General features: G+C 38.9%; 2 protein-coding genes and 1 long non-coding RNA gene across 4 annotated transcripts; 1 reads left to right on the forward strand and 2 right to left on the reverse strand.

Moving 5' to 3' along the window:
- The first annotated feature begins 38,097 nt into the window (after positions 1 to 38,097).
- On the forward strand, positions 38,098 to 81,934 carry LOC121657361. Of its 2 annotated transcripts, none has more exons than XR_006013582.1 (5): positions 38,098 to 39,207; positions 39,843 to 39,938; positions 77,189 to 77,290; positions 77,851 to 77,932; positions 81,068 to 81,934. It is a non-coding gene; the product is annotated as an uncharacterized LOC121657361 (long non-coding RNA). The 2 variants fall into 2 exon arrangements; XR_006013581.1 differs by having other exon boundaries at positions 39,865 to 39,938.
- LURAP1L (leucine rich adaptor protein 1 like) lies at positions 79,306 to 100,124 on the reverse strand. Its single transcript, XM_042012997.1, has 2 exons — positions 99,587 to 100,124; positions 79,306 to 80,231 (listed from the first exon to the last, which is right to left on the reverse strand). The coding sequence occupies exons 1-2, from the start codon at positions 99,776 to 99,778 to the stop codon at positions 79,857 to 79,859; spliced, it is 567 nt and encodes a 188-aa protein (XP_041868931.1). The 5' UTR covers positions 99,779 to 100,124; the 3' UTR covers positions 79,306 to 79,856.
- A 28,630-nt stretch (positions 100,125 to 128,754) lies between these two features.
- On the reverse strand, positions 128,755 to 139,373 carry TYRP1 (tyrosinase related protein 1). Its single transcript, XM_042012944.1, has 8 exons — positions 139,187 to 139,373; positions 138,257 to 138,724; positions 135,164 to 135,486; positions 133,675 to 133,879; positions 132,655 to 132,822; positions 131,093 to 131,272; positions 129,605 to 129,751; positions 128,755 to 129,064 (listed from the first exon to the last, which is right to left on the reverse strand). Exons 2-8 carry the CDS (start codon positions 138,636 to 138,638, stop codon positions 128,859 to 128,861), a joined length of 1,611 nt encoding a protein of 536 aa, XP_041868878.1. The 5' UTR covers positions 138,639 to 138,724; positions 139,187 to 139,373; the 3' UTR covers positions 128,755 to 128,858.
- Positions 139,374 to 144,179: the final 4,806 nt, after the last annotated feature.

Consider the following 144,179-nt stretch of genomic DNA (forward strand, 5'->3'; position numbering starts at 1 on the left):
TGACACAGTTAGCGTAGAAAATCAGTGTTGTTTCATGGTGATCTTAAGCACCAAGACAATACCCGCTGCATCTGCAGCTTCTTTTTGCATGCATCTGGATGGTACACTAGTTCAATTGTCATGTCCTGGAAAAGTTAGTATGAAGAGAAGGTCTAGGCTCCACTATTTCTCTTGCAACTCACGCTTCAATTGAAAACTAAGGTCCAGCAGCGTTTTGGGAGAACAACTGTAGGTTTCGGTCTGTATGAGAAGTTACGAGTTTTAGGTCTCAGGCAGACAAAAGCTTGAGTTGCTGTTCTCTGACAGATGTGGTGGTTAGCAGCTCATCTCTGGGTACAGCAGGCTCCAGAGACACTCCTTGACGGGACTGATGCATACTGGCACTTTTCAGTCCTGCATACCGGTGTGTACCACAGATTTCACTTGCAGTCCTGGAAATCAGAGCTTGGGTGGCCAGTTGACTCGGGGGGTTTTTAAAATGATCTAGCCTTGAGCATCTTGGCATTAATTTAAAGGTCATGTAGAGGACCTGAATTTGTTCTGCCTTTATCTCCAGTTCTACCAGGTACCTCAGGTACTTCCCTTTTTAAGCATATACATAAGGAGAAGTAGTCCACTCAAATTTATTGTTAATGTAGATCTAGAGGTTGTCTAACTGAATACGTATGTTGATTATTTCACAAGAATGTTCATGGACACATTCTCTTGGTAAGGCTTTTACAGCCTCTTTCAAAACACTGAATTACAGCAGTGATTGCCTTTGCGTTAAATTAACAAACCTTTGCAGTAAGGATAAATTTGGGCAGAAAGGAGAATTGCCTGAGACAAGGTAGGAAGCTCCTGGTCTGAGCTGATTTTCCTGTTGTGACTAAGCCTGCTCTCTGCCTTATGTCCCTAGGAAAAATTTGGCTTTGGTTTGTTTCGACTGGAAGCTGACCATCAGAATTCTATGTGTATAGTCTCTTTCCCTCTGGAAAAAGGCTTTTATTCAATTGTGGTTGCTAGAGCAGGAAGAAAAAAAAATATAACCAGACCTTTCCTTTAAGTGCAGATTTATGGAATATTAACATTTAGTAGAAATAGCTCATTAACAGTTTATTGTTTGCTCTAATATGGTCTCTTCTTTCCACTCTAAGAGTCTCTTCAAAGCCAGCTATTTTTCCAGCAGCCAAACCATACTTGTCTGCACCTCTCCTGCTCCCATTTCTTTTGATTGGTGTGTCTGCATTGGGATGGTGGGGGAAATAATGTGTGAGGGGAGGTTGTCAAAGGCTTTGTGTGTGCTCGTGCACATGTTTGTATGTATAGATCTGGGAATAGTACTGTGTAAGTGGTAACTATTGGCCTGCAGATATTTCCTTCCAGGTATGTTTTTTTTTCTTACAAAAGAAATTAAAATAGGCACACTAATCCTTTTTTCTATATGTAGGTTCTCAAAGGATTTTTTAAAAGAGAGTAAATATTTGATCTATTTTAGTATCAGGAAAAACTGCAGCAGAGGCATTATCCGTTTCTTCTTTGTGATTTTGTGATTCCCAATGAACCTTTTTCTAACTTGAACGTACATCTTTTCTATTAGCCTGGTAAGTTTAACAATGGAACACATTCCAGGTTCTGCTTTCGGAACAATGAAGTCCTATTTGAAGCTGAGAAATATTTGGGCCTGGGATACTGATGCTGTGTTTGTGGGGCTAAGATCACCTCATGAAGTATGAATACACTCCAGAGTTCCTCACTGATGGAAGCCCTTTGTTTAGGCCGATGTGAAAGACCTTACATTCATAGGATGGTTCCTTTTGTATACAGGAAGTATACTCAGTTTGACTTTACTGATAGTTTGAACTCAGGTACATGTATTATTGACTCACACTGGAGTATAAACCTTGGGTCTGTTGGCCAAGCTAGCGAATCTCTGATCAAGCCAAAAGTGGCAACCTGAATTGGATTGATTTCCTTCTAAATATCAAGGAGGAGGTGAACCAAACAGAAATGTTGGACAGCCAGCAGCAAAGGTAAAGCCCGTGTGCTTTTCTCTATATTGAAAGGTGGCTGCAACTGCCCTAGGATGAACTTCCAAATCAAAAGTGAATTGAATTAACAGGAGAGGGGTAAGTTAAATTAACAGGTAGCAGAAGAGGGAAAGTGCTCACCTATTTAGGCACAAATAGGCATGGAGGTGGCTCTGTGAGTGTTTCTTTTGTATTACAAAACCAATAAACAAGGTATTTGTGCAGTCAGCTCTGGTTTCAGCTTGGGCACTTAGCCTGGGAGCTTTGGGTACTGTAGCATTATGGGAGAGGCTATTTGGCTCTTACTACCCAGCCCCACGTGCACACCTTGAGGTCACACTAGCCCTGGAAGAAGGATGTAGGTCAGTCAATAGAAGCTGACTTTTGTGTAGCTACATTTATACACATTAAAAATTTTCAGTAATAGCCACTAGATAGCACTAGAGAATCAAGGTAGATCTCAAACAGCACAGGTTGCAGAGATTTCCACAAACTCAAGCACTCCAAAACAAACAACCACTGGAGCCTGTTGTTGCTGTTCAGCTCAGATCAGCAGCCTAATGGAAATGATTCAATCAGGAGAATTTTTTTTTAACTTCTGGAGTATTTAAAATGTCTACACAGATGTATTTCCAAGCAAAAAACCACATAGCAGTAGCTTGAACAGTTACCTTATTCTGACCCTGTTTTCAATGCTTTTGAACTTATTGAAAACCACAAGCTTCAACAAAATATGCATTAAATCCAAAATGTTTAATACTGGCCATCACAAAATGAATGCTTTAAAATAAAAATATGCCTCTAAAAATATCCATAGGGATGTTATGCTTTCCAAAACATGCCTCAAAAAATCATATCCTCAACAGAACTTACTTGCAGAGTGAATAAAAAGTATGTCACTGTCTGTAAGTTTATCCCTTGCAAAACTATTTGCCATTTTTAGTTTTTAAAGTATAGTTTAAGGTTTTGAAGAAATCTTTACTGATTACCTTTATGAGAAGCCAGGAACCGATCTTTTAAATTTCTGCTATGACAGCAATAAGGGTACTGCTCCTACTTGCTTACTGATAGCCTTTCAAGAAGCCCCATATGAAGTTTTTTCTAAAGGGTTAGGAAAGGCATAAAGGTTTTAGGAGAAAGACAGGGGTTTCTGCCTTGAATGTACAGTGCATTTTCATAGGTTTTGCAGTCCTCCTGCAAACCATGTACTTAATGCACATAAGTAATTTTGTTTTGCACATTCATAAATGGGGTTTTTGAGGCAGTTTTGAGGAATATACACAGGTATCCATGGTGCTGTGGGTGCTGTGCAAGGTAAGAACTTGGTGTCACCACTGAAAACTGCATTCCTCAATTCAGTTTCAAAGTAATTTGTAGCTGATCACAAATTCTTCTGTTATTTATTAACCAGGGTTTTATACCCAGTGCCACATCCTCCTTTGATAATGTCTTAAAGAGTTTTTCACAAGGATCTAAAATTTGAAGTTTGATGGTCTTGAATTCCTAGAGTAATGTGTCATAAATGCTTGCCTTGAAGGGGCGATTCATAATCAGCTCAGGGCATCTGGCTCTTGTGGCTTGCCTCTAAAGTACATTAAACAGACTGATATCAAAATATGCAACTAGACTGGGGCGTATTTGCTATAGGCATGCTTCATCTTAGGTACAGGGACTTCAGAGACCTCAGTCTTGGTTGTCATTGATAGGAGCTCGCAGGAGTTCCCAGTGGACTGGGCTGATGCCTGTGTGAACTCATTCAGCCAGTGAACTGTTTCTAGCAGAAATGACAGCCTGTTATCAGGAGATGCATGGGCTGTCTTTGAGGCTTGCTTGCACTTACAGTACACCCAGAATGTCATTACCTAGCAGCTTTCTATAAATTCATCTTTTCCCGACAGTGTGTGAGAGGCACATGTTTAAACAAGATAAGAGATTTAACCGAACTGAAGGTTGATCATCTGTTTCTCCACAATTTAAATGAAGATTTTGCAGCTCTCATGTTTCCTCCCACGCCAGTCCCTCAACTGCAGCTTGGAGGGCTGAACTTCCTTGGTGATAAGAGTCCATTATGTGAACATGGAGCTAAGTAAGGTTTTCAGTCACACTTTGAGGCTGCTTGAGGCATCCTTTAGTAGTTGACAGCTCTTTGCAGTTGCCAGGCCAGTAAAGCAGTTCCCTACAGGACCAGGAGGTGAGCTAGTGTTACAATGCAGCTAAAGCAAGATTGGCAACTGACACTGTACTAGAAATCCTTCCAGCCCCTTTTTGGCCTTACATTTATTGCACATATAAAACCATAGTAAGTGTGTTATTTCATTCTCAAATGCAGCAGATTTTGCAGCTTGTTTTGCTCCAAGTGCCGGTGGCAGGGAAGCTGTTTTTGTAAGTGCTATGAAAACAAGTTCCAGCAAAACTGATCTTTATCAGGTCCCGTTGAAAAGGCTGCACATACTGAATAGTGAAACAGGCCAGTTAAATTTTAATCTGAGTTACATTAAAGATTGTTCTTAAAATGGCACATATTGACATTGTTCTCACACCCATTAACTTACAGCCAGAAGGTGAAAAGGCCAAGAGACATGTAAAAACCTCAGTGTGAATCCATCTGTGCATGTGTGCATAAGCAACTTCTAGGAAGGGTAAGGTACAATCTCAGAAACCTTTCTGTAGCATCCTGCCTATTGCACTGTTTTGTTCTTCCCATGTGGGGTGTGGGGATGGTGCCTTGCTGACTATGAGTTATGTAATTCAATAGCTCTTTTGGGGGGACAGTCCTTGTTTTGGAGACCTGTTGTCAATACACTGAGTCTTTTTCATGTAAGTTTAGAGGAGTAGCGAGGCTGTCCCCAGAAGCCTGTGTGTGGCCTGAATGGGGAAAATCCCCAAGTAAAGGCAAAGGGATGAAACACTTGGGCATAAGACAACCTGCATTTAGCTTATTAGAGGTGGTAAAATTTAGTTGAATTGCCAGCATAAAATTCTAGGCAGTTATTTTTGAAAGTATGGGCTCTTGGATGCCGTTCTTTGTGAAGGAACTGGAGTTACCACAAGAAAAGCAGTAAGTAAAGACACACATGCCTTGATAAACCAGACTGCGACTCCTTGGAACTGTAGGATGGCATCAGTGCACAGTAGGAAAAATGAGAAGACAAAGTGATGCTTTAGTTTTTGGGTTTTTTTTCTGATAGTATTTCTAATTTGTAGTCAAATCTAGGGACCGAGGCTGGAGAGCTGGCCAGAGTAACGACACGTACACTGATACGATTAAGCATCGTTCTCCCTTTATTGTTTACCTATGCAAGCTTATATCTACTTTTGCAAAGATTCATGCCCAGTCCCTCTAGGTGGCCTCTAATCAGCAGGGGAGCCGACCAGTGCATAACTTGCCAAGGACTCTCAGGCCTGCTTGCAGCCAGGGGCCAGTTCAGGGATTTTCGTCAGCAACCCTGGGTTGTCCAATCTTTCCAGGGGTATCATATGCCTCCGTTCCACAAGGAATCCCTCTACAAATCCCCCGTTTTCTTTTTGGGCAACCCAGGCCTGGTCAATGATCTTTTGCAGCCCCGCTTTAATGCAAGGAAAAATGCACCCAAATACTATTAAGCCTATTATGACTACAAATAGCAATCGGCAGCCTTCTACTATCAAGGTACGCAGCTATCTGGTGATACCTAGGCTCTTAAGCCAATCTCTAATAGGGTTGTCTGTCTCCTGAAGGTTACACAGGCCTCTCTTCACCGCACTACTCCGCCTGTCCAGGGACCCGGATGTGGGCCAGCAGCCCTCGCCCCCTTTTTTACTTTGTGCCCCTTCTGTCAGTGCTGCAGCAATGACTCATCCCTGCTTTTGCAGGACATTCTGCAGCACTGCAGTAAATGCAGCTGTTTGAGATGACTGCTCTGCACGGCTAGTGCACACAAGCATCTCGTCTACTCCTGCTCCCTGGGGCAGCATGGCAAGGATTGTCTTAGTTTGCCTATTAGCATTTTCAAAGGCAAGGGTTTGGAATATTTGCTCTTGGAGCTCTTCAGAGAACTCAGTTGTGTCCTTCAAGGCTGCTGACAGACGGTCAATGAACTGACCATATGGCTCTGACAGCCCCTGTCAGACTGCTGCATATGGAGGAGACTTCTTCTTTTCGGGTACTGACAACAAGGCTTTGTGGGCAAGAGTCTGTGACAACTGATGAATGATTGTGGACGTGGTCAGCTGTGTCACCGTCTCTCCATAAGCCCCATTCCCAGTTAGCATATCAGCTTGGATTGCATACAGTGGGTCTTGCGTATCACCTCGGTGTTTGCTGGCTTCTTCTTGTGCTAGCCGCTTCCACGTTCGCTCCCAGAGCAGGAACTGTGAAGGGGTCAACAGCAACCCTGGGTTGTCCAATCTTTCCAGGGGTATCATATGCTCCTGTTCCATAAGGAATCCCTCTACAGTCAAACCTGAAGCAAGATTTTTTCCAAGTAATTTGTGATCTTTAATATATAATTTAAAGCATTTATTTTATTTATGTAAAGTTTCTTTTCTAATTAACTTTATTTTAAAAAGACATGGAGTTTTTGTACGAAATTAAGAACAGTTTTCTTGTGTTATAAAGTTACACTTTAGGGTATTTTAAGATCTAAGAGCAAGTAAGTTATAGTGTGCCAAACTGAGACATCATTTACATACCTGTGATGCCTATTAATCTACATCAGAGCCCTTTCATATTTACTCCTGTGTACCTCAGATGATAAAATGGCCCAAGGCGTTTGGTTACCCTTTGGTTTCAAATGCTCTTTCATTAGCATTGGATATGACTTCATTTAGATGCAGGACTGCTTCTCAAATTACCATGGGGAAATTTTTCCTTGTTTTACTTTTTGCATGGGAATTAAGTCGTAATCAAAATCCCAGGAACACTGCTGTAGCTAAAAGTTTAGTCAAGTGGATTGCAGTGGCCAGCCACTGGGTGAAGTAGTATGGCCAGGTGAGAATTATACATGCACAAACATCTGAAGTGACAGAATACAAAACAACCTCAGGAGTTGGAGGGCCAAATTTAATTTTCTTAACCTATTTGCTGCTGTCTTTGGGAAGACACACAACCTCCTTGTTAACTGTATTTGGTCCTCAACACAGTGTTAGCTGTGTCTTCAATGCAGTGAAGTTTCAAAATGGTGGGTCATTCAGCCCTCATCTGTGACAAAAGATCAGAGCAGGGGCAAAGAGTTAGAAGTAGGGAGATGGTCCTCCATTTTTGTCACAAAAGCTGTGCCTTTTATTAAATCTTGAGTTAGGCTCAGTCTGTGGCCCAGGAAAGCTAACCACACATAAAATCGTATGGTTTATTGAATAAAAACAATTGCTGAACCCACGCTTGACACATTTTAATGATTAAGCCTGACTTCCTCTCCACTGTTGCTGTGGTCTTACACTTGCTTGCACCAAATTTGTGTGGGTAATTGTTTGCTTGTGTACACTGCCAAGCATTATTTAATTTAAAAAATATGCTTGGCAGGGGGAGTTGGAAGCGGGAAAAGACAGAATTTGTGTCAACAACCCATGTAGTTCCCAAAAAAAGCAGAGGGAAAATGTGTGGAAGAGAGATGGTGTGTGCAAGTAATAAACAGTGCTATGTGTAGTTGCTAACAACCCAGAAAGCAAGCATTAGCAAAGGTATCTGACTAAAAACTTCAGAAGCCACACTACACTATGCTACCCTGTCTCACAAGAGGTGCAGGAAGGCTTTGCCTTTCTGGTGCTCTGTAGTTCCTGTTCTAGTGCTTATAGTGCATATGAGTAAGGCCAAGCTCAAGAAAGAGTGAGAACATTCCTGCCTGGGTGTTTCTGCTGATAACAAGTAGCTTGGGAAAATTGTGCTCTATTACTTAAGAATCAGCAAAGACATCTGCTAAACCATCTCCTTTCGTTTTTCATTAAACAGCAGACTGTCTTCTACACGCCTTACAAGTACGCCAGAGATTCAGACTTCTGTATTTTAATCCCTAAAGACTAGTTAAGATTAAGCAGGTACAACACCAAAATAAAACAAAAGGACTTGTCTTTCTCAAAGTGTAGCTACACCAAAAAACTTCCTTCAGATTATATTGTGTTCAGAGGAGAGATGCAGGCACCTGAAAGTAAGCAGCAGACAGTCTGAAAGATGGGTAATGTTTAAAGCTAAGCACAGCTCTAGAGAGAAGTAGTTATATATATTGTATACTTTATTGGTAGGCTCCTAAATTAGGTGATGTGGGAAAATGAATCTGAATTTCAGCTGGAACATTTTCCCTCTCTATCCATATAATCATTGTTTCCTTCCTTGCTTTTCCAAAGGCCTATAATTACTGCTTTAGCAGAGAAAACATGCAACTGGAATTAAGGTAACTGTATTAAGCAGCTGTCTTTGTGTTAGTGATCAAGTTAAACAGGGCAGATCTGAATTAAATTTGCAAAGCATAGATTTTCTTTGTGGCCAAATCAACTAAAAGTAACTCATCCCTTATCATCTGCTCAATGAAAGTTTCTAGCAGTTGTACTGTAAACATACCCTGAAACTACTGTTATGGAAAAATAATTGATGAGCAGTCCAAATGCTTTAAGGGATGATTAGTCCAGTGGTGGCTTCAGAGCTCCCTGGATCTCAAGGGGCCAGAGCAAGGGCCCATTTTTCATTCAAACATACATTTTTCAGCCAAAATGTAGTTGTGGTGAGATTCCAGCTGCACAATTTGACCCCTTAAAGGTGTAAATTCATTTTCATTGCCATGGGTACGTGTTTGTACTTTATTAAAGCTATTCTCTGTCTTGCCTTAATATGTAATTATTGTTTACTGCTTACAAATGTGGCATTTTAATGCACTATGAAATGTCAAAAATTGTAATTGAAACCATATAGTCTGTATTATACATACTTTTTTGCTTTAGGGAATGAAATGGACAAGATAATAGCCTCTGCGTTCCAGGGAAAATGTGTGAGACACTTGTTTCTGTTCAAAGGGAATTACAGCTTGGATTGGAGAAACAGGACAGGCCTAGCCCCAAAAGCTGGTGCACTTTTGTCATCAGCAGAGCTCCCCTCCTGTGGTGCTCCATACTGCATGGTGCAACAGGGCAGAGCCAGGTCAAACTCCAGAACATTGCTGGAATCTGTGGGGCTGGACCCAGCACACCTGGAGAGACGAGAAGAAGCATGCCCTTGTCATTGGGTTGTCACACAACATCTCAGGACAACTCTTTCAGAGAGGACTCGAGAGAAGAGGCTTTGGACTTGGAAGAGCTCCACACAGTGACTGCTGATATTCTGGAAACAATCAGTTCACTGTAAGTCAAAAAGAAAGCTGAGCTTGGTCACAGATGATCTTAGTCTTCAGACCCTACTCCTCTTGTCGTCTCAAATAATAGAGCCACAACAAAACACTTTTCATGGACAAGGGAGAACTTGCCACTTCTTGTGGCTGATGTGCAGAAGGATGTCAGCAAAGCAGATCCTTTCCAAATGGCTGTGACCACTAGAGAATACCAATGATAAAATCAGCTCAGTCAAAGGGAACAGAGAAGCTGGTTTTTAGCTGCAGAAACTATCACAGTTCAAAGTACCACTTTCTTAACTTAGAAAAGCTCTGACTCACAGCATTCCAAATATTTTGTTGTCTGAACATCCACTGAGATTGCCAAATGTCTCTTTACAAAATAAAGGAGAAGTCAAATATCTACAAGTAGTCTGTACAAACAATTCTCAGATTAATTAGCCCCCCACACTAGTTAACTGAACTGCTTTTTTAGATTTTACCTGGCACCTCAGTCTTCACTCAGTTAAGACTGTGAACCTCAGTCCTTCCAGCATACAAAATCTTGAACATTTTCCTCAGGGTACGCGGGTAATATTTACCATTCAGGAAGATGTTACTTCCCAGCATGGTGAGGAAAAGGGCTGACGCCCAGCTGTTTACCAGCAGCACCACTGGAGCACTTATCAGGGGAGGTACCAGCTCACAAATGCCTTAGTGACAAACCATATGATGTTCTGCTCCATGCAATGTACTGAAAATTTCTTTGGGTTGGCACCTGTAGAGTGTGAGACTGTTTATGTTGCTCTCTAATTGCATCACTAAAATTAGACATGATAATTATGAAGCTATAAAAAATGTTAATGGTTTTAAATTATTTAAGCTTCTGTAAGATATTCAGTGGAAGCAGCTTTCCCTCCTTAATAGGAGATTAATAGTAACTAGGACTGGAGAGGCAGTAATGCCAGCACCAATGATATTCAATAAAGGTGTTCAAGTGGGAAAATTTAGAATTTTGTAATAAGATAGTGGCTCTGATACAGAGGTGATCAGGGAACTTGTATTTGGTCTTGAAATTATTATTAAAAGAGAAATGTTAAAATATTCAAGGAAACCTGAAGCATGGTTTTGAAATTGATGGTCATATCTGAGGTTCTCAAGGACTTTGGGTCAGCTGATGACAAACTGAGGTGGGATTTGGTTTTGATGCAGATGGCATACAAAAGTACCACAGTTATAGGCTAAAAATTCCATTGTAGCTGTTCTTGAGCTTGAGTTCTGTGGCCTTATGCTTCACATAAACACACAAATTGGAGTGGTGAGGAGAACTCCATTTATTTGGAAATGCATCATATGTTACTCTATTAGTATGGTCAAACTATCAGCCCAATGCCCACCTCCAATTTGTCAGAATCAGTGTTTTGGAGGAAGGTGGTAGGAAACGACTGCCAGGATATCATCCCAAATACGTCAGCTAAACTTCTCTTTCTGTTGGCTCACAGCCTTAAACTGGGCTTACCTGTGTAGCCTGCAGAGTTGCCCCAACCCTGGCAAAGGCCTTCTGAAAGATTGAAAAATACTCCTTTTTCTAGGTCCCTCAGCTCCAGTATTTGCAACAACTCCTGTCACTCTGCACACACTTGAATGGGAAGTCCCAGGCTCAACAGAATAAATACTGACCACACTGAAACTGATCGCGAGACTCTGGTTTTAAGGAAGGAAGGTATTTCACCAGGAAAGCCTATTGCTTAGATTCAGAAATGGTAGAACCTCAGCAAGAGGATTATAAAACTTCTTGGACTGAGACACTGAAGAGAAATAGGAAGTTGTGCCACAATTGTTCCCATACCAGCCCTGAAGACTAATATGTAGAGCCAGGTAAGCAGCAGTCCTCAGATAAGGTGCAGTTGCAATTGCTGTGTGATGGTGACTCGATTATTGTTGCTGAGAACATTAATGATCTATTTAATGCAGTATCTGTGATGGGTTAATAATTGAAACTCATGGCTCCTACTGCAAGGACATGGTGTTCAGCCCTTTAATGATACCAGGATTTTGGCAGCTAACTGGGTCTTAACCAGTGGCGCAGGTTAACTGTGTGCTGGGACCTCTTCTGTTGGGATGGCAGTAGTTACACATTCCAGGAAAGAGAAAAGACTAGTCAACGAAAAAAGCTGGGATAGGCCCATGAAATTTTGTTTTAAGTAAAGAACAAAAAGTAACTCTTTTAAATTGCCTATTGAAATAAAGATGCAGTTTGGTTGGTCAGTATGGATTCGTGGATACGCCTGGTGCAGAGAAGTAGAATAACCAGTGGGACTGTATAGCGAATTTCCCTAATAAACTCAACAAGGTGGAAAATTAATTGGTTCTAAAATAATAGGTCATTTGTGTCCAGCCCTGTAAAGATGATAAGTTTTTTCTATCCAAGAAGTTACTATGTGCAGGAGGGAAGCTTACAGACCAAGGGTAAAAATATCTTGGTCTTTGACCTTGTTTGTTGGAGGTTATATAACTTTTCCCAGATAATTATTTTTCTGCATTGATGAAAACCTATTGAGCTGTTATTTAATGCTTAGCTACTGCACTATGCTTTTGAAAAGGGGGTCACAAAAGGATTTTCTCTATCTCTCACTCTCATAAAATTGAATACAACTTTTTGTCCTGAGTCTGTTCTCCTTTTCTCACTCAAGTTTCTAGTGCTTTGGAAATTTTTAGCTTGAGCCTAAACTAAAGAAGTTGCTTTCCTCTGAATCATGGAAAAATGCACTTGACTGTGGCAAATCAGTGATAAAAAGGTACAGGTAGAACTGAGCTACTTAAACACAAGTGTTCAGTCTCATTTAAAGTGCTTGATCTGAGACATCTCCACTGTGGTGGAAGAGTAATTCAACAAAATACAGTTAATTATCTGGGTTTGCTTTGTCCAAGAACGTTTTGCTGTGCCTTCCACTTAAAAACCGGAAAGTCCTGTGAGAAGGAAACTATTGATGCTTCCTACTCATTTTCTAAAGGCAGAAACCATCCTGAATGATGTGAGTGCATTTATCTGCTCCTAACTACATTGCAGAGCAGAAGTGCTGGCAGAAGAAGGAATCGTGCTTCTGATTTCACAGGCACATGCACTTGATCTGATGGTTTTGGTGTGCAGGATTTGCACCTGTGTTTATGCAAATCTTAGTTAATAGTAAAGCAGCATAGTCACCACTAGCCAAAAAACAGCAACTCCTGCCTGGGAGTGGTGGGCATATCATACTGAGTGGTGGGCACAATGTCTGTGTGGTACTGGTTTAGGTTGTTGTTTGTACCCAGGCTGCCTTCCCAGTATATATTTATTTAAGAAGAGAATGTTTATTTCAGAAATGTTACAGTCTGATTTCCCAGTAGTTTCAAGGGTAATAAGATGTCTAAATAAAATCCTGAGATTTGGGGAATCTGTCTCCAATTCATGCAAACACTTTTAGTTTCACCAAACTCTCTTTAAACATTTATATTTACACTGGTATGCCTTTTGGGGTTCATTTCTCTTAAATCTTACCTGTAGTAGGTGGTTGATTTTCTTCTCTCAGCTTCTTTAGTTTCTTTTGAGTTTTGTTATAAACAAGAACACAAAATGCATGAAAAGGGGTAGTGTAGGCATTAAAAAAGTCAGGAATCAGGAAGCTGAGGTCAAATGAGTCAGTAGGAAGAAATGACAGCCACTCCTACATCTCATAATTTTGACTGTGTATTATTCCTACAGATTGGAATTCTCTAAAATAGCTCATTTGAATTTTTCATACAGTCTTCATTGCCAGATAAGGTAAATAATACCATTGTATGCATTATGCAGAAACTTTTGCTTTTTAATCTGGAGTATTCATTTTGCTATTCCTACAGTCTGAGCTCAAGCATTGGAGCGACCCTCCTGTCTCAGTAAGAACATTTTGCAGTTCATCCTGGTTTCTGTCAATCTTAATCTCTTAACAGGGATTCTTCTCCCAAGTCTTTGTCTTCCCCTGAGATAGTGAAGAAAATTGTGGATAGGATTTCTGTAAGCAGCATCTAGATATGAGTCCACTGACACTCATAAGAAAAGTGATCTGCATTCTGTGGGGAAGTGCCTGCTCCAAACAGGAAGCCTTGTCTTACAGTAACCCATGCTCTTTAGGTGGGATGCCCTAGCAGATAAGGATCCAGCTTGGATCCCACCAAGCTGCATAACCCTGCCTCATAGTGTGACCTCTAAGAGGGTCCAAAAGTGAGCAGAAATAAACACTGAAGAGAAATAAGAATGATATTATTACAAATGAGGAAGGGTGATTGGAACAGGACCATCAGGTGTACAAAGATACAAGAGGGAAAACATGCAACAATTGTAAATTCTAAAGAAAGAAAGCAGAGAGCTTAATCTAAGGACTACTTGATGTCACCAAGTCACCAGTGTAAGGTGTGGATGGAGCTGGCGGCAGAGGGCAGAGCAGCAGCAGAGCAGCTGGTCTGCAGAGCTCCAAGCAGTGGCTCTTCTCCCCCAGTTCACTGGTACTTTCCTCATCAGCAAAGAATGTGTAAGGGCCTTATCAGGGTGGCAAGAATATCTGAATCCTCTTGTGTGTGCATGATCTGAGAAACATCAGCTTCTTCATTTTTATTTGTGCTTGTCTTGTCACACTGAGCAGGGTCTTTCTGTATGACTGAGGGAGCCCAACCAGACTCACCCAGAAGATGGTTATTTTAAAGGTAAATTTAAAATTGAGTAAAGTGGGGGTTTGTGAGTTTCTTCTTTTTTTTTAGTGATTGTTATTTATTTGCAAAATTTTCAGGATGTGAATGCACCAAATGTCTGAACTGAGTGATTGCTGAGAACACATTGCTTGAAGCAAGCTGGTAGTGCATGCCTCTAGGGTGGAAATGACAGCAGGCATACTGGGTCAGCAAAAATATGTTAGGAATTGTTATCTCTGACTATGTTAATAGGCAGATTTCTGTAATCAGTCAAATTACAATAACTGCCCTCTTTACTTGAAAACTGGTCTATGAAAATAGACCTCCCTCTCTTCCCCCCCCCTTTCTTTTTTTTTTTCACTTGGTTATTTATTTCTTCAGATTTGTCGTCTTCTTCACGTTAGTACTTCATCAATTATTAACTAAGCCCTCCCCATCTTCATGTATTTAAAACAGCTGGTGTGACTTTAACATTCCTTCTTTATGTTTTTGAAACCTGGTGATTTACAGCTATAAATGATAACTTTTAGTTTCTTTCCATGCTGCTTCTTTTTTTTCCATCACTTAATTTGTAACAGTTGTCTGACAGCGCTTTTATGTTATCGGTGACAAACATATTACATTCACAGGCTTGGGAGTTTGAACTGTTGTACCAAGAAAGGTTTCATGCTTGGATTTAATGAATAGGAAGTCATAGATTAATTCTGGTGTGGCTTCTTGGAATTCAGCGTGGCCTATTCATAATGCTGTGCCTAACCTCTTCATTCTTACAGGCCGAGGAAGAAGAAAACACGGTCTTGGTCTTGGGTTTAGATTCTGGAAGTTAAAGAGTGACTCAGTGAGATAGCTTTTATTTTGGACCCATAGTCTGTTCATTTAAATGCTCAGCTCTAGAGGTTCCAGTTTTAGCTGGCATGGCCTTGCCATTCTGGGAAGCTGTATCCCACTGCTCTGGTCAAATGCACTGTTGCTTAACATGGTGCGTCCCTAAGCACAGCTCCAGTGATGGCCATGACTTGCATGTATTGCCTTCAGTGGCATGCTTACACTCCCAAAGCACAACCTCTGTAACTTATGTGTGATGTGTACTGCTCCGAAATCCATCCTCCCCACCCCATTTTCTCAAACAGACATAGCTTTTCTTCCTCAGGGAGGTACTGAGTGTTAAAGCTCCACTTTAATTCTTGAGGATGAATTTCTACTGGGTGACCATTTCAATGACACTGCTTTTCTCCAAGACTTAGGGCATTATCCAACAGCCTGAATTATGCAATGCTTGTTCATGTGGCTGTCGGAGGTTAATTGCCATGATGCTCGTTCATTCTGGTGTAGGTTGCACACATTTTTCAAGCAATCAACTTGGTTTGCATTCTATATTTGTATTATTGGGCTCTCTACATAATCTGTTTCAAAATTCTGTTGCATGAAGTTCCTTTTTCCTTTCCTGTCATCAATACCAATAATTTGTGGGATCAATAGTAAATTCTCCCCAACCTGCAATTCAGTATCTGACTGCAGCTCAGCTCCACCAGATACTTTTGGGTAATGAAAAGCACATAAAATGTTGATTTGGGCCTGTTTCATAAAATTTCTATGTATGTCCATATGTACCTATACATTTGCCTCACTCTGAACTAAATATTTATGTTGTGTTTGATTCCTGAAGAAGCAGATCACATCTGAGAGACATGACATGGATTTTTCTTTTTCTTTAGGTTTGAGGTTTTTTTCTGAGAATAAAAGATTCTGATTTGCCTTTAAATTTTCTGGGAACTTGTATCTATTAAGAAATTGCATCTTCCTTTTTTGGCTCCATCACATATCATAGGTGTCATGGGTTAGCATAGCTATGGAAGTGAGTTTCTTGCAAAGAGGTGCTTACAGCTTCCTCTATGACCCAACAGAATCAATCAACTGTCTAGTTTGAATGTTGACAATTTTTTAAGCCACTTAAAAAAGCTTGACACACCTCTGTGATCCACATTTAAGAATGGGCAAACCCCGGGAAAGCTCTCTCTTGCTTCTGGCCTTGGGACAGGTAACTGGGGGGCCTGTATGGGGCCCAGCAGGGCCGGGCCGGGACACAGCCATCCTGGAGCCGTGCAACCCTGCTCCATCCGCGGCCCCCCCACAGCCCTGTTACGTGCAGATGGCGCAGCCCGGCTCTACACCGCCCCCTCCAGTGTGGCCAAGATTCAGCTGAAGCTGCCTGCTGCCCAGCAAATATCATGTGACCAACAGCGATAAGCGAACTCCGGCTGCTATCTCCGGGTGAGATTAACCCTTTTAGTGCTGTAAGTTTCCTCCAGATGAAGCCTGCAGACATTAAGTCAAGAAGGAAGAGCTGAAACCTGAGGGAGGAGGGAGGAGAAAGAGGAGATGCTTAGAAGTTAAAATTCTGTTGTAAAGCTATGGTATATAGACTATGATATATCAGAGTACCCATTGTAGTTTCAGGAAAGCATGGAGGGTGGAGCGTTCAAACTGTACTTGTAAGCAAAAGCACCTGTGCTGAAACAAGCAAATGCTGAAGCAGCTGTAATTTGATGAGAAGTTTGAACAGGGAGAGATGGAAGTGATGAGGACTCTTGCTCCAAATCGGAAGGAGAAAGACCTCTGTTCCTAGAGATGCTCCCAGAGATAGTCCTAGAGATGAAGATGATGAGGACCCTTTTTCTCCCAGGGAAAGGGGAGGGCCTCTATTCCTAGAGATGAAGATGCTCCCCGAGATGGATGAAGAGAACCTTTGTTTCTGAACAGCTCAACCTTAAAATGTTACCCCATTAGCTCAAGATTGGACCCTCGAAAGCAGTTGTGGGAAAAGCTGTTAAGTCATGGGAGGGGGCTCTCACATGATGCGAGCAGAGAACCAACCCGGGCAGCTGTCTCGTGATACTGAGGCCATGAGAGAACTTCTTGTGGAGATGTCTCCATATCATGAGCAAGAGAGACTCCTCTCCCTAAGTAAACTGAAAAAGGCTATTATGGAAGTGGTAACCTGACTGAAAATCTCAAGGGTTGTCTTTTTACATTGTCAGAGGGAGAAGGGAGAAAGGTGGGGGGAGGAGAAGTGTTCTGAAGGTGTGGTATGATTTTTTTCCCTTTCTTTTAGAATATAAAGAAGTTTTCTACCAAATTATTCCGTCACCTGTGTAGCATGGTGATACTTGCATGTGAACGTGCGCATGTAATACAAGACAGTATTGTTCTAGAAAAGGAATTTATTTCCTGCAGGTACTGCTCTTGATGGATTTTGAAAGAAAGTAAGTGCCAAAGACAACAAAGAAGAAAAGTCATTTTTCACATAAAACAAGAACTTTTTAAAGAATCAAGCATGTTAGTGGTGACTGTTTTACTTCTGCTTAAGGCCACCACATAAATTATATGTGAAAAATTACTTATGGAAGGTTATGCACACCTGTTTGTGTCAGTGCTGTGAAATATTAATTTCAGTGTAGCTTCTGTTTAACTGAACATATTATTCCCTTCTTGAAACCCTTGAAAGTTATTTTAGGGTATTCCTTGAGTCTAGGCAGATTAATAATTCTTCCCTATCTTTGTTTACAACTGGTTGAGGCAAACATGCTATGTTGTCCCTCCCAATAAACCAGTGTCAATGATCCCCACTGAAAGCATCAGTTAAACTTCCAGAAAATTCAGGGGACACTGATTTGCTTTTCTACATAAATTATATTCCATGCTGAGGTTACATACAGAACTCCGTTGATTGGTTTATTTAAAATGAAGTTGTAATGCATAATGCATTCCTTTGCTCTTAATTTTTTAATTTCCTTGGAAGATTTTCAGCTGCATCCTATGCATTGAACTTCCTGTTTTTAAAAAAATTGCTAAAGTATAAAAATGACAGTGACCAATTTTGACTCAAAATACAGCATTGGTGATAAGCTGGTAGGATGTATTACAGTGTAGGCATAAACAAATAAATCTTCCTGCGTATAAATTACTGTAGCTGCATTGACTAGTCCATCTGCTCCAGCATGTCCCAGAACATTACTGTTTTTTTAAATCTATGCTCTTACGAGGAATGTTGAAATCTGAAGTTGTAAATATACTAGTAAATTTGATGCAACAAAGATTTATTGTAAGTCCATAGCAGAAAGATGTCACTGCAAATTACAGACAGCATGTCCTTGAAATATGTCTCTTTCACCCTTTCTCTTTGCTGGATGTTTCTCTTATACACCCTTCTGATCAAGAGGTGCTGTAAGATACCTGCATATTGAAGTAAGTCTTCCCCCAACCCTGCAGGCCCTCTCCACCACTCACCATCCACCCCACCTCAAAAAGCAAAAAATTATTACAGTGAAAATATTTGGGTGGACAGTCTGGAGTCTGTGATTTAACACATTACCCTAATCTATGTTTTCAGTTGTGCCAATGAGAAGATGACACTCAAGACTCTGGATTCAGGGTGATGTTTCTTCTATTAGGTCAAAACCAGCAGTTACTCCTTCCAGATTATGCAATATTTCTATGAGGCTTTGCACTGTGGAAGAAAAATATGCCACAGGTACTTGGAACACCTCTTAACACACTGCATTTTGCAGCACAGTTTGCGGTCTCCATATGTTGCCCACAGCATTTGGGAGCCAGACTCAAAGCTCAAGGCAAAAGTGAAATTTAGCTCAAACCGCTTTCTCTCCTGGCCTTGACTGCATCTGGTTGAGGTATATTATTAGTGCTTGGCCTTTGAGTGACATGAAACCCAGCTGATGAGATCTTACTTGTTATTCTCCTAATTTCACACAGATGATTTGAGTAAAAGGTGATACCAGAATTCAGGATTCAGATGAGAAATGGCCTTCTAAGGAAAGAAAGTGTGTTTGGTTTTTTCCCAATGCTGGTAATGAAGCATACTGCTTCTTTGCCCTTCCTTGCTGTTTTACTTGCTGCTAATCTTATGCTGGAAGGATGTATTTATATTCCCTTTGCTAGGCATGGACTCAGAGGTATCTTCTTTGACCTTTTTTTTCCCTGGGAAAATGCCCAGTTATGACACATTGCAGTGTTGTCTTCCTCATCTTGCAGCTGCCCTGAAAAACTGGTTGCTGAAAACAGTGCACATCTTCTCTTTGAATTTTAGTGATCTCAGTCAGGTGGTGTTAATCCTGGCAAGCTACAAATGTTTCTTTTTCCAGCTGTAAGAATCCTTCTGGGAACGGGGAAAACTCCATGGAAACTGGGAAAAACTTGAACATTCTTGCCTTGAACTGGAATTGTATTTCACCAAAAGTATTTTAAGCCATTTTTCTCCTCAGTTTCTAAGTCATTAGAACTCGTTATTTGTCATTCATCAACTCACAATTAATTAATAAAATTGCCATATTATTAATAGAATTACCATACTGCACCATGATACAGATCATGGCATAGCTGGTCATTTTGTGTGCTGTTCCAAACAAATATTCTTCTCCTGTGTTGGGTGTGGTGATGACATTTTTGTCAGTGATGATACTCCGTGATTTATAACTAGTCCCTGATGACAGCGAATGACTGCCTTCTGGAGATTTCCTGCAAGCATCTCCAGGGTTTAGGAGATGTTGGCAGATGCTGTTTTTGGCAAGAAGAAGAAGGAACATGGTAAGAAATAACAAGAACCTTGTGTATGCCCTATATCTGAGGATGATACCCTCCAAAAATTTGAAGATTCCTGACAGAATGCTACATAACTGTGTTCATGCTTACTAACTTAAGTTCTATAAAATGAATATAAAAATGAAGATAAAAGACTTTTGAACAACTTCATTCTGTGGGGAGAAAAGTCCTGGGTTCTCACTGTTGCCACAAATGGAGTACAAAATGAGGCTTTCTTTGGTGCAAGGGGAGAGAGACAAGTTATTGCACAAAGTTAGCCAGAGGTGACCATGGTGTACATTTTTTACTGGAATTTGGGGAAACTCTACCATAGTGCATTTGATCTGCAAAATGGGCTTTCTTTTGTGTTCTAACTCTTCAGTATGAATTCAGTAGGTAGTTGTTTGAAGAAGGATGCGGAATATTTGCAAGATGGTGAAGGTAGGTTATGAAATAGCTGGTGTGGAACATCCTACCCACACTACCTAACATGGAGTGATGTTTTTGGTTTTTTTAGGTTTTTTTCTTATCTTCGTGCCAGCTGTCTAGCTATTCTTTCCTTAGTGTGTTCATCTGGGCAAATCCAGACTGGAGTTTCCACGGTATTGTCATGTAAGAATCTAATCCAGCACATTTTGTAAGTGTGAGTAATGCTCATCTGTATTAATGGTCTTGTTGGAAACACTGATGTTACTCATGGGAACAAGTCTTGAAAAAGTAGATCTAGATTTATTCTGGCGGAACTGGAAATGTGGGTAAAAACTCACTGGGATACAAGATTTGCCACCTAATATAAACTGTGAGGTGGTGGGAGGAGCATGACATGGTATGAGTGCCCTTCCCTATCTGGTATTTCTCAGAACTTGTTATAGCCATTCCTCTGCCATTCTGAAGATAAATTGCATTTGCCTTAGACCATCTTACTGGAAGGGGCTCAACGCAACTGCAAGTGACAACTCGAAGATAAGAGCAGTAATGTTATACTGAATACTCTCCGGAGGAACTCTCTCTTTTGGCTATACCAAAAGACTTTCTAATCCATGGCCTGGTAGTATTTGTTCTTTTTTTATTCTGTTCAGCCAGCATCCTTCCACCTGGTATAGATGTGATGTGTTCATCTGAAGCAGATGAATAATTTCTCCTTCATTAAATTTTAGAGGACTGGAGACCCAGCTTTTTTAGATTGCTACTAATTTGGAAGATTTGCTCTATTTGCTAGTACATGGGATTGCTGGCTACAAAAGGGTACACATGAAAGAAGCCCTTGGCAAGGAACCTGCTTGACTTGTTCTTGGCAGAGAAGTCAGCCTGTGTGAAAACTTAACTACCCAGCCAGTGGTTCCTGGGAAGACACTCCCACAGTCTCCCAAAAATGGTGGGGACACAGCTTCCACACTTAGCACCAGGAGCTCAGTCTTTCTGCAGGGATCTGCCTCTCTATAGAACAGCCTCTGGAGACAATGACACAGTCTGTTTGGCATCTGTTCTAAAGCACAAGAGCCTTTGTGTAGGAGCTTATGGAAGAATGCAGAAATCTCTGAGCCAAGAGGTGAGATCACAATGTGTATTTAAAATAACAACAGAAAATGACTGTCTCTAGGGGCAAAGGTGTCTTAAATATACTCTTGAGCAGCATAGTGTTGGAATCATCTTTTGGCTACAAATGTGCAGTAGCTGCTAAATGTCTTAATGCTTGGACACTATTTATACTGATTTTAGGCAGCTACTCATTGGTAACATCCACACAGAGGAATGAAGTAGTCATGTTGTGATAGACCACACCACCTTGAGAGAGTATTTGCCAGAACTTCTACTGTGCTCTAGTCTTGACTCTTAGTAAAAACAAAATTTTTAACTCTCTTTTATTGATGGAGTGTTATGCAATGGCCATTGTTGCAATCTGCTCTAATCACAGAGGAGCAAAGAGAACTAACTCTCTATTAATAAAGCAGAAAGAACCCTGAAGATTCAAATATTCCCCAAAACGTGATTTAAATCAAATAAGGTTAGATGTTGATACCAAAACATTGGTATATTTTATTTAATAGTAATAGAGGCAAAGAGACAGGGGGAAAGGGAAAGGGAAAGGAAAGGAATCACCCCTCTGTGGGTCCCAATGATGTCTTGTTGCTTCCCTTCAGCTGGTCTTCTTGGTGGTGAGGGTGCCCCTCCAAAAGCATAGAATCCAATGGATTGATATATGTTTGGGGAGGTGGAAACACCCAGGTGTCACCCTTGACAGGGCGAGTTTGACACTGTCTCTTGCAAGACTTTGGATCAGTTGCATCATGTTGCATCACTTGCAATGCTTGTGTTCAGGGTCTGGGGTGGGGTGGGACACCCTTGATGTGCCCTTGGGCTGGGGGGAGGACACCCTTGATGGGCCATGACACTTCCTCTGCTTTCCCTCATGTGTAAATCCTGTAAATGTGGCTTTCCCAGGGTGAGGGGGCTCCTGCAGCTGGGCTGGTCTGTGCAGAGGAGGATGGGCATTCACTGCTTCTGACCAGAGGCTTTTTTTGGCCATACATCCAAAACCTTACTCCTCCCCACTGGGTTGCGGACGTGTGCAAGCCTGTCAGTAATAAGCCTGGAGCTATAGACTCCACCTGAAGCTGCTGATCTGAGCCCTGCCATGGATGCTCTTCCAGTCTTATTCATCACTTCCCAGATGCTTTGAACAATAGTGTCACTTTTTTAATCTCTATCAACTTAACAGTCCAAGGCCTCAGTCAGGAGGCCCATTCAGGGTCAAGTGGTCTTCCGTGCAGCTTTTTTTACACAGTTTTGCTATAATACGCCAAAGTCCTTCATAAAAATTTTTAAGCCATAAACCATAACATTTCAGTCTCCAACACCAGTTTCATTTAGCTAGTCCCTGCTGGGTCCTGCATGTATGTTGCAACGACTCCAGGCAGCAATACAGGCTTGGGTCAGAGTGACTTGAGAGCTGCTCAGCAGAAAGACTTGAGGGTGCTGGTGACAGCTAGCTGGAGATGAACCAGGGTGTGTCCAGGTGGCCCAGAAGGCCAGTGGCATCCTGGCCTGGACCAGCAATAGTGTGGCCAGCAGGACCATGGCAGGGATTGTCCCCCTATACTCAGCACTGGTGAGGCCACACCTCAAATCCTGTGTCCAGTTTTGGACCCCTCACTAGAAGAAAGGCTTGGAGGTGCTGGAGTATGTCCAGAGAAGGACAACAGAGCTGGTGAAGGGTCTGGAGTACAAGTCCTGTGAGGAACAGTTGAGGAAGTGCGGGTGTTTAGTCAGGAGAAAAGGAGGCTCAGGCAGAGCCTTATTGATCTCTACAACAGCCTGAAAGAAGGCTGTAGCAAGGAGAGGGTTGGGCTCTTCTGCCATGTCTCAAGTGACAGGATGAGAGGAAATGTATCAAAGTTGTGCCAGGGGAAGTTATGATTTGATATTAGAGGGGGTTTTTTTCACTGGAAGAGTGGTTAGGCATTGAAATAAGTTACCAAGGATGTGGTTGAGTCACCGTCTCTGGAGGAGTTCAAGAGTCATCTGGATGTGGCACTTGGGGTATGGTTTAGGGGTGATTATGGTGGTGCTGGGTTGATGGCTGAACTTGATGATCTTGAAGGTCTCTTTCAACCTTGATTCTGTGATTCTGTTCTTACATGTACTAACATATTTTTCTTTAATTTGAACTACCATTGAACTACCATCTGGTAATTTGCTTTGGAGAACAGTGAAAACCTTTGTTGTGTGGGTGCAAAAGAATATTAAAAAAATCAAGCCATGACATAAAGTACCACAGTCAAGATATAAGGGAAAAAAAGGGAAGTAGGTAGAGAACAAATACGATTTTCCTTCAGCTGGAGTGGTCATACTGGTTCTCATTATTTACAAAATAGTCTTCTTTAGATGTGGAAGTGAAATAAGAAAACAAACTTCCAAGTTACTAACACTTTTTTCTTTTTTATGTCTTTCAGAAGTTATTTCTTAGAGAGGAACACCAATGGGGAAAAAAGATTGATTGTCAGTATAGTAGTATTTACATAAGGTGTGAAGATCTGTTTCTTGCCACCTGTAATCCAGTGGCTGTACTGAACAGATGATGGATTTATGCTTAAGACAGTGGGACAACACTCAAGGGTATCTGATACACCTGATGTCATGCCTTTCAAACTTCTGGTTTATTGGATACACTGCTGTTGAATTTCATACCAGTTTTAGTTTCCATGTTAAATTGACGGATGTGTACCACTTCTACACTTCAGCACTATGAAGACAGCACTGTCCATATTTATGAGCATACATATTCATCTTGGTGCCTCTTGTATTCCTCTGCTCCTGAGTTCTGCTTTTTGTGACATGACCCCCTTGTCCTTGCAAATTACAAAGTTAGGTTCTGTTACAGTAAGGACATCTCTAATCACAGAGAAGATTGAGATTAGCCTTGCAAGAAGTCTTTGTGGATCAGAGACTTTGATCTCAGAGATTCTCTGAAAGAATCCTGTAAGTGCCTTGCCAATGTGAAAGTAGGCATAGTCATGCTCTGTCTTAGACTTCTTCCAAAATGGGTTAAAGAGGTTATGTTGTGCTTTCCTAACCCAGAACATCTCCCAACACCTTCACCTGTCAAGGTCCAACTCTCCATGTCCTCTGCTTGGGTAGTTTTATCTCCTTTCTGTATGATTCTTGTATACCTTTCAAAAACTCGTTGAATGTACTGTATGAGGCAGAAATCTGTCGTTTTCATTGTTCCTTTCATGAGTACAGGATGTCTCACAGTAAAGTCTGTAATGGGGGGTTAATCTCCATGTGGAGTGGGGCAGTACAGACTCCTCCACTCCCAATGCTCTGCACAGAATACCGAGAAGGAGCACCTGCTGACTTCTGGTGTTTGCCAGGAGATGCTGGTGGAGGCAAGTGACTTCAGTGGATAAATGCACTGGAAGATATACACAATATATCTGTAACACAGCTTGCCAGACCCTTTTGTTTCAATATGGGCTAGCATAAGCATGAGAAAATCAAAGTTCTTAATTTGAAGAAAGAAAAGGAGAAATAAGCCCAAAGATTCTTATACTAAAGACAGATGTTGGGGAGGTTTATGGATGAAAAAGTCAAATTGGACTCTCAAGACCCCCTAAATACTAGGGCAGATGAAAGTTTTGAGTAGAAAGAACTTTTTCTTTTTTTCAATACAGCTATTTATGAAAACAGTCACAATTGCTTAACAGTGTTTAAAATTTTGACTGGCTGGATCTTTTACTGGTCTGAGCTGTTTTGCTCCACTGAATCTTTCCCTTCTGGCCTTCTTGTTCACATGGAGTATACATTCATGAAGGTACTTGGATTTTAGTGATCCAAGTCTACTTAAGCACCATTAAATTACAAAAATCTTTTGGATAATTACCTGAAAGTATTCTTAAGGTGAGATGTATATTTTATACATATATATATATATACACATATATGTACATATCTATGTCTAGATACCTGTAGATAACTAGACAGATCATCTGCATCAGGCAATGCAGTTTGGTGTGTCATTTAAATACAACATAAAATGCTTGTGATTTAGGAGCATATCCAAAAGTTATTCCATGAAAATTAATACAGAAAATCTAGATTTCTGCTGGGATTAATCAAATGCAAGAGCTTTTCCTATATAAAATATTGCAATAGCAGTCCCTTGTAAATTTATTTGATAGCTATGAAACTTTTGACTAATTCTGATTTGACAATTTTATAAGAAACTTAAACTCAATGAAAGTTGCTGAGAGGCTCTGCAGAAAGATTTACCAGCTCTTGTTAGCATAAATATGGCTTGATGTAAAGAGGGAAGCATTTTCAGAATACGTTGTGCTCAGGAAAAAATGCTGTTGATATACAGGAGAGCAGACATATAGATTGGACTGGAAAAATAATAATGATGTAAGAACAGTGGTACATGGGCTTAGTGAATAAATGGGATAAATGTTTGGTTTGAATTTCTCACAGGAGTTTGTTTTGTTTTTCTTTTTATTTTGTCTTTCTGTTTGAAGTCCAATAACTTTTTCAGATTTACTAAAGAAAGCTGGTATATATTTGAAAAGAAGACTTGCTCTTGCCCAGGTGGAAAACTTCACTTGTAAACATCGACAAGGAATACTCCCATAGAAAGTATAGTGCTTAATACTGTGCTTTTATGACAGGCCTTGCTAACTGTGCATTGGGTGTTTGTGTACTCTGACTTAGATCGCAGAATAGATGGTTTTCTCAGTGCAAAAGATACTTGGAGTCCCACCTCTGAATTCCCTATTCCAATGAGCACTAAAGAAAACACTTTAAAAGAGCAGTGGTCTGTTGCATAGATAGGACTTTAGGACAGCTGCTTTTAAGGCTTTTTAATAGATCAGCGTTGGGGATATAGTATAAATATAATGAACACACTTGGGGCTTCAAGGGACGAAAGTGTTTTGATCATGGAGTGTGGGAATTTATGCTCTGGAGAAGAAAACACATGCATGGGTCAAGAAAGGATGCAAAAGGATTAAGTGGTTGAAGGGCACTACATCTGCCCACAAGTAAAAGAAAGGGAAAACAATTAAGTGGGGCAAGGTCCCCACAAAATGGCAAGTAGAAAAACTGCTCTTCACGTGCTGGCTGTTGATATGCATCTGCTAGCCCCTGACCAGCTGCACACATCCACAGAGTGCAGGTGGACGTTTTTTTGCCATGCTATGTGTTCCGCCACCAGATCAACGGCATGCCCCTCTCCATTGTTTCATTTGTTTTCATTTGTTTTATTTCTGCAGCTGGTACAAGTGCTTTAGACTACTCCACCTCACTCATTTTGTTGGGACTGTTTGGCACCATAACCTGCTATGAGCTGAGGTACCAGAATGCTTGAATTTTTCCTATTTTTTTTTTATAGCTCATTTTCAACTCTCCATAATTTTTTTAAGATGTCTGATAGATAAAGTATGCTTTTAAGTTTGCCTGGCCTGAATCCTAAAAATATTTGGAAAGGATTACAGGACACTAAATGTCTCTATAACTTAGAACATGCTAAAAATTATATTTAAATTTATGAGGGTTTAAATTTTTGAACGCTATTTCTTAGTAGTGCTCTTTTGCATTACTGCTTAGAAACAGACAATTCAATGGCTGTATTACTAAGAAGATATGTTGCCTCAGTTATTTTAAATAGCAATTGACAATGAAACATTAGAACAGCAATATTACAGAGATGAGAGAAAAGAAGAATGAGCAACTTTCAGGTTTTTATTATGTAATTTTGGAAAAGTTCACATATACACCTATTTACTCAATACCTTTGCATTTCATGAGCATTTTATGTGCATTTTTTCACATTAATTGTGCAAAATATACCTTACTGTACATTTTTCTTTTTAAACTCTGATAATAGAAGGTGCCTCTTTGAAAAAATGAATAGCATATGTGGAAAGATTTGTGAAGACCTGAAATGTCTTAATTAGAGTTTTTTGCTGAATGGAAGAACCTTGTTAGCATGCATGAATCCTAAACTTTTTTATGTTCATTAAATCAGAGATAAAGGTTTAACAAACAAATCCTACTCATTAGACACACTCTCACTACCATAAACTTTCTAGTTCCTTCCAGTTCTGTTTTTTGAGCCAGGATGATTTACATATTTTTTTCTGTTTAAATCAAAGTTTCTTTAAAATAATATCAGATGTAACTGAAGCCTAGTTGTTCTTAAAAGCTCTGTAAGGATATCTGTCCCAGAGTAAGGCAAGCATGCCATGACAATTCTTCTGAAAGTGAAAAACCAAATATAAAATAATGAAAATAAACTAATTTTAAAATAGTTTGCACACAGTAAAATGACAACATTTAATTTTAGTATGATTTTACTGGACAAATGCTAACAGATCACATGACTAGTATTTTTAAAAAGCCATCAAGGTCCATTTATTGACTGAATTCTCTGGCAATCAGTCAGGTAGATAGGAACAGAATGAAAATTTGACTTAGACACTGTCTTTATCATAATGTGGATTTGTTTCAAACTAGGCAAAATGAAAACTGATAATTAAATTGTTAAAAAATATTTTTAAAAATAATCAAATAAATAGAGACAATAGGGAAATCTCATTTCCCCAAGATATTTACACCAGATGAGCCATTTTGATTGCAAGGCAAACTGGTGCAGGACTCCATCTTAGCTTCCTTTTTCCTTGTTACTACATGCCAAAACTCAAACTAATTCTCTATTGTGCACAGATTTCGTCCCCTAGCTACCTGCAGCTGTTGACTGTGACTGTACAAACCTGAGGCTGCTGGCTGCAGCAATTTGTTTGTTGTGTGGCCACGGTGAGTAGTGGCTGCTCAGGCTCCCATCCCACTCAGAGTGCCCCAGTGATAAGACAGCTGCCAAATAACCTCCAGTGTACTTTGGACAGAAAGAAATCTCAGTCTGAAAGTTTTTCTCCATGCCTCGTTTTTGTTTGTCTTGTCACTACAGCAACAGGGAGTTGTATTTTTGTTGTTCTATTATATGTTATTTTTTTCTGCTGATGACTTTGAACTTGTAAATTTTTCATTTCAAACTGGTTTAATAGACACAACTCCCTCTTTCATTGAAAATAAATCAGAATTCTCCTGACATTAAAACCCAACAATTTTATGTGGGTTAAGGATAAAAAAAAGCCATCTCAGGTCTGCTGACTTTTTCTCAGACACAACATTCTTAAAGACACCTCTTGCCAGGAATGAAAAAATAATCAGTTTTTAAAATATTTTTAGGCAGAGCAAATAGCTAGTCTTCAGCCTATCCTTTTTCCAAGGTTAGCAGACTGTGTTTCCCGAAATGATAGTTTACTCTTAACAAGTTTAGAAGTTCCTCACTAGCCAATGTAATGTGTGTCATTACATTGGGGGTTGTGGTGGTATTACCCTCGCTGATTTATAAAAAACTCTGTTACTCCAGATCTATGGAAATGAGAACCCTGCTTTGCTAGAGGCCCTGCTTTGTATGAAAGTCTAGATGATGAAAAACAATTCTCCTCAGTTACTGTAGTGAGAACATTTATTTACATATAAAACACAAACATGCAACTGAAATACACTGACAGAAAAATGAGCATTTAAGTGCCAGGCTACAGACTGTCAAATCAAAGCAAAAGTAGAATTGGGTAGATAAACTAAACCAAATTAACAACATCAAAGCTTTCTGTGGGCTGCAGCCAAAAGCTCTGTATTTGAAAAAAACACTTGAAATCAATACAAATATCATGCTGCAAGGGTGAAAGCATCATGGGGGCGTCTCGTTTCTTCTGGCCTTCCCTCACAGTGCTCTGCTCTGTGGGTGAAGAGCTATGAAGTATAAGAGCATGTGCTCCAGCTGGAAGTGAGGGGGCTGCACAAAGGGCAAGGCTGTTTCAGTCTGGTGTTTCAGTTGCACTATTGTACAAAGGACAATCCTGTTTTGCACAGGGAAACATCAGGTGACAATCTCAAAAATTGCCACTGCATTAGTCTGAATCAGGTTCTCTTCTAATATCTGCACGCTGATTTCTGTAATTGACAACAGTAGCCCCTTATTTTCTTCCTTTTTAGAAGGATGCAAACTGTATGGTAGTGAGGGGGATATAGTCAGGATATTTAGCATCAGTTTTCAGCGTATCAACACAGCAGCACTGAAATACATCTGCAATTTCATATGAAAGCTATAAAAACAAACAAGGCATTGTTAGTAGACCCTGCTTGTGGAAGGCTTTTATACTTTAAGCAATTTCACTCCTGTTACACAGAATGTGCATGTCACAGATTTGATAATTTATCCTATAATTTAATTCCTGTAACACTGCCAAGCTAATAAAAACATATTGCTGGCCTTGCAAATTATAAAGAAGCTATTAGTGACCAGTATCTGATGCTGATGTAGTGTTGCTGGGGGAAGACCTGATATTGGAGATTTAAGTTAATACATCTGTAATTCAAGTTCTTTTTAACAAGATAATTACAGTGTTACTGCCAACATGTAATGGTTAAATATGGAGCTATTGCTAGCTCTGTATTTCACACTTCATTGTAGCAGCTGTTCCAAAAATAGACAATTAGACTAAGGCTGAATATTTGTTCATGTAATGAACAAAATGTAATGAATGTTGTAGTTTATGGTAAGTTTCACATGTTTCATGGAACTTAGACATAATACTTTCAAGCTCATTGTGGCTTCATGAATTATTCTTTCAAAAAATCAGGGTTTATGAGGTAGTTAACAAGAGGTCTACAGAGTACAGCGCTGTAGGGTACAGTTGTCCTTCTCACCAAAACGCTTGATACATTTGGAAGAGAAGCACAACTTCTGCTGAGCCTTTTTGTTCAGAGCACTGACAATGTAAACACCACACCACAACGACCCTGTGAGAACATCTTCCCATCCTGCACAGGAGAGGAGTAAAAAAGCAGCTCCTCAATTCGGAGTGGGTTAATGCCATGCATGCAAGACGATCAGAAGCTCAGCAAGGGGACAATGTTGGAATGCCGTGGTGAAACAGACTGAACCCACAGTGGCTGCTGCCCTTCAGATTAAAGACGTTTCTCCAGGGAAGCTTGGCTCAGGGTTTAATTTACACTTGTGAACACTGGCCACCTGTATGAAAATGGGTAAAAATCTTCCAATGAATGGGGTTAATTTTCATGTCAAATGAAGACAGAATTATAAGCATGTGGTCTCTTCTCTCTTTGTAAATGCTAATGTTGATTTATTGGGAGAAACAGAATGGCAGGAGAACATTTTTCCCCTGTTTTTACCATACATTTCCCCTTAGTAAAACCTGTTATTTAGTAAAAATGTAATGTATTTTCCAGACTGTTTAGTCTGTGTGGTAAAGTAAAAGCTTTTTGTTTTTTTCAAATATTGGTTCTTTATAACCTTTATCTCCCTTTGTGAGAGCATCAGGGACTGCTTTTGAAAACAATAATCTTCCACAGCCTTGTGGCATAACCTTTGAATGAAGAGGTGTGTTTGAGAAGAATTGGGGCTGGTATTCAGCATAGGCTGCAGAAAGAGTAGAAAATTTTGATAGGCCCAAAGGCATGGTTAAATTCTCCCTGAATAGTAGAAACATAATGTAATATAAAATTCTATATATTTTCTGCCACTGTCAGCTAAATTCAGAAGCTATACACAGGATAAATGGATGGATTATCCTGTTACAACTGTAAGCAGACTCTCTGTGTCCTGTTTTATGTATGACAAACTTCAGAATGGGGGTTTATGAAGTATCCTCAGCTTTTTGGCATAATGAAATAGGAACTTTGGGACTTTGATCTTAATTTTTCAAATTTCTATCTTATTGCTTTGGGTATTGCCAGTGTAGTGTCAGCATTTCTACATTGTGTATCTACACTGTGAAGTACTAAGTTACAGCCTCTCTCTCCTTCTTTAATATCTCACAATCTCCAAGCAAGGTACAAACTGTTCCATAACAACTCTTAAACACTTTGGCAAAGAAGGGAAATACACAGCACCTCTCTTCAACAACTGGAAAAACATTGAGTCAAAGTGAATCATTCATTCCCCACTGAGCATGAGGCAAGACAAACACCTGTCCACTGCAAATACCCAAACCAGCTTGATAGAAACCTCCCTTTTTCTGTGAGTAGAGCAGGACTGTTACCAGCAATACAGCAGCAACAGACTGTGGTAAAATACGCTCCAGCAGCCTCTTCTCTTCCCGGCCTTCGTTGCCGTTGTCATGAAAAAAGACAGCAAACACAGGCAACCTCTCTTCTTCAGCTGCTGTAAGAGGAGTAATCTTGCTTCTCTATCAGTGGTTAGACCACCTATTTAATCTTCCAGAATGCTGTGAGACTTCTACAGGTAGCTGTCTCCCTACTGATGGTGTGGGAACCTATCCAATGAGGAAGGTTTTAAGTAAAGACGAAAAAATTATTTTAAACTTTTGGCTATGGCATCTGTGTGACTGGTGGACATGCCAGCACCCATTAGTGGCAGCACCAGCAAGAGGTTAAAAAGGGTCTTGAATTCAGTGTAGGGTCTAAAATAAAGGCTCTCTTCTGATGTGCTTCTGCCATCAGCCCATATGTGAAGATTTTTCATTTTCTGTTCCTCCAGCCATAAGAACATGAGTCACATGAATGAAGAAGGTGTTTTGTTAGCAATAGAGGTATTCTTTTGCTCTTTCATCAGCACTCTGTTATTATACCATTGCTTTGGAGGAATATTTCCCTTTGAGGTAGGAATTGACTAGCCATCAGAATTACAGCAAAAGGGGATGGAGAGTTGAAACTGCTGTCTGAGAAATTGCACAGCAGTTATGCTTTGTCTGCAGTATAGTTTTACATTGCAGAAAGTCTACCTAAGACGAGCTTTACTCAGTAACGTGGCAGTGTCAGTAGTCACAAAACTGTTAGTATTGCTACTTTAAATCCATTTAAAGCTGGTTTGTGCACTTCTAAATTGCATTGGAATTTTCAGTGGCCCTCAAAATCTGTATTTGGATCCTGCCAATAGCACCTGCCAATCAGTACATATTCTTCAAAGATGGCAAGTCAGTGTGTTCCTGGGGAAGAAAGGAGAAAGTTTGGGGGGAAAAAAAGTGGGACGTGGGGAACACGTAGCTACATGTTGCTTAGGATGGGGAAGGGTCAGTGATAATTTTGTGTGTTATGGGGTGGGAAGGGTTTAGGAGCTCTCCTGGGACAGGAAAATAGATGTATGGGGGGTTGACCTTGACTAGATGCCACGTGCCCATCAAAGTCGCTCTTATCAGATGAGTGGGGGAAAGAAGACACAACAAAAGGTTTATGGGTCAAGATAAGAATAAGGAGAGATCACTCCCACTTACTGTCACAGGCAAAACATACTTGACTGGGGGAAATTAGTTGAATTCATTACCAATCAAATCAGAGCAGGATAATGGGAAATAAAAACTAAATCTTAAAATTCCTTTTCCTCCACCTCTCCCTTCTTCCCCAGTTTTACTCCTAAATTGTTTAACTCCTTCTTCCTAGTGGAGCAGGAGGATGTGGGGGCTGTGCTCAGTTCATCACACGTCTCTGATATTCCTTCGACCTCAGTGGGAGCCCACTCCTGCTGACAGGAGTTGTCTGAACAGGACAGGACTGGCAGAAATTTTCTGGCAGAAATTTTTCTGACAGATTGTCAGAAGAAGAAACCAAGCTCAGGCAGGATCATCAAGCTGCAGAAGACCTGCACCACCCTCTAGACTTGCTGCTCCTGCCAGCGTCACAGGAAAAGTCCCTCTTCTTCCAACCTTCCACCAGCTTCCATGGCAGACAGGCAGGCTGGGTTGGGGAGGGTAAGATCAACTTTGGGCAGGTGGGGTTTAACAAATGGTGGCTTTCTTTCTCTGTCTCAGAGCCTGTTTCTGTTCCATGACAGCTGATAGCAGGGCAAATGGCAGATAACTTCTCTTGCCAATTTGTTACCAAGATTAATTATCCAGCTTTTTTAAAAAGTTGCAGCCATTCCTGAGCAGCCTTTGAGCATTTTTCTAGATGTCTACTGTGCAACAGCCAGGATGTAGGGGGATGTTTGACTTCAGATACAGTTCTGTGGCCAGCCAAAGGAGGCCAGTACGCAATGTGCTCAGGGGCACCTGCTCTGCTGACAGTGAATCCCAGAGAAGATACTGGGATTTGTGTCTGACCTGGAATGCTGGGTCTGTATTTGGTGTATGTAGCTTTCCAAGAAAGATGAAGAAATGTTGCAAGGAACCAGGACTTTCCACAAGGCTCAGATATGAGCACTCAGCTCTAATACACAGGATGATGGCTTCCAAATTCAAATGCAGCCACAACAACAATACACTGCTCACATCTCTTCAGCAGCTTCTGGTACAGGTTCAATTGGAAGAGTCTCACTGAAAGAGCAGTGCTGTTGAGTTCATAAGAATTTTAATGAAAATGAAGGCTTGTGTTTAACCTCAGTTCACTTTTTGGTCAGCTGGTAGTAAATTACGTTTAATTTGTGTCATCTGATACACGGTTTAAAAGTCCAAGTTGCCTTCAAGTGATTACTTTCAGCTACCCCTTCACACTAACCTGAGTTTTCAGTTGTCTTAAAGTGTCCCAGAGTTGTGGATTGAGCTATACTTTGCAGATGGTCCCTTTGAAAGGACTTATGATTTTGGTCACACTTTTTAAAATCCTGTGCCTGCATCTGGCAAAATAGATCCTTGGACAACACAGCTAGAACTGTGTTAGTGCTTAGATTCCTCCCTACAGTGCTGGTGAAGACCAAAAGAGCTAGAGCATGCTTTTCAGACGTGGATGGTGCTTTTCTTCTACTACTCTTACCCTGTAGCAGCTATGTCCTGTTATTTCTAATTCTAAATTTATTCCTTGAGCATGTCTCTTCCACATATAGTAAAAGTAACAGAGTTTCACTCCACTATTATCTAAACTGCAAATTGTTCATGAGTTTTACCTTATATGACCTGACTTTGGTAAATTTTGACTGTATGACTTCCCTTCATAGCTACCTGGTGTTGTTTTGGAGCTCAAATCCCAGAGAGAATATTTACTTAATAATAGATGATCTATGCAGCAACATATGGGCAGGTCATTAAAAGGGGTTCACATCATCTAATTCGAACTAGCTCACTGTTTGACTTTCTGCACAGTGAACTGCGGCTTGGCTCACAACTCTGCTTCTCTGCTTCCCTGGGATCTTTAGTTCTACACCAGGCTAAAACTTTAACTGACCCGAGATGAACCATTTTCAGCAAATTCTGCCCCTCAGCCCACAAATGACTGTCCCTTCCCAAGTAACCTTGAACCTTGGCTGGCTGCCTGAGGAGCACATGAGCGTCTGTTTCCCTTCTGCGGATTCTGCAGAGCATCCTGCTTGATGTGTCTTTGACCGTGGACAAGCCCGCTGACTGCAGAGGCAGGCAGGGAGGGAGGAAAGGGACAACGTGGCTTTTGAGTGCCCTGAGGAGCATGAACGGCTACCTAAGCTCTGGTGTTGATATACACTATATCTAGCCTTTCAAGCTTGAGAAAGGAAAGCTTGAGAAAAGAAAGTTTAGGGGAGTCCTTATCACCATGTTCCCATATTTAAAGAATGGCCACAAAGGAGATGGAGATTCCCTTTTTACAAGGAGTCACATAGAAAAGATGAGGAGCAATGGGTACAAGTTACTTCTACGGTGATTCCCATTAGACACACGAGAAAATTTTTTCACAGTGAGAACAATCAACCATTGGAATAATCTCCCTAGGGAAATTGTGGATTCCTCAACACTGAACACTTTTAAGATTCATCCAGACAAAGTGCTGGGCCATCTTATCCGGACCGTGTTTTTTGCCAAGAAAAGTTGGACCAGTTGATCCTTGAGGTCTTTGATACTTACTGCAGGCTCTTCTCAATCCTAGTTATAGGTGATTGCTTAGTGATGAGACTTATTAACAAGCAAGGAGTTAAGGAAAAGACTAATACTTTTCTGGAAATGTAATCCTGTTCTGCTAATTCAAAATTCCAGTAAATTATTTTCCTACGTATAAACAGAGTTACAAAAAAACCAGCATGTGCAGTTTCTACATGTAATAGATTCTGAACATCATGTGATTCAGAAACTGCTTCTCATAGTGTTTTCTTAATGCAGGTGGCAATGGAAAGTTCCTTTCCTCTACAGAGCACCATGTTTCTATGAGGGGATTCCTAGGCTATGATTGATATACTGTCATTATTCTTTAGAATATAAATACAGCATGCAGTTAGAGCTCAGAATACAGTATATGGTTAGCTTCTGGGATGTCCTGGCCCAGGGCTTCCCAGATGTCTGTGTTCTCTGCTGTCTTAATTCAGGCTAATGGACTCCAACGAACTGCTGCTGTATGGCTGGCTTCTATTTTACCTTTTGAGTCATGCTGAATCGATGTTGTAAAAACCCTGTCTTCAGAATTATCCCTCTAGGTTACTACTGCAATTCTAACCCAAACCTGTGTTTCAGATATGTCATTTTTAGACAGAGATTTTTTATTTTATCTTTGTAACATGTTTTGGGGTGAATAAGCAAGAGCCTTCCTCATAGAAAAAACTTGTTTCCAACACATTATGTGATAGCATCATAGCATGCTATTCTATGAAAAACACACTATTTTAAAAACACACTAAGTATTCATGCTTGAACTGGTTCAGTAGACATGTGAATCCTGAAAAGCTGTTCTTCTGCAGTCTGTGAACAAGTTGGTACAGCTTCACTCAAAACACATTGCAACTTGCTCATTACTGTATCTCAGTTCCTCAAAGCAGGAGCTTCTGGCAGGTTGAAGAGCACTGCAGTGGAGACCAGCTTACAGAGTAGTCAGCGCTCACCTGAACAGTTCCAGGTTATCTGTGCATGCATGGACTCTGACAGGTTTGGGCAGAATCCCTTTGCCAACTGACTCAGCCAATTGTGAAATTTTCAGTTCCTCATTCAAAGAACCTTTGAGATGTTCTCTGCTTCATCTAGGAAGTAAGAAATTCCAGGCTCACTTCTAGGACTAGGCAAAGCTCAGACAAGTCCAGAGTCCAAAACAAAACTCCAAAGGGCAGATGTATGAGAGTTTTGCTCAAAAGAGCCAACTTTGGAAGCCCACGGGCTTGGAGTTAGTTAGACAAGGCAAGTGCTATACATGTATCCTGTAGCTATTTAATTTGAATATGTATGTATTTCAAAACTGAAACAAACACGACTCATTGAGACACAATTTAGCTTGAACTGACTTCAAATAACCTGTATATGTTTTTAATGCATTTTTTCCATGTCTAGAATGCTAAGATGTCAGGAGACTTATTAAACAACAAAGCCAGATGTTTCTCCTGGGTTTGTGGTGGGTGGGATAATTAGACCCAGAGATCAAACTAAGAGTCAGATTTTTAAATTTAGACTTTTCATACATTGTCTCTGCTAATGGTCCTATGCATTTTTTATTCTGCTCACAGCAGAATACATTTTTTTTTTGAAGTTCATCAAACTAACATTATAATCTAGGTAGAGTTAAGGTGGCGTGCATATTCCTTTAGTTAGCACATGATAAAAGATGATTGCCATACACTGGAGGTAATCTGACAAACAAGGCATTAAATATGCAAGTAGCTGTACTTGTTTCAGTGGGATTAGTTAGTGCCTAAAGAGAGAAGCTGATGTGAATATATTACTGACCTATGGCTACTGTTAGCACAAACCTGAGACTGCAGGAAATGCAGAATGAGTATTTTCAGGCTGACAGTTTTCATTTTGCATGTTCACGATTAAGGGGAACATTTCTAACATAACTGGGATGGGATAAAGGATATGAACGAAGAGAGAGCTAAGTTTAATAGTGATTTATATTTTTTTCTTTCGTATTTCCTTTTTCTCTATTCATTTCTAAGTGTGAACATCTATGGTTCAGTTACTCTGATGAGAATGGAAAAGTTTGCACTAAACTACAAACAGCGACTAATTCAACAAACCAAAGTGTATGGGTTGTTCCAATTTCTTCCAAATCCCTTAATCATCCTACTTTATGCAATAGAGATTGTAATTCTTTTCTCCCTAAGCACATGAGATAAATGAGATTGTACTAGTCAGCATATGGGTCAATGAAGAAAGCAGTATTCTTCAATATTTTTTACTGCATATGTTTAGTCTTTGAAAAAAAAGGATAAAAAAGGGATATTGTGTGGACCACTCCAGGCTGAAGACCAAAATGGAGAAAAAAAAGGGAAGGAATATTTTCGCATTCCAATTTTTTTTGCTCTATTATTCAATAATTCCTCTAGTAAATCAGGCTAACACTGAATTTAGACTTCTGCCACTAATCTTGGGCGCAACCTTATCACAACAATGTTGTGATACTGGAAATTTTCTGAAGAGAGGTATTTAATTTCTTTAAACCTAACAGTCAGTTAAATCCAAGTCACAATCTTATTTCATCTTAATTTTCTTTTGCAGATATTAGAACATGAGTTTTAAATGACTTTTTGAAGTAAATGTTTCTGAGAAAATCGCAAGAATGTGAATGAAACTAACCAGAGATCTCAGACATCATGTTTTTCGTTATGGAGGACAGAAGTCCTGAAGAACTGGCTAGATTCCCCACTACTCCAAGGGGTAGTGGGGAATCTAGCAACATCCAGCTGTCAGCCAGTCACTAGTGGTGTTCCACTCCTCACTGCTGCGGCCAGTTCAGTTGAATATCTTTATTGATGATCTTGATGAGGGGATTGAGTGCACCCTCAGTAAACTCACAGACACAAAGCTGGGCAGAAATGTTAATCTGCTGGAGGGCAGGAAGGTTCTGCAGAGGGATCTGGACAGGCTGGATTGGTGGGCTGAGGACAACGATAATGAACTTACACTAGACCATGTGCCAGGTCCTGCCCTTGGGCCACAACAACCCCAGGCAGTGCCACAGGCTGGGGCAGAGGGGCTGCAAAGCTGCCCACAGGAAAAGGACCTGGGGGTGCTGGTGCCAGCAGCTGAACATGAGCCAGGGTGTGCCCAGGTGGCCAAGAAGGCCAGTGGCATCCTGGCCTGTGTCAGCAACAATGTGGCCAGCAGGACCAGAGCAGGGATTGTCCTGCTGCACTTGGCAGTGGTGAGGCCACACCTCAAATCCTGTGTTCAGTTCTGGGCCCCTCACTACAACAGAATGACATTGCTCTCCACAGCTTCCTGAAAGGAGGTTGTAAACAGGTGGGGATCAGTCTCTTCTGCCACGTTTCCAGTGAAAGGACAATAGAAAACAGCCTCAAGTGGCGCTGGGTTAGATAGTAGAAATTTTTTTTACTGAAAGAGTGGTTAGGCATTGGAATAAGTTGCCCAAGGAGGTGGTGAGTCACAATCTGTCAAAATGTTCAAGAGGCATAGATCTTGAGGATATGGTTTAGGAGTGATTATGGTGGTGCTAGGTTGACAGCTGGACTAGAAAATTTGAAAATCTTTTTGAACTTTGATGATTCTGTGATTCTGTCTCTGGATTCTGCAAGTTAATTGTGGAAAGTAGGTTAAAGAACCATCTGTAGGGGAGGGTTCATAACCTATCTCAAGTAAAGAGAGTTGTACATGGAGTAACTACACTTCTATTCTCCAAAGTACCCAGAGTGTTCTTAATTTTAATTCCTGTTTCCTACAGGAAAACAGATGAACTCTGGACACCCTATGGTAAACTGCGATGAGAAAAAAACACCCTGAATTTCAAACAGCTTAAGGCTGGAGAACATGCTGTCTTTAAACTATCCAGTGTACTTCAGGTGGTAAAGTAGCAAACGATATTTAAATACTAACCAGCTTTTACAAAATTACGTCAACTCATTCAGTATTTTCTTTACCTCAATGCAGCAATAAAATTCCGATTACATACTTGATAGCTTTTATTTCTTACATCGCTATGATGTAAGAAATTCCTCTTTCAAAAGCATCTTGCTGCTCTTGGACACTGCCCTAAAGTAGAAACAAAATGAAAACAAAAAGTCACAAGTGACATGTAAGATATTTCAGCACTATGTTTATTGTATTCTGGCAGGATGGCAGCAGACTAAACCAAGATCCAGCTCAGTATGATGCCATGTTTGGTGGGGGGAGAAGAGCACTGCTGTAAAGGAAGATAGCGCAATCATGAAGGAGGCTGTCAGCTTTTACAGATGCGTTCTCTTGTTCAAGGTAATTCTTTGTACTATTAATGTCACTAAAGGTATTTGGTGATATGAATTGATGGATTTAAAGATACAGTGGAGAAAATCTTGGTTTAAAACAACAAAAAGAGAGATAGAACTACTCTAAGGATTTTTTCTAAGTGTTCTAGTGGCAGCTAAGGCCACTAGCCTTAGCTAAGACCATTTTTGAGGAAATAATATGGTTATATTTTATACAGAATTCCTTTGTGTGTTTCCTTCTTGAAGAAACATGGGGAGGGGGGAGGAGAAGGTACAGTAAGCCCTGAATTTACTTTCTTTACTTGCCATACTCTCTAGGCAGATGAGGTGCTTTCCCTAGCAATTCTTTTTCGTGAGCTGAAATCAAATTTCTAGGTTAAAAAGTCTATTGCTTCAGTAGAGTTGATCTTACAACAACACAAAAAAGTACAGTTTATGGTTTTACATGGAAGTCACTATGATGAATTGAAGTATTTGCAGAAGAACATATTTTGACATTTGCGGAAGAACATATTTTGACATTGGAAGCCAAACTTCAAGATATTAGGCTTTATTCCAAATTGGATGAAACTCCAAGGTATTGGCAAGTAAAACCATTTAAGAAATCATCTCTTTCACATTCTTTATTTATATCCTTCACAGCATTTTCATGTGATTTTTCCAGTCAGATCACATCTAGTGAAAGATCTGGGGAGACAGCCAGAACTCTAAAGAGGCTAAACAAAGCTGTTTGGCCAGGTAAGTTTCACCTCCAGTTTCATTTTTGTGAATTTTTATTAACTGCACTCATATGGAGCTTACTTTAAATTTACACTAGTATAACTCATTGCAGAACTTGGGTCCAAGTCCCCAGTGTGAATAAACAAAGCGATTGCCTTTTAAAGGTGAAGGCTTTGCCCCATGTTTACTGTGGACAACCAGTGAATATTATACTGCTATATGTTAATAGCTTTCTCCTTTTTCAGTTGTTTATTGCAAGCATAGGAGTTAGTACAACTATTTCAATATGTGCATCTTCCACAGAAGTTCCATTGACTCTACATCCTACTGCAGAGGTGACTTCTAAGTCTGTTGCTGCAGATGAGGACACGAGAAAATCTTAGAGTTTGAGAAAGTTCTGAACTTTTTTGAGACCTGTCTGAGGCCTAGAAGAAAAAGTGTAGAGTTTTAATTCCATTTCCATTCTAGAGGCTTAATTAATGTCATGATGACATCAGGAATGCATCAGTGATAGTGTTGGTGAGTCTGTTTATGCCGATGGGGACATAGGCAGAACCACAGGTACACCCACCCACACTTTGGACATTACTGAACCTTAGGTTTGTGAGCAGGTATCTCACTGTTGTTTACTTCTCTATAAAACAAGAATATTACGTATAAAAATGTGTTTAAAAAGAGTCAGAAATCCATTTATTGTTAGTGGCCTTATTGAGAGCGTGGCAGTCCTCAACTGCATATTACTGTGTGATTCTTCTCTTATCTTCTGGAGAACTATCAAGAACTATCCTCCAGTGGCTTTTATAATTTTTATACAGTACATTTTAAGAAGCAAAATGAAGCGTCTGGTTCTCTGTTTGCTCTTGTGAGCCTTTCTGTGTGATAACTTCTCTTCGGTGCACGTTCCTCATTCTCAGTACTACAGTGCTGGCACATTAATGTTCTGAAGGGAGGGAAGACATTCAGCAGGCAGTTCTGGAGGGAAAAGATTGATTACACCCTGATAATGCTATAATTAATTCAGAAGGTTGAAGTAACGAGAACCTGAGTACTGGTGCTAAGAAAATATGTGGGCGATACCCTCAAGAAAAACTTGTTTCATGCCTTCCTCACTCACTGACAAAGCACGCTGAATACTCTCTTAGCCAGTAAAATGACCATCCCACTTCATCAACCTAGAGTTTGCTTTAGATACAAAGAATGTCTCAGGGCAGTTTTATTTTAAGGCCAAAAAACCTGCAGATCTAATTCTAGAGACTGTTGGTGAACTCTTTCAAAAACATGGCCTGGAAAGTGACCTAGTTCTCAAATGACATACCTCAAAAAAGTACAGGGAAGAAAACCGAGCTTGACCATTACTTCTGTGGAGTTTGACTATTCTGTTGCTATAACTTCTCTTCCACCTAGTCAATGGATTACAGTAAGAGTTATGAGATCATTGTTGAAGAGTACCATCATTCAGTTTCTCACCACCTTAGAGTTACATATTATGAATTTTCAGGTCTTGATTCCTAAAAATGTTTTCTGATGTATGACAGTGGAGATTAAGGAGTTACTGGAATGTCCCTCTGTCTGACAGGGCTGTCAGGGTGAATTTTATTACCTCCCCGCTGCGCCTTTCAGTTTGGCATCCTCATACATATTGTAAGTACAAAAATACACAAATATGAAAAGAAGACAACCAGATTTTCCTGAAAGATAATTACTCAGATAGTATCCTAGATAACAATTTATGAGTCATTGACATTATTCCAGACACCAGTAAATAAAACTAAATTTGTTGTAGAAACATGGTTAATAGGAGGGAATACTTCTGAATAAAAAATTTATATTCCTTTCAAAAAAATTATAGGTTTAAATTTTTTAAGTAAATCCTGATAATATGTAAAGAAAAACACATACAAATGACAGCAGACAATGGATCAGTTTTAACAGAGAATGGTTTGCAAAGGGGTTGGTAGGACAGAAGAGAGGACATTCCAGTTAGATTAAAAATTGGGCTGATTAGGAGAAAATTAGTTTTTATCAGAAATGATGGATGTTACAGTTGGTTTATGGCATATCCCATGGATTTGCTTTTCCAATAGCTTGGTCTATACAATGCTGGTTGTCACAACCAAAGCAAAAGATGCAACGATCTCCTGTTTACTGATCTCATAGTCAGCATTTATTTTCTAAAGCAGTTCCAATAGCAAAAGCCTTCAACACTTAATACTAAGAAGCTGTTAGCTCACTAAAACTTCCTAAGTAAATCTGAATGTTGGGAAACATTGATAGGTGTTATTAGCACTTTTTTTGTGTGTTTGCTTCTGATGCTGTTGGCAAGGCATCTCAGTGCTCAACAAACCTCATCTGAAAACACCAGCATCATAAATTCCACCATGATTATGGCTTCCCATTGTTTCTAGTGTATGTTTTTATAAGACAGTGATGAAAACATACTCATGTGTAGTAAATTCAACTATTCAAGCACTTAAGTGTAAACAAACACATTCAAGTCTTGATCTATGAGTAACTGTTTTTCTAGTTATTTTCCATAATTTTTTTCATGTGTTTTGGTATTAGAAGACACTGACTTAAAATACTGAATTTTTCCATAGCTCAAGGAGTTCAGTAGTGAAGTTTGTCTGGATTATATGTGTCCATAGCCAATATTTTGAGAGCATAAGCCTAGATAAGCAAATCATTGATCTTTCTACTGAGTCATTCAAAAGGCCTTCTCTCTGCATATACTAAGACTAGCAGCTGCTTACAACTTTAACCTATTGCTTTGCATCTTGTATTCAAAAGTCCATGTGCAAGATTTTAATTGTCAAAATTTTTTCTTTGTCTGCAGCTGAAAACTCATCAGGGTATTTGTTTACTTTTCCTTTTGCTTTTCTGTAAAATATATTTATATATTATATAAAATATATAATGTAATAATTTACATAAAATTTTATAAAAATGGAATATTATTTTAAAATTCTATTACATCATGCTGAATATTTTTATACTTTTATGTTAATACAGGTCTTCTGTACACTGATAGAAAAGCAGATCTCTCACTCAGCCTGTAAAGAGAATTTTATAAATCAGCTGGTGCTGTTCTGCCTTATGCTGTGAATAGGATATTAAATCTTTGCCTTTCCTTGAATCTTCATCAATTTATTTTATTCCTTTACACCAGACAAGCAGTCTTGTTATGGAAATGAAATCAGATCTGGGCAAAATTTATTTCACACTCATCCCAAATCCAGTGGAAAAAAATTACAGCCCATGTATTTAGGTGATTTTAACTGCAGAAATACAGGAATTTGAATGTTACTTAAGCTATCATGAGTTACTTTAAGGATAGGCTCAATAGGAAAAGGAACTGTCAGACAGGCCTTCTGAGGGACCAGTTTCTGTTCATGGGACCTTTGTTCTCAAAAGCTTATCTACAAAAACACTGTAGACCAGTGGTTTTTGCTCTGGAACATTTCCAGGATGACAAGATACTCTCAGAGATACCAAACATTGAGATCTTGTTGCTTTTTGGAGATAATCACTGAGATTGGCACTTCCTGTGACTGATCTACCTCAGGCTGGGATGACTAGGATACCGAATATGACGTTTGCTGATGACTAAACTGGGAATCTATCCAGGTAGTCAATGTCCTTTTATACGGCTAAAGTTGAGTGAGATCAACTCCACCCCTAATGAAAAGTGTTGGATTTAAGAAATCTGTCCTGCTAATGCTCAGGCACAGTAAAGCTGACCCTCAGGTAAATGGAATGTCATTGAGGAGGACTCAGCACTAATCTCTGGGTTGTAAATTGTAAATTATTACTGCTCTTAAGCCCTATATTAATGTGTGGTTATGTTGCCATATAGCCAGTGGTAAGGCAAAAACAATATGGTATTAATTCTCAGGAAAGACAGACTGGACAACAAAAAGCAAACACTAAAACAAAGAACATCTAACAGTCCCCCTAAGTACCTCAGTGCCTTCTCCATGTCACTATTCCATGAAAACTGGATCTGGAAGAGAGAGTGACATCACCAAAGGCATCATAGATCAGCCTGCATTCAGCACTGAGAAGAAGAAACTTTTTTTTGTAACTTGACAGAAAACTAGGTTTAACAGCTCTAAAAGACTGATCATGACCTTACATGAGTCTGAGGCTTTATCTGTTGAAAATTTAACTTCAAAAATTATGGGATTTAGAACCAAATGGATGCAGGTCTTGGTATTTGGGTCAACACAGGGGTTTGTTCCACTGTAGATGTGCAGATTCAAAATTTCCATTACTTTCAGTAACAAATTAAGTTCTAATGATGAACTCATTGTGAGCATCCAAATGAAAAACTATTCTTCATTCAGTCTTCTAGATAAGCATGGTGTTAAAAAAATGCTGAGATAATTCTGGACATTCATTGTGTCTTGGGACTGCTTGTCATAAAGCTTCAATACTGTCTGATAGAAAATTCAAGAGCTTCTTAATGCTGCTAGAAGAAAGTTTTAGGTTGCAGCATTTACTTTGGGGAATCTGTTGACCCTAGGTTTTCCCTTTGCAAAGGTGATCTGAATCTTGTTATTGTTAGAGTTGTTGACATCAGTCAGCCTCTGACTTACTCAGGAAGGTCAGCCTCAGCTGGACCGCATGTAGTGTCCCCTGTGTGGCTGGGGGCTGGCCTGGGGGCACAGGTGTGGCATCACTCATGCTAGCTGTGCCTGATGCTGGAAAGGTCCCCACCCTTTTCACAGGGCTGGGCACTGCTCCCACACTGCCAAGAGCTGCCCGTCAGGGGTTACGGGGCTGTTGTGAGCAGAGTGGGACCTTCAAACAAAGCTTATCAGCAAAGCCTTTTCATTGAGCCACACGGTTCAGAAAGAACCACTGTGCTCTCCCAACTCCTCAGATCCAGTCCTAGCCACAGAGTTACGGCTAAGTGGCTCAACAGTTTATGTCTAAAGTTTAAACAGGTCTAATTGAACTTTTATATGATTTTATCCACAGAATTAAGGATGACAACCCCAATATATATTTATTTAAATATATTAAATGATTTCTTTAAATCCTTTCACCTTTGGAAGGTGTGCCAGAAGTGCTTGCTGTGTAAAAATGGGACGGGCCTTTTATAGTATAAAGTGATTGTCATTTTTATTATTTTATACATTTTTAGAATGTGTGTTGTCATGTTTACTCAGCAAAATATTCTTTGCTGCTGAAAAAGCTGTTATCAGCTCTTTTGCTTTTGCTGCTTGAAAATTTTGAGTCTCATTTCCATAGCAGGGCCTGCACATCCTTGCTGCACCCAGGCTCAATCAGGGAGCATCTTTCTTGCATGTCCTCACAACTGGTTTGATAGTACGGTCAAGTAGGTCTCAGCATTCTTCAGTACTAAAACCAGCAGATCCTTCTTGCTTGATCCTATCACTGATAAGAAGAACCTCCTTGCTCATCTATCACTGATAACTTGTAAGCCAGACAAAGTTTGAGCTGCTGTATCCTTGCTTAGACAGAACAACCTGCTACAAGTAAAGCAGTGCTGCTTGCTTTCACTGACTAGACTTAGGCTTACTCTTGTTTGTAATCAAAACATATCAGCCCTTGCCACTAGCTAGGTAGAGGGGTATAAATATCAGAGAGACATACCAAAAGAGAACTAGTAAGTAAGATAGTTGCTTGTAACTTGTGAGCTATTAAGTGTAAATTTCCCAGGGAGTTTTAGGATATGTCCAAGAGAGGATGTCTCAAGGGTCTTTCCGTGCAACCAGCAGCAGTGCCACATTGCTTTAACAAAGCTATTGATACCCGTTGAAGTTACTACAGGAGTTTCTACACTGAAAGGCACATTTCCCAGCAGGAATACATCAGCACAACTATATATCAGGGAGATTCAGAATGTTGCTCAGTTTCACATTGAACTTTTCATGCTCTAGCTAAAAAAGCTGATGGGCTTGTTTGTGCACAAGGACCAACCCAGCATAACAGTAACTGACAGGTGCACGAGAAAGTAACGTAACAGCATGTGTTCAGGCTGTAATATGAATTAAGTTTTCTCCTTTTCAGGAGAAATTCTCCTTTACTCATTATATATCTTCTATGAAAACAAAAACATAAATAAAAGGAAATAATTAAGTGTATAACTTGCTATATATATGTACATATATATATATATATATATGTTCATATGCATATCCAAATATATAAAAAAACTTCTTAGTAGAGTCAATAGGAATCTCTAGATGCATAATCATGGACTAAACATACACATGCATTTGAAAAAGCACAATCTTGACATCTTATATATACCCTGTTCATATAAGGAAATCTGATTTCATTGCATTTTAGGACACTGGAACTAAACTTAATTTCAGGGTTGGGCACAAAAAATTTTTGGAAGGTATTTTTTTCAAAATTGAGGACTCAGAAAGTCCATTTAAAGGGGGGTGAAAGACATGTCTTTTTTTAATGAGATATTTAAATATAACACTTCAGGGTATGCTAAACAACATTATCAAGACACTAGCTAAATTATTACAGATGCAGATAAACTGCTAGGTCACACAGTCTGTACTTTTCTCCTGCTAGATCTATAAGATTTTCTTATGTGCATTTACAGATATTTTCTTACCAGAATTGAAGTATTGTGTGCAGCAAGTCTTCCCTTCACACTTAAACTTGGTTTCTTTAAGTTTATTGTAATATCATAAATTAAGATGACATTTTTTAATAACTAGTGAAGTAGCATTTTCAATGGTTCCAAAAATGATATTTGTGGTTTCATAGACAAAGGACTTGGGAATTTTTGGCCCCAAGCTGAAATGCCATAATTTTTGAGTAAAGAATTGTTGCTGATCTGTGAAGGCATATTGCACAATTATAGGACCGTTTTTCTGCAAAGATGACATATAAAGCACTGTACATCTAATAGCTGGTGGAGATTGCCACACATTGTTTCATGTGAAAAGAACTAATCCTACTGGACTAGGAAAAACCCCACTTTAATATCATTACATTTTAAAACTTAGATCATATTTAGAAAAATTAAATAATTCATGAGGGATCCATTTAGGAAATACTCACTCTTGGCCATAATTTATAAGGCAACAGATTCCCCAGAGAGTAACAGAAAAAGAATGGAAGATTAGACAACATCACCATACAGTGTCCCATAGTTTGATCTGTGGAGTCCCATCTCCCAGTCAGATCAAAAACATTGACATGTGCTGAAGTCAAACAAAGATAGGCTTCTGGGCAAGTATGAATAGAGAAGCAAAGACTTCTTCCACTTCCATGAGCAAACTAATTTTGGATTAGCTGCCATCTCAACCATAATGTTGAAATTCATAGAGATAAGGTAAATGGCAGAAAGGAAAAAAGGAATGTAAAGGAAAATACAACTGTTTGTGTCTACAGATGTGGACCACTGAACCTCGTATCACTGGAAAGATACCTTAAAAATCCCTAGTGCTCAGAGTTCAATTTTCAAATGAACCAGAAATTCAAACCTTTAACAAATTGACAGCATCAGTATCTGTGCTAAATCCCTTTCAGCTTCTTTCAGCACTGGCTTTGGAGGAAATTTATCATAATGTGTTCCTTCTGTATTGTTTCATACTGGCAGTTTTCCTGAGGAATGTAATTGGCAGCCAAGGCATCAGGGGGCATAGGGGTACAGTCCCATTGTATGCATATAATCATATATATATACAACTGTGTGTAAGAAATATATTATGTACTCTGGTCTATTTGTCTATCTATCTATCTATCTATCTATCTATCTATCTATCTATCTAACCTACCTACCTACCTACCTATCTATCTACTATGTCCTTTAAAAAAAAAAAACAGGCAAAGAGGAGTTTGGCTGCTCCAAATAAAATCAACTCTGAAGGAAGTTATATCTCATTGTCTTAATTTTGTAAGCAATTTATTTCATGCTGAGCTCCAGATTTCCAACAGAACAGAAATACTATTAATCAGGATATCCTACAACAGATCACCTTCAGATGTTAAATGAACTGTTGGGAGAAAAACAAAAGAAAGGAATATAAACTACCATTGCTTAAATGTTTATTGATCATGCAGAAACTTTCCACTTTGCCTAGAAAATATCTAGTAAATAGAGCTCCAAGACAGCTGAAAAACAGTGATTAATGTTAACATTAGCTCTCCTATTTCACCAAACTGAAATCTATATAAATGGGTCCAAACCAGAAAGCAAGGATATGTCACTATTGCCTAGGGTTCTAGCATAAATAACATTGCAGAAGACAGAAATACAGAAATATGAGGAATAGAATAACTGTTCCTAGAAACATAGAATCATTAAAGCTGGAAAAGACCTCAAGACCATTGAGTCCAACTATTACTCTTACATGCATTTCTACAAACTTTGCATACTTTGGTAATGAATTGAAAACTCTAAGCGAGATAACATCTGTGACCCTGAGGATCCTAAAACCAGAATTCCTTATAAAGGGTTCTGTGATGAAACTGCAAGACTGCAGAGCAAACATCCACCACACTTTCTTACTATACCTAGCAGACCAGAATAAGTAGTTTACACTTGTGATACACATATTTAAACTAAGTTAAATCAAAGGACTGGATTTCTTTTTTATCTCTTTCTCCAACAGAGTCATCATATCTATTATGGACAGTTAAATGTGGTCATGAATATCTTAGTGAACAGCAATGTTAATTTTGGTTCCAGATATTTTATTGTCCAAGAGATGTTAGCAAACTAAATGGCAATGGAGTGAAGAGGAGCACTGGAAAAACTCATTTGAAAGCAAAGGTGATCAGGTTTGTTTCAAGTGAAGAATAGAAATAATGTAAAAGTAGTTATAGATCAAAATTTACAGCTAAGACTACTCTTTAATTGCCAGAAAATGTAGATAAACTTTTTTCCCTCATGGAACCTTTGTTCCTTCCATCTGCACATCTTCCTGGTAAAATCTGTTCCCTAAAGACAATTACATTCTATGCAGCTCTGAATAAAAAAGGAAGGAAAATATGAAAGGTTTGAATTTGAAGTATTTTCTTACCCAAAAGGAAATAAAAATGAATATTCAAAATAATCTTTTCGCTGGCCAAAATGCACCTTACATGTTTTTTAGACTCTTCCCTTAGATTTTGCTTGGTTTCTGCTATCAAGAATGCTTGTCATGGACAAATTTTCATATGACCTGCTAATGCTATGCCCTGGCTCTTTATAAGTGTATGTGACAGTGATAAATAGAAATTAGACAACAGCATTCCTCAAAATTGTGCTCACTGGGATCTTGCATTTGTGTGGTCAGAACAAAACCTCATTTATTTTGCAGGGTTAATTTCTTCAGTCTTACTGCAGAGAGACAAGAGCAGAGAGAAATACAAAGTGGTATGTGTGCTACCCAAAGGGTAAAACTGCTTAAATAATGATATAGCCAGATTCAAATACCTTCAGGTTTGTTTCAAGCTATGGTCATAAGAAATGGTATTAGAAAGGGATATTTCTTCTGTGTTTGAAAATGAAATGCCCTCATATTAAAAGTAGTAAGATTTTACTAGCTTTCATGTAATATTTACTTATTTTTTCCTTCTTGGATGTCAGAAAATTTTTGAAGGTCATTATGAATTTGGCTGTAAACGCTATTAGCAGAACTTCTAAAATGTATTTGAAACCATTCTTCAACTAAATCATGGCCTAGGTAAAAACAAACAGAAACAATGAAACTGGTAATTCAGATGAATTACAGCTGATCAGAGAAAATGTGTTTCTGCTATGAGGAACAAAAACTATTTCATCAGCCATATTTGCTAAATGTAAATTACTGGGAAAGAAAAATAAAACTCTTTTTGATAGACTCCCTGGAAAAAAAACCCAAAACCAAAGAACTTTGGTACACATAAGCATGACAGCTGTAAATATCAGTATGAAAAGTTAGAAAGAGCAATTATTTATGTCGTCTTATTGCCCTAGATATCTTCTAGTTCTAATATAGAGCAACTTATATAATAAATATGTCCACTAGATGCCTATCTAGCTTCATCTTCTGTTGTATTTTTCAAGGGATTGGTAATTGTATAGAATCACAGAATCATAGAATATGCTGGGTTGGAAAGGACCCATCAGGTCCATCAAGTCCACCTCCTTACTGTAGGACACCCCAAGAGTCAGACCATGTGCCCGAGATTATTGTCCAAATGCTTCTTGAACTCTGTCAGGCTGGTGCTGTGGCCACTGTCCTGGGGAGCCCAGCCACCATATGGATGAAAAGCCTTTCTCTGACACCCAGCCTAAACCTCCCCTGACTCAGTTTCATGCAGTTTCCTCAAGACCTGTCACTGGTCACAAGAGTAAAGAGATTGGTCCCTGTCCCTCCACTTCCCCTAATGAAGATGTTGAAGATTGCAGTGAGTTTCCCCCCAGTCTCCTCCAGGCCGAACAAACCAAGTGACTTCAGCCACTCCTCCTACAGCTTCCCCTCAAGGCCCTTCACCATCCTCACTGGCCTCCTTTGGACACTCTCTAACAGTTTAATGTCTTTCTCATATTGCAGTGCCCCAAACTGCCCCAGCACTCGAGGTGAGGCTGCCCCAGTGCAGAGCAGAGCGGGACAATCCCCTCCCTTGCCAGGCTGGCAATGCTGTGCCTGATGTCCCCCAGGACAGGGCTGGCCCTCCTGGCTGCCAGGGCACTGCTGATTCATGTTCAACTTGCCTCTGACCAGGACCCACTGGTCCCTTGCCATGGCACTGCTCTCCAGCACCTTATTTCCCAGTCTGTCCATACATCCAGGGTTGCCGCATCCTTAGTGCAGAATCCAGCACATTCCCTTGTTAAATTCCATATGGTTGGTGATTGCCCAGCCTTCCAATTTGTCAACGTCTCTCTGCAGGGTCTCTCTGCCTTCCAGGGAGTCAACAACTCCACCCAATTTAGTGTTGGCAACCTTACTTAGTATTCCTCCAAGTGCTGCATTCAGGTTATAAATGAAGATGTTGAAGAGCACAGGGCCAAGGATGCAGGCCTGTGGAACCCCAGGATTCTTCTGGACAAAATGTCCAGCCCACAGCTGGATAAACACCTCATGTGATGGGCGAGCAACTGGCTCACAGGTCGGGCACCAGGGGTTACAATGAATGGGGTGACATCAGACTGGGAACCTGTCACTACTGGGGCAAGTTAATAAGGCAGTACCCACCTCTTGGAAGTTATTGAAATTTCTTTAAATGGAGCAAGTAGTTTTTCCAGGTTTGATACTGCCTGTCATTTCCCCAGTGTCATTTCACCTTGGGGACTGTGGTCAACTGAGAAAAACTGCAGGCACTCCATAGCTGCACTGCAGTAAGATATGCCAATCTCATACAATATGGTCTAGTCATCTACAAAAGATGAAAATCTCTGAAGAAAAACGAAATACATTCTGTCAGACTGTAAGGCTCCTGTACACTATGCTGTTCACTGGCTAAAAGAATGCCAGGGTAATAAAACACAATTCTGAAAGTTTCACAGTGTGTTGGCATAAGTTTGTGCTTCACCTATGTATTGTAAATATGCATGCGCAGCATCATTTTAGTTCCTGTATTTATGAAATTGAAGTAAAACATTAAGCCTGTCCAGTTCTGGTGCCCCTACAGTAGTGGCATATTTAACCACAGCCCTATGCAGCTGCTTGCTCAATCCCCCACCAGTGGGATTGGAGAGAGAATCAGAAGGGCAAAAGGTAGAAAAATCATGAACTGAGATAAAGACAATCAGTTGTGCACAGCAAAAGTTGTGCACAGAAACAAAGTAAAACAAGGAATTAATTCAATGATACCCATGGGCAGGCAGGTGTTCAGCCATCTCCAGGAGAGCAGGGTTTCATCATGCATAATGGTTAATTGGGAAGACAAACACTATCACTCCAAATGTTCCCCCCCCCTTTTGTGTTTCTTTCCCCATTTTATACACTGAGCACGATGTTGCATGGTCTGGAATATCCCTGTGGTCAGCTCAGATCACCTGTCCCAGCTGTCTCTCCTCCCAAGCACCCAAGCATCCTCAACTTCCGGGAGTACAAAAAGCAGAAAAGGCCTTGACTCTGTGCAAGCCCTGCTCAGCAATAACAAAAACGTCTCTAAATTATCAACCTTGTGCTCAGCACAAATCCAAAACACAGCCCCACACCAGCCACTGTGAAGAAAGTTAACTCTACCCCAGTAAAAACCAGCACAAGTACCTAACAAAAGATACTATCAAAGCACATCTCTTGCTTTGATTACATATTCCACTTAGCTATCTGCCCTGCTGTACATCCTTTCTGCTCCGTTTGTAACTTCAGTGATGCATGCTGAACTGGAAAGCATCAAAAACAAAAATACAGAACACGTAAGAGGTCAAGCATATTGTTGGAGGTCATCAGTGTTTGCAGACTTACTAACATGGAAAACTTTTAATGAGACAAAATGTTAAGATGAGCTAATCTGTGATGAACTTGCTGACAAATAAATCTCTAAATTGTTCCATAAAAAAAGAACAAGTAATCAAAAGTTTAGAAGAACAGTTTAAAAAAATTTTAAGCATGTGCAGAAATCACTGGAGTTGAAGGAGTTGACACAATAGTTTGTTGTATCCTGAAAAACATTAAACCAGTATCTCTCTAGCATTTGCTAACTGGTGTCTGATTTCATAGATGGTGGTTTTACCCTGTAAATATTTCTATATCATAATCTATCTTCATTATTAATAATAAAATCAGAGGTATCTTCAAAGGATCATGTATTAAGACTGGGGCAGGGGGTAAATTCAGTGCTAAAAATCTTAGTATTAGACTATAACAGCCTAGAGTGCTAGTACTGAGTTAGTTAGTGGGCTTGGATTGCATGCTTCTGTGGATGAGAAAGGACTCCAGATGAATGGAAATTTTTTCATTTTTTTTTTTAAATCACACAAATTTTTAGCCAACATTAATGTTTCTTTCTACAAGGAAAATGCATAAGATAAAATGGAGAGAAACATCTATGTTAAACTGCATAAATTTAATTCCTTTCATCAGCAAAAAATCAAAATTTCTCCAAAGTTATTTATCACGGCGAGATTTTGGAGTTTATTCAGGTTTCGGTGCTACCCAGACATTTGTTTCTATGTCTGTACTTCCACCACTGGCTCACATGAAGGCAAAGCATTTCATCCACATCAGCGCTCTTGCAGCACAATAATTACTGTGTCCTAGATTCTGGTTCTGCTACTTTCAATGAATGCCCCATTTTTTTTTTTTTTTGTAAGATTCTTAGAAGAAAAGCTCTTTCATAACAAATGTAAAACTTCAATTTTTGCCCTTAGTTTTCCAGCTGTGACAGCTGAATATTCTAATCAGCCCAAAGTTGGGCACATCGTAATTTTTATCCCTTTAATGTCACTTTTATCCTGATCTCAGTGATTAGTTTTGTGCCAGAGCAGTGAACATTATGAAAATGAACTTTATATGTAACCATAATTTTAACTATAGTTATTAATATTTCACTTAATGGTGCATAGGAAAAGAGTTGTAGAAAACATTTCTGCATGTGACTATTAAGAAGAGAGTGTTTGTTAATGGATATTTCTTTTGGAAATTAGAAAGATTCACACAAAAATTCTGTACCTTCAAACTGCTCTACTGAGTATGAGGTCACTATGCATGGGACTTTTTCAATAAGTCTGTTTATTAGAGGATTAGATGCTTCCCACATGTCTTTACCTGAGTTCACCCTAAAGCCTTTCACTCACCAGCTGTCAGGAAGATGATGATTGTTGTGCCCTTTGCTGCAGTACAGAGAACCAGGCCTTCCAGAACAGCTGCCTGACTTATGCTGCTGTTGCCTTTTCTGCTCCACACTCTTCAAGTCTGAATAAACTATCCTATGGTTTTCCACAACCTCATGGCTAGTTGTAAGTTCTCTGAAGCCATAGCATTTCAGCTCCTCTACCTTGCTTTACAAATCAAAGGCTACTTTATTGTTTCATGAGCTCCAGACAACTCTTTGAGCTCTGTTTTCAGCTTAGTGCAATTACAAAATACCCCGCTGTGTGCAAGCACAGACTACACTGATGTTTTTAGACAGACAATCTCAAGTGACAAAAACAAAAGTTTCCTCAACTTACTCCTTTATTTCTTTCTAATGCTTTCCCCTTCTCAGACAGTGGAGACATTCCCCTCACAGACTGAGACTAGCTTCTGAGCCATCTTGAAAGTTTCCCTCTCTTTTCCAGGTTTCGATAATTAGGGAAACTGGAAACCTCTGGCGAATGCTACAGTATAAAAAGTACTCTTAAAATTCAGGCTTCTCTAAAGTCACAGTGATGGAGAAACCAACTATGTCACATACACTTCATTTGCAGACTGCAAAAACTCCTTTCTGTATGGAAAAGTTTAGATTTTCCTCTCATGTAAACTGAGGAACCCGTAACTTAATCTGCTCAAGAGACATGAATGTGCCAAAGTGGATAGGGAAAAGTTAGGATTGATTTATTTCACACACATCCCTACTGTTTGACTTCTGTTTTGAGAAATCTGGCATCAAAACTGTTCTGTTTTCCTCTTATCTGCAAATCTTTTTGACAAACCATTCAGACAGACACTGTAAAACTCAGGATGGATAAGCTTCTTCAGCAGTGGCATTTCTGGTATTTTAGTGTTTATATAGAGTGGAGTTTCAGTCCATGTGATTCAGTGGAAAAGCGTAATGAGGCTGTATGCCTTTCAGACTTTCAGTTTCCCACCGTGAGCTGTGTTAGTTATCCAAAAGCAAATCATAAAGAAGAAACAACACATTTATCCTAGTGACACAAGGGTTTTTTTTCCTGTTACGTTGTTAAGCTATGAGGCTGGCGCACCACCAAACAGCTAAACACAGCACTGTGTTGAAGAATCCTTAAAGAGACATTTGGTGAAGATTTACCTTCTTAGCACTTGCTTAGTCCTTTTGAATATCATTTCCATTGCCACGTGTTTTGTGGAATGGTGTGTGTCAGTGGGGCTACTGACAAAGAAACAGGGAGAAATATATTTGCAAGAAGTGCATGTGAGAGCTCCTTAAAGTCACTGCTTTTGGAACTCTTCATGGTGCAGTGATCGCTAGTTGGGCTTTTTGGGGCTGCAAAAGGAAGCTTCTCAGGCATGGTGCAAAAGTATATCTGGAATGAGGGCTTTTTTATGTATATATTGAAAAGAAGTTTCAAAACGAAAGGCAACTTTGGATTCTCTACTAATCTTTGAGTCCAAATATTACTGAATGAATAAAGTTTATGCCTAACAGGTGCTTAAGTACTTAAAGATGTACCTCAATGGAGAGTAACTTCTTAAAAAATGTGCAGTCTAACTTTACGAAGGTGTTCGATATTAACTAGGTCTTGATGTATTCCTTAATTTCACTGAAATATCTTAGAAGTGCATAGCAATATGGCTCTCAAACTCTGACTGGGGGCCAATAAAAATCTTCAAAAACCTAAATCCATTTTAAATGTATAAACAAATGTATTTGTCTAAAATTTTTTCCCTTTCTTTCATATTAGTAAAGGTATCAACAATGTGTTGGTGTACTAATGGGCCAGCAGTAATCCATCTGGATTCCCTGTGTAATGACAGGAGCATCTTCTAAGAGAACCTATAATAGAAATGTCCCATAGTCTTTGTCATTGGCTTTTGAAATTAGCATGACCCAATCTGAACAAATCCAGAGAGAGAGAAAAGTTTGAAAAATTTTACTGTTAATAGTAAATATTTTAATGAAAGATAAAGTCTTAGTTTGAATTGTAGAAGAGAAACTAAAAGCTTGCCATTTTTATGTTCAGACCTATATTTACAATAATGAGTTCTGAAAGAAATAACTATTTTAATAGGACTCCATATGATTTTTTTCCTGATTATGTATTTGATTCCGAAGGAAATATTTCAGTTATCCTTGTCTAGAGGTTTCCTGAGCAGGCTGGTACAAGATGCTAGCATTTTCAAGAACAAGAACACAGAAATTCACAGATTACTGAGGAAACAAATGGAATTCTGGAATATTTTAAAGCTAGATGTTTTTCTGGGGTTAAAAGATAAAGGGTAGTTTGCATTCCACAAGTAGTGTATTTATTAAAAGAGATAAAAGATGCTATGCATGTAAGGTAAGGATTCTTAGGAGCAGCAGAAAGCAGTAAAACTGTGTCTGAAACACAGATATTTCCTGATAGCATTAGTAGCAAGGGCAGCCATTAATTTCCAGTAGATTTGGTCAATTTGTTTCTCCTACCAGTTCCCTCCAGAAGCATGGTTACAATCCTAAATCAGCAGAGTAAGTTTTATAGTATCTAAACCAGCATGTGAGGACTATGTTATTAAGTTCAAGGTGTAACATTTTAAAATAAATACGCTGTTGATCCATGATTTAAAAACCTTACCCAGTCTGATACTCCCTAATAACTAGTGCCTGTTGAGATAATAGAAAACTTGTAAAGTCCTGTACCAAGTTCTGCTACCTAAGAGCTGCACTAACTTATATTACTTGACACCCTGCCGAAAATGCAGCTAATTGGTAACAGGGTCTCCTATGCTAAAGGCAGACACCTATCTTAGTTTGAGAAAAATGGAAGTGACATTTGACAAATACCAAACTTCCCTGGTTACAAAAGTGAAAATCAGAAAGGGATACACCTTGCTGCTTACAAACCTGAATTCATAAAATCTGTATTGTTATAAAAGAAAACAGACACCTTTTGCAGGAAAAAACAGCTGAGTACTGTTTCCTGGAGACTGAAATTACGTTTACAAGAAGGATCCCTAAGCTAAAATAGGATTATTTGTCACAGACGAAACAAATTTTGTGATTTCTTTTTAAAACACCTACCATTTGACCCAACTGCATTGCTGAAGTATAGGACAAGGTGTTCCTATGCATTCTGTAAGGGAGAATTGTGGGACCACATCTTCATACTGCCATTGACTCATTTAATTTCTGAGTTTAGTCATCCATAACTCATGATTTAAGAAACTGCAGACAGCAGAAACTGATAAGAAAATAGGTTATATAAAAGCTTTGTGAACAGAAAAACAACCCCGGCTTTCCTTGAGATGGTTGAATAACTCTTACTTACTTTGGAAGGCTTTCATCATGTTATTACATAATTGTCTTGTGTAATGTGATGCATACAGATACACACAGAAAGGAGAAGAGACCTGTGGCTGTTGCCATCACGTAGAGAATCTTGTTAATCTTGTATGTTTTTTATATTTCTAGATTTTAACTCAAGGATATACTGTGACTGGAATTTCTAACCTTGTAAAATTCTTTGAATAAGTAGCAATATATTATGCTTTAATTGTTATGCTTGCACAATAGACCTAGCCATGCGTAGCCTTAGAAACCCATATCTTACTTGTCTTTTCACAGGGCTGAACAAAGACACAATTTTACAGATGACAGAGGTGACATAAGTGGCTTCGAATATTCAGCCTTCCAGAGAGTGATCAAAACATTCTGAGTTTTGGAATGAATTATAGAAAGTAAAGTATAATAAAGAAGCATTCCATGTGCTCTAAAAGCAAAGATTAGTGATAAGAGCAAATCCACTCCTGCTTAAAACAGGAAAAAACTTATTCAGGTTTACTACCGCTCTTAGTTCACAAGGATTTTCTGTTACAGTTCATTGGTCTACTCAATCTATTTTTAATTAAAACTACTTGCTACCCTAGGTTTACACTAATCCCTGAGAATTATAGACACAAACAGATATGTAAACAAGAAGAGAGAAAATAGTTACTGATAGCTACTCATGGAGATCTGAGCTCTTTCAGGTTATCATGCATGAGTTTCAAAAGTGAGGATTAATGCACAGGTGGGCATTTAAGATTTTGTTTCCAAGTAACCTCAAAGCATGAATGTCCACAGTTTCTCTCTGGTCTGCATCTGAATAGCTACAGCAAACCAATGCAAGGGAGTGAGGGGGTGTGAGAGGCAGTGGGAGAATGAAAGGAGGATAGGAGGGAAAGGATGCAAAGGAGAGAAGGACGCTCACTTAGCAGTATGTTTTGACTGTTGTGCTCTCCCCATTAAATATTCCCAAGCATTCTTCCTCGAAGTATAAATAGTTCTGTTTCTGTTCAGGGCTGCTGTATGCTGCATTGAGGCAGGTCACAAACAAGGACCACTCTCATGGTATATTTAATGAATTTTTGAATGATAATCATTTCAGATTTGCTCTGCTTCTTGCTGATTCAGCAAGTAAAACATCTGTATTTACCACATAGATATAAACTGAAATGCGTTCAGTTATCACTGGACTTTAAAATCCTCATGTCTCCTAGGTGTATCCTGTGGGGAGCATAAAGTAAATTGAACCACAGAAAAGACTGTCATGTTGATATCATCAGGGATTCTCATGGTTACAGAGACAGGTAAACCTGCACAAATAATTTCAACCTAGAAATGAAAGGAAGAAAGACCTAAACACATACTATTTAATGATAACAAGATCATTTATTAAGATGAAGCTTTGCTCTTAGTTTTGAACCATCATAAAATTAAACCACCATGCATATTTGTAAAGATCATCTACAAAATATTCCTGTTGCTGCCAGCAGAATATAGATGGGGAAAATACTGTTTATGACAGTGTAGCTGCTTTCTTTCTTCTCTTCTAAAACCTATTGTTTGAGAAAGTATTGTACACATAAATGGTACAAGAAATGGAGTTGCCTTTGCTCATTTATTAAATGGCTATCAAGGGAAAGCTTTCAAAGCAGTAAACAACTTTTGATTCTCCACTGAGTTAAGATGAACATCTTTATAGATGTCCTCTAAAAATGTTCTTATCTGGTCCTAGGTATGTGGATTAAACTTGGAACAAATTGGAAGCAAAGTTTTTGTTGTTCCTTGCTAATGTCTTGTCAGGAAACAAAAACATTTGTCTGTATGACAGCCACACGAAATTATAAAATGAAGTATTATTTTTATACTGTTTATCATCTTGCTTTGCATAAGACTCTTTTTTTAGTGGACAGAAAGACAAAATAATAATTACACAAAACCAATTGAAAGAAACAGAGAAAAGATGAAATGGGAAACAGAACTGCATTAAGTACCTTCATGTGTGCACTACAATCTAAACTAACCTCACTTAAAATCATGACTTTCATAAGATTGAAACCCCCTGGCTGGGACCACAGAAGTCAACGCATCTGGTTTGTTTAGCTCCTTCACCAGCAATCAGGATGCCAAGTTTTGATAATTATACTTTGTTAACTGGAGGAAAGGCCTCTCTAATGCTCCCTGATTAACAGCTGTGATAGCAGCCTCATGAGACCACTTACCAGTCAGTCCTTCCTTTCTGCTATATCCTTGTTTGTATGCAAAGATTTGGTCTACTGACTTGAATAATTGTGCCTTCAATTGCATGTATCAGAGCAATTTACAAACAAGCATTCATTAATAAGAACAAAAGAGTAGGGGATTAACTATTTTAGTTTATCATTTTTTAGCATCCTTATTACTGATTTGGAGTACTAAACCAACACCAAGCCATTGACAAATAGAAATACAGTATTAATTCTCTATATATGTTATTCATTCCTTCACTTTCCACCATATAATTAAAATTATCTGTGGACTTAAGACCAACACATTTTAACAGAAATTCAATAATTCTTACATGTTTGGAAAACTTTACTGTCTTCTAGTCCAAACTGCTAAAAGAGAAAAGGCTTATAATACAAAAAATAAAAGAAAGGGATTAGGAACACAAACTTTTAGATAATAAACACTTTATAAAGGAAAAGAGAAAATTATTTTTTTTAAATATATGCTTTAGTTATGGAATATTGTCTTCTGGAACATTTTTATGTCTCTTTCAATTGAGTAGTTTAGAAAGACCATCTGGAAACAGATTTCAAAAAAAAGTGCTATGTAAAATTGATTTATTGAGATTAGTTATCCAAATGGTTTGTACTTGCGCAAAATGTCCACGGCAGCAGTAGCTAAAGAAAGCCATCAGAAAGTAGCATTTTAGTCTTCCTAATACTCAAGAGAGATACTTTGTGATCTCTAGGCTCTCTGCTGATAAACAGGAAACCTCTAACAGGTGATACAGCAGCTATTCTTGAAACAACAATGAAGGGTTGTTTAACATCAGAAATGTTTTAATTGTGAAGGAAGGACTGATCCTGGAAGCCTGGGAGCCTCCAGGAAGCCTGGAGGAAACCACTCAGGCTTTAGCCTCAGGCTGTTTAAAAGGTTAAGGCATAAAAAGAAACTATCCGTTGCTGGGGAAATGAATAGCAGTTTGGGAATGGGAAAATCCCTGGGATACAATGCTGCTGCTCCTACGTCAATCATGTTTTCCAAAATTCAGAATGGCTATTCCACATTTCAACTACATTTTCCACCTACATTATCCCAGCTTTGCAGAATACAGAAATAAAACCTTGAATGACTAGATAGCTAATTCTTAAATTTCTCTCAAGTTCAGGAGAGCAAAGCCCATGAGATATCTTAATACTTATAGTAATTTCATATAGTTTGACCAGTCTCTTCTTCTGGAATGAAAATATGCCTAATAGGTAACACGCGAGAAGTGAAGTACCCAGTGTCTGTGTCATACTGTCAGCTTGTAGACCTCAGAACCTGCACTGTTCATGGCAAAAATGTGTAGTACTGTGGCTTTTTGCCTCCTGAATTAGCTCACACCAAAAATAAAGAAATCTCAGCCACAAGCACTACAATAGGCTGAGCTCTGAAGCATGATCTGAAACTTTCCCAGTCCACAAGCAGAAATTAAGTTCTGAGCAACAGTACAACACAGGTATTTTTGCACTAAACCCATCATTTCTGTTTGAATTACAGTGTATCTTTTAAAAAGACAGCTTGTATTGATTTAGGAGTTTCAGGTGGCATGGAAATCATTCCACTGTTATTACAGTGCTTTATTTTTAGTTGGCATTCACCTCCACCAGCTTACTTCTCTTGATCTCTTTACGCTTTCTTTTCTGCTAAAATCCATAAATCTTTCCTATGTAGATACTTTGAAAATGAGATCAAGTCACAGGCTAACCTCCTGTTGGATTATTTGATGGATTGATACCTTAAATCTTCCACAGTAGAAGGATCTTAAATCTTACCCTTCATAGTCCATTATTCAGATTTCAGACCATCTCAGTAGACTTTTCTAATTTTATATATTGCTTTTAAATATGTCTGTCAGACACAGTAATAGCCTCACTGATGCTATAAAGTGTAAGAGCATTTTCCTCCTTCTCCTAATATTCTTCGGCTGCTCTATTCTCAGGCGGTATTTGAGACATGTTTCTCTAGATTCTTCTTAACTCAAAGGTCACCTTTTTAAAAAAAGGTGGAAATTTTAAGAAAGCAGGACATTCTTGGTGAAATTTTTCCACTTATCTTTTCAACTGAGTTTGTCCATTCAATAGAGGCTATACTAATTGTATGGTGTGTTTTTAAAATCAGAATATGTGAACTGAGCCAAAAATGTTCTTAGCCTGATTCCCTGAACAGTGAAGATATCATCCTACTCTGCAGCACTGTTTTATGTATTAAAAAATATGGTCCTCAGTCAATGGAGGACCACAGCGTTACTCTGCAGCACTTTCCTCTCAAACAAGTTATAAATATTTCTTCAACCTCATATAGCTGTTCAAACAAATGTGAAAAACAAAATGCTACATGTGATTAAGCACACCTGGTGCAATCTTTCCCTCAAACATCTTTTCTCTCTGAATGCTAAGAGAAACACATGGCTTTGAGCACAAAACATGGGGACTGAAATTGCACTGTTTTAGTTGAAACAGTGTGGAAAACAGATAGCACTTCCCTTTCCTTCGAAAATGAAAGGAGAAGAAAACCGACCCCATCTTGCCATATGGGTGGGAAGGGCAGAGGAAAAAGAATGTGACAGTGGTTGTATCTGCCTGTTGGACAAAAGCTTCTTGCTGTATATACTGCATAGTGCAAGAGGTAGTGCCCCATTGCACACCTATAAAAACATTGAACCAAAACACAGCTGCTTTTTTGAGGCCATGATGAAAAAAAACACTGAGGCAATCTATATGGAAACATAAAAAAAGTGCTTTTTGAATTTTACCTCAAAGTGGTTTATAGATGAGGACTCTTCCAGCACCAAACTGATGCTCTGGAGATGGAATTACTTGTCCAAGGTTTGAAAAAGTTTAAGACAGAGCTGGTCTCACAAGCATTCAAGCTTCTGTACCTTCATTTGGGAGCTATAAGTGAGATTGTAAATTATCCAGATTTAAACCCTTGGGATAAGACCATTGCTCTGGGATATTTGAAAAAGCACCTAACACATTTTGACAAAATAATCGTTATGTTTGGCTTCTATAGTGAACACCTAAAAATCCATGACAGTACAACATGCAAATCATTTCTCAAGAACAGTGAATAACTCAGTGAAATTACAGAAAAACAGGTCTGAATCTTTCATCACAGAATTCCTGAACCAATCTCTACAACTCTCGAGATTTTATGTATGGTGATTGAACTTACCCTACTGCGTCTTATTACAGAAGCAAACCTACCAAAGTATGTTTCAATGTTATTTATTATTAGGTATGCTCAAACATTTTCATTTGATTGGTTCTGCTGGAAAACATTTTTTTTTTAAATGGAAATGTTTTCATTCTGTGAATTCTTGCTGCAGTAACAGCAGGGCTTAATTTACCTGTTTTCTAAAGTAGGGTACAAAGTCACCTTGTTCCCAGTGATGTGCCAGACTTGCAGCCCAAAGCAGCCAGAAAGGATTCCAGGCACCTGTCAGGATGTTTTTTCTTCTCCACAAGGTTTTGCAGGATTGGTGAATTTTGACACACCCTGCTTCCAGACTGTCTTAGGAATGGAATTCTCCATATAGCTCTTGAAAAAAGAGGACATGAGATTATTGGATAAAAAGTATACAGAAGTTTGCTGTTCCACAAGGAAGAATCCAGCCTTTTCCACTAAACATGAAGGTGTGGAATGCCTTCAACAATACCAGTATGTACGGTGCATGTACCAAACTTCATAAAACCAAACCATAACTCCATACTGACATCTAACTGCCTGAGTAATGTCTTTCAAGAAAAGTCTTCACTTTCCTGAAGTCCCTTTTGATGCAGGATAGGTCTTTGTCAATATCCATGACACCTTGGATCAAACTCCATGATAGGAGGCTACAAAAGGTTTCAGAGCAACAGTTTTCAGAGGTACTGATGCCTTTTCCTGGTCTTAAAATCAAGAGTCATACACGGTTAGAAGGGGAAAAGGGATTTTACCTTGGTATTTATTCTTAAGGATCCTTAGGTGTACACGTCCAGGTCATATGCATCGAGATGCACCCCGCCGAGTCTTTCCCTGTGTCTCTGTGTCTCTCCTCTCGTGTGTGTCGTGTGTGTGTGTGTGTGTGTCCCCCAACATTGGGTATAACATTATAGGCTTTTCTAATTAGCATATCTATCAAAGATTCCCCAATGAGAGGTTCAAGCGAGCCCCCCCTCCCCAAGGAGCCTTCCCCTGGATGGTTCTATCTTGGTTTACAGAATATGTTCTGGAGAGGACCTTGGGGTCTGGGGCACACTGATCCCTAGCTACGAAGCTTCTAAGATGTTTAGTCTCTCAGCTTGACAAACAAGTCTAAGAATGTAGGCAAAAAGCACTAGGAATACAGAAGCTGTAAAAAGGTATAACAGGGGTATAAAAGAAAAAGCAAAAATCTTCATGGCATCAGTACCATTTTAACCTTCCAAGGCTTTCTCTGTTTTGGGTTTTTTATTGGCTTTTTTGGGCTGTTGTGGGTTTCTTGTTTTGTTTGGTTTGGGTTTTTTTCTTAAAAAATAAAAAAAAATCCTAAACCAACCCCCCTAATTCAATAAATCCAAACTTTGAAACTTTAAAGCATCGCCCTATTTTTTCTTTTGTTATGAAAACCATTTAGTATGTTCTAAGCATCTAAAACCTTTATGGGAATATTTCTACATCCTGTTTGTAATACAGTGTCAAGTAAAACATTATTTTCTCTTCAGCTCATAAACACCATGTCATCAGTGGTCCTTCATTAACAAGAAAGTGAAATCCAGACCTGTGCTTGATAAAACTGATGTCTTCCTACTTTCCATATAAAGCTGTCTTATACATTTTCTCATTCCTTAAGAAACAAGTCTTTTCAAGGTTATTATTAATCTACAAACTCTTTCCAAGCACTGTTATTAAATTCCTTTTGATGCTTGCTCAGAACAACTCAGAGAGTGGTAATTTTGCATTGCCCCAGCCTCCTTTTTCAACAACATTGTGATTAAAGAGCAAATACTTTGAAACAGCCTTGGAGTTAGTCTTCCTATGGGCAAATTAAATCTAACACTACTTTTCATTCTGCATTTGAACACATAGATTTTACATCATTGGAACAATTCTCTATAATTGAGTTTAAGCTTCATTCTTGCATTTTATAGAACATCTTTTTTAATTGCTTCATTATTTAGTTTTTATGAAATAATATTTTCCTTTATTTCCAATATTTTAAATTTCTGCAAGGGTTACTTAGGACCAGGACTTAATATGATGTAATGCTTAGGGTCCAGGCAAAACAAACCTAAATATCCTGTTAGTCATAACTTCAGTCTTTTGTACTACAGTCCTACATTTACATTAGAACAGTAATAATGACAAGTTAATTACATTTGAAATTCTGAGGGTTTTATATATGAGAATAATAAGTACATATAAATTCCTAAGGCAAAGTCATTGGCATGGGTATGCCTCTTAAATTCCAAAGTAATTTTACTAACCTGAACTCTTGTTTTACCAACTACTCCAGGAATGAAATTGGGCAAGAGAAAGATATCAGATAGCACATATACAGGTTTCACTAGGAGTTATAGTAAAAATGTTAATAAAAAATAATGCTTTAAGTGGCAAAATAATTGGTAACAGAGAGCAGTGGATGCCAAAGAAAACCACCTTAACTTTTGTCTCATGTATTTTGCTCATTGACAAAGCAATAAGAAACAGAGTGAGTGATGCTTACATATTATAAGGTTTAATCTGGTAAAAAAAGACTAGACAAGAAAAGAGAAAAGTTAGAAATTGGTCAGAGAAGAAGAAAATTGTGTCTAATTTGGAAAAAATGCAGGCTACTCTAGGGGAAGAATAACCTGAAACAAATATATTTATCAGAAGAGGGATTCAGCCAAAGTTCCTCAGGGTGATTCCAGATACCAGTTATAAGGAATCTTGCAAAGGAACACAGTAACAACAAAATGCCAGTGTAAATTTAGGCTGTACGTGTAGAGGCACAATGCTGTGGCCCAGGGAGAAGAGTGCTCTAGTCAGTGTAGCATGAAAGAGACCACACCACAGATACAGCTTATGGGAACAAGCACCTCTGTGCCAAGGAATTTCAGCATGCTGGAGGGAGTTCAGAGAAAGAAACAGAAATAAACATGTGGTTGTAGGGATTATTTTATGAGAAAAGCCCAAGTGAAATAAATGCCTTGATCTGGCTAAATAGTTACTAGGAAGGAATATGATTACATTCTTCAAACACTTCAGGACTGTTATCATCAAGGAAGAAGACAAATAGGATGCATAGAAGATCTGGCTCTACATCTACTTTCAAAATGTTCATATGCTTGAAAACATCTTCTGTCTTCCAGATGAACTCTTTCTTCTTACATCAAATTTCTCTCAAAAATGTATGCTACAGTATGGAGGTCAAACTGAAAAAAATTGGTTTATATCAAATTAAAAAGTTTATCAAACTTAAAATATTGTTTTAATTTTACTTCCCTTTTAGCTTGCTTTATAGAAGACATTAGGACAAAGGTTAGCTCTTTTATAGAAGATGAGCCCTTCAAATTTTCCTGATGATGTGGTCCTATTTTGTACAAAATACATATAAAACCTTATTGACAGGAGGACTGAAACTCAGATGTGTCAGTTCCTAGGGGATTGGTTTAAACTATAAACCATATGACTCAACGGGGAAGTGTCTAGAGGGAAAGAAATGGAAATTAGGGGTAGAATGGATCTGAATCAGGATTTTCCTATCTTAATGGTAGGCTGAATAATAGGCTTCGAGAAGAAAAAGAAATTCCTTTTAAATAATTTGGGAGATGGGGTTTGTTCCCCTTTCTAAGGCTGGAGGGGAAACTTGAAATAGTACATTCACAAAAAGTCAAAATGAACTTTCTTGCTATCTCAAAAATAATTCTCCTTTCAGCTCAACTTATACCACTAACTGAATAAGGGCTAGATTTATACATAGTTTTAATGTGGCAAAGCTGGCATTTTCCAGCCAAGACAGCTATTAAAAGAAACATGAAACAAAAATAGTTCTCTATGTTCGAACTCATTTAGGCTGTAAATACTTCCTGTGCAGATCTGTTTATCCAACTGATATCCACAGCTTAACTGATGCTCATAAAGTCCAAGTCAATTTTGAATTTGATGGAGTTAAATAATTAATGGAAGTGTTAACTCATGTGCACATTTAATTGATTAATATGAAGTTAATGGGCATTCTGAACTTAGCTTCACCATGGGGGACTTGGAGGTGGTAAAATTACTCTTTCTTAGTGGAAAGGTGTTCGATCTGGGTATGAGTCAAGCAACAAGCCAAAATTAAATCAATAGCCAGAGTCATATTGGTAGGACTCCTATTGAACACAATTGAGCCAAAATCTTCAAGCTTACTGGGAAGAGCAAGGATTTTGGCCTGCTCTCTTGAATTCAAGGACTTCGTGATGTGCATCTCATTTGTGCACTTACTACACATTTCCAGACACAATTTAAGATACAAATATAGAAATTAAGATGTCAATGTCTTTCCACTAAGATATTTTCAGTACCTTCTGCCAAGCAGAAAGCATAAATGTGATGAACATGTAGTTTCATGGTGCTGCTCACTACTTTGGGATGCTGGACCAAATCCATGTTCACCTAAATATGGATCTATTTGCTGAGTCTCAGACAATACACTTTGAAGCTGTTGACTTTTATTTCAGAACAGCTTATTCAAGTCCAACTATCAAACTCTCACTGAATTCAAAAGTAGTTACTGCTAAAAGCAGTTAAACTGTATTATAATATTGGCAAGAACATCGATATTCATCTGTTTCTGTTGACAGAGGAAGTCAACCCACCATATAAGAGATTGACATTGAAAAATAACTGACTGTAGTTACATGATCTTTTGAAAGCACCAGGCTACATACTTCTGTAGGGAAAACATAAATATGAGCCTCACACATGGCAGTATCTCCAAAAGGCAACACAAAAATTTCAAGGACACTTCTAGGCCAGACTTTTTTTCAGGGTTTGATATTTCTGTTTTCACCTTTTTGTGCAAGAAAATTGTGTTTTGTCTATGCACACTGATACTGTTCATGATTCAGTTTAACACTTCTGTGAGATGCTGGCCCAAAATATTTGTGTTCTTTCAGAACAATCTGGAAGCTTTTCCCATGCAATCAGCATGGAACGCCCTGCAGCTATTTTACTACATAGCTTTAGAGAGTGAAGAGAGTATAAATTGATGGTTTTCTCCCAATGTAATTACAGACATTCCAGCTCTTGTCAGACTAGATCGGGCCCTTCTAAACATTTAGACAATTCTGAAAGTATTTATTTCACCTGTATTTTTTCCCACAAGAATATTATCATATTTTGACAAGAATAACCGTCCCCGTACCGCTTCTCCCTCTAAGTGAAAGTAACATTTAGACTAGGTAATGGTTCCAAGGGTTTTTTCCATTGCCTAAACAGAACAAAGCTTTCAAAGTTCAAACACTTGCATGTATTTATATGCTTATACCCTGAGGATGCAATATACTGTAATCATTCTTTTTTCAACAGCCATTGATTCCTTCTGCACTGGTCAATACTTACTTAATTCCACAGCCTATTATACAGATTTATTGGTTCTTGCATTCTATTTGGTATAATCCATTAAATGTGATCCAGCCAACCATTTGTCTGAACGTCCTTGAGCTTCACAGTGAATCAAATTATGATTTCCTAAACAATCCTGCATTTCCAACAAAAAAAAGTGGGTGCAGATTCTGGCAAGCATGAACTACTTCTATAATTAAAGTGTGAATTATATCAAAGAAATAAGGAATAAATAGCTGGAAATTTTCTTGCAAGACAATTTTGCATTTAAAATAAGAAAAACCCTCATCACAGTACAACAGAAATGGATTCAATCTGTAAAATGAGGGTTTGGGTCTCCTATTTTACAAGACTGCTTGTTCCAAGCCTACCACCCTTCTGGATTTATGCTATTCATGGTCTCACACTAGAGTTTGATTCTCCCTACCAGGTCTAGGTTATTTAGAGGTCACAGTACACACATGTGAGGAGAAGGCAGTATAATAGATAGAAAATAGTAAATTACACTGGTCACACTGTATGGCACTAATATTTAGTATACTGTGTGCCCTTCATTGTCACACAAGTAATTCCTGGCAAAATTTAGATAAATAAACCTGAGCAAGGATGCAGCTTTTGACAGAAAGAGGGTTAGTCTTCAAGTATTTTTAATGGACTCTGTTCATGCTAAGATCTTATTGACACATTTTCATTTTGAATGTGAGCTATTTCTATACATTTCCACTTTCTCATCCCTAGAACTACAAAGTCTATTTATTTTCTGCTTATGGGGTCTGTGAGAAAGCATGAAGATAGTCAGGCCACATTTAACTTTTTCTACTAATTTTAAGAGAATAAAAGGAATCTCTTTAATTTAATCCATACCCAACTCCAGAGACACTGTGTGAAAAGTCCAGTACTGTGTCTGAACTTCTTGATCAGAAGACACGTACTGTCCTCCACAGTGATACCACGTACAATTATATATCCCCAATTAGAAGGATACTTTCTGGTGAATTACCTCCCTTTTTCTGTGATAGTCTAATGGTTCCCTAAGAGATAATAAAAAAGAAGAGGCTTTTGTTGCTTGCTGTTTATTGACAGGCAACAGCGTAACTCCAACATGAGAGAAGCATTAGCAAAAAGAAAATGCAACCTTTGTCTATAGTCTGAGCTTAGTCACTACTGGCTCACAATACATGAAATGAGGGTATCAGTAAAGATGCTATTGGGACTTAGGAAGAGTATTCATATAGAACAGATAGAGAATTACAAATAGATTTACCCTTTGTTCTCCTGAACTCACTCTTCCATATTTGAATAACACATTTTTTGTCTTCAGGGAGAGCACTACAGTATGTTAGTACACAGCTAGTGGAAGCACATGCTAGCAGTGTGCAGGACTGATCCTCAGGGAAAGAACTGAGAAGTGCTGTCTTTACCAGGTAGGATGAAACAGCTTCCCTAATCCTTAACAAAAAAAGGAAAAAGAAAGCCATTTGTAGGTTGTCTTTTGTTGTTGTACCCCCCCACCCACTCCACCAGTGCATAATTTGAAGATACCTGGCAAGCTGACAAAGAAATCAGAAATTTTAAACACCTTAAGCAGGTGCCATGACATACAGTAGTACTGAATGAACTATGACTGAATGATTAATATTTTTCTCTACTGCTGTGGCAATGCATATTTTCCCTTCCTTTTGAAAGACTGACTGACAAATTGGCTTAGATTACAAAACACCTTAAAACAAGTACCGACATTAAAAAAAAAGAAAACGAACTCATATTCTGATTAATAAACTCCCTACACTTTGACTGAACCCTAATATGGTCACAGTTTCAATTATACCATTATCAGAGAATATTGCTACATGATGATCTCTGTAAAGATTAAGAAGAAAACAACTGAAAGTTGAATTGTCTTCCAGTAATGTGGTGATAACAGAGGCATTTTAGAGGCAGTGAAGACAACGGACTCTGGATACTAAGTGAAGACCGTTTGGCAAATTTTCATCTGGAGAGACTCAGTGTCTGCACAGAGTTGTCTCTGAGCAGGCTGAAAGGATAACCAGGAGGATTTAGTTCCTGATTCAGCCAGGCATTTAAGGACATGAATAGTCCTATTGAAATCAATGAGATTACTCACTCACTTGAAGCTAACCACATACTTAAGTATCTTTCTGAAGTGAATGCCTAATGAATGCCTACACTTGCAGAAGGGTTGTAGGAAACTGGTTTGCCAGAGACTGGCTACAAATCAGCTTTGTAATGTTTGTTTGGAAAGTCTGTCAGAACTTTCCCATGAATAGGTACATTTTTCTACCCCACTGAACTGCCAGGATAGCTAGGGGCAAGTAGGTAAAACAGATAAAATAGTCCTTTGCCTTCTTTTTTAAGAAGATTATGCTGGGGCATAGAGTCAGCTCTTCCCACTTTGCCTAGCGTGTCAAGAAAGCCAATTGTTTTCCAGACTAGGATTTTCTCATATTTGTATCTTAATGAGTGAGCTTATTACTGTAGCAAATGCTCCTCCTGGGAAGCACTTCTAAAACAAAATTAAAGGGCTGATTGATTTGCAAGATTTGCAAAATATTATTCATGTGTTGTTTTTTTTTCAAAAAGTCACAAATACCCCAACAGCATTGTTCCAAAAGTTTGAAAGGAGATCTCCCATCACTGTGAAAAATGAGTGTTCTCAGCTGAAAAGAAATTGAAGCGAAAGGGGAAGATTATACTGTTAGTCTTATCTAAATTCAATTAGTTCAATGAAAGGGAGAAACCATTGTCCATGCTTTAGGGTTATGAAGATTAGAAACTCAAAAAATTAGATGAATCATTCATTTAAACTAATTTTAAACAATTAAAAACTGTAAACAGTAACTGCTTAATATCACTAAACAATGAACCTGTATACAGAACAACAGTCCTCCTAATTGCTAAAATGAGGCTAACTGTCCAAGAATTCTACACATAAAGCATAAAATACATAGAAAAAACATGAAGATATATAGTATAAATATTTTTCCTTACAGGCCGAAAGCCATAGGCCATGTTTGAACATGAGATACCTATAGCAGAGAACAGTATTTTGTCAAAATAAAAAGGTAGTCCTTGATAAACTTATGTGACTTAGGTACTCTGGGCTGTATTCCAAATTGTACTTTGAACTTCCCTCACTATCAAGGAAAAGTGACAAATTTTTGTACCTTATTTCTCCATATAAAAGGTACAGGGGAATTTTTTTTTTTTTTTTTTTTGTGGGTATTTTAATTTGTTATTAAATTTATTTTTTATTTCTTTGTGGAAAAGGCTAGACCTGACCTGCTCTTTCGATGTTTTGATGCAATAAAGCCCCATTTTGTATACAAGCTGCTGAAACAAAAGCAGAATACAGACTGTTGCTGAATTAAGGAATTATAAACCTTTAAACCGTGTCCTTCCCCACCACTTTTTGGATAATAAAGTTCTGTTTACTGTACTGGTTAACACAGATCAGAAGCTAGTAAAGCCTGGAGTGCACTTCTGGGAGGACGAGGTAGGTTGAGTAGTGGCCAGTTCTTTCTCTGCCAGGATTCCTTGCCTGAGTGATAAAAGGTAGAGATTAGGCTTCTTTTCCAGGCTCCTTCCAAGGTGAAAAAGGAAAGTAGCTTGGGACAATAGGTAGAAGAGACAAGCAGGATGTAGCATTTTAAGGGGTTCATGAAATTATCCCCTACATGTCTAGAAACAGCCTGTGAAAAGGAATGATGTCTTGTGAGTGTACACATCCATGAGATCTGCAGTGGAGATAGAGTTGAGAGATGAGAAGCAATTGTTTTGCCAGTTCCTGTCTTTCATGACTGATCCTGCTTTGTGATTTTGGTTCCTAACCAGCACTTGGAACCTATACTACACCAGCATCTTTTGACATCAGCCGTGTTATAATTCCTTCTCTCCTCTCTCTCCAGCTCCTAATCTTTCTCACTAAACAGTCCTCTTCAATATCATACAAATGCCAATGTCTAAGTTTTGCGTAAAATAACCTGGCGCTGATGGAAATATGCATTACTTTTCCAGGCCTGGTTATGAGAAAACCCAGCAAAGCAAGCTGTGGGTTTTTATCTGAGAACATGGCATCTGTTCAATAACATGTCAAGTTTGTCAAAATTGTCTGACTGAAGTCCTTTATTATCACACAGTGGTGAAATGATTTGCCTGAAGGGGAAACAGAGCATTAATAAATTGAATGAATTGTACATTGTTCATGACAGTCTCTAATAGTACAGTCTTCTGTGTACTGTACATTCCAGATACCATCTCAGGTCCTACTGATTAATATTCATCAGTATAAAAGCATACGACTCAATTTGGGATTTGTAGCACAAATCAGCCATTCCAAGGATGCCTCACTGAAAGAATTTCCCAGGCTAGATCATATGACACCTAGTCTTAAAACATGTCAATCTATCATGTTTACCTTGTCAGTGGTTTATCAGCTTGATATCATGGCAAAACTGGCAATTTAGGCTTTCAATATTCATGTCATAATGTCAAGATTAACATCCACTTAGAAATGTGGAGTAAACCAAACTCGTTTGTTTTATTGCCCTAACTGCCATGGTAAAGAACCTGAAATCATGGATAGTGCCTTGTTAAGTCCTAAACTACCTTTTAGCCCTTTGAAAAAACACATAGTAAATCTGTCTTTCTAAATGATTCTAACATCTTTAAGAAAAAATAACAAATTCTTAAAACCCTTGCTAGAATTTTGTTGGCCCAAGTCCAAAAGATAAGGGAAATCCCCTCCCCCCCCAATAATTTACTGTATCCCAGATTTATTACATAATGGAAAAGAGAACTGCAAAAATCAAAGAATTCATATTGTGCAGAAACATAGGGAAACCTTGGTCCAGGAATGATTCTCTTAGTAAACTGCTTCAAGATGATTTTCTACCACAGAAATCCACATGCATGCTAAAATATTTCATGCATGCTTATTTAAAGGTATAGAAATGCCAGCATTTTAACAGAAAGTCCAATTCCAGGCATGGTATTACCATTATTCAGTGAATGTCTTGGTGGTTCTAATTGCCAAACACTTGAAAGCACAGACAGAAAAACGGAAGGTATTTGAAATCATAGATTAGTACAAATATAAGATCTTACCATTGTATAGGGTGGGAAAAAGCACCCAACCAACCAAACCCCACCCCGCAACCAAAACCCCAAAATCCTCAGCCACCAAACCTCTGCCCATAAGGAAGCCTCCACAAATACTGTATCAAATTCCCTGCTGTTTGTAAGATTCACCTCTGGAAACCAATCAGACTGTAACTGTCTTCCAGGACCACTGCTACTGCATGCTTCACTAGGATCAACAGCATATTCTGGTTATCCAAATACTGTATCTATATTCAGTCACTCCCTCATCTGTGTGTTCCAGTTCACCAAGAAACTACACTCCCTGGATAGCTTGTATTCTCTCTCTGAGATAAAAAGAAAAAAAATTCCTTCAGCAAATCCAGGCGAACATTCTGAATTTTAATTCATTTCAGAGCAAAAAGTATCATGATAATATTTTCATAATATTTTCTCTTAAAAACTGAAACTCACCCTTCAGCTTTCATCAGTGGCCAGAGTAATTTAACCTACAGTATGACAAGTGGAATGATAAGACTGAAAACCCTAGGTTTAAATTAATTTTTTTTAAAAACATAATTTTTATCTGAAAGCCTTTCTCAGTTCTACTTTTCCTGATGATAGTGTTTGAGGAGCAATCAGTTCTATGTGAAGATTAAACAAGTTGGTAGCTTCCCATACAGCCCTGTGACTCATTCTGAAAATCTCTGCGCTGATATCAGCATGTTGAATACCAGAAAGAAAGCGACCCAGCAGTGACTCTGGGTAGCTTCATGGACTGAAGCAAATATTTACATTTATTCAAACAACGGGGAGGTGGGGTGGCACAATGAAAGCCATATTTGTCCTAAGAGTTATGTCACTGTTCCAAACACAGCTTCTCTGTGCAAAAAACGAGGAGCATTTTAATTACCCTTCTCCTCCCCCCTCATCAAAATATTTTTAGGATTACTTGACTGTGCAAACTGTGTGATAGCCAGTTGTCAGGAACAAAGGACACTGTATTTCTGAGAAAAAGAAATGGTCTGAGTAATCAAAATTCTCTGAGATGCACAAAAGGTGATAAAGTTCTCCCCGATTTGATCACTTGTGTTATCAACTGGGCAGTTAATAACTTTGCCTAAATAATTGGATTGTAAAATATATACATATTGTGAAATTCCTCTCATGTTCACCGGAAAAGCCTGCCGTTTAGAAAATGAGTAGGAGGAAAGCAAATATGAACTACTGTTAATCGCCTTCTATACTCATGTACTGCTTTAATATAACTGTAGCACTTTTCTTCAAACATTTGAACAGTTGCCTGGAAATCAGTATAACTTAAGGATAGAATAAGCAATCTAGAAAGCCAGACTACCAAATGCCAAGTTCATAATTTCTTTTCCTTGGTATAACAAATGCTTTCAGGTAGAATTCAGTAAATTGAAAATGCAGAGGAAGTATTCAGATTTGTTTTCTATGTATAAAACATTTAGGCTGCCTCCTGCAAGCCTAGCCATAGGGTCAGATCTGACTGTAACATACTGAGACCTCCTATCATTTCGATGCACTCAGGACTGGGGGGCATTGATAACCACTCTGTTATTGTCTCTCTTCCTTCCTTTCCTAAAGAAATGTCTTTGGTTTGCTCTTTTTTTGGCAGTTTGCTTTGTATTTTTTTTTCCCTAAAAAGGCAGCACAATCACTTTATTACAAATAGTGCTTTATGCTCGATTGCTTAATTCTGATTTGCCTGATAAGACGCATGGTATTGTTTAGACATTCATCCGGTAAGATGATGGGAACACTTCTGACAGTAAAACATGGACAAAGAATTAACCAAGCGATTTTCTACAACTTATCTCACAGATAGCATTTATTGTTCTCTCTCTGTAGTATTGGTTCTTGGAAATTTACTTGGAATACAAATGAAATAGTATTTTAGAGTCAAAAGGAGATTTTCTTTCTTCAAAATGAAACTAGTAGCAATAGCCATATTACCAACAATAGTTAAAATTATAGTTTCTAAATCTTAAAACCTATTTTTAATTCAGTATTTCATGCACTGTTTTAATGCTTTTACAACTTTAATGGTTCTGAAAAAGCCTCACATAATGCCATCTGAAAAAGTAAACTGTCTTCTATTTCGTAGGGATATAGCATGCACTGAAGATAAACTGTCTCCAACCACATTGAAGAGAAACACTGTACTAAAAGACAGACCTAACACAAAAACATTTTTAATTTTGTTGGGTATTTTGTTCTTCAAGTTCATAATTCATAAGCCAAAATTTACTGCATTCTAACAATAACAGCTTCCTTCACAAAATCAAAGCAGTATCCTTTCTAAATTTTAAAGGTTTCCAGAAGGTGAGCGATGCAGTCATTGTGTGAAAGGGTTTAAAAGTATTATAATGTTACATCTGGCAACTGTAAAATTTTTGGACCCAGCAATGCTGACAAATTTGCACTGAGGATAACTGTTTACAGGTAAAAGCATGATTTCAGTCTTTTGGGCTGCTTGCTCTCCATATGAATTTCAGACAAAAATGGGAGAAAAAATTTTCAAAACTGCTCAGGAATACTCACTTGGTTTTTGCAGCCCGCTTCTGAAAATGAAAAAAAAGAAAAAAAAATCGAACAAGATCCCAACAACAAACCAAGAACAACATTTCCCTCTCTGGCCTAAACAGAAATTCTGTTACTGGTATTTATTTATTTATCAGGTATTTGTATCATGTGGTCCCCTACCAGCAACTAAAAGACATATCAAACATCCTTCTTTTGAGACCAAGCCAACAAAACCAAGCAAAATTATAAGAAAATGTCAGTTCTGGAGACCAGACATGTTTGCTGGAAAAGTAGGCTTTTAAAAGGACTTCATAAAGATTGCTTACCCAATTGGTGGTATGTTAAAGCATAGAAAATTCTGTGGTGGAGGGAAAGAAATTGTTTTATTTTCACTCTAGACATACTTAGTAGGGAAATTTAGTCTCCGGCCAATGGGAAGGTCAAGTGTAGGCAGCATTAATCTCTTTTTAATTTATGTAAGGAAAAATGTTCTGTTTGTTTCAGGGCAGGATGCTCTTAAACTGTTTCTATAGTAAATTCATAGGTATTCTGAGAAAGACAAACTTGCTGTAAGAGAGCACATTTAAAGTGAAACAAAGCCTCATTTGCTGTAAGGTGATTGATGCTTTCTACTGATCTCATGTTTATTTGGTATATGCTAATTCTTTATATCAAAGACACATCTTTTAGACTTGGTTCAGGAGTGTTGGCAAGATGAAAAATACTAGCACAAGCTTTTTTGACAGCTTAGTAACTGCTTAAGATTATTAAACAAAATCTCCAGTCTCTCAGTTGATTATATAGCATTATATGAGATGCAGCTACCAGACATTATTTCACACTGAACTTCACCCATCTTGACTAACCAGTTCTCTTTTTCAAAGAGAAATGCAGAGAAAGATTTTTTTAACTTCACACGATTCTACAGCACTTCCAGTATTTTACCACTCCCTTCAAAAGTGAGGGCTCACTTTTAAGAAGATGCACCAGATTTCCGTCTTTTCTCATCACCTTGTTTATAGGGTAATGGTAGTTCACCTTCCAAAGGCAGAGATGCTGGTCTGTCTTTGCTCTCCCAGTGCAATGTTTCTGGCCTTCTGATGGATGATTCAAGAGCTCCTGCTTGGTTCTTCATGAGTCAATGTAACCTTGAGATCAATACTAGACCTGGCAGCCGGCAGGGAGACTTCAAAGAATGTTAACTGTTCTTTTGAAAGCAGTTTTTTTGGCCTCAAAATGTCATAACCAGACTGTCTTGGCAGAATCTTTAAAGTCCCAGTTTTCAGATGTGAAAATGTTAGCCGTATTTTTCCCCCTCCTTTAACAGTTTTTTTGTGAACCAGAGCCACATTCATTTACTAGCTGGTTCCCACTAGCAGGAAACAATCATCCTAAAACAGAAAATGTACTGAATTTACCTTATTCTTGGGCGTCCCCTATTGTCTCTGAACTACATACCTTACACAGTGGAATGTCTTTCAAAGACAAAATTTCAGTGGTATAGAAATAGGAATGGCCTGGGTGTTGCTCATCACCTGTGATTTTACCAAGTGTTTTGAAATTGTTTGTCCTTCCCGAAAGCAAACTAAGTCTCAAAAGAGCTAAGGTGATACAAAATGACAGAGAATAAATTAATTATATTTACTATTTATCCATGGGTTTTTTTTAATTCTGTTGCTTTTATCCATTTGAAACAGGCATAGCTTTGCAAAGTGCTTTCAGATACTTTGCTCTATAATACTGAATCTTTTTTTTTTTTTTTTCAGTTCTGTAAATCAGATAAAAAGTTACAAGGAAGTCCATGCTGGAAGAGGGCATGCAGATTCCTTTATGCCACACAAGGATTTTGCAAGACCAAGGTCAACCAGGTAAAGAGGAAGCTAGAAAAATATATGTAAACTATTTAAAAGCAAAGTTAAAGAGCCAACGGGAATACTTTTTAAATGAGCATTGAATTTTCCATTGTCTAAACAGTCAATTTGTAGTTCAGTTTTAAGTTATTTGACTAATTTTAGGAGAAGATCAAATTTCATGGTCTGTCTTTAAGTGGCAAGTCAGAGTAAATAATTATCTTCTGACTATGAAATCCTGTTAATTCCAATTAAGGAATCCAAGTCACACCTAAATCTTTGAAGCTTTTATGTTTCAAAAATAAAAACCAAGGTGTTCACGTTCTTGGATATCAGAAACACAACACCTGGAAACACTTGTTTCCTTCTAGCAGTCTCCTGAAATCTTTGTTTTGGCACTTGTAGTTTTTCTCCACTTAACAGTCAAGAGATACAGAGGAATAAAAGTTCTAACCACATACAGCTCTTACTTTACACTTCTAGTAGAAGGCTTTTTTCCCCCCAGCTTTGATTCCTATTTAAATGGAATTTTAAATCATGTGATAAATATATCCCTGATTAAATTACTCTTTATCCAGTTGCAGTTGTGAGTGGGTGACAGCTACAGCCTGTATTTTCCCTGAAGTAATTTCAGCATAACGTGAGGGGATATTTGAGAAGGTATGTTAAGAATATTCTTTAATTTTCTTCATAGTGAAAAAATTTCATGTAATTGTTGGCCTACTTCCCAAAACCTTAGCTGGAGAAGGAAAGACTGCATATTGCACATTCACATTAGATTCAGAGAGAGTATACATCCTAGTGTTTAACTTCCACGCCAAGCAATAAAGGTAAAAAAACATTCAAGAGAGTCACAGTTTTATATCAGGAAGTTAGTTCTTTTCCCTAGATTAAAATAATTGAAAATAATAAAACCTGCTTTGAATCTCCAGTCAATATCCTACTTAACGTCACCCTGAGAAGAAATTTTTGCCAAGATTTTTTCTTCAAGCTTTTTTTTTTTAAGTAGTCATAAGCTGGGGAAGGAATTAAAAAAAACCCTAGAAAAGTTAAACCAGCATGGCATTGATATTTGAGGGCTTGCCTCATTTTTCTTCCAGCTACCTGTATTACCCAGGTTGATCTCAGAAGCAAAACTGAAAAGGCTCATTTTTAAAAACACACATCTCTCTATCTGATAAATCATGATGACCAAAGCAAAATATACATCTTGGATTTTAATTCTGAGAGACACAGAAATATTCTATATTGAGAAGCAATGGAACTAGTCACAAAGCACAAATCAATTTCTTGATTTTTTACCTTTTCTTCACACTTGATATTGCTCAAGATTGGACAAGATGGATCCCTGGAAACGTGGCTTGGATGAGCAGAACCTTATAGGACTATCTCAGAATGAACCAAGTCCACATACATCAACTGCTGCATGTACTCGTATCCCTTCGGAAAGTGTAAAATAGTTTTTAAATGGGAGCTTGACTTCTATTTAGTAAACATTGCTTTAGGGAGAGAATTTCATGCCTTCACTGGCAATAGGAATACTGTCAGACTTGGCAAAACAAAACAGTTTTAGATGATGTTTAAGTATCAACACCTCTTTCACTGTCTGTATGCTCAAAATACTCATCACCTGTTGGAGTGTCTAGGTCAATTTTAGTTCTTTTATTCTAATTTTTTTCTTACTGTAGAAAGGATAAAATCTTGGGGAGTTTCTTATGACTCTGAAATACTTAAAAGAAAAGTCTACCTCCTAATCTTCTGCACAAAAGCAGCCTCAAAGTCAGAGACTCTATATACAACAGTTACTGCTTTACTTTTCAGCCGCTTCCAATATAACTGATTAGCTGCAGCTCTCAACTGCACCAGTAGGCACAAAAAGGTTAAGGCAAACTCTTGTAAAACAGGAAAGAAAAAGACAGCAGGGCAACACTGCTGAATTTAAAAAAAAAACAATTTAGAATTGGAATTTAACATCAAAATTAGGCAAGAGACATGAGAATATTGCAAAAGAAAAGAAACTCCACACAGAAAAGTTTAGGATACTTTGTATTTCAAATGAAGACAGCTCAACAGAACCAAATTTAATTTCTTACAAAAGGAAAATTATTTTGTAGAGGTATTTTCAAGATTCAGATTTAAGGCTCAATAAGAACAGTGTCTTTGGAAAGGCCAAACATTGTAGTGAAGAAAATTTATGACAACATATATTTATCAGAAGCTGTTTTATTGACAACAAATACAAAACTGTTGCTCTCATTCCCTGATGTTTAATTTTAAAGATACAGCTTTTCCTTCCCCACTCTTACAGACTTGTAAATATAGCATTGTAAAAAACCAAAACCAAACCAAAAAAAAGTGACAATAAATTAAGAAAAAAAAAAATGGGAGGAGGAGGAGGAGAAAAGCCCAACCCATCAATGAGAAAATGCATTAGAAGCAATAGAAAAGTTAAGCAATAGAATTGAAGTATCATATTATGTACTCCTTCCAAGAGAACTTTGGGGGTTTTGCACATGAAATAAAATAGCAGCAAAGAAAAAGGATAAGTACAAGTGCATTTGTGTCCCACTGGAACTTGATCTTATTAACCAAAACAGTAGTACTCATCAGAATCAATTTTGGGATGCTTATGCAGAGACTGTGAGTCCTCCATGACAGAAGAATCACTGAACTTGTCCATATCCGAAGGGGTTTGGTGACCAGGGACATCATCCACTAAGGTGTCCAAATAACTCCCCACTGATATTCCATCCAGTCCATCACTACAGTCTTGTAAACTGTTACAGCTGCCATGGAGAGATGTCTCCTGACTTTCCAGCAAGCTGCACAGGCTTCCACTCAAACTGCTGCCTCGGCTGGCAATGGCTTTCTCTTCTATCATCCACTTGATTGATTCAATACTTTCATTGATGAGGAGGAGCTGGCGCATAAGCTTCACATCAGTGGCTCGAAGATTAACCTACAAGGCAGAAGTAATTAAAAAAATTAGTCTTTTCATAATCAAGCCAAAGAGCATGATGGAGGCAATGAATGGGTTAAAAGAAAACACAAAAGAAATCCAGCTTTCATATCTGGGACAAATCTATTTCAATAACTAGTAAAAAAGCTCACAAGCAAACAAACAAAAAAACCCCAAAGTATATCTACACTTTCAGTGAAGCTCAGGTGGGAACCTGATCAGCCCACCTAAGCAGTCCATTAACAGGAATGCTAGTCAGTGACAAGACTTGTACACACAATGCTGTTTAGATGAGAAACACAGCTGCTATGACAACTCCTAGGGGATAGCTTTTCACTAATCAGAGAAACACAAAGCCATTTCTATTTACAATTACCCTAAGCTACTTACAGTTACAGACAGCTAGGCATTCACCCCAAGTTATCCTTACTATGGCTACTTGGGCTGGCTAAAATTTTCAAATGTGCACAATTTGGAAAAAAGCTTGTGGATATTCAACTTTTACTCACACAGTATACTCCTGAGTGCACATTAAAATCTGCCATGTAAATTTCTGAGAGTTAAAATACGGAACTTACTGAAATTGTAAATATCAGTTCTTTAAACCCATATTAGATGAAGGTGATGAAGTTCAGAGTCAACCACTTATTATAGATATGGAGCAAGCATTTGCTGTAACTAACTAAACAAAAGTGGACATTAAGAACAAACTCCTACTTTCTCACTTAGTTGTGATGGTTGACACATACACGTTAATTGTAATGGACAGAGGAATATTACAGTGTTGGATTTCACAGATATATTTGAGTTAAACATCTTCATGTTTTCCTTAACAGGCAAACTATACAAGCCAGTTTTAAAGTCACTTCAGCTGACAAATAAAGCGGAGACCTAAGGTTTATATTTAGTGCTTCCTTCTCCTCATCTGAAACATTTTAAGTACTGGAAAATAAATCTGTGCCACTGTCTTTTGTGCCATATTGAGAATTTGAAAGTCTTCAGTCAACTGAGAAATAAAGAAAGAAACAAGTAAGATCTATGGACAATAGATGTTTTATGCAGTTCTCCAAGTCTACAATTGTTGTACAGAAAAATAGCACCTGTATTGTTCATACACAATGGACTGGAACAGAATCAGTATTCTCAGGAAGCAGAGACTATATCTTGTTTTTCTAAGAATATAATCTGAACATGATTCTTTCCATACTCAAATGTCATCTTCTCAGGATCCCAAATTACACTGACCTCGTACAGTTGTTCAAAAGTTATTTCAATGTATCTTTATTCTCTTAGATACTGCAGAAGACTGTAGTGGATCCAGCTGGGATGCTTCCTAGCAGCTGGTGCGGTGTTGTCCTCTGCATCTGTGACTAAACCATGTTGGTAGCACTCCAGTGTTTCAGCTCTTGCTGAGCAGTGAGTGCAATCAAGGCCTTTTCTGTTTTTCACTCTGCACCCTCAGCAAGTAGACTGGGACTGAGAAAGATGTTTGGAATGGACAGAGATGGGACAGTTGACCAGCATTCACCAAAGGGATATTTCTTGCCATACAATGCTGTGCCCAGGAATAAAACCTGTGTTTTTGATCTTTCCTATAAAGCTGTTCCTTGGGGGCTGGCTTGGTCTACTGGTGGGAGACGGTGTGTTACTGACTGCATCACTTGTTAATTTATTTTCTTCATTTTTTAAACTGTCTTTATTAAAATCCAAGTTTTTCTGACTTTTTTTCTTTTAATTCTCTCCCCTGATCCCACTGGAAGAGAAGAGGGGAGTGAGCGAGCAGCTGGTGGGTGCTTACTTACTGGTCAGGGACAACTCAATGCAAAGACATTTCAAGCTTTGCCAGTAACAGAATGCCTGTGTATTTGTCATGTGTATTCCCAGCTTCCTTCCCCAGTCCCCAGAATGACTTCTGAATTATTCTCAATCCAGTATCACAAGATTTAACACAGCTAACATGGTACTGTGCAAAATAGTTCTACCCACATTTCACAATTTTAACACTGCCTATTTATCATTGTTTCAGGAGTGAGGTTATGAAAACAGATTGACCATCTTGTAGTTCTCCTGCTCAAGCCAATTTCTCTACTCTTACCAATAAATCACTATAAACCATTTGCTCGGCAACTAGGCTGTCATGAAAGCAGTAAATTACCCAACTTCTCAACTGCAACTACAGACTTCAGCAACTTGCTGAATATAAACATGCTTGGAGACAAGTTTCCCAAAAGACTGATTAAGGAAATGTTTAACAGAACTAGCACCAATATGACTCAAACAAAACAGTCCCTTTTAGATAAAGTAGACATCTCATATATTCATACTCAGTTCACAGGAAATAATTTTATTCTCTGAATACACCATTAGCTTCAGCATTTTTGTGGAATAGCCTTACTGGAACCAATTCTCTGCATTCCTGCGTACTAGAGTCGTCCTCCTCCTAGCTACCATGTCATTCCAAGTCTCCCATATCAAGAGTGTGCTTTTCCTAAAGTAAATACTAAATAGTAGTTTAACAAATGTCATCTTTCTTTAATATGGTTTACTTCATCATCTGCTTGATAACACAAAAATGTCAAAATGACATTTTCTGCCCCTTATCTGCTTTAGCACAAACACAAACATTAGCTTTTACTCACTTATGTAGCTGCAACTCATTTATCCTGGAAGTTGTTGAAGTAAACAAATTGGAGCATCGTTGGAGTAAACAAGTCAGTCCAAGATGGTTCAGCTAACAGGACTAAATACAATAAAATCTCACCATGCTTGACAGCCCCATTTGCTATGCACAGTAACAGGTGCATTTCAGGCACAATCTATATAGTGTATCATAGCTAATAGAGGTATTTCAGAACAGTTTTTATAGCTGCCTTTGAGTTAAAGCTAGAGCACAAGGCCACCATAAGGAAGGTGTGTGTTATTATGGATCAGCCCTCACAAAAACTTACGGTGTATAAAGGAAATTATTTGTGACAAGAGAGAAAAAACTAATTTCTTGTTACAGGTTAACTTTTATGTATTTTTGCTTAGTTTTGCTTTGTATATTTGTAATAGTGATGATCACAGGAAGGATACTAAATGTTTAACATTAAGAGCTAGTCACAGGAAGAGAAAATAATGAAATTAAAGTGACAGCATCTTTCAAGTAACACAGTCTGGTAGCATAAGAGCACAGATTAGCATTCAGACAGAACCAGATCTTCAATCTGGAAGGAATAACTAGACTGAACACCTGCCTGTGCCTCCCTCTCATATTTGTTGCTCTAACAAGGTATATCTTCCTTTCTTTTGGTCTTCTGTAATAATATGTACAATACTGTCATAATTTATCCAAGGGAATTTATGTATATACAAACATAAGGGCTTTTGTGTACATATATATGCAAAGAGATAGCATGCTATTTTTATATATAATTCAGTGGTCTTGAGAAAGGACTTGACTAGGTTATTGCTTTTAGAATAAAACTTAGTGGCCAGGACTGCTAACAAAGACAATTATCGCTTCCTGGCAGTCACCCAAAGTAGTGCATTAGCTGTCCCTAGCCTGGTCACTTAGCTTTTGGATCAAAGTCACACATGTACTCACAACTGGGCAAAATGGCCTTGTGTTTTGCAGCTGCATGTTCTGCAGACATAGCTTCCAATCAGTTTCAAACACAGTGGGTCACCTTCCCCTTCAGAAATGGCAAAGCTAAAATTTCTGTTAAATATACCCTACTAATCTATGAAAGCTGTTTGAAACTCTAGCTTCTTCCTGTGGATTACTTTCTTTTAAATTCCTGGATTCACATGCTGCTTCTTCTAACTACAGGAATTCTGCAGGGATATTAATGGCAACCATAAAAAGTGATCTGAGGAAAAGATATCCCTAAGTTTATTCAAATTATTTCAGTTTCATTTTTTTCTCAACACTTTTATGCTCCGTGTTGTAAAGAGTCCACTAGTAAAAGGAAAAAAAGTGAATGAACCTAAATAATAAGGTATTTCTTTCAGGAGGTGAAGTAAGTACTTACAAGAGACAAAATCTTATACTTACAACTTAATGGATTCAGGGAGCTATTTAAGTCACTCAGATCAGAAGCTCTGCTCAGGATCTCAAGACAGATCTCGGGTTGGCTGCTCTGGAATCTGTGGTCTAAAACATCTTGAGTTTGGACACAAATTCCACGATAAGTGGAAGGAAACGGTAGCAAAGTACAATACTCCCGGGAAAGGCCCACAGAGGCTCAGGCCTGGGAAGTCTTGCAGAAGATAACAAACATGGAGAAGTTAGATGAAACTAACTACAGCCAATTCCACCTGTTGCTAAACACTACCACACCCATCTCTATCACACTTTTTACAAAAAGAATTTCAAACCAGGAGAACTTTTCCGTACCAAAGAGGTGTGCATGACCACTGTGGTTCAGAAGTATTAATGTGACTGTTGTTTCCATATTTTAGGATGTGCAGCTTTCTGCTTTCCTATTCAAGGTCTTCTATTTCCTGTATCATACAGGATAAAGAGCTTGCCAGCTATGCCTACCTCCCCTTTTGTTTTTAAAAGGGAGATTACCTCAGCTTTCCATAGAATAGCACATTCCATTAATTAATTTGAGATGCAATTAAAAAAAAATCTAAAAATCAATGTCTAAATAATAATTTGTTTTGCATTCTGAGATGTCTCTTTCTTCAAAAAAGCTAACCTTATTCCACTTTCTCCTGGTGTTACCTCTGCTAATACAAACACTGAATAACAACTTTTAAAGGAACTACAGAAATTAATTTATCAGGCAAAATATGAAAGTGATGAAAATAAAATAAAACACTGGCTGGCAATATTGAATTACTCAAGTATTATCAAGATACAAATATAGTAAGAAGATATATAAGGATAAAAACTGGTCAATAAAACCTCATCGACTAATTCTGTGAGACCATATACATAACAAGCTAAAAATACTATAAGCAACTTATCAAAGTTCAAAATCCAAAATTCAGAATATGGGAATTCAAGCGTTATTTAACTGGAGTCATCAAGCTGACATGGTTACAACAGGGGTAAGTCTGGTGACACGCACAGGATTTGTTTATTAAGCCACCATCACAAAGCATGAAGCATGCCATTTGAAGGCGAGCAAGCTCAAAGTGATATTACAACAGCTTCTCAACACTAGTGAGTAAAAGAGATGCTCTCTTTTTTTCCATTTAACATTTCTAAAATAAAATAAAACCACAAATAACAGATAATGTCTGCTCCTTTAACACACAGGATGATTGACAGGTTGTGCAGGAGCTACATCCTACTTAAATTAAAACATATGCATGTGCATGTCTTTAAACTTCTTGTCTGCTCCTAAATTGTCCCACTGATTCAAGGTGTTTGCATTGGTTTCTTCAGATAATTATGCCGCTTTAGGAAATGGTATTTCAGGATCAAGATGAAAAAATTAGAATGCCTAGGCGGACTTCTGAATTTGAACATAATCTTCAGCATCTCTTGTTAAAAATGCAGGGAGTTTTATGTGACAGAGAGTAAGAACACAAGCGTACTGTCATTAACTGGAAGGGATCATCTATGCACCCGTGGAAGAGTAACTGCTTGTGGGAATGTGCCACATGCACTCCACAGCAAAGCCAACTAACTTTGGTCAATTCAGACACCACAATAATCAAACTAACGCAACCAACCTGACTGAAACTGTACACGAGCTCTCCCAAAATAATGGAGATGTGGACCAAAGCCTGGCAGAGGATGAGACTGTCAGAGTCAAGGTAGGTGCTGCAAATGTTCATCATTATGCCTTGTGCCTCTGACTGTGATTTACCTCACACTGATTTAGCTAAATTATATTTCATTTAACAGTGATAAATGTAGATTGACAGCTCTTTCTGTATCTGGTTTCTTTCAGCATGGACTTGTGTTATAGCATATTGCTGTATCATTTTCCCATTTGTTCTCTCCTGGTTTTTAAGCTTGTAGTAAGCTTCAGAGAATGAGGGAGCACATACAAAAGCAACATATATATATACAAAAGCTAAATTTATGTGATCCATTGTTGCCTTGTAGTTACAGTTTTCTGATCTACTTTCTTTCTGCAAAGTGAGCAAGTTACACTGACCTGAATATTGTGGCAGACTACAGAAGTTGTAATCACTTAATTTTTGACTTCTTTTGCAAGAGGTTTCTTATACTCTTGCATCTCTTGAAGACTCCAAAATTGTTAAAACCTTCATATCACATTTTACATAGCATTCATTACAATCACTGAACTCCCAGCAGCTCATAAAGTGCATAGTCATTAAGTTTTCAGTTTCTGTCTGCACCCTTTGCTACTTTAAAAAGAGGCTCCAGCCTAGTCATTGTCCTGTTTCAAGCTGCTGCATTTCCACTGCAATCCTTCACCAAGTCCATGCAATAAGTATTTCCACAGGTCCATCTGTAAAATTTGGCAGTTACATAACACAGCTTTGAGCACAGTAACATTTAACTAGGAAGGAGAAGGAGAGACCTTGTGATTCCAAAACAGTGATAAAAGGATAAAAGTATTCTCCTGTAAGGAGAGCTTACCAACCCATTACCTAAAGCAAGGAAGCGGGCAGGTCAGGTCTGAGCCACCACCAGAATAATGTAGGAGAATACACCAGGGTAATGAGGAGGCAGAGCAACTTCATGACACAGCAAGTTAGTTCAGTAGGCAATGAGAGTAAGTAACTCAATGAGCAGGTCCCAAGGATATTTCTTGCAAATATATGAAGAAAATATTATGCTAATATGGTTATCATCTGATACAGGAAATTACAGTATTGGTGATTTACCTTTCTCTTACAACAGCCTATTTTAATATTTTAATTTTATGCATACTAATTGATTTCCCTTATACTTGACAGGAAAATACATACCACCAAGTTGTGCAATTATTTAGTCATATTATCTCTTTAATAAAAAAAAAAAAAAAAAAAAAAAAAAAAGAGGTGAATCTCAAGGCCTTTTTTCACTTCCTTAAAACATGCATGGTCCTTTTCTGGGGAGTATGTGTAGGCAGCCTGCCAAGTGCATTAATACCTTTGATAATAAAATATCAGTGATTAGGATGAATCATTTGCTTAGTAGAGTACATTTTTTTCTTTTAACATCATACTGTTTGAGGTATCTTGTATGCTTAAATGTAGTAAAAAGTTCCCGGGGGAAAAGTATACTTTTATTTGTTTGTTTAAGTTTTTTGGCCATCTTTTTATTTTATGGTGAAAAAGAGACTATTTAAATATCTCCCAAGTATGGTCTTTTTGACAATGATCGTTAAAAAGAAACATGATGTACAACTGAGAGCAAGTAGAAGGGAAAAAAAAGTTAATTAGTTTAGTTCTTATTTCCTCACCTCCTGTCCAAATAAAACAAATGTTAGATAAGCTCTTTAAATATAGAAGTACCACAGAATTAGGAGAGAGAAACATCTAGTCTCAGAAGGATGAAAAACTATAAAAGGAAAATCCTGACTCTTTTAAAGTTTAGTTGAATTAACATGAAAGGGAAAAGTGAGAAAATGAAGGGATTTGAGAAGAGGAAAAACTTCTAATACTGCTGGAAGGTTTTACTGAATGTTTCGAAATATCTCACACTGCTGTCATAAAAGCATCATCAGACCTTAGAAATGTATCTACTGTGACAAAGGTGAACATGTCCAGAACAATCCATAATATGGACTCACATTTGTTGACAGACAAGTTAACTCCACTGCAAACATTCAGGTCAATATGAAGCCGTAACATTCAGCTGTGAGTGTCAAAAAGTGTTACAGCAGATGGATGATCACAGCATCACTGTGAAGTGTTCTGGACACCAGACACAATGCAGGACTGCGTGTGTCTTCTGACCAACATGAGACAGCACTGCGGCTCAAGAACATAATTGATTTCTTTTTTTTCACTGGATTTCACTCTCTGCCTTATATATGTTTGTCTTGACCAAAACATAGTCTTAGAAACACTATGCAAAAAAATGAAAAAATAAAATAGCACTCATCCCTTTTAAATTAATTACTTTTAATACTGGCACTGTGTAAGTATACACAAAAGCATAAAACTAAAATAAGAGAAGATAATAGGGTTTGCTTACAGGTGTATCCAAAGTTTGAAAATACTGCTTTTATGGTGGTAACACCAAAGTTTGAAAACATTATAAAATGTAAAAAAAACCCCAAACCCTATTAAAAACATCAAACCACCCAACTTATTAAATCAGAAATGAGACACAACAATACTAACACTGGCGAGAGATCTGAACTCTCTTGAAATTCAAGTCTGCTTTCACAATGCCACTGGAGAGACACATAAGATTACAAAAAAATTAAATCTTTGTCTGAATCTCCCTAGAATTCAAAATGGAATTCTGTTTGAAACAATTCTGTGTTCCTGGAGATGGGATATATCCTACAGAAAGCATATTTTTAATCTAACAACCAAATCTTTAGTAAAGACAACCTGCCATCCTATTTACTGAAGGTTTACCTGGATAAGAATAAAAAAGAACTTCAAGACAGCTTTGTTATTACAAGTGATCATATGTGCGTTTAAAAATGCTTTAATAGTGCTAGAAAGTGATTTGCTGATCGTTGGGATTTTTTCCCTGTTAAAACATTATGAGCATTATGTTTCGATGCTAAACATTTTGAAAATTTTTGAATAAAAATGACTCAGTATCTTAAAAAATAATGGGATTTTGTTTTGTTATTTTTATGCTTACTTTGTGACCTATTTGAAGTTCCATGTCTTTCAAATTCAGCTTAATTTTTCTTTTTAATGCAAAACTTCATCCAAATCTCCTCAGTGGTGTAATCATCATTCTCCTAAAATATGGTCCCTACAAAGTCTTCACATCTCTCTAAAAGTACTAGCCAGTTTGAGGTCTTTCAGACAAAAATGAAGTTGCCTATTTTGAGTCTTTTGAACAAAAACAGCCTTTCAAACTTCCAGGTACCTATAAAAAATTTAAAAATTAAGTAATTTAGTAATTTATTTCTTTCTCATCCAGTAAGAAGGTATCAAACATCTAGCAGCTAACCTGAATCTGGGATCTATAGATTAAAAATCTAGAAGCAAACAAGAGGCTACAACCATTTCTAGCAAGCTGAAATACTGAAACTGGCCAGCACAACAAGCCAAGCACCCTGTTAAGAACTACACCATCTATGGCTTTTGAGCCCTTTTGGCTCAAAAACCCATGAAGCCCTTTGTTTCCTACAGAACACACCACAGCAATTCATTCTGGTGGTCACAAGGCATGATTATCAATGTATACTAACAATTAAACAAAGACACATCCTATTTCTAGGCAATGGATGAGAGAAGGTAGCAAGAGTAGTCAGTAATGAACTAGAAACTTCAAGGCAAAACCAGGCACTCTAGGTAATATTTACTTTCCATATTATTTGATCCCTTCTCTGATCAATAACTATTATCCACACCATATAGTCCAGTCCTCAGCTTCTCCTACTCTAGCTCATGTCATATTGCTCTTTTTATACTTAAACCTGTTCTTAGCAAAGATTTCTACATAGAAGAGTACTGGGGCATTCTGGCATGATTCTAGTTCAGCAAAGAATATTAATCATAGTTATCAATGCAGTTATCAGAGGTATAAGTAACTTGGGAAGGAATCAAGGTCATTGCTTACATTTCCCATTTCTTCTTCTACTGAGGAAGTACGAGCTACTAAGCTAGCTGGGGAGCAGAAATATAGTATAAGACTTGCAAAACATGGCTAGGAAAAGATAAATATGGCCTTTGTGAATAACCAAGGGTTATTATTGGGAAATGAGAGAACTAGTCAAGGAAAACACAGCAGATTTGGACTAGAGTTTGGTTGTATCTGAAAAGGGCTGGTTACAGTTCTTCTTAAGTAATTTTGTTATTAAACTTCACCAGAGTACAAATTAATAAAAATGAAGGAGAGAAATTACAGAAGATTAAAGATCATAGTGTTGCTTTGGTTGAGTTTTGTTTCTTGTCTGAAATGGGTGGACTGATGCTCTGCACTGGTCAATGCATAAATAGCTTTATGAAGTTACTGTCACAGATGGCTACCTCATCTGGCTCTGGGAAAAACAGCAATCATGCCTTCACTCCCCTGCCCCAGACACAGCAATCAGTGTTAAGTGCTAACAAAGGCGGATGTAAATTCCACACGCATTTGAAGAAAATCACTCTTGCTTTGGCATGCTAGTAGTTATGCTCTTCTCTTGGAAGGAGGCTTTCTCCTCTGCTGTGACAGGATTTACAGTTTTCTCCTACAAACCCTGTAACACTAGAACCCTGCCACAGAACACCACTTGAAACAAAAATATTTCAGAGTACCACACAATTCTGCCAAGACATGTGGACAAGCCATTAACAGTCACAGCGGTTGAAATAGCCCTGTGAAGGCAAAATGTACTTGAAGTCACAGAAAAGGAAATGTCCTGTAAAAATTATCATTCAGGCTTCATATTTGCTCCTCTCATAGCTGTATAGTTTTGAGAAGACTAGAAAAATAGTCTGAAGTTTGCAATGACTCCTTGAATGACTTCTCCAAGTTGTCAAGTTTTTGTGCAGACCCATCTAAATCCCATTAGTCAGAAAACCTGCCTGCCCATGGAAAGGATTCTTCAACACCAAAACCAACATAAACCCCCTACACTGACAGTGTTTTATTATTAAGTAGTTTGTTCTAAACATGCACCATCTGCCTTTGTCTACCAAAGAAAATGGTATGTATTAGCAGCCAAATTAGAGAACAACTCCACCCTTTCAATGTGGCTGGAACAGGCCTTCTCCAGGCACTCTTAAAAAGGTACATATTAATCTCACTCCAGGAAGAACACTAGATATTCAGAATCAGAGAATCACAAAACAGCTGGGGTTGGAAAGGACCTCTGAAGATCATCTAATCCCCCCATCACTGCTATGGCAAGTTGAACAGGATGGAGTCTAGGCAGGTTTTAAAAATTTCCGAAGAGGTAGACTCCACAACTTCTCTGGGCAGCCTGTTCCAGCGCTCAGTTACCTCAATGTGAAAAAGCTTTCCCTTGTATTTGGATGGAACTTCCTGTATTTCAGTTTGTCCTTTGTCCCTTCTCCTGTCACTGGGCACCACTGAATACAGTCTGGTCCCATCTTCTTGACACTGTCCTTAAGATATTTGTACACATTGATAAGATCCCTGTTCAGCTGTCATCTCTTCTCCAGGCTAAACTGGTCCAGTTTCCTCAGCCTTTCCTCATAAGGTAGACGATGCTCCAGACCCCTAATCATCTTTATAGCCCTCCGCTGGACCAACTCTCCAGCAGTTCCTTGTCTTAAACTGGACAGCCCAAAATGGATCCCCAAACAGCACTCCAGATATGGCCGTACCAGGGCTCAGTAGAGGCAGGGTGTGCAAGCAATTTTCACTAGTTTTCTAAAGAGTAGGCTAAACAATACAGATCCTACTCCTCTCTACACAGAAATGCTTCATAGTTTCCTCCTTGGTGTCAGGACTGGTTTTTTCTAGTCATTTATAATTATTGGAAGGATCAAGGTCTGAGTCTGAAGTTTTTAAATTAAAAAAAATCCTTTCAGCAAACACTCAATATTAAGAAATCCAACATTTGCTGTATCTCATAAACATCTGAGTTAACAAAAGCAGTGCTACTATCTCAAATATAACATTTCTTTAAACCAATGGAACTTCTGTAGGAAGACAAAAAAAAAAAAGAAAGAAAAATACAAAGCAACCAAGCTGTTCTATATTTGTTTCTACCTTGGGGTAAAAATATGTGAGCTTGGAAACACTCAATGCATTTGTTGCATTATAGTTCTTGGATGTGTTTCCTTCTGTATCTAGAGAGAGGTAGGTTTCATATCCAAAGCAGAATGCAGTAAAATCGCTCTCCTTCTGGAAGTACTTTAGTCATGAATGCAGCTGATATCTAACAAAAGTGAACAAAATTACAAATTATGCCAGTAAAGTGTTTATAAAATCTGAGACCCCCAGTAGCTAAATAGCAATTAGCCATTGCTTTAAAGTCACAAATGCTTTCACTTCATCTGGCACTGCACCCAGCAGAGCCATACAGCATTGAGACTTTATTGTACAGCACAGCAAATGAAACATTCGGATAACTTCTCTGGCAGCTTAGCTAGTTTGTGTTTACTGTTAATTAAGAAATGTGCCATACCATTCTCTTGACAAACTGTAAGTATGAAAGGCTAGGTTGGTGGGGAAAGATAAGGTTTGGATTGCTGAGGTCAGGGTTGCATTGGTGTGCCAGTATGCTATTCTCCATGTTTATGGAAGCTCTAGGCCAGGTTGCATATCCTGAAAAAACAGAGTGGCTGACTTTATACACTTATATACCTGACATATATATACTCTCTAGTGTCCTTTCTTATCTTCTTCTATGGAAAGAGAGAAACCTCATTAAGAGCTACTTCAAAGAGGGGGATCCTCAGGCACATTTTATTCCATACACTGATGTGCAGGCAGGCACCAGAGGGACTCAGCACTTGAATACAGAAAAAGTGGCCTCTGATATAAATGACCATCCCAATATCCTTCTAGATTTGAAAAAGCTTGAAAGATTGAACTATGTTGTTTATACCTTTCAAAGATTTAATACAAGATGGCTTACAGACCTTCTAGATGTATTTTGGTCACTTGTTTTGGGCACCCTCCAGATTAGTGTTGCTTCCAATTGCTTATCACAAACTTCCACCATGGGAAAAACCTTATAATTAGAAGCCACATGTATGAGAGTAAGGACTGGATAACAAAGGCTATGAGTCTGTCTTCGCAACAAAAAAGTCTCCTTTCTATTATGAAGCTGTCCATAATTTTATGACCAGAGTTCCTCATCTTTACGAACAGTGAACTGAGAACCACCTCCTGGAACTGCTTACATATAGGAAATATAACTTTGATGCTCATAAATACAAGTTAAATCCATGAGAGAAATTGCACTTGATTTAATTGAATTCCAATTGCTTTTAAACAGCTCAGATTCTCTGTCTTTTTACTCCTGTAACTTCATCCTCATTTGCTTCAGATTCCAGTAACCAGCCTCTCTTCCACGACATGGACAGAAATGAAACACAGAAAATAAACATGTCCACTGTGGAAAGTTTGATACGTTTTGACCTTGAGGGTAGAGAACAGACAAATAATCTTGTAACCTTTAGAACATGAATTGAAAACACAATCTTTTTCTCTAACCATTTACTATTAGGAGAAAGAAAGTATTGTAGAAATGCACTTGCTTGCCATCACCTCTGCTTAATGAATGTATTTGGTATTGCGCATTTCAAGTTTTTCCTGCTCATACACAAAAGGTACTTTCAAATTATTGTTCTCATAAGTAACCATAAAAAAGAAAGCATCCACACAAAATTATGATGATCAAAGGGCTGTAAAATCTGCCATATGAGGAAAGACTGAAGGAGTTAGGTCTTTTCTCCCTAGAGAAGTCTTGGGGATAGGAGTATCTCATCACAGCACTCCAATAATTTGGGCTGATACAAACAGGACCAGGAGAGGTTTCATCTTAATACAAGTTAATTTTTTTTCAGTGAAGACAATCATAGGAACAACCTCCCCAGTTACATGGCTGATGCAATTGATGGCAATTTCAAGATGCAATTGGACAGGGTGCTTGATAATCTCACCCAGACTCCCTTTCCTCTGAAAGGTGAAACCAGATGGTCTTCTGAGGTCCCTTTACAGAACAGCCCTTCTACCCCAGGCTATTCTATGAAAGCCATGCTGATTTAATCAGAAAGGTTATAATCTATTTGCTAAAGCTTATCATAAACTGTACAACTCTGTGCAGAAGTGGTTTAGTATTCACGCCTTTTCATTACAAATTGTCAGGAATCAGATTTCAAAAAGCAGCCTCAATGATTCTTCTGCTCTTGAAAAAGTAATCAGGAAGGAATGAAATTATAATACATATTCTCTGAAATAAAGTCTGGCAGAAGTCTCACAGTACGTGGGCAGTCTAACTGGAAGTCTTGACTGTAGTATCCCTGACGCCGCTGTGATGACTCACACGAGACAGATGCACGTGTACTGAAGTATCTCACACTGATGCTTCTCGGTAAGGTATCAGCAATGCTTCACGGGCTCTTGGCCGTGCAGCAGCTAATAACGTAAGCACATATTCATCTGTACTTCCTGTGGACTTAAACCCTTCAGCAACTGCTATGGCTGAATAAGAACAGACATAAGCACTGCTTGAGTACAACATGGAGCTGTTCCACAATTCAAATCCTTCCGCCAGGCACTGAGTGAGATTTGCCAGTCAAAACATATGTTTAAATATGCATTAATTTAAATAACTTTGGTCATCTCATCCTTCCAGAGATGATCTTAAAAGATGGAAAACTTGGCAAAGTGCTGGTACTATAATTAGGTTGCAATTTTTCCGTATTAGATTTGATTATTTTCCCTAAGGATCAATCTACAATTCCCTTTTAACGTGAGTATCCTATTATCACTGCCCAATCTGCATTATATGCAAAAAGTACAAACTCCTCTACTCCATCATGCAAATTGGAGTGTATGGAGGCAACTCGCTAGCAAGATCCAGGATTAACACCTTTTTCAGTGAACTTCAGGAGGACTTTGGGAAACAAGTTAATTTCTATTTCTGTATGCCTTCTTTGTACTTCTACTTGTCTCACTTCAGGGATTCACTGAATAACGGCTCATGAAGAAACAAAGGTTAATCAAACTCTGCTGCATAGGCTTGAGGCTTAGGCACTAGTAATTTTATATTTAAGATTTTATCTTCAGTCAAGCTTTTAAGCAAAAATTACAATTAATCTAATCGAAAACCAGCATCTGATACACAGCTTTGCATTGCTGACTAGGCACACTAACCAAATCTTGGCTTCAGTTAAGACAACTGATGTTATCATACAAAATAGTGAATGTAGCAGCCTGCACCTACAGCATGTGTTAAAGAGGTATTTCAAGTCACAGTTGTAGACATTTTAAAATCAGTCCTTCAAAGAAACTAATAAATGTAGACCCCCCGCAACCATGAATCTAATAAATGTAAGCAAATATGAAGTTGGTCAGACTCTTAAGAGCTGGTAGAATAGGGTTACAACAGCTCTGCCCTCCAACCTGCACCTTCATTAATGTGCTAGGGATGGTTAAAAAACAAACAACCTAAAACCAATAAAAAAAGCATAAAGAAAATAGAACAAACCATCAAAAACACCAAGAAGGACAGCCATTGTAATGGTCACATTTGCTTTAATTCCAATTTCATTTTGTCAGGGATCAGTACTAATTGCCTTTAAAAAATAGTTATACTAAAAGAGAACTAGAACAAAGGAGAAGAAAACTCATCTAGTGAGTTAGCATAGGAATATGCCTCTATCTCAAATAGCTATAGCCTAAATCTCACATGCTCAGCTACTTGGAAATAGGATTGGTTCAATTACTTTATCCTTCACTCTAAAAACTGCTGCACTCAGTACACCCAGTTGGGTATTCACTAACAAAATTTAATCCTCAACAGTGTTCACTGGAAGGAATCTCATTAAAAGTCCCAGCACTGCTATCCACCCCTCACTTCCAAGACACAGTTTATCTTTTCTGCCTTAAATATTTTTAAGCAAAACATTTTTTTTTTAATTACTGTATGTAATGCAGACTATACTGTGTCTAAATTTCTAGCCTGCAAATAGGCATCAAAGAGTTGATTTTGTAAAAATTTTTAGTTAAAAGGAAAAAACACCCACTCTCTTCCTTCAGGTGTTAAAGAAAATCTCCTTTAGAGTAAGCCCAGACCTTGTGGAGGAGAAATGAGGCTTTAGAAGCAGTATCATTTCAGGCTGCAGAATGAGCCTCAGAGATTATTTTCTGCAGTGAAGGTGTATGTGTTGAATGTGACCTCAGAAGCATGGTATACTAGAGAAAAGGCTGCTGCTAGAAAGGATTATTATCAACTCTCCAATGGAACATTCCACCCAAAAGACCATGGGAAGAAAGATCTTAACAGTAACACTGACAAATTTCATGCTGAATTAAGGATCAGATAGTGGGAGGTATTCATTCCACCCGAGTTTGACCAGAGCACAGTGTTTTGACCCACACTGAAAATTACATCTTGCTTCTCCTCTTACTTTATGGCCTTGTAATTCAAAGGTTTTCAGGATCCAATGCAGTCTCCACCATGGCCTTCAGGGGAAAATGCAAGATAAGAAAAGGGAAGTAGATCTGGCCAAGCAGGTCCATATTTCAAGAACAATACTCTGTGTGCTTTGTGTGTGAGTCCAGTGACCATTAGCAAAATCAGGCTTGAGGTAAAAAGAACTACTGTGAAGAGTGAAAGGATCTGAAGGAGCAAGGGCAAAGCCTCAGGTCCTCTACAGAGCAGATGGACAATCGCCACATACACCCCACCATCTATCAGGTACTGTAACTCACAGTCAAATGCAGCATTTCCAAGTCAAATACTGTCCTTTTTTACACATGACTAGAAAAGAAGGGCCTGAATAACCTTGTTTTTTATATGTCTACAAAAAGTTTGTCTCAAATCTGAAACAAGCAAGCAAAAAAAGCATAGATAGGTCTAGCCAAAATTCAATTGAGTGGGCTGTAGAAGTTTCCACCACACTACAACCAGAAAAAAAAAGTTTAATGGATAACACTTGATTTTCTAAGCTTCTAGTCTTTTCCATTTTTTGCATCTGTTTAGTACTGCAGTAGCTATAGACTACTTTTCTACATGTCCAAGACCTCCTATGCCTTGAAGCAAAGCCAAAGAATAACGCACCAGAAAGAGGTGTGAAATAAGAAAATAGAGGTTTTGGCTCCATTTTAGAAATTATATTCAGTAAAAAAGAAGAAAAAAGCAGAGAAAGGAACCACAATTTTTACCTGATATTGTTCTTAAATTTATAAAGTATGTCCAGTGTCACAAAGAACACTGCAGAGGGGAAAGTGACAAGTTAAGGAGCTGAAGAAACCCTTAGGGTTGAGGAAAATCCTGAAGGTGTTAGAGACTAGAGAAAAACCTCAGGAAGGTAGTTCATTTTCACATTCTGCATTACAGAAGACAGCTGAGAGCAGGAAAAAAGTATAGACAGGGTACCAATACTCCACAATTAGTCATTGTATCAGTAGTTTAATGGGCACATACAGACCAGAAGTCAAATGGGAAGAGGATTGTAACTTAGCTCCTCTTACTTAGCATGAAAAATTAGTTCAGATATGAAAAGACAGTCAGTCATTGAAGTGACAAACAGGAGACATAAAGGCTTTTGGGACTCAAACATGTTTGTGCTTAGGGCAGGCAGGGAAAAGAGAAACTGGATGGCAGGAGGAAGAAGAGGCAAAGAAGAGTGTGACACGGAATTTGTGAGTGTGAAGCAGGTGAAGGTCTGAGACCAACTTGAAAGGAAAAGGTGATAGGGGAAATTCACTTGGGTCCCCCTCCCTTACCAGGCCTAGTTATCTTGACATGTCTAAACAGTCACGCCAAGAACTCTGGCTGCCTTATTTGCTTCCTTTGCAGTCCGACATCCCATACATTATAAGCCACCTGCAGGTCATTCTACAACCATTGTGCAAGCTTAAAATTAAAAAATAAGCATGAGCTATGCTGACAGTGTGTTACTCAATATTAAAACTGAAATTCCCCATGATCATTACCCTAAAATCATAGAATCACAGAATGGCGTTGGTTGGAAGGGACATTAAAGATCATCTAGTTCCAACCTCACTGCCATAGGCAGGGACATCTTCCAAAAGACAAGTTCAAAGGCACCCAAAATTTTTCTGGGCAACCTGTTCCAGTGCCCCACTACCCTCTGAGTAAACAACTCCTTCCTAACATCTCTGACTCTACCCTCTTCCACTTTAAAGCTGCTCCCCCTCATCCTGTCCCTCCATGCTGTTGTCAAAAGTCCCCCTCTCCAGTTTCTTGTTTGGCCCGGTTTAGGTACTGAAAGGGAGCTAAAAGATCTCCACAGAGTACACTGATAGTTTGATTTGTGAAGATCTCTTACATCATATGAAGCCATACAACAGCAAGTGTAATTTATAAGTTACACCTGAAGATTAACATTACTATCTTGGCTATTAACTCTCAAAATATCCATTCTCTTTCCCTTTTTGCCCAGCCCACTCGTTCTTTAAAAAACATTACAAACCCATACACCTTTTACTTAAATATATATGTACCTATATGTAGCACTGTAGAGGGACTTGTGGTATGGCATTGCACTCATTCACATAAAATGATATTATTTGCTGTAAATGGCTGACTTCCAAGATTGTTGCATAAAGTTATCTCAACACATTGCCAGAAAAATCCCCATCCCAACCTGCTAAAATTTCATCCCATTTTCAAATAAGCTTAGTGGCAGGAGCTATGGAAAGAACTGCTACTAAAAAGTGTCTTTTGGGACCTAACATAACAATTACACCCCCCCAAAAAATGGAGGATATCTATGCTCACATATCTGAGGTACCCTGCATTGTCAAGATCACATCTGCTGTGAGTGTTCACTAATCATTCAGTCACTTGCTTGCAAAGAGTTTCCTTTTGGTTTGTCTTAGAAAAAATTAAGCCAGTTTTATGGCATCATTTTATGGTAAATAAATTTATTGAGATGGTGACATACAAAGTAGGACAAGCACCTGCACGAAGACAGTAAACAAGTTAGAAGATCTGAACTACATACAGCATAGGCCCATCACAGGCCACTGGCAAAAGAAAATATACCACTCAACCAAACTATAAATAGCTGTTTTTTCAAGAATTGCTCTGCATCATCTGCAGCCTGTTTGGAACTAATTAGGTCTCTGAAGACTAAAGTCCAGCAATCAAGTCCCTGAATTCCAGACCAAATTTCCAGCCCGAAAATATCCTGTGTGTCTTTAGGTATTACTCAAGAGCAGGAAACAGGTGCAATGCAGAAAATGCAGTTACAACAACGGGAGAGTAGTGCATTAATTCGTTTATTGGTACTCCAGCATTCAGTACTTCTAATGAGCTGACAAAGGAACAGAAGCCACCAGCGAGTCCGTGGCGAACTGCCCCGCTGCGAGGAAAAGAGCCGCCAAGTCCCTCGCTCTACGCCGCACCGACGAGCAGCCTCTTGCTCTCCCGGCCGGCAGCAGAGCCCTCGCCGCTGCCCGGCCCCACCGGGGATGGATGCGCGGTGCCGGCTGCTCCCGGGGCAGGCAGCACCTCCTTCCTGTGGCGGGCGAGCCGGCCGGCAGGCGCAGGGAGCGCAGTCCCGGCTCGGGCCGCCGCCGCCGGGAGCGCTGCCGCGGAGGGGCCGGTGCTGCCGAGCGGGAGGCGGCGGTGCGGAAGAGCTGCGGCCGGAGCCCGGCTACTCACCATCTCCTGCCTCAGGAGCTGAAGTTTCGTCTCCAGACGGGCCAGGGCGGCAGCGCGGCGGGGACCGGGGGCCGCCGCGGCGGGGCGGGCCGGGAGCTCCTCCCCGCGCAGGGGCCGCGCCAGGCTCTCGGGCACTTTGCGCCCCAGCTTCTGCTCGACGTCGCGGAGGTCCGGCGGGGCGCCGGGCTCCATAGCTCGCCCCGCAGGGGCCGACGGCGGCACTAGCCGCGCCCGCCCGGCCGCTGCCGGGGCGCAGAGGCGCGGAGAGCCGCGGCAGCGCCGGGGACGGCGGACGCGCCGCGCGAGGCACCCGCAGCGGGCATGGGCATCTCCCGGGGGCAGCAGCCCCTCCCGCCCCCTCCCCGACCGCCCGGGAAAGGCAGCAGCAGGCGAGCAGGGCCGATGGAAAAAAACGGCCCCGCTTCGTGTGCGAGACCGCGACGCGCCCCGGCAGCTGCGGCCGGCACAGCGCAACCCGAGTCATCGCGTGTCCCGCCCGGCCGCAACTTTAAAGCCGCGGGCAGGTGGAAGAGGCGCGGCGCAGCCCTCCCACCGCGGTGCCTGTGCGGGAGAGGCGCGGCATGCCCGCGGCCGCGGGGCGCCCCCGCACGGCGGGGACTGCGCCACCCGACCGGCAGGGGCCTGGGAACACCGTGTCCCTCGGGAACGTGGGGAGGAGGGCCAGAGGAGAGGTGAAAAAAGAGGGGAAAAAAAGGGGAAAAAAAAAGGACAAGGGAGAAGAAAAAGAATGACAGGAAGGACTAGGAAAATAAATAGGAAAAGAAAAAGGGAAGAAGGTGAAAAAAGAGAAAAAGTCACCCCTCCTAACAGGAATAGGAGCGTAAGTACAGTGTGAATGGTATTCCCACTCATCAGACAGGTTTTATTGCAGGCAAGTGCATTCCTCCCACCCTCCGTTAATATTTCTGGGGTTTTTTTATCCCCCTCCTCTTTAAGAAGCAAAGCTTGCAAGCTGAGTCAGTTGCTCTAAGTGATAGCAAGGCACACGTTGGCTGTGCAGATAGCAGTGCTGGATGTGTCCTGTTGCTCGTTGTCCCATGATGCACCTGGTCCCACTGCACCGAAAAACATTTTAGGCACAAAAGTATGAACAGCCGCATCTGTGGAGCCACAGCTGACACGTGTCAAGGGGGTTGAGAAAGTGAGTCTAGCCACTCTGAGTGTCAGGTCCTCTATAACAACTAGAATCACAAAGTGTGGTGTGGTGAACTCAGGGAAACAAAATGTTTTTACAGCAAACTAGATGCTTTCTGGGGAATAATTTCATCAGTACCTTAAAATGTAAGATTTATTATCAGAGACCTCTGCAAGGGTTTAGTACAGTCAAGCAAAAAATCTGCAGATGTATCTGATATCTTAAAGGTGCATTGATTTTAGACCAGGACCCTTATTTTATCACTGTAACAGTCTGGAAATCCTGTGTGTAAGACACGTGAAAAGACATTTATTTATCTCATATTTGTCATAAACGTTTAGTTCATATGACAAAAACTCTATCGATATTCTTCTCAGAAAAGAAAGCCAAAACCAGCAACTCACACCAAATAAGAATCTTCCTTCTTACTGCTACCACCCCTAAATATTTTCTGAAGTTCTATTTTAGTATATTGATATTTACAGACTAGTTTCTGTATAATCTCATGTTAATATTGATTTATGCCATTCCGTAAATTAGTAGGGATCACACTGAAATTCCTCCTCTGTGAGCTATGAACACCTTGGTAAGTAAAAGTTTAAAATTTACATGACTGTTGCTATACCATTGTTGTTATACCATTGAACTATAAAACTACTTTGTTCTACAAGCAGCATCCTATAAAAAAGGTCTGTATTCAGACCTTATATTTGAAGAAACTAAAGAAAATTCTGAAATGTTATTTTTTCTTTAAATATTTTTGATGACCTGAATTATCAAGCTGTTAAAATTAAAAATTTAGGAAGAAATGAAACAATTTACGCTAGTTTGAAAAAAGGTGTTTTAGTGATAAAAAATTTCCCCAAATCCTACTCTAAATAATCTAAAAAGAATGAAAATAAATTGTTTCTTTCTTTCTGGATAAGCAACACTCAGAAAGTAAACTGCATAATGCATTCATGAATTTATGCTTTACCATCTGGTGGCCTGATTCTTACTTCCCACTGGCCTTGCATTAGTATAGCACCCAGCAAGTCAATGGCTACACTTTTGAATTACAAAGATTAAAAGATACATCTATGTTACAGTCACCTTGTTAAATCTTCAGGATTACAAGATTTGCTAAACTTATACATGTTTCAAGGAAACAGGTTTCTCTTTAAGTAAACAAAACCAGTAAACAGTATGTAAATTCCATTTTCATCTCGTGGGACAGATCCTTTGTCTTCCTTTTAGACTCATCAAGTGTCTTAAGGTGTAAGGGGTCCATAAGGATCATCTAATCCAATGCCCTGCTCCTTGCAGGACTACCTAAACCTAAACCAGATGATTAAGAGCATCATCCAGACACTCATTGGACTCTGACAGGCTTGGTGCTGTGACCAGTTCCCTGTGAAACCTGTTCCAGTAACCATCTTGATAAAGAACACTTTCCTAATGTCCAGTATGAATTTCCCCTGATGAATCTTCATTCCATTTCCTCATGTCCTGTTGCTGGTCACCAGAGAGGGGAGACCCTCTTCCACTGCCTGCTGTGAGGAAGCTGTAGTCTCTGAAAAGGACAACCCTCAACCGTCCCTTCTTCAAGGTGAACAAAGTGACCTCGGCTGCTCTTGAATGCCTTATCCTCAGGGTCTTTCACCACCTTGGTCACCCTTCTCTGGACACACTCTTAATAGTTTGATACCCTTGTACCGAGGCACCTTCCTGGGTGCTGTGCTTGATGCACCCCAGGACATATCTGGCTCTTTTGGCCGCCAGGGCATGAAGTTGACTCATATCCAACTTGCCTCTGCCTAAACCATCAGATCTCTTTCTTTTTGGTGCTTCTCTTCAGTCTCTCATCCACCAATTATATATAACCAGGATTACTCTGTCCCAGGTTGAGAATCTGGCACTTGCTCTTGTTAAATTTCATGCAGTTGGTGATTGCCACCTCTCTAGTTTATCCACATCTCTCTGTAAGTTCTCTCTACCCTTGAGGGAGTTAACAGTTCCTCCTATTTTAGTATAACTGGAAACTTCCTTAATATTCATTTAATTCCCACATCCGGATAATTTATAAAACACTAAAGAGCACTGGCCGAATACTGAGCCCTGGGGAACCCCACTGGTGATTGGCTGCCAGCCTGATATGACCCCACTTACTTTAATTCTTTGAGTCAGCCAATTGCTCACCTAACATACAATGAACTTGAGTAGCTGAGTGCTGGACATTTCATCCAGAAGGATGATGTGAGAGACAGTATCAAAAGCTTTGTTAATATCGAAGAACCCATATCTACTGCCTTTCCTTGGACAACTAGATGGGTGACCTTGTCATAAAAGGAAATTAATTTAGTGGAGGAGGACTTGCCCCTTATGAACCAGTGCTGGTTATGACCAGTGACTGCATTGTGTCTCAGGTACTTTTCACTAACTCCCAGAATAAATTTATTCATAATTTTACCAGTCACTGAAGTGAGACTTACAGGCCTGCAATTACCAGAGTCTTCCTTCCTACACTTCTTGAAAACTGGGAGAACATTTGCTATGCTTCCAGTTGACTGGGACCTCTCCAGACTCCAAACACTGTGGAAAAAATAATGGGGAGAGATTCTGCAAGGACGTAAGCCAGGTTTTTCAGTACACTGGCACAGGTCCCATTAGGCTGCATAAATTTATATGCATTCAGCTAAAGCAGCACGTCTCAAGCTCAGAGTTAGCTGGGAGTTTATAATTTCCATAATCACAGCCTTCCAAAAGAGAGCTTAGGAGTTGCTGATGTTAGAGGCAAAAAGGCAAAAATGCCTCCGCTTTGTCTGCATCCTGATTTTGAGGTGACTGACCTAATCCAGTAATGGACCAATATTATCTCTGGCACTTCTTTTGCAGTTAACATATTTAAAAAAGAAGGCTTTTTATTGTCCTTCAAAGTGCTGCTTAGTTTGGACTTTAGCTGAGCTTTGGCCATACGAATTTACTCCCTGTAGTGGTGAATAGCATCTCTGTAGTCCTCCTTCATTACTCTATATTCTTCATCTCTGAGATGCCCACTATTTGTGTGAGATTCAGAGCATTTTGAATGTCTTACTTTGAATCTCTAAGTAAGGTCATTTAGATCAGTGTTTGCTAGGTAGTTTGTCTGTTTAAGTCCAGATAGGCATATTCACTGACTTTAATGCCTTGTTAAATACTCCTACCAACCATTTAATTCTTTCTGTAGCCAAAAGTCTTGATATTTTAGTCCAACAAAGTGTGAATGCTTGTGTGTATAGAACAGAGACCAAACTGTTCAGCCTCTTGTTGGATAGGCTCTCTATTGTCACACAATCTGCATCTCTCACAAGTTTTAAGAGCAAAGGAATAAAAGCTTCTTCCTGTTACTCTACTGAGCACAGCCGTAGACTTGCCTTAGGTGAAACAATTATTTTACATAAGAAATTGGAGAGTGGATGTTATGATAAACATTTTGAAAGTAAACTGAAATCATTCCACCGTTTTGGTTTTTTTTGATGCCTTAAACATATGAGGTCTGGAAGACAATACTGTCTGTCCAGGAAGTGAAAATACCCAATAGTACCATCATGCAACACACCTGTATTTCCAAAGATCACATTGTCAACTTGATTTTATGAACTTCAGACATGCAGTTTAATCAGGCAACTACTTTCAAGCCTGTAAGGTGAGATCTTTATTTTAATGGTAGTTCTTCACAGATTTAGCTCTTGAATGATTGCTGAAGCTAATCACATGGGAAATTAGGGGACAAGTCATGAAACAGGACAACACTGGGCAGCTTGAGAAGGAAGAGGCTTAGAGACTTGTTCTCAGTTTATTCCTTTTTTTTGCTTTCCATAAAAGATGATGCTTATTGAGGAGTGCTAGACTTCAAAATGGAAAGAAACAACAAAACAAATGCAAATTTATTTACAGCGATGTTATATTTAAGGGATGAGGCAGAGCAGCTCAGATTATTTATATAATTGAATTAAATAATAATGTATCTCTTTATAGACATTTCTTTAAAATTTATTAAATACAGTCCTTAGGATACTTTAGAGGACCAAAAAAGTTGTAATAGGATTCTGCAATGTTGGAATTTTCCTGGACCCAGATACAAAGGTAGGCACCTACAGTCAGGCCCTCTCTCAGCTAGAATTCATCCAAGATGAATTTGACTCAATGATGTTTGAAATATTAGCTCAATCCAGAGATTACACAAGGTTTGCAGTTGACTGATTGGGCAATCACACAGACCTCAACTTTTGGCCAACATAAAATACTTCACCATACTGAGCTGAATGCTCAGATATTGTCATTTCTAGCTCCGCTTTATAAAAATAATGCTGGTAGAATATGTTGAAAGGCAGACAGCGGGTACCTTAGACCTGCAGAAATTTTCTTCTTCCTTAATCTGTTCACAATGTCAGGCAGATTCCAATAGTACAGCAGTAAGTTTGATTGATAATTAACCAGGAGTTATGTCATATCACACTGTAAATATTTAAGGGTTAAAAAAAATTAATTTCTTGGAGGACAGTTTTTTGGGAGTTATTTCTCACTTTGTGATAATGTACTTCTCATAATAACCTACCTGTGGAGTTTGGGCTACAGAAATGGGATCTTTGACTTGTCTTCAAAGGCTGCATGAGCATTAAGAGAGTTCCAGGTACATGACAACATAGGGTGTGGTAGACAGGAGTCCTGCCTTTCCTGCTTTCAACCAGTTACCTCACAGTGCCAGTATTCTTTGTCAGACGATTCTAGGAAGCAATCATTATTTGTTTATTCAAACCAACACCCAGAGGAGGGTGAGGTGTTTTGAGAGGGATGTTCATTGGTCATGCTCTGGCGTCACATTGCATGACTCCTGCTTGGGGAGAGTAAAGCTGAGCTTCTTAAGTAGTTCCCTTAGGAGGAAGGAAGATAATCTAGAACTAAAGAAGCACTGCAAGTGAGTGCGGTCAGGTAGACTAACAGGAGGTATTAATAACCATCATCAAAGTGATTATTCCTCAAATCCACTAACACGATGAAGCCTGGTGCATGTTTATAGACTTGTAAAAGTTTGGTTCATAACAACCAAAGTCAGAACCTCCAGGTGGAGCAGTGTGTAGGCAATTCACCCCAAAGCAGGCTTTCCCCAAATTTAAGACTGTATGCAGCTGTAAGAAAAAGAACTGTGAAAGTCTGAAAGAGCTATCAAAGGTATGTTGCACTGACAGACTGTTACCTCCCCAGCAGCCTCAGGAGGAATACCACTGCCATGCGTTGTCCTGTGTCCAAAATCCAGTGAGCAGTAGAACATGAACATGGTGGTGAGAAAGTAGCAGGACATTTTACTTCCATCAGTTTTTACACACTGTCTTAATGACACCTAAAAGCTATTAAAGCCATTCTGGAACGCCTCTCTGTGATGTGGGAGAAGATAATAGAAAAAGAAATGCAGGAACAACATTCAGAAACACTGATTATTATTTTCTTGGCCTTGTTTAAAGGGAGGAGATGAGACTGCTACACTTGCTGTTTCACAGGCTTGTACAAGAACCCAGATGAATCAGAACTGAAGCCATGTTCACTTTTTCAATGTGCTCAGAGCAACTGGTGCTTATGTGCTGACTCCAGAGGCATTAATCATTGCACATCGAGAACACAGAAGTGTATCTAAAGCATTGTTATTCTTTCCCTGTTACTTTACCCATGTACATACATGATTTCCTTAGCCATTACTGCCACTGAGCAGAGATTGTAAATACCATTTATGCAATCCAGACTTTAAAAATACATGGAACAATGTACTGCACCTATGGGTCAAGCTTAGTATAAGGACCTTAAAGGCTGTGGAAGGCATTCATCTCAGAGTGGTATTGATTTTTATAAGACTGTAAGCAACACTGGAGACTGTGTGTAGAATTCTGTGCAACACTCAAGAGCATGCATCCACCTCAACAACTTCCAAGTCCAGTGGTTTAATCTTTTTTCCCAATTGTGAACTTCATCATATTTTCCTGCAGACAGATCCCTCACTGCACAATAGTTTGAAATCTACTGACAGTAGATTTCAGACCAGTTGGTAAAGGAAGACTAGCTGGTAAAGGAAGCCTGAGAAACAGGCCACAGATCTCCCAAGGATTTCGAGCCACTGATTGAAAAAGTTTAATTGAGCTGTGCTCCCAATGCACAAACAGAAGAGTGTCCTTTATTTGTTGTGAAATTAATAATGCATGTCAGTTTCACAGATGAAGTGAAGAAGAGAATGCTAGTCAATGCAACAATCTAAATTTAAAAGATTTTTTTTCTTGGGACAAAAAATTTTCAACCATCCAGTGTTTTTGGACCAAAACCCTCACATGAGGCCCAAGCATTGGGTTACATCACATCTACATCAAAAAAAACAAACTTCTGGAATCAGTCAGGTCTGACACATAAGGAAGGAGAAGAGTAACAACATCCTGTGAATCATGCTCATCCGTTGCAGTTATGACACATTACAGGAGGTATAGGAGAAAGTTTCACGAAGGATGTCTGCACTTCAAGCGGCTCTCTTGAAAGCTGTTTATTGCATAGGGAAGTTACAGCATTTCAGGGAGTGGGTATCCAGAGCCAGCCCTACAGCTGCCAGCTCCAGCTGTAGGCATACCTGAAGCCACTTTCTGTTCAAGTTACAAAGCATTATATACTTTTCTTTGCAGAGTATCTTAATACATAACAACCAATAAGCACCATACACAATACCTTTACATTTGCCTATAGCCTATCATAGCTACTACCATCACCATATTATAGTCATTACTATCCAATCACAAGAGTAAGTAAGTTACAATTTAAGCTTACAATGGAAAATTCTCAGACCTCTCTTTTTCTTGCTACATTGACATTTCTTGTTTGCCTGCCATATCTCTCTTTTTGGTAAACACGTTTTCTATTTACTTATGCTCTTCTTGAGACTTATTTACTTGGTGAAAAACATGTCTTTGTTTGCAGTCACATACCTTTGTCCTATTCATAAAAATCTTCCAACTCATCTCCACCCTTTGCCTTCTCAGTTATTCAGTGATCAGTGTTTCAGCAAAACATCTTTTACTCTGTATCAAAACTTGCTTTCATTTCTATCTCATCCTCATTTTCTACATTCAGAGATCTTTCTGCCAAGCCTACATATCTGTGAAACTTTCTTACCAAACTTTCATCCTCCCCAACAAGGAGAAAGTGTGAGAGTTGCCTAGTCATATTTCTAAATCTTTTGACTGTCTGCCCTTCGTATATCACAGATATATCATAACATAAAGCTTGAATATGGGGACAGGTTTTGCTGTGAAATTGAATATTATTTTATTGTGACGTCACTTCCAGATGTCACTACTTTGCTGGAGCTGTTTTCGTATTTACTGCTGACAGAGTTGCACTACACACAAGCACTGGTAGTTTTATTCTGTTAAAAGTCTCAGCCTGAGTGAGAAAATAGCATCCATAGTGGAAAGATCAGGTGAAAGATATTTTACACATTAGTTAGAGAAAATTTGTGGGTACAATTTTTAGTCTGTGACATGTTGATGTAGAACTTATGTAAGGATAGTTTCTTGTCCTGAAGAGGGGAAGAAACCTCAGGGGAAAAAGCAGGATGCATCAGCATAACACAGTCAATACTGAATTTGTGTTCAAAAGACCTTAGTTCTCTTTCCAGGTATTCTGAGGCTCTCAGAAAAATCTCTTCAGGCCCTTCTGTATCATGTTCTATCTGTAGAGTGAATTCAGCTTGGTCTCTCAGTTAGAAACTTTTCAAACCTTATTTTTGCTTATCTGAATGTAGAATTATGAAATATTTTGTTATTATGAGAGGTTATCACTACTTCAGTTTCTGGTACTTTGCTTCCAAAATATAATTTGTTTACATCTGTTCACAGGGAAGGATTTTCCTTGCTACTGGAAGAACAACCACCTTTGTGATCCATAACACCAGGGTCTTTCTTCACATAAGCCTCGTATCCTCATGAAAGGATCAAAAGTATGCCACCCAAGTACCAAAAATATTATTTGGCACAGTAACAGTTTTTGTTTAGTTTTTATGAGTACAACTTTCAGTCCTTCTGGCAAGATAAACTCAAACAGTAAAATAAGCATTTTTCTCTTTCCTTAGCAACTTGTAAAGAAAAGGAACAACTGAATTGGCTGTCACTACAGGAGGGTGGTCTCAGAAACCATATACTGTTCTGTTCACAAAACAGAAATTATTTTGGAGAACTTGCCCTGAGCACATAGGAACATGCTAAACTTACACCTTATGTGTCTTTGTACAGTTCCTTTTCTTTTCAGAGTGTGTCAGCAACATTACATACTCAAATGCAGCCTTAACTCAGTTGAGTCTTGGCCATGAGCAGTCCTGTGCTATGTCCTGGCTCAGTTTAGTGAATGGGTCATGGTTGGGTAAAAAATGCTGTAGCAATTTGTATTGGCTCAGGAATGCAATGAAGCTTTGTGGGTGCCAAGGACAGAGATTTCTAGAGAGTTTTATGTTTTTAATGTGTTCTGTTATGTGCTTTAAACTTCCTGGTGATTTGCCAAAGTACATCTGTGCCTGTTGTATCTTCAGCTTTACCTGGTACAGCCTGAGGATGCTGATCAGTTGTACAGCCCTATCTTGCTTTCTCAGTAGGGTCTCTGCCAGCATCAGTGCACCCCATGTGGATAGCACTGGTGGGGGAAAACAGCTATTCTACAATGATTTTATGATTTTGGTTGAACAGATTCCTTGCACCTGGCTCAACAATTCAGCATCTTTTTGTCCCTGCTCTGAGTTGTTGGACTTGATGATCCTGAAGGTCTTTTCCAACCTAAAAAAGTCAATTCTACAATTTTGTCCTGTGAAAAACAGTTCCTTTGATTGAACTTTTCTTTTTAAATTACTGATTATCTAAGTTATCATGGTTGTCAGTGCAACTTCATTTCTTCCTACTATGAAGAAATATAAGCAGTATTTCTCTGTAAAAAGATTTGGGAAGGTAAGTCATGGGATAGACATACTTTCGCAAATCCTTCAAATTTTTCTTACCATTTCCAAGACTAACATACATGACAAAATGCTAAACCCTTGTAGCATATGATGAAAACATTCTTAACCACATGGCTTATAACCATGGCTTATAACTAGTGGCTTTGGTTCAAGTCTTTGGAGAAAATGTGAATTTCCTGCTATAATAACTGCAATTAAAGGGCAGACACAAGGCAGCAGGAGTATTCAGTTAAGATTTAGGCCTGCTACCTCTTTCCTTGTTAGCAAAATTACCTTTTCCTGCAAATGGTGTGTATCCACTCTAATACCAGACCCAGAAATTAAGCACTCACAAGTTTGGACAGTGTTGCAAGAAGAAATGCAACTCTTTGTAGCACAAACTGTCTTGCTCTGTATTTTCAGTATTACATTTAATTGTGTGATCACAGGCTTTAGTTTCAACCACATCTTTTTCACATTCAATTGCTTTCTTTCTCACATGCAGTTGCTTCCTGACTCAACATAATTTCTCTCACCTATGTCTTTCAGTTCCTGCCCTCTTTTAAGCTTTGTTGTTTCAGTCTTACTTTTCTTACTCTGTTAGTCCTGAGCTTGCTAATGACTGTCTAATTTCCATTCTGTCAGTGAACTGCCAGCCGAAGTCCAATAATGTCAGACTCACAGAATGGTTTGGTTTGGAAGAGACCTTAAAGAACACCTAGTTCACTCCTCCTGTAATGGGAAGGGATACCTTCCTCTGAATAGGTTCCACTGAATAGGTTGCCAAAAAAAATTTAAGAATTCATTTCTTCTTCTTTTGCCTCTTTCACTTACAGCCCAGTCAGCTGTTAAATTCCTCATTATTGCTCCAAGCCATTAAGAACCATCATGTAAGACCAAGAAGCCATTAATTTTCCATCTCTCTTTGCTTGAAGGTAGAGCCTTTCTAGCTCACTCTCTACCAGCTGAGTTCTTCAGAATGTCCTTCACTTTTCATCTGATAACACTTTTTCCATTCCTCTTCTGTCTGCCTGTTTCCCTTCCACTCAGTCTTTTCCAGTCTTCTTCATCTACACCTGACTTCTAGGGTTTTGTTTTGTGTTCTATTTGGTTTAGGTTTTTTGAGGGGAGGCGGGGGTGACTGAAGTGGTGCTTTCTTATTGTCTGTTGTTTTGTTTTGCTTGGAGGGCTCAGTAAAAATGAAGAGAGTAGTTTTCTGCTCTTGGTTCTGGCACCTGATTCCACATTTGGACTTGTCAAAAGCAAACAGCAGGGTCTGTCCTAGCAGTTAGTGACAGAATTAATAGGTACATGTACCTTTTCACTGCACTTGGTTGTAAGGGGATATAACAAAGACTCTCTGATTATTGAAGGAGGATGTTGCATGAGGGAATAGAAGGCACTGAGGGTTTAGGAGTTCAGGGTGGAGAAAGACAGTTGAGCATAGGTAAGGTAGGATTTTCAACAACAACCATATCTGTAAGCTTTTTAGGTATATTACACATTGTAGTGGGTTCAGTTTTAACTGGGCAGAAACACCAATTTAGTGTAGTGGTTTGGTCCAAAATACTAATTACTGTTTATCTTCTGTGAGATAAGAATTAGAAGAAGAGCAAAGCAGGCACAAAACTTGGAAGAATATAAAGAAGTTTACTAATAGACCTAAAAGAAGGGGGAAAAAAACCCATACCACACCATCAGAACACGTCTCCTTCCCCCACCTTTCTCCCTTCTCCCACTGACAATGTAAAAGACAACCCTTGAGATGCCCAGTCTGTTTACCACTTCCATAATAACCTTGTTCAGTTCATTTAGGAAGAGGAGTCTCTCTTGCCCATACTATGGAGACATTACCACAATGAGACAGCCGTCCGGGATGGTTCTCTGCTTGCATGTGAGAGTCCCCTCCCACGACTTACAGCTTTTCCCACAACTGACTTCGAGGGTCCAATCTTGAGCTACTGGGGTACCATTTTAAGGTTGAGCCGTTCAGAAACAAAAGTTCTCTTCACCCATCTCTGGGAGCATTTTATCTCTAAGAATAAAGGCCCTCCTCTTCCCTGGGAAGAAAAGGGTCCTCATCATCTTCATCTCTAGGACTATCTCTGGGAGCATCTCTAGGAACAGAGGTCTTCTCCTTCCAGCTGGAGCAAGAGTCCTCATCGCTTCCATCTCTCCCTGTTCAAACTTCTCATCAAATTACAGCTGCTTCAGCATTTGCTTGTTTCAGCACAGGTGCTTTTGCTCACAAGTACAGTTTGAATGCTCCACCCTCCATGCTTTCCTGAAATTACAATGGGTACTCTGATATATCATAGTCCATCACCACCATAGCTTTACAACAGAATTTCAGCTTTAAGCATCTCCTCTTTCTCCTCCCTCAGGTTTTCAGCTCTTCATAGCACTAAAAGAGTTAATCTCACCCAGGCCTTGCAGCTGGAATTTCGCTTATCGCTGTTGGTCACATGATCTTTGCCGGGCAGCAGAGCAGCTTCAGCTGAATCTTGGCCACACTGGAGAGGGGGAGAGAAACCGGGCTGCTCTGCACGTAACAGGGCTGTGGGGGGGCCACAGGTGGAACAGGGCTGCACGGCTCCAGGATGGCTGGGGCCCGGCCTGGCCCGACCCGACCTGAGTAGGGCCCGGCAGGGCCGCTGGGCCCCACACGGGCCCAGCCCAGTTACCAGTCCTCTGGCTGGAAGCAAGAGAGAGCTTTCCCGGGGTTTGTCCATTCTTAAATGTGGACCACAGAGGTGGTCAAAATTCTAAGAGGCTTAAAAAATTGTCCATATTCAAACTAGCCAGTTGATAGGTTCTATCAGGTCATAGAGGAGCTGTAAGCACCCCTTTGCAAGAACATCACTTCCAGGACTATGCTTGCTAACCCATGACACACGTATTTTACTTGGAAAGCCAAGGGATGCTAGAAGAGAAGCAACACTTTATTAAAAAAATTACTGTATATATCCAAACAAACAAACAAAAAAGGATTTGTAGTTTGTTAGTAGTGTTTTTTGCTAGTATCTCCCCCGTTTTCACCTCATGGTAAGAAAGTGTTTCTCTGATTTTCCACATCTCTTCTACATCTCTGTAAAAAAAAGAGAGGAAAAAACCCCAAACCATTAAAACTTCCCTTATTTCAGTAGTTGCCATGAAAATATACTATTTTACTACATGTCAGGCTGCATACACTTGCCCAAGGTTGCTGCAGGTGAACTGTGCTCAATAGGCCAAAATTATGTCAATGCCATGACTGATTCCCCTGTGCCACCGCAGATACCCCTTGTATCTAGCTTCCTCCTTTAGTGATGCCAGTATTGTTTGAGGTTTCAGTCTTGCTAATGGAACTGGACAGACATCTGGTGCTCTCATTGCTTCACAGTTTAGAGTTTCTAATAGATTTATAGAAATAAAAACAATTTTGTGGCTTCAGGATTCATGGTTTAACCCTGGAGAGAATGAAGATTAAATGGCTGAAGTTAGACTTCTGGGATATAGTAGGTTGCTGAGAAGTTTAAAAAACTAATTTTCCTAAGAATTAGCCATTTTTACCCTATGTAAGTTTGTAAGCTTGCATATTAATTTTCAGATATTTGTCCAAGATGGACTAAGGAGAAGGAAGGCTGTATTTTAAGAAAGGGCTATCACTGCTGCATAGAATTGGACTGCAGAGAATGTGACTCTATTCAGGGCTTGGAGAATTGCACAAAGGAACTCACATGCTCAGTTACGATTCCTGGGAACATAGCCATTCTACAAGTGTGAGAAATGCCAAAGCATCTAAATAGCACTAGGTTCAAGCAGAGGCCAGTTAGGTCCAGTTTACTGAGTAAGCTATAGATACCACACCCTGCCTTCCCCTCGAGCATTTACAGTGGAAGCATCTTTTCATATTATATTGAAATGAAATTAAGTCTGTTGGTTTGTAAAATAGCAGCAATTAAATAAAATTAAATCATAGAAATTAAAAGAGGAAAGCCTATGAGGTGACAGAAGTAATGTGAAGGAGAGCTACAATAATAGCACATACAATTGTGACATTCTAACCAATAAACAAAGAGTAGTGTAAGATCCTTTTTATTAGATTGATTCATAAAGAACACATGACTTGCAAAGCCATTCAAATTTCTTTTTGTTCAGATTGGATGGCCAGTTTAAACTTTCTGGCTTTGTAAGCCAGTTGTAATGCATTACTAATCTCTGGAGCTGTGAAGACATTCAGGACCCTGAAATTTTTCTATCACATGAAACTGAGTAATGTGAAGGTGCCTATTTTAATTTTCAGCAAAATGTAAGGGAACAAACCACTGATTCCTATTTTTATTGTTCCAGCAGCATAGATATAAAGTGTTCTACACATCTGTCATGTTAAGGAGTGGAAGATAGGATTGTTCTTAATTGTATTTTTATCATCAGCATTCTGCTTCTTTCTAGACTTCAAGATAAAAAAAATCAGGTTAGCTATTGTCTTGGGGTGACTTTATGATGTGTATCCCCTATTGCTGCTCTATGCCCAGGAATTAACTTTGTGCCTTTCTGTACCTTTAAACTGAGCCTGAGAGGGGGGAGAGGGAAAAAACTAAGCAAACTTTTCAAAGCAGTTGTTCAAGGACACAGATACACACTCCTCTGCTGCTGCGGTAACAAGAGCGGAGGAAGCACCCTGCTTGCTTTCTAGCCAGCTTTTGGCTCCTTTTCTCTGGAGGGAGATGGAGAGTTGAACTTTGTTTTCCTGGGACTTCATTTTTTCCCTTCTCTTCTGGACTGTTTCAACATCAGAACACATTGGGAGAATTTTCGACCGAGGCCCTGGAGGTGGGCCCATGACCCAGCTCCAAGGAGGAGGAGAAGAGAGATTACACCTACAGAAGGACTCTGCAATTTTTCCAGGTTTCTCTCCACAGTGAGAGGTTTTATTATTTAGCATTATTATGCTTTTCCTGTGTGTTTGTTAAATTTTGTTAAGTTTCCTTCACTTTCCTCCGAGGAAAATTTCTTTTTTCCCACCCCTGGTGGGGGAGGGCTGGTTGTAACCCGCCTTCTATCAGATGATATCTCTTCCTCCAAATTTGTCCAAACTGGCACAGTTTAGTTTCCAACTAAAGTATTCCTGTGTCCATCCACTGTGGGAGGGTTGAAGAATAGGTGGTGGAAGGAAGACTCGAAGGGGTCAAAAGGCTTTTGACACCACCAGTCAATTTGTACAGCTTCTAAGGTTGTTGTGACTTTCCAGTCTCAAAAAATTTCTGTTGAATAAAAGTTATTTTTAATTCAAGTATAATGGACCTTAATTTTTACGTTAAAATTGTAAGTGAATGAAGCAGGTTAATTTTTGAGACAACATACTGTATTTTATTTGTTAATTCCTCTGGATTCTAGTCTTTTTATGTTTACTTCATGAATTCATAGACTCCTAGAATGGTTAGGATTGAAAATGACCGGAAAGAACCTCTAGTTCCAATCCCCTTGCATAGGCAGGGATGCTTTCCACTAGAACAGGTTGCTCAAAGCCCCCATCCAACCTGGCCTTGAAGTAGATTTCTTTCTGTATGTAAGCTAAAATAATTGCTTGGGTTTCCGGATTTCATACAGTGTATTAACTTAAGTATATTGGCTTGCTGCTAAGAGAAACCTTATTCAAAAACCTTTCTTCAAGCAGCAGAAGGGTTCTGTCTTCTGAACAGCAGTCCTCTTGTTTGTAGCTTATTAACGGCTCTTCAACCAGTTCTGAGTTTTGCAAATAGTGTCTCCAAGGGAAATGACAGTGACTCAAATCAGACCTGGCATGAATCTTCTGGGTTCTCCTAGCAAGATACCACACTCATTATTCGAAGCACAGACGTTCTCGTTGTCCCCAGGCAGGCAGTGGAAAATCATGGGAGGTCAGGAAGTGCAGGCAAAGCAGGTCATGATTGCTGTCCTACTTTTTATCTTGCTGTTGAAAGATTCACTTTTGACATCTTAAAGGCGTTGCTCATGCAACCTCTCCCATCTTTTTCATTTGCACACCAACTGATGTCAGCTAGTCTTTGCTTATTAGGTAAAGGGGACAGATGTTTATTCACTACAATAGCAGCTATACAGTCAGGCTCAGGACCTGTCACAAACACAGTACGGTCTGTGTTTGGCCTTGCACTGATTAAAAAACCTGAAGAGTCACAAGATAAATGTCAGTGAAAGTGGCACTGAAGGCTGATCTTATTTATTATGGGAAGTGAACAGTGTTATCAAAGCTGTCAGCTGTAGAAGAGTCATTTATTACAGACAACCTTGATATCGCTGAAAGGAATAATATGAAGAGAACACATTAAATTATTGCCAGGAATGACTCTTCACCCTCCCTAAGACAATTATTTTAAGTGCTATAAGGAGAGGAAATAGCTCATTATTTTAAGTGTCTTGAAGTGCTTTCCATCCCTCCCAGTTCTGCTGGGAAAATATTTAACATGGAATAAACACAGTGACACCAATAGTCTCTTTGTTGTGAGCTTTTAACAATAACTTCACTAAAACTTATGGGTAGGGAACAAGGGGTAAAAAACCCTAAAATTCCTAGGCTGATTTAATTCCTGCCTAGATTGGTAAAGCACACCAAAAATCTAGCCCATTCCCAACTTGGTTACATACATACAATTTTCATCTGAATATTTTCAGTTTTCCCTTATTAAGCATAAACAAATGAATGGCAATCACCAGTGTCCATTAAAGTCAAGCTTTTGCATTCTCTGTCAGTGATGCTCTTTGGTTTTGCAGGAAGTGGAGATCTATTCCAAGTATAAGTAAGCATGCAGCACACCCCCCGCCTCATCAGCTGTGTCCCTCCCAGTGGCTCTGTGCTCCATCCAATCAGTAAGTTCAATCAGGATAGTCTGTGGATCTGTTCCAGTAGCCCCATAAACCCAGTTTTGCATGTTCATCTGAACCTTGGTCCTTGACTGATCCCTAGTCCCAATGGGCAGCCATTAACCACTCTCAGCCATTCTGTATGTCATTTAGTATATAGGTCTAGCAGTTTTATTTACTCTGAAGCCAAAGACACACAAAATGTAAATTTAGCTTCTGGGATGTTTTCAGCTGCTGAACAAGATTCTGACTGCCAAAACAGCAGATCAGTCCTTGATGGTTTGAAACCTAATTTCATAGTAAATGATGGCTTTTATAGTTTGATTTATTTTCATATTGATTTAATATTTTCTCTTTGGACAATCAACCTTAATCCAGATTAGCAAATCAGTTCCTCACATAATCTATACCCTAGCACATATCTCTCTACAAAGCACACATGTAGTCTTGAAAACTTCTCTCTTCAAAAAAGTAATTATTGCTGCTTGTCAGAACAAGTATTAATCCCAATGCTATAATTAAATTAACCCACTGAGTTTCTATAACATGAGGTAAAACATGGATGAAGACTTCCAAACCAGTTATAATACTATGCACAGTTACTGAAGTCTGCCTTAAGCCTCTAGTACAGCTCAAGCAAGTAATCCTCATTTCCTGGAGTCCCCTACCAGTGTCCACACTGAGCAGATAAAGCTAGATTTAGATCCAGCTAGATTTAGACCATCAGCAGTAATCTGCAATGAGATCAGGCACCGTGATATCATGCCCACTGCTTTGCCTTAGCTGGTGGTGCTTACATGGCCTAGACCTAAAATTATGTAGTTAACAGAAGGCACTGTGAGCATTAAATTCCTAGGCAGCCCCTACAAAGCCCAACTTTCTAACTCCCATTGATACTGTTCTACTGTATTGACATGGTTAATCCATAGCTTGATGCCAGTGGGGCTGCCCGAGGCCGCACAGCGTCCAACTGCAGACGTCCTTGACTTTAGCTGCAGCACACAGAGAATGCTGGCTCCTTCACAGGGAGCAAGCCCCAAACAAAGGTGTTGGCAAGGCATCGGTGGAGGCAAAGGATGAGAGAGGGCTCTTTGTATAGGTTCCAGCTGGTTTATTACAGGTGGAGGGTCCAGAGACAAAGACCAGGGATAAGGGAGAACACAGTATTTTATGTGGAGGTGGAAGAAAGGGAAACAGCCAATGGGGATTGACTGAGGAGGGGGGAGACAACAGGAGAATAACCAATGGGGATAACTTAGGGGAGGGAGTTACATGAACCAAGCAATGGGGCATCGAAGAAAAGAGAACTTTCTAGAACTAATGCATAAGCAATTAGGGAAAATGCCTAAACATGAACTTACATAAAACTGGGTGGAGAACTCCTAAACCAGTAACATTGAAATATGCAAACTAATTCCCACTGGGACCATGGGAACTCACCGTAACTGTGAGGTAAGAATTAAACTTCTGTGTCCTGGAGGCCTGTCCACCAATCCTCCGATTGTTCTGTTGAAGTGGCCACTGCCACTTATTGTACTGCAACAATAGCTTGCTTTAGTTAAGCAAGTAAAAATGTTAACAGCGTCTGATGATAGCAGTTGCCTCACAGAGACTGTAGCCTGAATCACCTATCCTGGCATTTCCTGATCCTAACTAAACTTTACCTGCCTCAGGAGAAGAAGAAAATTGCAGCCTCAGGAGGTGACTAAGCCTAAAGATCAGGTTTGAATTCAGGCTCAGGTAAATTGCAGCCAGATGATACCACAACAGATACAATTTTTTCCAGGTGGCTCAGGGTCTTAAATAAAGTGAAATATTTCAAGCCTACTTTTGTTGTCCTTGAGATAGCCCTAAATGCACTTATTGAAGGATCTTCTGACACCATCCTTTCCCACAGCTGATCTTCTCCATCATATGTTTGTTTCTCTGATAACCTGTATCTAGGAAGATGGTGTCTGAGGGTACTAATTTTAGACGGAAGGACACAATGCTTAGCCATAGGTGAAGAATGTGTCAGCCCAAATTCTAACCTGCTAGGAATTTAAATTGTTTTTCTCCTTTTTATGGAAGTTGCCCTCAGTGCTTCCTGAAGAGAGGTCCAGGCACATGGTTGATGCCAACAAAAAGCCTGGGGCAGAGAAATGTGAAGGTTACACAGGCTGGCTCTATGTGCTGTTTAGACATAAGGACAGTCTTTTGTCTCAGACACTAATGGCATATTCCTTATACAATGATAAAGCAATTTTTAAAAACTAAATCTTTAGGGAAGTATCTTTCACTTAATACTTGGTGATGTCAAGCAAATAGTCAAGAAAGCATTTGGTTTTTAGGCCCCTAAGTGTTACTCTAACATTCTGTTTTATTTCTAAAATACAGTCTTTGGTCTATAGACCTTTCTCACCGAATTAAGTGCAAATCCAGAATGAAATGTGATAACCTCATTGACTACTTTTACAGTGTCACAGATGTCCTTCCAGACCCTTGTTCCTATGGAAGAAGCTAAGCTGCAGTCATGATCCCACACCGGTATCTTGGTCTTGCATCCCCACATGCTGGAGCAGCCATGCCTACCCGTACCACCTATGGTGTGCTCATCTCTCAGGGACTATCACCAGTGCATCCCACAGGTAGTTACAAGTGAAATTCCAATGTCACCAATATCTGGTTGTAGATGATTAAAATTTCCCTCTTCCACACTGCATACCTAGTACATCAACACAATGTTATTTGAGAATTACTGGGCTCCATTTTCTTCTCTGTCTGGAAAAGCAACACAAGCTGACTGAGAAACCAGAAACTGTGCCTGGAAGTGCCTGACCACAGGGGCTGAAGTTGATCTGCTTCTTAGTGGTAGGTCGTACAAAAGGATTCAGAGGGCCTGGAGAGTCCCAGGCTGTGTCCCTGAAAGCATCCTTGGACAAAATAGCTGTGCAGGCTGCTACATCCAGTGCCTGGGGAGGACCCATGAACATCCAGTGCTGTGCTGCGTGTCTGCCTTCTCCTGGGGTTGTAGGAGAGGCTACTGCCTGCAGAAAGGGGTGTTTGTCCAAGTCAGTTTGGATTTAGGTCTTTTGAGAAATTTAGTGGAAGGCAAAGCACATTATTTTTGCATAAAACACATGGATATGAAACACTAAACAGGATTATTTCCTATCCTGGAAAGAGGGCTGTGCTAGAATGATACCGCAAGGGCTACTTAAACAGAAAGGACCTTGCGAGAGGGAAAAAACCTACAGCTGTTTAAATACAGGCAAGTATTTCCACAACGGAATACTTATTCCTCCTTTTTTAAACATAATCTGAAAACTTGATTAAAACAAGCAATACTCATTTAAAATGTTTTAGTGCTCATTTCTCTTTCTGGCTTCCCATCCTTCAAGTTTTCTTAATAGTCTTTTCTTTTTTTTCCCTTTTTCATCTTTTTTTCGTTTTCCATATTTTTTTCATTGGTCGGCAAAACATTTATTATCGTATTTTGGATGGAAATTTTCAAGTCAAAACTTTGCATAAAAATGTTTTTTCAGAAGACAAAGTTTCCTCTCAAATAGGTGAAATTCATCCACATGCAGAGGGCCTGCTTTCAGTAACTATCCAAAGGACTTTGGATAGCCAGCTATCCAAAGTTATTTGAAGATACAGATCGCGAACAGACATCATGCACAAAGATAAATTTTCCCCCAGAAGTAAATACTGTCTTCCTCTCTCCTCTGTTTATGGAGTTCTCCTCACCTGTCCATCTCTCTGCTACTGACATGACCAGTAACATTTTGCAGATTTCCAACCTGCAGGCTGGTGACAGGTTTGAAAAGCAAACCCTCTCTGTTTTGTGGTCTGACCCATTAGCCTCAGTGCTGCTGAGCTGAACCTGAATAAAGGCTGAGAGATGAGGCAGAACAAGAGGGGTCTTTTCAGTAAAAACAGTAAAGCAGTACCAAAACAAACAAACAAACCAGGTGAATCACTGGTCACAAAACAGTCAGGCCTAGGAAGCACCTCTAGCCTTAATATGGCTCAAGCAAATGTCAAAGCTAATGCTCCTTCTCCAAGGTGTAAAATTATAGAATCATAGAACATGCAACCCCTGAGGATGATACAGGACATGACCCTGAGATGTTAAGATTCACAGAATTCCTTCCAGATATTTACTATTGGTTGATGTCATTATCCTTCATTATCTGTCATTTTTCCTTATCTTATCTTCCATAGCTAAGAGAATAGACTTATTTTTCCTGTCACTTCACTAACACCTGAAGGGTAAGAGCCATAATTAACATTTATGATATTTTCCTCTGAGTCAGAAATAGTTTTGGGGTAATTTTGAACAGAATACGCATTTTCTGTGTGTGGGAAGCTGAAGTATGAAGTACTCTTCTCTCTGACCCCAAATCTTCACTACTAGAAGAGACATTTTAAAGAATCCCTAAGGATAATTATAATAAGCCTGAGACTAATGAGAGAACATCTGAAGAAGTTACTCAGATGGGGATGCTTCTTATTTACTTGAAGAAGTGATGCTCTTTTTGAGGGCCCTCTGCTTCAGCTGCTGATTTGTCTTCCAAGACTGCCAGAAAAAAAACATTAGAAGTACGAAAATAACAAGTTAAGATAATAAATTGCCAATATCAAATTATGTCAGTATTTGGTAGGCCACCGTTTTCTTATCACTTGAGGTCCAGGGGTAAAAAAAAGACACTTTGATCATCACGTCTCTGCCCGTCAAAAACCAATTTATTATTAATAATAACAACAACAACAATAATCATTGCCTTCCTGAGTGGGCAACATTTAGTTGCTGTTGTGAACCAGTAATGCAGTTACCGATATGAGACATTTAGGCATGAGTTCATTCTGTTAAGCATACGTTTGTAAAATAGTGACTCTGCAACAATTTAAATAGTGTCCCAATGAAAAAGAAGTTAGACTTCTCTTGGAATAGGAAGATGAAGGGCACAAATTAAACTACTTCTTCAGAAAACTGTGTTTAGAACTTGAAGTGCCTTTTTAGTTCAGTGGTTTTCTATTCTTCTGTAGAGGACGACCCGGCTTGTTGGGCAGAGGACTCCCATGTATCCAGCAGCGCACCCCACACTGTGCGCTCCCCACTGGGGCCAGCAGCAGCCTGGTGGGGTTACACTGCCTGCACACTTGGAGCCATGGTGTAATTCACCTTATTTTGAACAAGACTTATGCTTTATGGTCATATTAAATGCAATATCTTAGTATCTGTTAGCAAGGGTGATGTTTTTCTGCCACATAAATTGAAAAATAAGAAGTATGGATGATTCCTGTCATTCAAAGTCCAGCTGAAACCAGCATCTTTGCTTTTGATTAATGCCAGACATAACTGTTCAATCAGTCAATGCTATTTAATTTTATTTCATTCTTTGTAACTCTGTTGCTCATACTGAGAAGTGTTCCTATATATTGATTCGTATGTGTTACAAGAAGATAAAATTCCACTTGGAGGCCTTAGATGCAATGATATTGTTTGGAGGGTTTTTTTGGTTTGGGGTTTTTGGGGGTTTTTTTGGTAGTATATTATCTGTCAGTCTAGAGAGAAATATTGTTCTTCCTGCAAACTTCACGCTCAATAGCCTGAGTCCATTTCAGCTACAACACAACTTTCAGTTTCTATCAAACACTTTATCAGTCTTCTCTCTTCTCCCTTGAGATTTTTTTTATTTGGAGAAATTCTCTTCAGCATAAGACCTTTTATCTATACCATTAGTTTTCTCTGAAACTTTCTGAACTGAAGCAAAATAAAACTTAACACCAGTGGTAAGCAGACAGGTTGAATGGTCAACTTAAAAATCCTCTTAGGCAGTCATCCTGTCCCCAGTTCAGCCTCAAATTAAGGTTGGTAGATTCTACAGCATTGCTTCTGTCTTCCTGTGCAGATTTTTTAGCTTCAAGCAAGAACCATGGGTCCCTCCTGTACTGAACAGGGGCATGGACTTAGCAAGATACTAGCCTTATTCCTCAAAGAGTTGTTATGAATTATAAAATCTAAATCCATTCTTGGCTGATTGCCAAAGGTCTTGAAGTCAGTTTCTATGCATGAAAACTCAACATACTGTAAAATTACTGTTTAGATCCTGTCCTTTGCCCCTAGCAGTTGAGGGGTGAAGAGGGAACAGAGGTGCACGTAACTGGAATTGGAAATGCCTTACCTAAGCATACTCTGGGTATTGGGGAGGGGGGGGGGGGTTGGGAGGATGACACAAAACAATGCACACTATGCTCTATGTTTAAAAATCTACACAGAAATCAATCCAAGGTTTATTTTTGTTGAAATTGTGCTAATTCTCTCCAGTGAACACCAAGAAGCAAGTATTATGAATGTGATTTCCCTTTCACTTTACCTGGACAGAGCATCTGCTTGTTGTAGTGAACCATGACCAACCCCAGGGCCAGCCCAAAAAGCCCTGAGCATTCATAAGGCTGGGAAAAATACATAAATCCATGCCTTACCTTGTAGCTGTATATCTCCCTTCCCCATATCCAGCTGCTTTCCCAGAGTGACCCAGAGCCAGCTGTAAGTTATTCAGCAGCTAATTGGCCTATGTTACTCCTCCCTGCCTACCCCTTCCTCCATTGGCTGTAACCCCTTCTCCCCACCCCAGTAACACCCCCTGGCTGATGTATCATTGGTTACTGTGAGTTTTCCACGCCTCCTTGTCAGGGTACAAAAGCAACCTGCCAGGCACGTGGCTTGGTCTCTCTTCGCGGGTTCTTCAGCCTGGAGTAAGCTCTTCTATCCCCCGAGAGGCCCTCTGCTTTATCCTACCTCCTTTGCATGCCAGCCATTGGGAGTGGGGCAAACCCAAGCCGGAGATTCGCCTGTTCCCCTGTGCGCCACGATCAGACTCCATCTGTCCTTGCTTGGGGCAGGCAGCAGTTTGCGTGGTACCAGGACAACATGCCAGCTTGGGAAGGTACCATTGCATCTGCTAAAGCCAGCAATTTAATTCTGAACTGGAGGTTAAATGAGATATCAAGTTAAAATTTAGTTTTTATAGAGGAGATCAATACATTTTGCTTCAAATTAACATTTTGAATCTAAACATCTCAGTTTTATTCATGCTTCCTTGCTGAATTATTTTTTTGATAGTCAAATATTTAGCTGGTAGGCATGTTTTGAACACTAAAAATTTAAGGTGGCAATCAGAATATGCTTTGGCAATAAATCTTGTTTTGGGAGCCATTCTAATTCACTGTCAACATAAAGCTTTTAGTAATAAGGGTTGTTAAACCCTCCCACACATAGATGAAGTGAGACTTCTGGAGTTAGAAAATTGTTCAGCTTTGTGCCCAAAGCAAATGCTTACAGGAGTTGTGGTTTTACTACCCATCATTAAGAGGAAGTTAACTGGACAGCATAATCACCTAGCAGCTTCCACTAAATTCTTTAATGTGCCTTTGAAAATCTTTTCTTTAATGTAGAAATATCAATGTGTAAGGAAATGTTTTCCCAGATGCTGCCTTTATTGTGGGCAGCCAACTCACAGAATCTTTAAAACTTCCAGGGTATACAGTATATTTATTGAATGAACTATGCTGTATCTTAGGGCCAATTGCCTTTGCTGTTTTCACTTGAGTATCACTTTGGTGGCATAAGGTTTGCTGTTGCAAACTTGTTGGCAATACTTTTTTTCCTTACTGGAAAAGTTTGGATGTGGGAATAGAAATTCCTCTTACTGGAATCTGGGGAAAGAGAGGAGATATCATTGCTGTGCTGTTTTGCTCCCTCTCAACCTTTCTTCAAATTTCAGGTTCACAAGGTATTTTGCAGGTTATCATTGTGCCTCTGTATGTTCTGTTCCATTACTGTCCTAAGGGGGTGACCATCCACTGTTGGAGAATGGTTAGAGGATCAGGGACACGGATCATTGATAAAGACAGATCAATAAAAGAGCTGTACAAGCAAAGGCCTGCATGAGAAAATGCCGGTGTGAGAAACAGGCCTGAGAACCAAAAGGGAGTTTTAAGGAGGTACAGTGCTGTGCTGGTAAGATGTACTGACCATGAGAAGGGAGGAGAACTTTGATTTCTCAAGTCTAAACATAAATAACAGAAGCTTGCCAAATGTAGTCTTTTATCTAACCCAATTATGTAGAAGTAAGGATGCGCTTTCGTAAATTTAAACCAATTAAAAGAACTGATAAGCATATACTCTCACACTATATAAGTGCCTCTGTATTGCCAATAAATGAAGCTTGCTTTATCAATCACATTGATTGTCTGCATGTCTTCCCCGCGCCGAAGTCAGCAATTATCCACTTAGTGCATTTTTGTGCATCAAATCTCTCTTGAAAGAACTAAATAAGGCTGATTCAATATTCATTATTCTGCTACAGGAACCAGCCCTGTACCCCTGCTACATCTTTCAGTAATGCATCGCTACCTCTCGCTAATGCTCTTCCCAGTCCACACACTTCCTCTTTCAATTCTTAACTTTCAGGCTTAAGCACATGTCATTTTACAAAGCCCTCAGAATCAACATAATTCCTAAATAAAATCTTTGGTTTATCTTATCAAAGAAAGATATTAAGCTACTAGCATGGTCTAACTTTGATAAATCTGTCGTATTTAATCCAAATTGTATTTCCATGGTTTGTTTTGAAGACTGTCATGCTATTGAGTCTAAATTAATAAGTTTGTAGTTGCAGAGAACATTTTTACTTTCCCTCCCTCACAAAATATTTCTACTCCCAATTGCACAATGTCCCAGGTGACCTGGTGAAATTATTCAGTCACCTTATAGACAGACTTACAGTTTCTTAAGTAATTTTTAGGCTCTCTGATGAAAATTACCCCATGTCTTGGTGCAGATGTATTGTTTAGTTCCTGTTAGGTGGTTACTGTCTATCATTCCATTAGCTTTTACCTCTTTCTGTGCAAGAAACGTAGTTCATCTTAATGAAAACAGAGGTTGAGTATCATTGACATAGGAAAATTTATCTGTATCATGCTAATCTTGACTCTGCATTTATTGCGTTTTCATTTACATGGTTAAAGAACTTTTTCAATATTTCCTTTCCAAAGTCAAATGCTGTTTTGTCAGCCTTCTGTTTGTTTCTAAAGTTCATTACTTTAGTTCCTCTTCTCTCTTGAATATTCTCAAAACCTCTATTAATTTAATGCTGTCTGGAGAGAACCTGAATTACTGTTTCACTATTTGAGTTCACTAGTTTCTGTCCACTAATTTGGTTTTCTATAAGAGAAATAAATTTCAAAAGCCAAACTTAGGGAGCTAAGAAAGCAACTCATTAATATCCCCAGTTTTATAGGGTGCCTAATTTAGGCCTAAGAGGCCTAAATTGTTTGTGTGTTTGGTTGTTTTTTGTGGTTTTGTTTTGTGATACAGTCACTGCAATATAAGTCAAAAGAATAACAATATGGTATATAATTAGGCCTATAATTATTTGTGGAAAGATGATCTATCAGCAGTTAAATTCCTGGGTTTTGTTCCCCTTAGCATCATTATCAATACTATATAGTAACCTCCAAATGTTACATAAATTTCACAATTCTAATTTGTGTGAGTTCCTGCCTGACAGATCTTTGAGGAACTCTACATGTATCCGAATCTGAGACTCCTTTCAGTTTTTCCTTAATGGTGCCAACTTTTGGCTATTTATGTCACAGTTCTTTTTGGCATGGTCACCAGTTCACCATGAACTTAGCTCTATTTTACCGTCATTTCCAGGTATACAATTTCCAGATATACTTTATAGTTGCTTTTATTCATGTAAAACTCTTATACGAATAAACCTTCAGGAGAAGAACAGGGAGGAAAAGACATGGGAGAAATGACACCTTGTGCTTCATAATTGCTGCACCTAGGACTTCTCAGTCAATCCTTTTTTTTTCCACTGTTTCCCTTCCTCTCTTCTTGGGACCTTTCCTACCTGTTTTTGCCTCCATGTAAAAAGTTAACGACTTTAATTATGATACAACCAATTTTTTGTTGTTTTTTTTTTTTTTCAATTTTTTTCATATGCTGGTCATCTCAGATTTCAAATCCAAGTTAGTTACTCCCCCATCGTATTAGCTCAGGAACAAGCACCAGGCAGCTTCAATGAATGGCAGGAACTTCTCCACACCCAGACATAGTTCAACTACTGCAAATAGTGACCAAAGGAAGAAGGACTTGTGAGACTATTATCGAGAATGGGTCAAGCACACCGTTCTCCACTTTCCTTCTGTCTCTAATTCCTGTGTTTGCTGTCGCTTTTATATTACCTCCGTTGTGAAAACCTGCTTTGTTTCCTTCATTATGTGTGGCAGCTGTAACTAGCAGGCATTTGTCTTCAATCTCCGACCCTCAAGACTTGTGCCCTCCTCAGAACACGAGTGTATGCGTTTACTTTAAGGATTGAACAGCTTTAATGATTAACATCCTCTTCTCAAAATCTGATTTTGCCTTGACATTTTCCTTTTCCTGTCAAGCTTCTGTATGTTTTTTTTCATCCATTCAAGTAAATACACTTTAGAAATGTTTTTCAGTTTATAAATAAGCCAAATGAGTCACAGAGGTAAAAATGTGCTAGCTAAGAACATTCACCAGGTCAGTAACAGCTAAGAATAAAATCCAGGTCTCTTGACTCCAATGTATGTTGGATCACCCTACTTTAATGCACTGAAATCAGTAAAATGGATGACTTGTTAAGTTGCTAGTTGGTACACACAAGAATGACAGGAAAAGGCATTTAAGTTGGAGCACAAGCTGCTGCTTGTATATGTGATATACTTGTTGGCTAGCCTGTAAGTTAAAACAAGAGCACAACAAAAATTTCTAGGTAATTGTGCTGTGGGTGCTATAGGTGAATTTTTTCTTTCTCAGTATCAGTTACATGTGTACATTTTTGTTGCTCTCCAGAACTCATGCTTTGTAAAATGGGTTGAGATGATAACTCATCTTCCACTTGCCTAGCCAAGAGTACTTGGCTTCCTGTTTGAATCATTCTCGATGTATCTTCTTGCAACTGAGTGCGTGTGCCCTGAGCACACCTGGTCCTCACTGCAACCCCTGAGGTTAGCAAGGCATGTGACCTTTACTTCTGCCTAGTAACTGGGTCTCTAGGAGGGCTGCCTCAGTCTGAAGGAGCTCAGTCGAAGTCATTTGCCGTTTCTGTGAAGTTGGGCTCAGACAGAAAGAGAGACAAAGGACATTTTGATGTTACAATCAGTTAAAGCTCAGTGCATGGTGTGGGATTTGATGGCCTGAAACCAGGAACATCTCTGTTGTCAGATAATGACTGCTAAATTAAATTCAATAACACATTATAGGAGGACAATCTGATGATTTATTGGTACTCAGTTAGGATGAGAGAGAGGAGGTGAGGCTTCAAGCCAGATTCCTCAAGCCTACCTCAGGCTGTAAAGGCAGGTGTTAGTTTGTTGCTCTCCTGTTGGCTTTGTTGAATTTATTCAAGAGCCGCTGCTTAAGGCTATTTTTCTGAGTCTGTTCTACAGCTTAATGCCTAGGGCCTTCTCTCGAAGTACAAGAGTGGGTTTAAATTTCAGCATGAGACAACTGAAGCAAAGTCTCTCATTGCTGGGGGAAATGCCCTGCCTTGGGGATAGTGTGAGAGAGGAAGGGAGAGAGAGAGTCAAAAATAGAAATAAAAATTAAGCAAAGGCTGCTGCGAGCTGTCCTTTGAACTGGATGCCCTTTCAGGCAGCTGTGTTTGAACACCAGTTTTAAGTGTCCAAATACTGGAGTGGCTTTGACAATGAATCTCTTTCATAGAGAGCCACTTAAATGCAGCAATAAATTCATAACTATATTTTGTGAATAAAGTTGGATTTCAAATACACTCTTCTCCTCAGAATTCTGTTGTCACTCCCTGTCTGGCATGCTGGCTGTTTTGAAAGACATTCTACTCATCTAGCCAAGGTGTTTACTTGTATTTCATATTCTCCTCTGTCCTGTTCTAGATTTGACCTTTTCACAAAGGTACTTCATAAAAGAATTCTGGGTATAAAGACTGGATGAAGTCAGATGACATTGGCTATTGGCAAGTTAACTACTGTTTGCCAGATTTTTCAGAAATATGCATGGAAAAGGCTTGCAGGTGACTCTTGAGAGATTCCGTTATAATCAACATAGAATTAGCATTTCAAATATGACTTACTGATACCTAGGTGTGATGAAAGTGGAAGTGAAATCTGAAGCAAACATATTGAGACGCCTGACAGTTTATGCTCTTTATTTTAAAGCAGGTGGATGACCACCATTTATGAAATAAAGCAAAAAGATCCCCAGTTTCAGACAGATGCAAAAAAGTGCCATCTCTTCAAACAACAGACTGGCTTGGTGTTGGTATGCCATCATAATCATCTGAGTAGTGCTGATACTGGTCAGTAAGAAGAGGCTGATGCAACTCATCCTTATTTTTCTTGACACGTACGATACATGCGGCAGCAGCAAAGATAATTGCAACAAGAACCAGTGCAGTCACTATTGCAATAGTTATCATCTCTGTGACATGGAGAGCCCGACCTACAAGAAGGAAAACAAAAGGCAAAGATATTAAAAGCAAATGTCAAGTATATGGATAAGTATCAGAGGTTCAGACTGAAACTCAGCATTTGTCATTATTCACTGAGCTGGGGAGTAGAACTAATTCAAATCTTGTTTGATAATTTTTGTTCAGAAGTTAGAAGATTTAGTGAGAAGTTTTAGTCTATCTTGCTCCTCTCTAAAATCTGTCCTGGACCTTTCTCATGCCGCCTGGTTTGTGAGGACTTGCATTCCCTCTATGAGTTAATGAAGCTATTTGACATAGGAATAAGGACGTTCTGCAAGATTAAGATCCAAATATGAACTTCTCCTAAAATTGAGAACCTCGTGCTGGAACAATCTCTGACCAGTAGCTATACCACATCCCAAACAAATATCACAAAGTAAGGCAGGAAAGGAGAAAAAGGCCTTTACAAAGACAGCAGATATTGTTGGTGAAATTTGAATAAATGTCAAATGACAAAGATACTATAAAAAAAACCAAAAAAGGAGAGGAAGTATCTAGGTTGCACAGTTTACCTGGCCACTCGACTTCATAGGTGTATCCCAGGTTTTCTGGTGCAGTAACAAACATTTCATTATTGGTTACTGGAGGCCAGAAAGGCACCATGTTGTACTGTCGATTGTGTCCAATAGGGGCATTCTCCAGTGGGTATGTTGAGATATCTAAATTTGAAAGTCAAATCACATTTCTGTAAATAAGTTCAAAATAACTTGGACTACTTTTTTTTTTTTCAAACTCAGGATTTTGAGTACCCCAGTATTCTTTTTCAGTTGTTCCAGATGGATTGGTTTTCTAGTGTGACAGATACAAAACAGACACTCTGCACTGTTGAAAACCAAGGCCACTAGTGTTATCTTTGTTTTTGAATAGAAACCACCAATAAATTTTTAAAAATTCTGCCTGTGTTGGACTTTTCATTTCTTCTCACTTGGAAAAGGAGAAATATGGAAAAGACTTTTTTCTACATTCTAGCTTTGCCTGATTGTAACAGTGATGAACAGCTCTCCCATCAGGAGGACAGTTGATGTAAATTCCAGTGGAAGTTTTGGCAACACTGTGTTAAATCAGAAGGAAGTCAGCTGAATGAAAACAGAAAAACCGCAAACTAAACAAAAGCAAACCATCAACAACAGCAACAACAAAGCTCAGAACATAAGAAAAAGAAAGTCCTTCTTGGTTAGATGATGCCAAACCGTGTGACAGATCATGTAAGAACCACAAGGAGATAAAATTGCTCTCTGAAAGCTGATGTGGGAAAATTAAGTGAGGCAGGTTGTGGAAGCTGCACAAAGAAGTCTCATTTGTGCAGCAACAGTTGTTCTTCTGTAGAAGAAGGAAGAGGCGTATGGATTATCCTAAGAGGAATCCAGTTGTTGCGTTGTGCAGATGATTATATTTGCTGCATGATACATAGACATAAGGGTTAGACTGAATTCTCCCCCTAGTTCACTGATGTCAGTCTCCTTCCCTCTTTATTTTTTTTTCCTTCATTCCTTTCAAATCCTTCCTTCTATTCTTCCTTTCTCCCTGTTTTTCACTTCCTCTGTTCTTTTTGGAGTTAAAAAAGCAAGGGCAGGAACAGTAACCATCCTTTAGAAGTATATGGAGATGGTTACTGAATGCTGGTAGTATTTACAAAGGTGGTAAAAATGACAAGAAGAAAATAGTTATTTAGTCCACACAACAATGGAATGTCCTTCCAGGGTTACATTGTCTTTGCTCTATGGAGACAGTATAGTCCCACATAATGTTTCCTTGAATTGTGCCTGGTCTCTCTGACCAGGTCCCTTCACAGAGAGTGATCTGCAAATGAATGTCAGTGGGGTGAGGAAGAGTGCTTGCTCATTTTAACTTTGTCATTGTTAACTCTACTAACTGTTAAAATTCCAATCCTCTCTCCTAAAGTTAGGGGCATCTTGCTGTCCCACAAGAAGGAGTTGAGCTCCTGTGACTACAGAGACAGACAGCCACCCATCCTGCCTCTGTCCATGAGAACGTCTTACCTGCAGAATGCCGTCTCAGCCACTCGTCAAAAAGAGCATCTGTAAATGTGTGCAGGAGGACAAAAATGGGATCATTGGGTGATAAATGAGTTTGCCCTCCTGTCCCGTTCAAAAACAGATGAGCCAAGTTGTGAAGACTTCGAACTGCTGGGTCATATTTTCCTGAAGGATCACTGTACCCTGAATATGCAAACAAAGAACACGAGAATTCCAGTGAAGATTTTGTTTGGAAGCTGCAGTTCAAGATGAATACTTTTTTTTTTCTCTGAAAGGCTTTCATGCTGTTGTGTTGCTTTGCTTAAAATAAATGGGTAGCTAACTCTCTACCTACTGACATTTGAGAAATGTTCCTGGAATGCATAATTTTCATATAAAATAGCCTTTATAAAAGAATGCTGAGAATGTGGACTTCAAAGCTGCTGGGTTCTGCAGCAAAAATGGCCAAAATAAATAACATCCTAGCATGAAAATAGAGGTGTATATTTAGACCCTACATATATTTCACCATACTATAATAGTTGCATGAGTTTTGTAACTGGTTGCTAAAGCAGGTGTATTTGCCATTTATTTTAATGAGCTAGCTGTTATGTTTCCATACATTGTTTCCATGCATACTAGGAACACGTATCAGAAAAATTCACATGTTCTGGTATTGTTTATTTTTTCAGAGAAGACAGACTGTAGCTTTGCTAGTGCCCAAAACTCCACAACCTTCATGTCAGGTGTTAGGATCTGAAGCATCATGAAAACTCCTCCTGTGTTTGAGCTTTGGCCAGTTGTTCCAGAGAGGGATACATACAACTAATTGTCTAAAGCCATGTTTAGACACCTAGGTATTGGTAGGCAGGGATCTGAACTGTCACTTTGTTACCTTTTCCTGTTAAAAGCTCTGGATTATTAAGGTATAGAAGAAGTTGTCAGGATACTGTCTGAACAGTACAAATCAAACCTTTAGGCTGTTTTCTCTGTTGGGGGGGGTGTGTGTTCTGGTGCCAGTGACAGAGAGTTTAATTTTAAATGCACAGAGCTTATAGAAGAACAGTTTTATGACCCAGAGAGCAGGGCTAGCATGTTTAGCAGTAAATCCTATACCCAGACCTCAATTACTATTTCAAATACCGTTGCACTAAGTACTACCAAAGCTTTCAATTTATTTTGCTTTCTTTTGTTCGTTTTAATTCAGATACAAGAGTAACTGCTAGATGCACTTGTTTGCTGCATTTAGGGATGCAGTGGCATCAGGCCAAAAGCAAGGACTGTCTGTTTTCGACAAAAGCAATTTATTAACTATGTTTCAGGAACCTAAATTGGTTTCTACTTAGTATACCAGCAACAGAATCTTGAGACTTTTGTGCATTTTAGGAGACATAAGCTATAGCTATAATGTAGTTTATCCAGACCTTATTTCCACTTAATACTGAGCTAATACTTAATGCTGAGAACAATGTGTTCTTATTGTCCAACAGCCTGTCTCCAAACTCATACTTCCAACAGGAAAAATGGCAAGTCTGCTCCTTGACCTATTTGGAGTTGTTCCAGGTCTATTTATTTGCCATGTTTACCTTCTACTGTGTTACGGAAACTGTCTGTTGAATTGGAATAGAAAGGAGGAGTGTCAAATACACCAACTTCCAAACACTGGGCAACATCCTCAGGCTCTGGGAGACGCTGTACCATAGGTCGTGCTACATTTCCAGCAGGATTTCGTCGTATGGGACCACCCTCAGTGCCTGAAAATGGAGAGAAGAGAGAAAACAAGGTGCAGAACAGTAGGCCACAGAATGAATACTTCTCATGACTGAACCATGGAGAAAAAAAGTCCCTCACAAGTGACACACAACTGAATGAACCAGTCAGTTCCTTATGTCAGGCAAAGAATCTCCATGGGGTCCTGTGTTCTGGATTCTCTGCTCCAGGATGTAACAAGTCATCTACAAGCTTCTTACTGAGGTTTGTTGTTCTCTAAGTGATTTAGGAAAATTTTCTACAGATTTTCAATGTGATTTCCTGATGAGACCTAGGCCAAGATTTATGAGGATGTCCTGATAGGGTAGCTGGGGAAAAGATTATGTAAATGACTAACCCAATATTGGGGGGTTCCTATTTTTTCCCCTATTTCCATGACAATGCTTATATAAGAAACTTACTGGAATTTTTCAAACTCCTGTAATTTGGTTGGGTGTGTTAGAATCTGGTATTACATTCAAATCATGGTCCACATAATATAGGGAGTTGTTAGATGTTCTCATTTTAGGAGCAGAATGGCATAAAGGTGATAAGTGGAGTAGTCAGAAGAAAACTTAAGCTTCAGTTAAGAAATAACACTGCCAAACTTAATGATTTATGGTGCAGGAGATGATAGGTACTGCATAAGAAGGGAGAGCAAAGCATTTACATTTTCTTGTGCTACAAGCTCCCGATAGTATGTATTGTTTTAACAGACTGATGAAACATGGATCAAGAATATTCAAAAACCACTTTAAGACTTTTTGTCTGGGAAAAAACACTGCAATGTAAAGTATTATATTTATTTATTATTAAGAGAATTTTCTCTCCTGATATCTTCCATCATTCATACTTACTGTTACAGATGGTTCCCAAAGTTTCATAATCTTCTACATTTTCACATAGCACTCGCCACTGAGAGAAGATTGAGTTCTGGCTTATAAGAGAGACATCAAAATTGCTTCTAGCTCCCATCAAGTCATCTGAGCAGATATCACATGTATTTTGTCCTGTTGCAAAGTTCCAGTAGGGCAGTCCAAAAGTGGGGTCCTGTAGCATGTTCTAAACCACATAAATATGGTGTTACTATGTGTGTGACACAGACAGCTATAATATTTACTGCTAGAAAAATGCTAAAAACCAGCTAAATACATCTTAGTAAAAGTCAGAATCCTGCCTCATAGAGGAGAAGAACTCTATGGAAAATTCATGTGGAAGCTTTTGGTAGTTTTTCACATTGATACCTTTGTTCAGAACAGAGAGCTGGACTACTGAAATGAGTCATGGTCTCCTTCACTAATACGACAGTACCTTTTCCGTGAAACCATACTGTGAGTTGTAAGAAACATAAATTAACACTAAGCCCCCATTTTCCAAATATTTTTAACGGCCTGTCAGCAAGAGCAGTGTTTGTAGTGCACATAATAACTAGGTGGACTGTGGAACAACTGAAGGAAATGTAATGAATAGGGATACCAGCTTTTCCAATTGTAATTGTTTGGTTCAGGTATGGGTTGGAGTTGAACAGTTCTGGAGTTAGTGAGGCAAAATTACTTTGACTAATGATCAAGTCAACTGACATAAATAGGAATATATATTAAATCACAGAGAAATAGAACTTCTCAAGGCTTCCACATGGAGAAGTGCCACTGATGACAAATGTGTGTCTTGGAAAGGACTTTGTGCCTCAGCTTGATGTAAAGCAATTAAAGCTAGTGAAAACACTGAAGTGATTTCAGACACTATTTAGTCCTGACCTTGAAAACTTAATTCTTGCTTTTTTAAGAAGGGTGATTGTCCATAAAATTCTATACCCTTTTTATGAATAGGTCGGAATGAGAGAAGAGAAATAAGAGAAGCACTAATTTATGGAGCAGCTTATAACAAAACACTGATTTCTCTAACCAGTTACACAAATAAAATGTGATTCTGAATCCCTAAGCCATCCCTGTTATCACTTCAGAATTTCTTCTGCTTTGATTAATGTCATTCAAGAATCATGGCCTTGAGATTAAAAACACCACTGGAAATAATATTGTTGGTCCAATAAAATGTCTTATATCTAGAATATGTTATATTTTTTTCCAAGAGATTTTTATGGAAATTTTACATTTTCTATTGCTCTAATTAAAATACTATTTTTAACATCTCTATAAAAATGACAGTCTGAAGCCTAAATGCACTCTATTAAATTTAGTGTACCAAATTAGTTACTGAAGTTGAAGCAGAATTATTTCAACATGTAGGAAATGGTGCTATCATTTTTTGCCTCTGTAATATGGAGAGAAGTTCTTTAACTGTACAAAACATAGCATGAATACCAGCCAACATTAACACGAACTTCACCTGCATGTCTCTTTCAAGCTGCAATAGATGGTACCTATGCCATGTGACAAAAGCTGGTCCCTCATGAGAGAAATCAACTCCTCCAAAACTCTGCTGCCCCGCACCAAGGAAAGTCTTCCTGACAGAATAATAATGAGACCACACAAAGTAGTTATAAATGGAGATATTCTCGAACTGAGGTGTGTTGCCATCAGGTCCAAAAATTTCTTCACGTCTTCGTGTGGCAATAACGATGTCAGGATGGACTGTCATCTTGGCCTGGTGTAAGGCATTCACAAAGCGATTCCTTTCTTCTGCACTTAGATCCAAAAGATTCCTTCTGACTGTGGTAATACAGAAGAAGCAAGTTACCAAAGTAATAGACACTCAAGTCTGATCTCACAGAACTTACTTATTGCATTCCTAATAATTCTGGGTAAGTCCCTTTTTCTTGAAGAATTCACCCTTTTTTTTAATTGGGGAATCTCACTGAGAATAAATAGAAGATGTTATTTATTTTGAGAAAAGCTGAGGTAAATTAAAATAAAGCCCCAGTCCTTGCAATTTTAGTGCTTTTAGAAGTACTGTTACAGATCATCTTTCCATCCTGCCAGAGAAAAGTTCTTGGTCATACAAATATTTCAGAACTTCATCCAATATACCTAAGGTTTCCGGTGGTAATAATGTACAAGAAATGAATACTATAAACCAATTTATAATAATCAGAAACTGTCTGTTTGGCAATTTAATGAAGAATTAATTTTTTTATTCTTGAACCTTTGTAGGAAAAAGGGCAGATTCACCAGTGAATTATTGTGAATTTCACATAGTACAGATCTCTTTAATGTCATTACCTGACGTCATTAACAATTGCCATATATTAATCCTTTTTAGAGGTATATCTCAAAATAATAAAAAAACCATTGTCCACATATAGAGAGTGAAACAAGGAAGAAAACTGGCCTGTTGAAATACCAGTATTTCAGCAAGAAGTACAGAGTTCAGATCACCCCAGTCCTTCTTTCACCTGGTCTGAGAAGATTTCAGGCTAAGTTTAGACTAAGATGAGGATAGAAATCCTCACAGTTGTTAGTCAATATTTACTTATTGTCATTATAAAAAATACAGTTAAAATCTGTAATTGTCCAAGGGATAGATTATGTTGATACAAGTAGCAACAGATATTCAACATGAATCTATATGAAGAAGAAAAGTGAATTACATTTCACTAAAAAACGTTGATTCAGTGAGGGATATTTTAGCTTTTGGGAAGTTTGAAGAAATGCTTTCATGAAACAGGAATGTCATCCAAGGACTGCGTATCCTGAAACATGCTTTTCTGTTTTGCAGAACTGAACTGACAGGCTAGCCCTCATCACTGAAGTGTTGCATTTTTTGTTTTTGTTTTTTTGTTTGGTTAGTTGGTTGGTTGGTTTGTGGTGTTTTTTGTAGTGTTTCAAGTAGAGAACTATTTACATAGGCATCTTAACATTTTCATTTTCAAAGTATATGCCTGAGCCACAGCAAAAAATTGTGACTATTAATGGAGTTAGTCATGAACTGAGAAGATATGAAGACACCAAACTGCATTTTACAGTAATTTAGTATGGATATGCCAACAGTAATCCAGTAATTATTTCTAAAATCTGAGCAGATGGGGCCAGGTCTATAAATGGGCAAAAAAGATGAGCTCAATGTGGAAACTTAAAGCATAATAAGAAACTAATTTACTCTTTTTAAACTCATGTTATCATGTATAATATATCTGATTTACTTGGCATTTTAATGCATTGTAAAAGATTTAATGAGAGAAGAGTAAGAAGTGCTCTTGTACATTCTAGAAAATTAGCTAAAACTGCTGTTTGCCTATCTCTAGTTTTACCTTGTTAAATTTGTGTGTGTTAATATTTATCTCTTGGTTATTCTTCAGAGGTATTATCATTATAAAATAGAATAGGCCTGAACACCAGAGAGTGCAATCTGGCTTAGCAGACCCAATTCAGATGTAATACTTTCTGCTTTCTAGTTTAGTTCTTGGAGCTTGAAGGCTGAAAATAACCAATTCAAATATATTTTTCATAGCCATCAATAAATTGTTATTAAGGAATTGTTAAAATTTTGATTTGGTAAGTGGTGCTTTGTTAACCCTTGTTGGAACATGCTCTTACATTCATGGAATATTCCCTTATGTGGTGAAAACGTGCGTGCTGATTTCTGTTTCTGCAAGAGGCACTGTACATTTGTGCTAGAAACGTCTTGTTTCACATATCAGCAGAACCCATTGTTCATTTGGGGGGAATTATGGATTTTACAGGATTTCAATGACATCTTTAAAGTTAGAAGTGTTTAAGGTTAAAAATAAAGATTGAAATCTTGTTCATTCAGATGGTTTTCAGATGAGAACAAGGATCTGTCCCCAAGATTGTTTGTCTTTTTAAATTTACCTATAATAGTCAACATTTTTCTAGTCCTGCAAAGATTTAATATACATTTTTAAAAAAATTTAAAGATCTGTTTAGTGGTATGCTAGACTAAACTGAAGCTGGAGAACTCTCAGAAAGATTTGCTATGCCCTGGACTGATTCATTTGAACAGTCCATGGTCATGACTTAACGTTTTTAAAGATATTGATAGCGACAAGGAGAGTAAATATTTAGTGGAACAGGTACATAGTTTAGAATTATAATAAGGGGTTTTGAATGAAAAGAACCGCTGCCTCACAAAATAGTCACGAGGTGTTAAATATGTTGAGGTACATATTATTCCCAGACACACTCACAAACACATATACATGTCTATATATATTGTTTTACTCTTAAATAATTCCAAATAATACTTTTTTTTTTTTTTAATTTATACATTCTGTCCTTTAATGGACTTTCCTAAATTGACTACAGGTTCCTTTTCTTCCTTTTACTGGCTAGTAAATACAAGTAATTGATACATGTGCTGAACAGCTCACCTAGCACTTGCCTTAATAACCTCTAACAGCATACCTTTGCTAAATAAATATAATGGACATTTTGTGTCTTAAAGAGAAGAAATAGACTAGGTACATTTAGAAACAAGCACTGACAACGAGCAACTTTCATGTCATATTTCTGATGCTCTTACCTATACTGATCTGTTGGCTACAGGTAGGTCCAGTCCAGCCGGGTCGGCAAGAGCCGCAGTTGTAGCCAGAGAAGTTCCCGTTGCAGCGGCAGGTTTGGTTGAAGAAGCGGATGGGCCACTGCTCACGGTCATCCCGCCCGTCGTGGATGTACTGTGGGCCGTGGGGTCGCGAGTCGACCGTCACCTGTACGCACCGGCCCCTTCCCGTGGACACACCACACCGGTCGGTACCTGGCCCAAACACAGGGAAATAGTCTGGGCAACACATCCCGCTCCTCAGGGACTCAACAGTTGCGCACTGCCGAGGGAACTGAGCTCCAGCTCGACCCAATGTGCTAAGCAGCAGGAGCAGGGAAAGGTAGAGCAGCGTGGGGATCCGCATGACAGCGGGTCAAGCAGAGCCGGCTTGTTCCCAGAGCTGGCTGTCCACACACGCTGACTTTCCTGTGATGGGACACCTAGCTCCCCCTGTGGAGAGACAGAGAGAAAGAGAGAAAGCAAAATAAAATTTTACAAGTGATACAAATCTCTGGGCTACCCCTTTCACCCTAGAAAATTCCTTCTAACTCTACATTTCAATACTCTGTCTGAGAAGGCAAACAACTCTGATCACAGACACTAATATTCTTCTCATTATCTGCACAAAAGATAGTAACTAAGTAGACCTATATTTGCTCATTAACTTATAAATTCTTCCAAAATATTCATTCACATTTTATGCTTGCTAGACACATTTACTTCACTACCACAAAATTCTAAAACCTGTCTAAGGCACCAGTTTTCTGAAACTTTTTTTTCCACCCCTCCTTCCCTCCCCCAGTTCATGCTTTTTCTGCATTTAACTAGTGTGTCTTGTTCTCCCCGCTGTTTTCTTGCTGTTCTCCAATGCCAGCTCCAACATAAAGTGAAGCTATACTTCATGCATTGTACCTGTTTTCTCTTCCTGGTACCTCTCCACTGCTGAGATCTGGTTCTATCTCTGCACGTCCTATGACTGTCTAACCTGAAATAAGCACAGCTAATTTCTCTCCTGGTTCAGTCTGCTTGCTAATCCTTCTTGTACCAACACAGTATGGCTTGGCCTCACTCTCCTTCCTCTCTTAATCCCCTTTCTACTTCAGTGCATTTCTCTAGACTTTAAGTACTTGAACAGCACATGATTTCTTTCATGCTTATCTCCTTGTGATTTTAGAAGTTTTAGCAAAGGTCAGAGACAAATACTTGAATTCAAAACAGATCAAATGTGAAGTCGGGTTTTTGTTTTGGTTTTTTTTTTAATTACTTGCAAAGAAAGGCTCACTTGAAAACAGACAAAGAACACTGGGGAAAATCACATTTAACAGACACTTGGGAAAAATTCTTAAGATGGCATTTTCAAGATCAGGCTGAAGTAAGTGACTAAGATACATTACTTATAAAATGAAAAACTCCAACCTTAAACTTACATTTTTCAGTTTAACAATTCATTTGATACCAAAAAAAAAAAAAGACAATCATCATATTGGAATTTCCTTAAATACTAAGTTCTGAGCAGGTGCTATGAAGGGTAATGAAACAAAGAAATTGACGAAACCCTCTCTTGAATGAAAAAAATGCTTCTTTAATCTTTGCAAGGATGATTTCTGCTGTGCAAAAATAGCCTTATTTGAGCTATTACTGTCTCTCTTAGCTTTCAATAAGGATGGATTTCAGTGAGGTGGAGATATGTCAAGTGAGGTGAAGATATGTCAAGAAACATCTTAACTGGCATCAAGACAAAACATTAGCAAGTTTTCTGGGAAAAGGTTCAATCTCACTGTAGCTGACATCAAGCAGAAAATGGATTACCTACTCTTTCTGCTTCCTTATATGCAAGTCATAATGCGAGAGTGCGCCCAATTCTGGCAGAACAAAGAAACAGGTTTTTTGTGCATTTATTCTTGCCAACCAGCCAAGCACCAGAGCAGTGAACCTTGCCCTCTGTGCCTTGTATAACCCAACATGCTTGCTTCAGGGTAGGACCTAGATTTTTAGTACACTTCTCTGTCTCTTTAATTCATTCTCCATTCACAGACAGGAATATTTGCTAATCCTCAAATGAACCTCTTTTCTATTCTTACTTCCACTTCATTCTCCATTTTAGCCTACATTCTCTTCTTTACTAGCTTATCCTGCTTCTTTCCCAGCTTAAACCTTTTCTCTTTGAACATCTCTTTTGGGACACATATGACACAAATGCACTGTTTTCACATCAGAAGGTAAACCAGAGCTGGTAAAAGACCTCTTGAAGTTCACAGAAGAAGCATACAGGTTTTAGCTATGAATATTTTGCAAATACAGCAAATTCGTAATAAGCTTAAAAGGAATAAATCCCGCTCCTTAGAAAAAGCCCCAGTAAAACAGAGCAAACAGATGTACTGACTGGGGTTTCCTGGCATCATAAAACTTCCCCATATATTGGTGTGCATGATTTAGACCTTTTGTAAACCTTCTGCATAAAAAACACCTATGAACGTTTTACAACAGAGATGCACTGCTGAGGATCATGTCCCTTCTTTGCCCCCAGATGTTCCCAGGGGTTTCCTGTTAGAAATCTTGCTGAACCATTTGGTGGAATGCAATTCTTTTTATAGTCTTTATTTTTATATTCTTGCCTTTAGAGATATTCTTACCTTTAGAAACTCCTGCTCCCCTATTGTGCCTGGAATGATTTGATCTTGGAGATTATCCAAATGCACATCTGTGTTTCTGTGGCTCAGTTCAGAAAGGGCTTGTCTACAAAAGCAAGGCAATGAGGAAGAAGTCAGTGTGTGAACTCCTAGCTCACTAATTGCCTGTGTGGACTGAAAGACCTGAAAAGAGAGTTAGTTAATATGCTATATATTTGCATATACCTTGCACTATTCTCCTTTTTTTTTAACAATAGTTCCTGATGCTGGGAACAGATCTCTATGCAGACACACAAGGTTTAGCTGTGGTCAATGCCCTAAACTACTGGAGAAGGTTATAAAAACCTAGCCAGTTCAATTTGTGCTTGATGGAAGCCAAGGTACCAATTCTGACCTACTCCATGCCATCAGCCATCCAGTCAAACATCAGCTCTCTGCAAGATACCCTATGGTCTTTACTAAGAGCTGGAATACAGGCATCTGTTTGTTTGAAGTATAAGAGCACAGTATTCATTCAGAAGCTCCATTCTTTAACACATGAAAAGACACATGATTGCAGTGATACTGCTACGTGCATTTTTATTCCTGTGAAACAGTACCTTTAAGAAACCTTAAAGGTCAGTGCCGGGAAACACTGGCACTCATGGAGCATATACAGCAGAACAAGATTGCCTATTCAGGTAAACTGTCTCTTTGTAGTTCTTCAGTTGTCATAGGCTTCTTCAGTTCTACACATTTGAATAAGTACTTTACATTTTGAGTTTTGATCTATTTCTTCTATTTTAGCTGGTATGTTCTAGCAGTACTAACGAAGATTAACGTAAAAGAGAGCAAAATTTACCTACTTTTTTTTTGTTTCCTGAAGAGTGGAAAAAAAAAAGGAAAAAAGAGCCAACCATTTTAATGTTTTTCTAGCATACAATAAGCAATAATCAGTTAAAACTACTGTCTCAAGGCATCAGTACACAGCTGCAGACTTTACGTCAATCATCCAGATTTCAGGAAATAGTACTGGGGTTTCATGAACAGAACATGTGGATCCAAAAAAGTATTAATTTATAAATAAATTGTGAAGTGACTGCAACAAAAGTGATGTTAATTGATCTGCAGCATTTAATTTTCTGTTTCTAATCGGAAAAACAAACAATGAGAAACTTATTGCTGAAAATCTTTTATTTAATTTAACTCTTGCAGTGAAATTGAGACAAGGTGGTCTTATTGATATTTATGATGCAAACTTTAGAAGCACATAATCACAGGGAGCACATAATTTCATTTTTCCCACAAACCTTAGGTCTCTGCAAATTACTTCGAGCTAGAGTTAATGAGTGCAGCTACGGACATCTAAACCTCAGTGCTTTATTAAATAACTAATTTGCTGTAGTAGAAAGACCGTGGACCAGCCTCAGATAATGGAAATCAACGCAGACCCATTGGTTTTAGTAACACATAGAATTATGGTCAGCCGGAGGGAGCTTCACTCATTTGTGTAGGTTAACCTTCAGCAGGCTTCTTTGCAAACAAGAACAATACAAAAATAATGCTGACTGTTAAGTACTTGCCAGTTAATTCTACAATGTATTGTCCTAGTCTATATTATCTCCCTTTTTGTTAGACAATTGAAAACCAAACCAGTGGTGAATATGAGACTTCACTTAGTGAAACCTTACAAAATCAGAAATACCATTCCAAGTAATAGAAATAAAAAGATTTCTTTTTTCCATTGTTTGGGGTGAGCATAAGGCTTTTACACATTCATTAAATTGTTTAGTCTTCTCCTTATGTCTTATGTTGTGTCAGATATGGGAAGTCCCACAGAAGCTAAGACATATCTCATACATGAAGCAATATTATTCATTTTTCTAGGAAATCATGCATATCGTGCACTGTACTCTACTGTAAGATTGAATTCTGGATTAATTTTAATTAAAGGAGTAATAATTACTAACCTTTCTTACTGGCAACAACTTTCTCATCTTCATCCAGCAGACTGCGTGATTCTTACTAAGTACTTAAAGTACTCTCTGAGAGTTTTACTCTCAGATTTTTATTAAGTACTTATTTTTTCTGGTAAATAAGGTAAATTCTACTTTCATCTTGAGAAAATATGTATTACTTTTCTTGAAAGCTGGACCAACTATAAATCCATGTATAAGAAAGATAAGTGAAGAAAAGGACAAGATTTTTATCTGAAGTTTTGATAACCTGATTAAAGAAAAAAATATTAAGTCAAATAATATTTTAGACTAATTGATACTGCTTTTCTTTAAAGTATCAAATTTTCACAGTAAATCTTACACATGCTATAAACAGTTTAAGCATAAAAAATAATTTCGGTCATACCTACTCCATAATATGTTCTATTCATCTAAAGTTTTAGCCATGTACTTGAATGTGTGTTATAATAATGCTAAAAATTTCTGAACGTTTCCTCTATGTTTTTGTTATTATGGAATGATATCAATGAGCTACAGTATGTCTGAGAAATGAAATTGGCCTGCAGTTGCTTCTCCAAAGTAAAGTGCAGAAAATTTAGTCTATCTTTGTAGTTCAAAAGTTCACCTTCAGCAGGGAAACATATAGGTAATTGGAGTCTTTATTGCTTTCACCAAACACAGTCTAGTGCCTAGAGAGAGATCTGCAGTTGCAAAATGATGCAATAGAGATGACAAATGACTGCCTACAGAAAAATGAGTGAGACCTAAAAGAGTGTTGCAGATAGGCATAAAATGAAAATAAGTAGCACCTTTCTAAGAGTTTGAAATAGCTGCAAAATTGCACACATCGCTTTTGCCTCTTGAAAATGTATGTAAGGTTTGAAAGCAGTATTTCAGAGAAACAGTTGACTGACAAAGGTACAAGACCGGGTAGAGCTTCCAGAAAGTAGAAAACATGTTGTTGAGCCTGGAATCATGAGTTTTACATATGAGTGACTCTTGGTGAAATCTGAGTTTCTTAGCAGCCAAAGGTGAAGGAACTATGGCATGCTCTAATCCTAGGAACAACCATGGTATAAACTTAGCTTTGTGTTGTGAGCAAATACTGTGAACACTGCTTTGAATGCCACAATGCAGTTGCAGCTGGGCCGCTGAAAACTCTGAACTACAGAACAGGAAATTGTCTAACGTAGTGTCACATGGTCATTGAACCCAGAATGGCTGTCAGTGAGGCCTGGAGGCAGGGGGTGTCTCTGCACACAGGCAGAGTTTACAGAAATTAAGGTGTTCATCACTGGCAGTGCTGTGCACCTGCCATGCTACCCCATGCTCTTGTCT

This window comes from Corvus kubaryi, unplaced genomic scaffold (genome assembly GCF_017639235.1).
Source record: "Corvus kubaryi isolate FWS band 111438036 unplaced genomic scaffold, C.kubaryi_AGA036_p1.0 split1-37296, whole genome shotgun sequence".
Classification (NCBI taxonomy): Eukaryota; Metazoa; Chordata; class Aves; order Passeriformes; family Corvidae; genus Corvus; species Corvus kubaryi.

Excerpts from the sequence above, each read along its gene's own strand:
- LURAP1L (XM_042012997.1), bottom strand. The coding sequence starts at position 99,778 with ATGGAGCCCGGCGCCCCGCCGGACCTCCGCGACGTCGAGCAGAAGCTG. Across the intron at positions 80,232-99,586 it reads AGCTCCTGAGGCAGGAGATG|GTTAATCTTCGAGCCACTGA; the intron begins GTGAGTAGCCGG and ends TCTGCCTTGTAG.
- TYRP1 (XM_042012944.1), bottom strand. The coding sequence starts at position 138,638 with ATGCGGATCCCCACGCTGCTCTACCTTTCCCTGCTCCTGCTGCTTAGC. Across the intron at positions 129,752-131,092 it reads GCTGAGACGGCATTCTGCAG|ATATCTCAACATACCCACTG; the intron begins GTAAGACGTTCT and ends TTTCAAATTTAG. Across the intron at positions 129,065-129,604 it reads CTATGAAGTCGAGTGGCCAG|GTCGGGCTCTCCATGTCACA; the intron begins GTAAACTGTGCA and ends TCCTTCTTGTAG.